The sequence below is a fragment of the Myotis myotis genome, unplaced genomic scaffold (assembly GCF_014108235.1).
Source record: "Myotis myotis isolate mMyoMyo1 unplaced genomic scaffold, mMyoMyo1.p scaffold_m19_p_5, whole genome shotgun sequence".
Lineage (NCBI taxonomy): Eukaryota > Metazoa > Chordata > Mammalia > Chiroptera > Vespertilionidae > Myotis > Myotis myotis.
The window spans coordinates 58,218,885-58,363,063 of record NW_023416357.1 but is presented as its reverse complement, the minus strand read 5'-3'; the positions used below and the strand labels follow the sequence as shown (position 1 = coordinate 58,363,063).

Sequence of the window (144,179 nt, the reverse complement as noted above, 5' to 3'; positions counted from 1 at the left end):
TGAATTTTGCATTATATGTTGTTTAATCTAAATGGCTGATAATAATTGCCTTGGAAATTTTCCTATAAATCAGTTTGAAATAATGTCAATGAAACTAACTTGTTTTCCAAAAAGAATCAGACTTGGGTTTATAAAAGACATTACCCTCATATTGTGCAGTGTAATTTACAGGTAATAAGAGCAGCCATTTATTAAATCATAGAACTATACCAAAATAGATTAACGTGGGATGTAAATACCATTATATCCAGTTTAAACTCCGAAAAGTTTTGTTACAATCAGGTGGAATAATATGAAATATTGCTATTAAATTACAACCAAGGCTCATCATTGCAGGAAAAGTAAATTAGCTCTTATTTTAATCCACCAATGCTCATGTTAGTAACCACCGGAACTTTTAGAGAAGTCTAGTTCCAGAAAAAAGACTCCTATGCAGAACCACAAAAGTCATTTATCCCCTAAATCACATTGAAATGTAAAATATACATAGCAGTTTCTAGATGGCTAAAGATTATGTTTTCATCAGCATAAACTCCATTATTATCAATCATTCTAGATAATACATTGATAATGATAACTAAAGATGTTTGATCAAAATTCAGAATACTCAAAGACAATGGCTAGAGATCAAAGCCCCAACATCAATATTTTTGTAAAAAAAAAAAAAAAAATCCTACTTTTGAAGTGAATCTAATGGTTTCAAGACAGGAAAAGGTTGCTGAAATTTGAAACAGCAGTCTAATTCCTCAGGCTCCTAATTTGTAGTTCTTTAGAGTCCATATTACTATGATAAGTTAAAGATGAGAAGGGAGGAAAAAAACTAGACATGATGATAACCTTCAGAGTTCAATAATTTTCAAAAAATTGCTATGAGCCTTCTTTAGCAGACAAAAAAAATGAAATTATTTTAATAAGAGGTAACGGAAATTAATACAAAAGAGTAACCTGAGCATGAATTATGTGTTATATGACTTGAGTTGGCCACATTTAGAAGCATGGCTTCAAAGCACACGAAGGGCCCTGATAAAAATCTAGGGAACATAACCATAGTAGTTAAAAAGTGGCACAAAACCTCTGAGAGAAGCAGTGTTTACGTTGTTCTCCTTTATTCAAATGAAATAGGGGTTGAAAATCCCCTAACCTCAAGCCACCAAGATTTTCTGACACATACTGTGAAATGTATGGACAGTTAAAAAAAAAAAAAAAAACACGAGCGAATCTATGTCATGTTTGTAGCATTTTGGAGATAAGTGGTGTAGATAGTCAAGCCAGAGCTGGGAGACCTATATTCAAATCTTGGCTTTACCATTGTTATGGTCAGTTAGACAGACATGAGAAGAGCAAGTGAAAGGATTTAGAAATAAGAGAGGCAGTTAGGGTAGGGTCCATGAGAAAGGAATGCGTACATGATGGGCGGAGCCAGCTCCAAACCACCAGAATGTTTATCTTACAAGCGCAGAGGGCAGCAGACTGTTACCAGAGAAGGGGGAGCACCGGGTGAGCTTTGAAACTGATAGTAGGCAGGGAAGGGGGAAATCAGCCAATTGGGGAAAAACACATGAAGGGACATGAAATGAGGGAGGGTCCAATTAGAAAGTAGCATGAACAGACAAAGAAACTGCCAGCATTTATAAACCCTTAGACAAAGAGACCTCACTGGTTACCCATTTTGGGCCCCCTCCACAGGCAGGAGTTTGTATATGCTTGCAATAAATTTCTACAGTTTTTGTATAAAACATTTTACTCTGCAATTTTTATTCTTCACACTTCATAGGACAAGAACCTGGAATAAGAACTCCAGCTTGCTGTCCGGGGTAACACAAGGATAGTGGGCCAGGTACAGAAACTCACCAGAGCAGAAAGCCCTGGATGCCTAGCAAGGAAAAAAACACTGGGAAAACAAGAACCTCGCCCCCAGATGACCGTGCTTCCCCTTGGATATTGCTGATTATGTGGCTTGGATCCCCTGACTTCTCAGATCACTAGTTACGCAGTTTAGACCCCCTGACCTTTTCTTCCCTTGAGATAACATCTAGGCCTCAGTTGTATCCTAGCTCCAGGTCCAGAAAAGCAGCAAAACCAGACAAGTGACCATGGCTGCCTCAGGACCAGCTACATTGACTAATGACCCTCTGCCCTCACACTGATCCATCAGTGGAGTCCACGACCCTGAAAGAGCACACTGGAAAGCTGATGAATTAATCTGTTGAGACCCTCCCTTGAAACATCTCCTAAGATTTCCACCTGCAAAAGAGAGAAATACACTCAGGATGAAAGACCCAATGTGCACTCTCTCCAGGGGAGCATGCCCATGCCATTCCCTTCCCTCCTTCTTACCTCTAAGTACTCTGGAGACTTGCAACCAGGGGAGCAATGGGCAGTGGCAGCTCGTCCTAGGCTAACCCCCTGAACCTGTCTCCAAACCCCCCTTTTCTCTGGCTTTCCAGTGAGCCAGAGCAGCCCAGCCCAGGCTCTCCTGCTATTTCTATGTCCTTCTTTATTTCTCTGTCCTAAGTATATTTTTGCTGGAGCCAATAAATTCTTACTTACTTTGCTACACTTTGTCTCTTGATGGACATCTTTCCTTCAAGAAGACAAAAACTGAGGTCTCATTGTCTCCCCAGTAACACCCTGGGTAAGGTGTTCAAACTAAGTGAGCTATTTCTCCATTTGGAAATAATAATAATAATAATAATAAAGTTGTTAATATTATAATCTAGTTTGGAGAGTATTTGCAACAATTAGTGAGAATGATCATGAAATGCCCACCACAGTACCTAAATACAATAGTTTTTAGAAACATGGTTATTACAGATGTGTTTAAGCCTCTCAAAGTACATATCATTTTTAACTCATTGTTTAATAAATAAAACTTCATTGTCCATTTTCATAAGGTAATATAGTATTCTGTGTGTATATATACATAAATTATAAATATTACATGAATATAGATATTATATTATATATTGATATACACAAATGTTATAAATCTATGCCAGGAAACTTGTTCACTCACAATGTCCTAAGACTGAGTACTTTTATAAATAATTCCTAAGGTATATCTCATTGATTTTCATTTATGGCCATTCATCTACTGATTTTCTGTCATTAACATTTCCAAACAGAACTACATGAGCAAAATACACGCTTCTAAGTGACATTTTTTTCTGACCATGTTTTCAGAGGACACAGAGAAGTTTGATCATATGACTAGCTCTGAAATGTTTAAGACTTTTAAACTCAGAACTTGTTTGGAAATGACTAGTATGAGTAATTCTTCGATTTAAAATGCTCTCTTTTTTATATCCTACTAGACTCAGCCGTGGGTAAACTACGGCCTGCGCGCCGGATCCGGCCCGTTTGAAATGAATAAAACTAAAAAAAAAAAAAAAGACCGTACCCTTTTATGTAATGATGTTTACTTTGAATTTATATTAGTTCACACAAACACTCCATCCATGCTTTTGTTCCAGCCCTCCGGTCCAGTTTAACAACCCATTGTGGCCCTCAAGTCAAAAAGTTTGCCCACCCCTGTACTAGAGGCTTGTTGCACGAATATTCACGCATTAGGCCTTCCTTCCCCTGGCTGCCGGCACTGGTTTTCCTTCGGCACCTGGGACCCAGGCTTTTGGTTCAACCGCAGCAGCGAGGCTTGGCTTCTCAGCTCTGGCGGCTCCCAGACCCTCCTTTTTTTTTTTTTTTTTCCCCAGCTCCTCCAGCAGAGCCCAGGGTGGACTGGAAGCCTGGGTCGGTGACCCAGGCCCCCAGCCCCTCCTTGAGCAGAGCCTGCCGGGCTGGAGCAGAGTACAGGGCCAGTGGGAAGCTTGGCTTCCTCCGTCGCCGGGAGCAACCCAAGCCTCCTGCTCACACCAGCTCTGTGGCTGCCACCATCTTTAGTCGTCTTTAGTCTTCACTCCATGCCTGTGTATGCAAATTAATTGCCATCTTTGTTGGTTTAATTTGCATAGTTTCTCTGATTGGCTGGTGGGTGTAGCGGAGTAACGGAGTGATGGTTAATTTGCATGTTTCTCTTTTATCAGTGTAGATTACTAATGAATCATTTAAAGTTATGAATATTTTATGTATAAACTAGAGGCCCAGTACATGAAATTCATGCATGCACAGATATGGTCCTTAGGCCTGGCCTATGATCAGGGCCATCTTCCCCTGCTGCTAGCAGCCAGCCCTGCTCTCCACTGCCACCCACTCCCAGTTCCCCGTTTTGCCATCAGGAGATCAGAGCCTGAGGACTGGGGGGAGAGACCAAGAGGTTGGCTGTTCCCAACTGCTCACCAGCCCCACTCCCCACCACCACCAGTCACCCTCTGTGTGTGGAGCAATCAATGGGGCAGGAGCCTTTGCCTGGCACCACCCACATCCGCTGCCACCCACCCCCAGTTCCTCATTCCCCATCGGGCGATCGTAGCCTGCCGGCCAGGGAAAGGCACTAAAAGGTTGGCCAGCAGGCCCCGATTGGGTGATCAGGGCCTGCGGGCTGGGGGCAGGTCCTGCATTGAGCATCTGCTCCTGGTGTCAGTGGGCGTCATAGCAACCAGTCGTGCTGCCGTTTGGTCGATTTGCATATTACCCTTTTATTATATAGGATAGAGTGATATTTTATGTACAAAAGGATATAGTTAAATCTCTGATTTAACTTGCCCTGAAGAAGGAATATTTCAATAGAAGGAAAACAGGAAATGGCACCTACATATAAAACAGGAAATCTAAACCTGTCAAAATTACCCCTAATCCACCAGGACACTTAGCTTGCCTCTGCAACATAGCAGATTCTGATGTTTTAAAACCAAATATTGAAAAATCAACATCTTTTCCCTCAGGTGGTGTTCAATTCTTAGTTTAAGATGTAAATCTATCATAAATCCACCATATCCATGTCCTGTACTGTTCCATCATGCCCTCACACAAAGCATTATATTATTTATCAAACCTTGATGTAAGTACAGAATATATAGATAACAAATATAGTAACCCTAGTGCAAAATTAAATGAGTTCTTTGCTTGATTTATTCTTAGTAAAATGATCCCAATGATCATCTATCTTTTTTTCTTTAGTAACTATAAGTTTAATATGCCATTTTAAAATGTCTTCATGTGAATTACAATAAAGCTAAGAAGTATATAATTTCTGGAACATACCTAAAACCCATATATAAAAGTCTAGACCATCTTTTTTGGGGGGCGGGGGGGACTCTCAATCTCCATGATTTCTCAAGTATTATTTAGAGTGACCTTTAGCTATGAGAGATTCACTATGGCTAATTTCTCTTCTCAGAATAAGCAACAACAAAATGTACAAAAGATATGAAATAATGTTTTCAGATATTGCATATCAAACAGAGAAAGTAATAGATGGAAGCTCTTTTATCATCCTAGCTTTCTGCTTGGAGACACTTCTAGACCATGTTACAAGAAGGATGGTCCCAAGCAAAGCATGTGAGTATTGCTGAATTAAGGGAAAAGATAGTATAGTCAAAAAGGATGAAACAGCTAAAAATTGCAGGGCAGACAACAGGACCTGGGATAGTTAGGCATATAAGAAGCTTCAGAAATCTGCATATGGATAAAATTAAGTGATCTAGTCATCCAGTTAGGGTGTCAAATAAAGGACAGCAGGAAGGAAATAATCAGGAACTGAACAGGGAAAAAAAGAAAGAAAAGGAAGGAATATGGGAAAAGGATGGGAAATTCCAAGAGACAAATATTGAGCTTTAAGAAATATTTCCTAAACACTTTCAGTTTGGTGCTGCCCAGTTCAAATCCATGCTTGCCCTAGTAAACTCTTAGAAATGTTGTTGTGCCTCTGTTTATCATTTATCAAGATACTATCTTTGGGGAAGGGTGTGTTAAATTTTTCTGTGATATTGCAACTTACTGTGTGTTTATAATTGTTTTAAAATTAAAAGTTATAATAAGAGCATCTTGTCACTGTAACTCTCCATTTCAACCGTTCGATCCCTTATAAAACATTAGGTTATCTGCCTGTTCTGGAGGTCATACTGACCACACCAAATTTTGCACTTGAGTTTAAAGAAGGCAGGTTTGGCAGTAGTTCCTGTTAGTCTTGCCCATCATAAGTTTGTAATACTTAAGCATGTTGTGAAATATTTCTAGAAAAAAAGAATAGTATATAAGAGTAAAGATACTATCAAACAGCAAAATATCAATACTACCTTTTCCATTTCTATTTTCTTCATTTTTTTTTCTTTAACTGTGTAACCTTATTTACAGATGTGAGTTTTTAAGTGCAGAGTAAAAAAGAGTAACTGCTAAAATATGAATGGTTTATTTTAATATCAATTATTTTTATTTTAAAATCAGAGCCAAATTTTAACATCTTGGTTACAGTACTAATAATGCCCTTCAATTATAAAAGACATTGACTATCTCTCTCAAAATAAAAAATCACATCTAAAACTCAAAGCATTTTTATAACATTTGAAAGATATGTTAAATAACACTTCTTAGATAACAGCTGAGTATGGTTGTACATTTTTTCATTTTGTTCTTTTGCTACAGAACTCTTTTTCAATGGAGAAGGGAATTACAGTGACCTGAAACTCTTCTGGAATCTGTCCTGTGGCTTTTAATGTGGCTACAATGGTCAACCAGCCCTAGCTATTATTACTCATGTCTATATTTATGCTCAGCTGTTAAATGTCTCTTTGAATTAATAATCTGTTAAACCCAAATAATCTTCTTATGTTAAGTTATCCAATAAATTAACAATATTTTATTATATATTTAAAATAATTTTTACCTTTTATTCAATGAAAGATAATTCTATCTCCTTAGATATAAAATAAGTAGTGCCACAGGTTTTCCTTTCATATCTATACTAATCTCTTTATATTAAACTAGAGGCCAGGTGCACAAATTCATGCACAGGTGGGGTCCAGCTGGCCCACTTCAGTGGAGCCCATCAGGCCAGGCCAGCGGGGGGGGGGGGGGGGGGGCCACAGGTGGTTGGTGGCCGGCCACACCCCAGATTGGCATGTTAGGGGCCAATCGGGGGCTTGGCCGGCCGAGGCTGGGGGCAGGGGTAATCGGGGCCTGGGTCAGGCTTGTTGGCTGCCACAGTGCACCTCATAGCCACCAGTTGTTCTGCTTGTTCCAGTCATTCTGCCCTTTTGGCTTTTATATATATAGATTTTTTTTTTAATCCTTTGGAAAAAATCCTATGTCCAAAAGACCAACATTTTCTTTGCAAGTTTAGTGGAGTGAATGAGTGCTTACCAAAATAAAAAGTACTTGTTCAGGACATTGTAATGAATGACAAGGAACAGTCCAGTGCAACTAAATGTCACCGGCCTAGGCACAAGATCTGAAAGTGGATATTTTCTTTCTTTTTTTTTTTTTTTGAAAGTGGGTATTTTCATATCAAAGATGATTTTATTTATTGGATAAGGTCTTTTGTACTGTTATTTTTTCTTTTTATTTAACAACTTAATATTTACTGTTATCTCTAGATCAACCAATGATAGCACATCCGTGGTGGATATTTTTTTAAATTTTCATTTTCAACACCCTAATATTTATTTTTTTCACGTAGACTGATAAGTTACAAATTTAATGAAATGGATAATAATTACAGAAAAAGCAGAGATGACACAGCCAAAGCATGGGCCTCAAAGTTTCTTGGAGCGCATTTCACATTCAATTAGATATATATTTGAATTTGAGGCTTGACTAATAAACTCTTCATAATAAGCTCACAGTATTCTTTAAATCATTATTATTCTTTTCCAAAGTCAGGCCTACATGAAAAATACTGACACTATATTAAATCTCTTAGTTTGAATACTAGTTAATTGTGGTTTCTTTATAAAATCACATAATATTCTTCAATGCCAGTGCCTTCATCATAAAGGGACTGTGCTGAACGATACACCCCGCAAGCAAGGCATTGGTGCAATGGCTTTCTACCCTTATCAGAAAGTAATTTAAAATCTCTAGGCTGAAATGATTTCTGGGCAGAATGCTCTTGGTGGTGATATTTGGGAGTGGAGTTCAGGAATGTAACACTAACCTACTTTCTTAGAAAAGGGTATTGAAGAATAATGAAGCAATGCAAAATGTATTTTTCTTAATGAAGTTATAAGGTGAAACTTTGGAATGGAAGTCAGCCTATGAAATAAAATTTTGAATAAAAGTTTAAATTGTAAAATCTATTTATAAATTCAAATAATGAAAATTATATTAATATTCACATAACTTTTGAATTAACATATAAAATTAAATAATATATATACAGTTATTTACCCATAATTAAAATGTTTTATAATAATATATTTAGATATGAAATGATATTGAAATATGAAATTATATTAGCTATTAGTATAATAAGGATAGAACTTTGAATATTCCTTCCATTTGACAGTTTGTAAAAGTTTGCAATATGTATGTATCATTAAGGCTGTTTCTTTACACTGTAATGTGAATGGAAGATTTAGAAAGTTATGGAATTTATTTTATTACTTGTCCTAATAATTTAAAACACCATTTTGCAGCAAAGACATCTTAAAGTTTTGATTAGTTGAGGATTTAGACTAACCAAATGTAGTTGTCAGATTAGCACTGTTTATTAGAAACTTGGAGAATGCCTATAAAGATCTTTTAAGTAAAAACAGAATGGTAAAACTAATTGCAATTTCATAAGATTATGTAATATCTTCTTGCATATGCATTTATCAATATTACCTTTATACAGAATGTTTATAAAACAGCTAATTACATATAAAGCAGGAAAAGTTCTAAATTATTTTAATACCAAAATAATTTAAGCACTTTTATTTTCTTCTCTTTATCATTTAAAGTACATCCAACCTCACTTGGAAATTGTAAAAATTGCTCCCCAGGCCCAACTCTACTAAACTACGTTTTTCCCATGAGTGTTTGTTTATTTAACCTTTATTATTATTGCCGTGTAGTATTCCATTGTGTAAATGTACCATATTTTTTATCCACTCATCTGCTGATGGGCACTTAGGCTGCTTCCACATCTTAGCTATTGTAAATTGTGCTGCTATGAACATAGGGGTGCATATATTCTTTCTGATGAGTGTTTCCAGTTTCTTAGGATATATTCCTAGAAGTGGGATTACTGGGTCAAATGGGAGTTCCATTTTTAGTTTTTTGAGGAAACTTCATACTGTTTTCCACAGTGGCTGCACCAGTCTGTATTCTCACCAGCAGTGCATGAGGGTTCCATTTTCTCCACATCCTCTCCAACACTTGTCCTTTGTTCATTTGTTGATGATAGCCATTCTGACAGGTGTGAGGTGGTATTTCATTATTGTTTTGATCTGCATCTCTCGGATGATTAGTGACTTTGAGCATTTTTTTCTTATGTCTCTTGCCTTTCTTTATGTCCATTTTGGAGGAGTATCTATTTACATCCTTTGCATTTTTTTTTATTTTATTTTATTTTTTTTAAATATATTTTATTGATTTTTTACAGAGAGGAAGGGAGAGAGACAGAGAGTCAGAAACATCGATGAGAGAGAAACATCGATCAGCTGCCTCCTGCACATCTCCTACTGGGGATATGCCCGCAACCCAGGTACATGCCCTTGACCGGAATCGAACCTGGGACCTTTCAGTCCGCAGGCCGACGCTCTATCCACTGAGCCAAACCGGTTTCGGCTCCTTGGCATTTTTTAATTGGATTGTTTGTCTTCCTTTATTTAATTGTATGAGTTCCCTATATATTTTGGAGATTAACCCCTTATCGAATGTATCAATGGCAAATATGTTTTCCCATGCAGTGGGCTCTCTTGTTGTTTTGTTGATGGTTTATTTTACAGTGCAGGAGCTTTTTATTTATTTATTTTTAAATACATTTTATTGATTTTTTACAGAGAGGAAGGGAGAGGGATAGAGAGTTAGAAACATCGATGAGAGAGAAACATCGATCAGCTGCCTCCTGCACATCTCCCACTGGGGATATGCCAGCAACCAAGGTACATGCCCTTGACCGGAATCGAACCTGGAACCTTTCAGTCCGCAGACCGACGCTCTATCCACTGAGCCAAACCGGTTTGGGCAGGAGCTTTTTATTTTGATGTAGTCCCATTTGTTTATTTTCTCCTTAGTTTCCATTGTCCTAGAAGATTTATTGGTAAACATATTGCTATGAGAAATGTATGAGATTTTAGTACCTACAGTTTCTTCTAGGACTTTTATGGTTTCCCTTATTACATTTAAGTCTTTTATCCATTTTGAATTTATTCTTGTGTATGGTATAAGTTGGTTGTCTAGTTTCATTTTTTTGCATGTACCTGTCCAATTTTCCCAACACCATTTGTTGAAGAGACTGTCTCTGCTCCAAAGTATACTCTTGCCTCTTTTGTCAAATATTAATTGAGCATAGTGGCTTGGATTGATTTCTGGGTTCTCTGTTCTGTTCAATTGATTTATATGCCTGTTCTTGTGATAGTGCCAGGATGTTTTGAGCACAGTGGCTTTGTAGTATGATTTGATATTTGGTATTGTGATTATTCCAACTTTGTTCTTCTTTTTCAAGATTGCTTGGCTACTTGGGGTCTTTTTTGGTTCCATATAAATTTTTGGAGTGTTTGTTCTAGGTCTGTGAAATATGCCATTGGCATTTAATAGGGATTGCATTGAATCTGTAAATTGTTTTGTGTAATATGGACATTTTAATGATGTTGATTTTACCAATCCATGAACATGGTATATTCTTCCACTTGTTTGTATTTTCCTCTCTTTTTTCAACATCCTATAGGTTTCTTTTTAATTTTCTCTTTCTGAGAGTTCACTATTGGTGTATAAAAATGCTATAGATTTTTAGGTGTTAATTTTGTATCCTGCTACATTTCTGAATTCATTTATTAAATCTAGTAATTTTTTATGGAGTCTTTAGGGTTTTCCATGTACAGTATCATGTTATCCGTGAATTATGAGAGTTTTACTTCCTCCTTTCCAATTTGGATGCCTTTTTTAAAAAATATATTTTATTGATTTTTTACAGAGAGAAAGAGAGAGAGATAGAGTTAGAAACATCGATGAGAGAGAAACATCGACCAGGTGCCTCCAGCACACCTCCTACTGGGGATGTGCCCGCAACCAAGGTACATGCCCTTGACCTGAATCGAACCTGGGACCTTTCAGACCGGAGGCCGACGCTCTATCCACTGAGCCAAACCATCCAGGGCTTGGATGCCTTTTCTTTTTTCTTTTTGTCTCATCACTATGGCCAGGACTTCCAGTACTATGTTGAACAAGAATAGTGAAAGAGGGCATCCCTATCTTCTTCTTTTTCTTAGGGGAAACCGTTTTAGTATTTTTCTATTTTTGATTATGTTGTTGGCTATATGGTTTGTCATATATGACCTTTATTATTTTGAGGTATGATCCCTCTATTCCCACTTTGCTGAGAGCTTTTATCAAAAAAGGGTGCTGGATTTTGTTGAATGCTTTTTCTAATCTCTTTGATAACCCATTCATTAATATGATTTTTGTATTGCAATCTGTTTTTGTGCTATATCACATTTATTGATTTGCAAATATTGTACCAGCCTTGCATCTCCATGAATAAATGCCACTTGGTCATGATGTATGATATTTTTAATACATTGCTAGATCCAATTTGCTAATATTTTGTTGAGTATTTTTAACATCTATATTCATCAGGGATATTGGCCTGTAGTTCTCTTTCTTTGCCATGTCTTTTTTGGTTTTGGAATTAGAGTAATGCTGACTTCATGGAAAGAGTTTGGAAGTCTTCCTTCCACTTGAACTTTTGGGATAGTTCAAGAAGAATGGGTGTTAGTTCTTTGAATATTTGGTAAAACTCTTCTGGGAATCTGGACAAGGGCTTTTGTTTGCTGGGAGGTTTTGTTTGTTTTTTTAATTTTTTTTATTACTACTTCAATTTCATCAGTAGTTATCAGCCTACTCAGGTTTTCTGATTCTTTCTGATTGAGTTTTGGAAGGTTGTATTTTTCTAAGAATATGTCCATTTGTCCAGGTTGCCCCATTTGTTTGACTAAAGTCATTCATAGTATTTTTTTAATGATTCTTTGTATTTCTGTGGGGTCAGTTGTTACTTCTTTAATTCTGATTTTATTTGGGTCCTCTCTCTTTGATTTGTAGAAAGTCTATCTAGAGGTTCATCAATCTTGTTTATCCTTTCGAAGAACCAGCTCTTGTTTTTATTGATCTTTTGTACTGTTTTTTGTTTGTTTGTTTGTTTGTTTTTTGGTCTCTAGTCATTTATTTATTTACACTCTGATCTTTATTATTTTCTTCCTTCTACTTATTCTGGGCTTTTATTGCTGTTCTGTTTCTAATTCTTTAAGTTGTAGTGTTAGATAACTTACTACCAGTTTTTCTTCTTTTATGAGGTAGGCATGTAGTGCTATGAACTTCCCTCTCAGGACTGCTTTCACTGTGTCCGATAGATTTTGGATTGTTGTGTGTTCATTTTCTTTGTTTTCCAGGATGTTTTTAATTTCTTCTTTGATCTCTTCGGTAACCCATTCATTGTTTAAAAGCACACTAGTTAGCCTCCATGTATTTGGTTGTTTTTGAGCATTTTTTATTGTAGCTGATTTCTAATTTCATGCTATTGTGGACTGACAAGATGCTTGATATGATTTCAATCTCCTTGAATTTGTAGAGACTTAGCTTGTGTCCTAACATATGATCTATCTTTGAAAATGGCCCATGTGCACTTGAGAAGAATGTATATTCCATAGCTTTGGGTTGGAATGTTCTGAAGATGTCAGTTAGTTCCATCTGTTCTAGAGTGTCATTTAGGATTACTGTTTCCTTGTTGATTTTTTTGCCTATAATATTTATCCAGTAATGTCAGTGGGGTATTAAATTCCCCTACTATGATTGTATTATAGTCAATCTCTCCCTTGATATCCTCCAGAAGTTTGTACTGGGTGCTCCTGTATTGGGTGCATATATATGTCAGCATATATATGCACCCAATACCAAAATCAGAAGTCAAAAAATAAAGTGTCATTCGCTTCAGCTGACTTTTAGTGCCCCGTGGGGGCTGGCTTAGGACCCCACTCTTCTGTCTGCCAATTCTGGGCTTTCTGTTAGATATTTAGTTGCTAACCCAGGGGTGGGCAAACTTTTTGACTCGAGGGCCACAGTGGGTTCTTAAACTGGACCAGAGGGCCGGAACAAAAGCCTGGATGGAGTGTTTGTGTGAACTAATATAAATTCAAAGTAAACATCATTACATAAAAGGGTACGGTCTTTTTTTTCAATAGTTTTATTCATTTCAAACGGGCTGGATCCAGCCTGCGGGCCGTAGTTTGCCCACGGCTGTCAGCTAACCACTGCCAGGTACTGTCTTTTGGCTTTTAGCAACCTCCTTGAATCTCCAAATGATCTGCTGGTCCACTGCTTTTGTCTGTCTCCATAGGCCTTGGCTTCAAGCAGGAGGGGCCAATCTGCCCTCTTTACCTGTCTGCCACTGTCAGTCTTAAACACTCAAAAGTCTGTTTCTGACAGGGCTTTAGATGCAGTTGGTGTTGTTTCATTTTCAGGGACTATGATGGGTGTTTTTTCCTGTCCCAGAACTACTCCTCTGCCAGTGGCCCAAAATGTTATTCCGCCCTTTGCTGGATGGAGGTCCTTGTATGGTCCAATGGAGTCAGATGAGACGCTGGAGTTTTTATCAGTCTGGTTCCTGGAATAGTGGGGCTATTCCAGGAAGGGCTCCTTGAGACTATTCAGACCTATAAGCTTGGCCTCCGCTTTTGTTTCCTCAGTAAAGCTCAAAATGCAGGGTGTAGCAGGCTGTCTCACAGTGGGCAGGTGCTGTTTTTTTATTTTCCTTTACCTGCCCTTTCGGTGTTTGGAGGACGTAGCTTCTCCCAGGGGAAATGGCCATTTAAACCGTATGAATGACCCAACCAGGACTCCTGGCTACTACTGCTTTTTCAGGTTTCTCTGCCCTGCTTCCCTCCCCCACCTGTCCTCAGGCACCTCAAGTCCATGCCTCTCTCCCTGAAACATTGCCTGGGGTGTGTAGTTGCAAGTGGAAACTCCTGTGCTCTAGGTTTAGAGATTTTAAAAAGTGTGTGTGGCGGGGGGGGGGGGGGGGGGGGGGGGGGGGGCATCAAACCATCAAACCTGCAGCTTTCTCCCCGACTGGCTCTGTTCTGCTGAGCCTAGACTCCACTGCTGCCAGCAGTCTTGCTACCTTTCATAGCTGCTTGTATATATGATATGGGCGATGCGGGTACTGCCACGGCAGGCGGGTGTGTGTGCTCCTGGCAAGCCCCTCTCGTGATCTCGCCCTTCCTACTGGTCTCCAGGTGCCTTCTGTTCTTCCTTGTTATAAGTCACCTCAGCTGGACCACAGTTGGAAATTCCAGATGAATCTTCTCCAATTTAGTTGGATTTCCAGTCTGCCCCTTGGACTAGGTACCCAACAGCTCTGCATAGTCAGCCTTCATTTTCTCCTCTGCCCAACCGTACTAAACTATTAACATGGCCTGAAGCTATATGTTTGTACTTGAAGGATACAATTTGTTTTTATTAAAACTCTAACAGTGATTTCAAAATTGTGTTGATTACACTAACATCTTAGAATTTCAGGGGTGTGTGAAATGCTTTTATGTGATTTGCCCTCTACTCAGAAAAAAAAAAAAAAAAAGGGATTGATTTTACAGTGAAATTAATATGAACTATTTTTCAGAGAATTTATATTGAGTCTTGCAGACCCCTGGTGACCAGTTAGTCACATAATGGTGCTATTTACTAAGAGTCATTCAGGGACCTTAAAAAGTCTGCTGAATTATATATAAGTCAATAAATCTGCAATTGACTAACACATATTTGTGTTTAATTTTTTGGTAAATATAAAAACCAAAAAGAGTGCATATTTAGATGTTTTACAACTTATAACTAATTGTCAAACAACAAAAATTTTGAAAGTTGTTCTTGAATAGCTAATTATTATTTATTTGTATACATTTTCCCTAAGAGACTATTTGCTTCTCGGTCAGTTGCTTTTCTACACCTAGAATCTCTGAACTATCTTTCTCCAATGATCTTCATATATATATATATTAAATGTTACAGCAAAAGCAAGAATTTTGTACTAAATGGTACAAAATAGCAAATCCAAACTGGGTGGGGCAAAGTAGGTGCATTCAATGTTTACAACAATGCTGAAGACTAACTTTCCTCCTCCCTATTTATCTCTGTCATCGGAATCAAACACTGTTCTGTTGGTTAGAAGGGCCAGAAGAATTATCTACTGATTTATATCATCTGTACTAGTAATAAGATGAGAAATTACACTGCAAAAAGCTTAGATAAGTAAGAGAAGGCTGAATATCTCTTCTCAGTAATGAATAATCTATAAGTTCCCATCCTTCTGAATCATGAAATGCTTATCCAGCAATTCTGCTACAGACACTGTCGGGTTCAGCATTCACCAGGCTCACATAGACAGGGTCTAATTGGAGAGCCTTTAGCTAACTTCTTCCTTTGCTTCTCCACATTTCATAGACAGTGCTTGAAAACACATACCACAGAAAAACAATCATGCATGTAATCTGATCATTGTAATGTTATTCAAGCTAGCATAACCATATATTGCAGTTTACCAGTTTTTACTTGTTTTTTTCAGAATCCCGTCTTGTCTATTAATTTTCATCCTAGACAAATGTAGCATGGTTTAGATATCTACCCAAAAGACAAAACAATTTTTGGAAATATTTTTATTTTCTTTGAATATGTTGAATATGTGTGTAGAAAAACATACAGATATATTGAAACAAACCAAGTAGCTATTACATATCCAAATGAGGGATCCTTCAAAATTATCCTGTTCTAAAATTGTATTCATAGTGGATTTTAGGTCAAATGATGGACTAAATATATACTGAACTGTCTGTTGCTCAAATTTCATAAAAATTCCCAAAAAGCATTAACCATAATAATAAAAATAAGTATTATTATATGAAAAATGAAGCATTTCTCATGAACCATAGGCAACATAAGTGAGGCTGACAAGTAAACAAGCATATGAATAGCTTCTCAAATGACAAGTATACTTTTCTGAAATTTTAAAATAAGATAACAAGTGTTAATAGAATATTAAGAAAGGCAAACATTTATTCACTACTAGTAATAAATAGCATAAATCAGTATTTTAGAGATATTTCTGGATTTTCTTTTTATGAAATTAGTATGTTTTGAAGCTTGCCTCTAAGACACAATCCCCAATGGGTTCATGAGGATGTTCTCAGCTTGTTTATATGGCAAAAGTTGGAAAAAACTGAGCCACCATCATAAAGAAAAATATTAATAAAATGTTTTATGTCCATATACAGCAATATTATTTATTATGCTTAAACCATAAAACCGAGTTTTAAAAAATCAGAAAACTATTTAGCACTATTTGGTTCAGATAAGCACAATTATAAATCAAACTAATATATTTTTCAAGAATATTCTTATTTAAAGGTATACATTAATATATTAATAAGATTTCTTATTTGAGGTATGGGAGAGAATAGTATTGGGGTAGAGGCAAGAAGAAGAAAATAATTAAATGTAATAATAATAACATTTTACATATTTATAATAATGATTTGCCATGAGCTAAAGAATTTTATTAACTCAATACTCAATATAAGGACCATAATAAACAAATTAAATATCAATAAATTAAACATTGATGTTTAGTCTATAAAAAGATTTCCAGTATAGGGTATCCGCTAAAATATGCACTCACACTCAGGGTAGAGAGAGTGAAAGAGACAAAGATAGAGAGATGTAGTATATTTTACATAGCATATGTTTAACATAGCATCTATGATATCCATATCATTTATGTTAAATAAGTGCATTCAAAGATAAAAGGACATTTAAAAAGTTTTTTATAAAATAAAAAGTTTTTTCTAAAAACAAAATAAAAACAAAACAAAAAAAACTTGTTTCTGGGAATGGGTTTAATTTCTAAAATGGCAGTGTTTGCTTCGAAATCACTAGATTAAGTGTCCTCTTTCTGGGGAATATAAAGACTTAGGAGTGATACAACTATTGTTTCAGTTATATAGAAATAAAGACTAATGTGCTACTGGAATTCAATCTGAGATATAAACTAAGTTAAATAAAGGGAACTCATCTAGGTCTCTAAAGGATTATTATGCAACACATAATTTCACCACACAACAACAACAACAAAAAAAGGAAACAAAACAAGAAACCCTACACATAGAGATAAATTATCTTAAATATTGGTGATATGTAATCTATCTGATAGTTTGAATAGCTAACAGAATGGAATGACTTAGTAAAGAAGAAATACTAACTCTAAAAGAACCATTTCAGGTTATAAGTTTGGTGTCTTTGGGCAAATTGGAAGGGACAGTACTTTGAGGAAACAAGACTGTGAGATCCTCTCTCAGTCATAGAGCAGACAGGATGGCTTGCAGAACTCAGGACCAAGAGACTGCTGAGCCATGAGATGTCCACAAAAGTAGAGCCAGTTCTGTTCCTTTCAGATCCCAATGACACAGCACAATCAGGTTTTTTTACAGTAACTATAAAGTGAAGAAGTATTCATGGCAATGTAACTTCATTTTTCCAACCCCAAAAGAGAAAATATCTGACTATGTGGTGAAAAACTGAGGATCATAGTGGGTGTTTATACAAAAAAGCAAACCTGCATCTCCCTCTATCTTGTGGGGCTCTTGGGCAAGTAGGTGTCATGAGATATCCATCTATACTAATAAAAGCCTAGGTGGCTCAGGGCCTCCTGCATGACCTCATCACAAGATGGCTGCCACCAGATGACCGCCACAAAGATGGCCGCACACACAGTGGAGGCGGGGCCCAGCGGCCACTCCATGCGGTGAGGCCTGGGGGTCCCGCAGCTCTGCGTGGCATGGAGGTGGCCGGTCCTGGCGTCTATGCTGCCTCATGCGGAGGAGGCGGGTCCCAGCAGAGGAGGCAGGTCGTGGCAGAGAAGGGCAGTTGGGGGCGATTGGGCTGGCAGAGGAGGGCAGTTGGGGGCCATCAGGCCGGCAAGGAAGCGGTTAGGCGGTGATCAGGCTGGCAGGCAGAAGAGGTTAGGGGCAATCAGACAGGTAGGCAGGCAAGCGGTTAGGAGCCAGTGGTCCCAGATTGTGAGAGGGATGTCTGACTGCCAGTTTAGGCCCTATCCCACAATTGGCAGTCGGACATCCCCCGAGGGGTCCTAGATTGGAGAGGGTGCAGGCCAAGCTGAGGGACACTCCTCCCATGCACTAATTTCATGCAGCAGTCCTCTAGTATCCATATAATTTAGAAGGAGTCTGGAATAAAGAAAAGCAGTGTCTTGTATACCATGTGAAACTTGAGTAAACAAATTAAACAAAAGCAAAATGAAGAAGTAAAATATTTTCTTTCTGTACACCATTAATACCACCATTTTCTTTTGACTATGAAATAGCATGAAAAAGTATTCCCAGGTATTCTGTCTCTCCAAAACTTGTGGCTAGGTGTAGGAAAGTAGGCCTGAAGAGACCTCTCCATTGGCTAAGTGTAACAGCACTGAGAGTGACTAGAGGACAAATGTGAGGATAATTCAATTGTTGGTGTGTAAGTCCTTTCCAAGCCTAGAAAAGAGAAAAAAAATAATGAAGGGAAAATATGAAATTGACTGATTAACCACTAGAAAAGAAGAAAAAAGTAGAGAAAAAGAGGGAGGCGGGAAGAGAAAGGAGAGACAGAGACAGAGAGAACTGGTTTGACCTCATGTTGACAATTTTCTAATAAAAGCAGAAATTGGGACCCAATACCTAAGTATATTTTGAAAATAAAGTTTTCCTTTAGCAGTCTGTGTTTGCAGACTATGATCTCTGTACCTGCTCTTCCAGCGAAGACGCCTCAGTACATTAGTGACCATCTTATAAAGTCAGTGTCACTGTATAAAAGCAGTACTAGCACGTTGCACCTAATGCTTTCAGAATATTTGAACAAGAAAAAAATACTAAGAAAAATGCCTAAAAGAATAAGAATGGGAAAAAAATAGCTCTCCATATTTTAATTTTGGAATAAGGTGACTTGCAAGGTAGTAGAGATGCCATGCATGTCTGCATGAGTAAAAGGAAAAAGGAAAAATTGTATATGATAGTCACTACCTAGACTGCAGTTATTAACCTTTTAGAAGGAGAGGGAATAAAGTAGATGATTTCTCAAAGTACAATCTAGGGCTGTCATTCTATCATACTATGGCTCTTTGATGTCAGAATGCAATCCGGAACTTTTGAAGTATATTAGAAAACCCAGTATAACTTGCTGTCTCCTGGGCCACAAGCCAACATGAGGCTTATGAAAGAAAGTGTCAGGGATGGCATTCACTAAGGATGCAAAACTCACCCAAAGAAATAGATGAAGGATACATTAAGTAGGGAAGTAAATAGTGGAGATGTAAGAAACTCAGGCTGAAACAACCTGAATTAAGATGGCGTACAGGGAGTTTGCTTATCTGGTTTTATCCACTTCAGATTACCTGAATTTTGAATGTTAATAGACAAGTACTTTTCAGATACAGTATGAAAAACTATAGAACTGTGTCTAGAGGAATGTTTTAAAATAGAGTGCTATGAAGAAAAACACTTTATTAAGAATATAAATCCTGGAAATAAAGTGTGTAAGGGGGTGGGGAGAGAGAATGGAAGAGAAAATGCAGACATATATGTGGGGACACTGGCATCACGAATCCTTCAAATGATTGTTTATGAGTACCTACAGTAAACTAAGCATAAGGTAAATATTCTGCAAATAAATTAGTAAACAGGAAAAATTCTTTCTCCTCCAAAAGCATGTATACAATAGTCAATGCTGGTCATATGTATCCCTTACTTTCCCCACACTCTGTATTGCAGTGGGGCTGATGCTCACAGAGAGCATTTCCCTAGCTCCCACATCACCAGGCTCCAGTCTAGGTCCTGTCACAGAAAGAAGTGGGGAGAGAGAAGCTAGGATATTCCTTGCCCTCTTTCTCTACTTCTGGCCATATTTCTAATGGTGGCTGCAACTCTTCAATGGTTCACACTTCTTCCAGATGATCCCTCTGCACATGACCCCATATGAGACCGCGGACTCACTACACCATCCTATGCATGTGTTTAGCTCTCATCTTGTCATCCTGGATTTGGGGCTCTCCTAGCACCACGTTTTTCTTTGGTTCCTCAAGAGTCCAATTGCTACTAATATCTTGGTAGCCTTACTATAGTGTGTGGCTTCTCAGCATTTCAAAAACCTCTATTAAACTATAGAATCTGTTTTCCTGCCTTCACCCCAAATGATCCACTGCCTAATACAGTGGGATTATAGAGGATCTAGGATGATATAGACACATTTATTACTGAAGCCTATCTTATTCTTGGGTCAAAGAAATGTCTTTTAAGTCAACTGGCATTTATGCTGGCACTGATGAGTGGGCATCAGCCAGTTACAAGGAAAGGAAGATTTTAGACCTGGCAATAGCATTCTCAGAGTTGCTGCACACACCCGTGTGTGTGTGTGTGTGTGTGTGTGTGTGTGTGTGTGTAGTGAGAGCATTTAAGTTCTACTCTCAACACATTTTATGTATACAATAGATTATTAAGTATAGTTGACCTATTCATTAATTGTCTAGAACTTATTCATCTTATAAGTTTGTACTAACATTGCCCATTTCCCCCAGCCCCTAGCAACCAACATTCTATTCTACTTTTTGTCTAAGTTCAACCTTTTCACATTCCACATATAAGTGACATGATGCAATATTTGTCTTTCTGTGTCTGGTATATTTCATTTAGAATGATATCCTACAAGTTATTTTGCATTGTCAGAAATGACAGATTTTCCTTTTTTTTTTTTTAAGGCTGAATAATATTTAAATTTAGCTGTCAGGTTCCAAGAGCTGTGGAGATGTTAGGCAAGACTGGAAGAGGAATAGATACAATGCAAGGTAGGCAAGTGAGGAATTTGAATAATGAGAAGGGGGTGAGGCATGGACAGGTAGGATCTTTGAATTTTTCCTCACTAAGAAAGTGAAGAAATGTTAATGCTTATTAATCACTATAAAATCTGTTATAATCTTTTCTAATATTCATCTTTCATTTTCTTCCTCCAGATAACTAGATGGCTCACTACATCAACTCATTCAGATATTCAAATATCACCCATTCATTTCTTCATCCTGTTTAAATCTCAAACTCCACCCAGCATGACCTATTTCTCTTCCTGGCTATTTTTCATCTTTGTTTAATTCCTATAATCAATAATAAGGCAGATTATTTTTTACTCTATGCACTTTGCTGCTCTGTCTCCAAGATCATATCAGTGACATAAAAATATAGTAAAAATTTAATAAATATTTAATTAAGTTTAATTAAATTATCTTCTAATTCTTTTCTTTCTGACAGTAATTTTAATGAGCTATTACCACTAAATACTTATCCTTTGAAACAAACAAAAAACAAAACAAAGCCACAGTTAACTTTAAGTAGAATCTACATTAATTGATTCCATAGAGATATTGCTTCCCTATGAGGTGATCTATAATATGCCAACAGCTTTCCTTGTCAGCCACAGGAATAGTATCTGTCTGTCTCTCTGTCTGTCTGCAGAGGCTGCAGCTCTCCCTAACCTGAAATTCCCTACCTCTGGCCTCTTTGCCATGTTACATGAGGGCCAGAGAAAGAATTCCCTTGTGTGAGGTTTGTACTAAAAAATGGGCTCTCTTTTTATATAGGGCCTTAATATTTCCTGTGTCATCCCAATAAATATTCCTTGGAAACAATTTTGTGTAATCAGTTTGGCTTGTTCCCAAAATAGACCCAAAGACAGAGATGTGTATGCAGAGATGTTCTACAACAAACTGAATTTTATTTAATATATTATGATCATTTTAATAACTTCAAATATTCTTGCAAAATACTATTTTACTGTTAGACATTATTCTATAACCCGGAGGTATCGGGCCATGTTATCAGGGATGGTGTCTGTGAGGAACACCTGAAGCAGGATTGGGAGAGAGGAGGAAGGAATTGAGTGCAGTAGGAACAGTATCTTCAGACCTCCTCAGAGAGGGTCTGAGATGAGGAGGGCCCTTCAGAGAAGTCCTGAATCAAGGCACAGGGCTGGCCACCTGTAGTCCCACATTAGTCATCTTGAGCCATGGCCACTCCCCAGGGAGGGATTCTTATATACTGGGTGACTCAACACCTTTAGTCAAAGGCATTTCTACCAGTTGTCATCACCCAACACTCCTGGTTTCTAATGGTGCACACTCAACATCCACCACAAACTTCATTCTTATTTATGGGATTAACAAAAGAAGGAAAAAAATAGAAAGAAATTAGAGGATTCCTTTCTCAGAGGTAAATAAAAGAATAGGTATAAAATGGAACAGATAGATCGAGAAGTTACAAATATAAGATACCATAATATCTTATTATTTTATCTAGGACATATAAATAATTAGTTAATATTCGTGTGTGATCTTAGAACAAAGCAAAGTCCTTTTCTGTTGAAATAAGGGATTATTAGTATGATATGTTTGAAACAAATACATTTTTCTTCACAGTCATTAGTGAATACTTCACTTGAACTTATTATTGCTTTATAATCATTATATTCAAAATGACAACATTTAAAAAAACAATAAGGAAAATAAGAATACATAAACCCATTATCTAGATGATGCTTGCTACCACTGGTTATAATTCTTTCAGAATGCTAACTAGCAGTGTCTATCTGTCTGTTTCTCTCTTTTTACCAGCACTATATATACATATATATACACATAGGACATTCACCCACACTATTTTTATCATATCATATATTTTTTGTCATTTTATTTACTACATCATGAACATTTTAAGTACTTCAAATATTCTGATAAAATATGTTTCTATTGGTTACACATCATTGTATTACGTAGATGCATCTTAATTTCTATGTTCCACAAGATTATCATAATTCATTTAACTGATAAACTACTGCTTTTGATATAGACAGATAACACTATAAACCCTTTTATTTTTTTCTTAAGCCTTGGGCAGGTTTTCCTGAAACTACTGCTTTTGATATAGACAGATAACACTATAAAACCTTTTATTTTTTTCTAAGCCTTGGGCAACTTTTCCTGAAATCCAGTTACTGCGGAATATATGACAACATATTTTACATGACATGTTTATAATTTCTCAATATGTTTCTCAGCATGTTAGGAGGCTTGGAGGCAGTATATATCTTTGAAGGTAATTAACATATTAAAATGTTGAACCACTTAAACATGATTATTTGTATTTCATATTTGGTTGGATCCAATTTTTCATTATTAAAGAAACTCAGCAATTATTACCAAGTTCCCTAAGAGAGAATAGTACTTAAATCTTCCTTCACATAACTGAGAATTATTGGGTATAATGTTCCTTTTGCTTAATTTAAATTCTTCATTTAATAAATGCACAATCTTTAAATATTTAATTCTGGGTAACTTGTCAGCACATGTATTGCTATTGAAGTCACCATAACAGGGGGGTAATTAAATAAATTGGTGATGCATTAGATAGATTCTTAACATTTTTTACAGTAAACTCGTTTTGTGTAGTAATAAGCTTTGTCATTACAAATGAAATGCACCACCTGGCACAATTAGAGTTATGCCTCTTATTTTTTTAGTAAGTCTCAGAGTTGTAGTGGAATGTTATAATTTGCATTGTTTAGCTCAAGCAAAATGCTAGCACTTGATTCAAAAATGTCTTTCATACTGGGGTCTAGGCTCATTTAATATATCATATTCTAGTTAGGTGCTATGAACATTTTAAAGATAATACAGGTTGATAAAATTATGGCCAAAGTATCATCTATCTATATATCTATATCTATATCTATATCTATGGCTAATTTTCAGATTAAAGTACTTGAACCATGTAATCCTGTGAAAATTAGAATGCTATATGCTATATTAAAATATAAGCTAATACAATTAATCATGTAATTTATTAAACTATCTAAAGGTAAAATTTTAATAATATTCAACCACAGCATATAAATTATCCTTCTAACATACCATGGACAGATGGGAGGAAATCTTAAAGGAATGGTCTACTCAATGGGCTTTATTAATGAACTTGAGAACAGCTCTTTGCAGGATGAATATAGCACTGTAGCCATTAAACTTAAAACAATGATTATTCCAGTACCATTGTCAAAACTACATATAGTAAATCTCTCAACTATAAAACAGGTTACTAAGCGTATATCAATATCTATCTCCCAAATTTCATTAAAACTACTGAAAGGAATTTTAAAGATAGGACAGGCTGTTCGAGGGAATAAGGAGGATCCATGGGGAAGGAATGCATATGAGAAGGGCAGACATAGCTCCAAGCCACCAAAATGCTTATCAGATTCTCACAGAGGATTGGGAAAAATCACAAGATACCAGGAAGAGGGAAACATTTTCACAGAGGATAGAGGAATGTTGCAAGATAAGGGAGAGAGAAATAGGGGGGCACCACATGGGCTTTGACCTTTGAAACTGATACTATGTAGCAGAATGACCAATGAGGAAAGCACTGAGGTCCTAAATTAAGGAAGGGTCCAATTAGAAAGGGTCATGTTCAGACAAGGAGCTACAGCTTTTACTATAAACCGAAGACAAAGGGACCCAAGACAGATTTTTAGATTTTTTTTTTCCCCCATTAGAGAGAGAGAGAGAGAGAGAGAGAGAGAGCAGGTTTTTCCTATTTTGGGACCGGTTCCCAGAGGGTTCCCCTTTGGGGCCCCCTCCCAGAGAGAGTTTGTATATGCTTACAATAAACTTCCACATGTTTTATTTAGTATCTTTTAGTCCGCAAGTTTATTCTTCAAACTTCGTAGTGATAACTGAACAGTGAGCCGAGGTGCTTTCCCAGGTTGTGTCTCACGACACTGAAGAATGGGCTCTGCAGACCAGACGATGTAAGCAAAGTGGAACATTTATTACAAGCAGATTCAGACCCTGCAAGGGGAGGGGGACCCAGTAATGGGCTGCCCGTTAAAGCCTTATAGGCGAGGGGTATATATTTGCTACAAGTCTGCTCTAAGTCTACCAGTGTTGTCACCCGATTGATTCCCTCAGTTGTTCTTGCCCAGCAATGAACCTGAACTTTCCCTGTTTCTGTGAGTTCTTTCTCTGTTCCTATGCTGAATTTTCTGTTTCTATGTGTTCATACAGCTTGTTGCTACAGGCCCTCCCTTGGTTTCCCATGCCTCCTGCTTTGAATCTAGAAACATTTTATTATTTCTGCTTGGTTGGTTCCTGTGGTTAGGCTGCTCAAACTGCCATGTCTGCCCCTGCCTGTGTTTCACCTGCCTTTGTTTTCCACTAGACCCCTGCCCTATCTGCCTGTTTCAAGTTAATCCTCTCAATTTTGTCCGCTCCCTCTACTCTGAGCCCTGAGGAGATTAGCGGTAGCTGAGGGGAGAGCCAGTGTGCTTATTAACAACTGCTCTTTTTTTTTGCTGTAGTCTTATGTTGCAAATCTCATGAGGCTGGAAGTTGGGAGTTTCTTCCTAAGTTTGATGACACTCAGCCTGGGGCAGGGTTAACGGCGAGAGTGTGGCTCAGTCTTTCCAAATCCATTTTGATCTGAGTATTTCTTCATTCACCTATGCGCCCCTGGGAGGAAGGAATTCAGGAGCTTAACTATATTGCTATCTTGGTTGAAACCTAAACTTTTTTTTTTTTTTAATTTGATAACAGGCATTGTGAATTTTAAATTGTTCGTTACTGAATTTTGTTGTCTGACCTTCAACAATTTTGGACTTTGTTCTAATAGACTGCATGAATATCCTTTTGATCAATCTAGAGGAGAAATCAGCAAACGTTCTAGAAAAGGCCAGCCCTTATCTCCCTTAAGCTTTGCAAGCTATGTGACCTCTATGTCAACTCATCAACTTTGAGGTTGTAGCACAAAAACCTCCATGGGTAAGTAAATGAACAAGAAGAGATGTGTTCCAACAAAACTTTATTTACTGAATCGGGCAGTAGATGAGATTCTGAACCCTAGTCTAGAGTCATCGGTTTTACAAGAGTAGTTCAGCCCAGTTACTACAGCATGACTTTTCTTGTATCTCTACTAAATTCCCCCATATATTTAATGATATTTCTTCAGTTTGGTTGCTGAATTTGGAAGGATTCATGACCCTGTTTGAGGTACAACAATTGTTTGGTTTACAAATACCTGGCAATTATTCTTTCCTCTGCACATTTTTTGTTTGCTCGCAGAGTTTCACCCTATCCACACAGATTGGTATTCCACCATAGACTCCAGAGGATCCATATGCAGATGTCCAGAGCTCATTCTCACTGCTTATCAGCTTCAATCATTCTAGTCACCTCAACACATAATGTGGAGTGATACTCCAAACTCAACTCCTCAAACAAAAAGTGCACCACGGGTCTTTTGAGTTGGGTTTCCCTGCTCCAGGATTTAGAAATCACCAGCAAGCAAAAAGCCAGAGTGACTGAGAACATTGACCTTTTTTGTTTCTCTTATCTAATAGTTTTGTGTAGACATTTGTTTTGTCTAATTTTCTAGTTGTTTCTAGAGGGAAAGAAGACCTTATTGAGAAGCACAACCTTACTGATATGCACAAGTTTTCTACGTATTTTTTTATGAAGCTCTTTTAATAAAATCTCTCCACCAAGACATTTTTTTTTCCTGAGGAACACTTTTGGCCACTTTTGATGCAGGTGTCTTACTATGCATTTTTGCCTTTGCACATGAAAGAATTCAAATTGGAGCCAACATAGAGTTTAAAAAGAAAGATAGTTTATTGGTGAAGCAGTGGGACTGAGAGAAGGCTGCTCCACAGACAGAGCAGCTCTTCCATAATGAGACTTACTTTTTTTTTTGAGGCTCATTTAATCAAGGGATAGGATGTTCAATTAAAGGAAGAAATGTTCAGGGTTTTTCTCAGAAAGGGTGAATACTTCTAGGAGAGCACCTTGCACCATTTTGTGTCCTTATATGGGCTTTTCATTTCATATCTTAGCAGTTCAGAGTGTGTTAGTTAGTCTTACAATTTGCATTTAATAAGGCTAGAGGTTACTGCAAGGTGAAATTAGTCACCATGTTGGATCAAGCTAGTCTTCTGCCATTTCTAAGCCATAAATCCATTGGGGGTTCATCTTATCTCTGTGACAGTCCTTATAACCTTTATTGGTTATAGCCATTTTACCAACTACTCTATTTCACTTCTATAAATAAATAAATAAATAAATAAATAAATAAATAAATAAATTTACAGAACAGACAAATTACTATCTTGGTTGAAACCCAAACTTTTGTCTTCCCTACAATCTACAGGAATTTAAGGCGCTGTAGAGGTTTCTCAGTATTTTAAGATGGTAGAGTCCTACTTTTGAAGTTACCTTAAGAATAGTTTCTATAGACCCAAATATTCTTATATATTAAGTTTGTATTTTGCTTCTTTGGAGAATTAAAAACACAATTAATTAAAAAATCATTTTATGTTTAAAATTTCATTGTATATTTTGGCTAATTCTCCTAGGTAGAGAGGTGCTAAACAGGAAAACTTAAAAGAAAAGTCACATTTTAACAGTGACTTTAGGAGGTTTTTTTGTTTGTTTGTTTGTTTTTACTTATCTGTCTATTCTATACATATATGTTGTCATTTCCCCCCTAAAACAGATGGTATTAATATTTTTAGTTATTTTCAATTCCTTCTTTCCTTTTCGATTTCATATTGTTGTATGTAGGGATCTCAAATATTAAATAAAGAATGGCTTTCATTGTCACTTTCTAGAAAGTGATAGCTTGTATGTAATAAATGTGCACTGGCAGTGCCATTATTGATATAACCTCTCCACTAAGCAAGCTCTGCTGTCCAAGCAAGAGAGTGTAAAACCCTAGATATGGCCATGGAGAAATACTAACAATGTGATCATGGTTAAATTTCTAAAATATACTTTTACTTAATTTGAGTATCCAAATTTTATATGAAAGCTGTTTTTAGTCAAGGTTCTCCAGAGAAACAGATCCAATAAGATATATACTGATATATATATAATTAGAGGCCCAGTGCACGACATTCGTGCACTGAGGGGTGTGGGGGTTCCTCAGCCCTACCTGCACCCTCTCCAATCTGGGAGCCCTCAGGGGAGCCCTCTCCAATCCTGGAGTTTCTGTCTGTCTTTGCAATCATATGAGCGAATTGTCTGAGACCCCAACCCGGTTTGATTTGTTGCTCACAGAATAATAGAGGCATTTTTTTTTCTTAGCTTCATTGGTGGAGATTTCCTGGAAGTTTTAGGATATCTTCCTTTTAATTTTTCCTAGACACTCTGATTTTACTTATGTCTCTCACCTTTGCTTTCCCTCCATCCCCCACTGCAACAGTAAGTTGCTCCAGGCTCACTTTGCTCTAGAGCAGCCGTGGGCAAACTATGGCCCACGGGCCGGATCTGGCCCGTTCGGCTGTTCTATCGGGCCCGCGGAGCCGAAAGAGCAGAGGGTTCTCTTGCTCTCCCCTCCACTCCTTCACCAGCAGCAGTGTTAACATGTATTAGTTCACACAAACACTCCATCCATGCTTTTGTTCCGGCCCTCCGGTCCAGTTTAAGAACCCATTGTGGCCCTCAAGTCAAAAAGTTTGCCCACCCCTGCTCTAGTGCCTAGGAGATCCGTCTGCCATCAGAACCACGATTCCCAGCATTCCTGGTGCTCCCACGCTCTAGATTTTCCATTCCTGCTCTGTCTCCGTCCCAGGGCCTCCCACTCTGCCATGTCCCTGCAAGCTTCTGGCTCTAATGCTCTGCTCTCTGACCGGTGGCTTGGGGGAGCAACCAAGGGAGCCACATCCCCCCAAGCTGCCAGTTCTCCCACTTCTGCTATCCACCTGGGTCCTGTGTATGCATATTAACCTGCCATCTTTGTTGAGTTAATTTGCATATTCACTCCTGATTGGCTGGTGAGTATAGCGAAGGGACCGTCAATTTACATGTTTCTCTTTTATTATATAAGAAGATGATAGATAGATAGATAGATAGATAGATAGATAGATAGATAGATAGGTACTAGAGGAGGCCTGATGCACGAAAGTCATGCAAGAGTAGACCTTCCTTCCCCTGACTGCTGGCACCGGCTTCTCTCTAGCACCCAGGACCCAGGCATCCCTCATAGCCCTGGCTTCATCCAGAAGGTTGTCCGGAAGGACATCTGGTCTAATTAGCATATGACACTTATTATTATAGATACTAATTAAAGGGTCATATGCTAAGTAAGGCAGACATCTTCCGGATGTCCATTCAGATAAAGTTATAGCAGCTGCAAGGCCTGGGGCTCAGGCAGCCATGGGCTCAGGCAGCCGTGAGGCCCGGGGCTCAGGCCTTGCAGCCACCAAGGCCAGCAGTGGCAGCAGCAGCAGGGTGATGGGGGCGGCATCTTCCCTGATCAGCCAGGTCGCCTCCCACAGAGGGAGGCCAGACTGCAGGGAGCAAGCCTAAGCTGTCAGTAGGACATCCCCTGAGGGCTCCCAGACTGTGAGAGGGGACAGGCCAGGCTGAGGGCCCCACCCCCCCATGGATGAATTTTTGTGCATCGAGCCTCTAGTACACACACACACACACACACATACACACACACACTTGACCCTCACGCTGCTGCAAAGATGGTGGCACCCACAGCCAATAAGGAGGGAATATACTAATTGACCTCCCCGCCCTCAAAGATGGAGGCGCCCACAGCCAATAAGGAGGGAAGATGATAATTCACTGCCCCACCCTCAAAGATAGTGGCGCTCACAGCCACAAGATGGCGGCGCCCAGACCCCTAAGCCCTGCTGGGGTGGCAGGTGCCTGCCTCCAGAGTCCCCCAGTCCCCTCAGCTCCCCAGCCACCCAGGGCAGCCCAAGGTGCAGGTAACCAGGGTCGGCTGAGGCTTGCGCTGCCAGCAGTGGTAGCAGCAGAGGTGTGATGGGGTGTCACCTTCCCCTGATTGCCAGGTCGCCTCCCACCCCTGAGGGCTCCTGAACTGTGAGAAAGGGGCAGGGCTGAGGGAACCCCCCTCCAGTGCATGAATTTTCATGATATATATATATATATATATATATATATATATATATATATATATATATATGTTATAGAGAAAGAGGGAGATTATAAGGAATTGGCTCACAATTATGGAGGCTGGCAAGTTAAAAATCTGTAGTGTGGACCAGCAGGTCAAGACACAATAGAATTCATGGTGCAAATGAAGCCCAAAGGCAGTCTTCAAAAGAATTCACTACCACTCTGGGGAGCTGATCTTTTTGTTCTAGTTAGGTCTTCAACTGATTTGATGAAACCCACCTACATTATAGAGGGCAATCTGATTCACCCAGAACTCATCAACTTAAATGTTAATCTCATCCCCAAACACCCTATGTATTGACACCTAAAAATTAAGCATCATAATAGCATTCATATTAATCCTGTAGACCTTATTAAAATACTGACAAGAAGATAAACAACTTATAATGAATACGCTTAATAAACTAAAAAAGACATGCTGATTTTATACAATGCAATGGAGTAGAGATGTTATGAGGAGGAGGAGGTAGAGGTTGTGGAAAATGCATTAGAATATGGAACACTCAAGAAGTTGAGATAAAGAAAAACATGGTATATAGTTTTTTGTATTCTATTACTAAATGTCTAGGGTATCTATTATTGTCCCAAAGGCTTTACATACCAATGGTACATAAGTATATCTATGATGATTCATGAGTACTAATGGATCATAGATACTTAAAGGATCATATGTGAAAAACCCACAATTAGTGTGATAATTAATTAGCAGTTTTAATCACACAAGGGATAGGAGATTTTTCAACCTTAGCTTTGGTGTAAACATTATTAAAGAGAAAACAATATTATTCACAGCAATAACTAAATAACTAAACTTTGTTAAAGGAGTCCTGGTTCTGCCTCCCAATCCACAAGAATCAAATTGACTTTTTTGGGGGGGGGAAGAGGGGCCTTTTTTTTGAACCTCTCTTATTGGTCCCAAAGCAAGAACCAAATAACTTAGTGTTTCTGACTTTTGTTTTGTGAAGAATTCTTGCCAGCTAACTTATTTTCTTTCTTTTTCTTCTTGCAAAATACTTAGAGTATGTAAAATTACTATTCTCCCTTAATTCTTATCCCCACCCTCAAAACTAAATGCTTTCTCCAGTGACTAGAAATATTTGGTCCAGTTAAATAGTTATACTGGGTGAAATAGAGAGTAAAGAAACAGAATCTTGTGCCTTTTAGGTGAAAAACATCACTTTTCCAAGTACTCAAAGGTAATTGAGCCACCTCCATTTTCACAAGGTTTGACACTTTATTTTCAAAGTTTATCTTTAATCTATAAAAAAAATAATAAAATGTTTTTTATTCTGAAAAATATTTTTAATTCTTTCAGAATAAACTGTAAAATATGTGTATAGCTCTCATAGTTTTATATTTGGGAAAAAAACAAAGACCTGTATAAACATTAGTGAGTCGATGATGCTAGTATAATATCAACTAGGTCTGTTTTCAGTAATCATCCATTCAGCTGTGCACTTTCAGGCTTTGTATACGAATCTATCCCATGGCAATATGAAACATTTAGGTAAGTGCTGCTGAACATTATGTGCAACCGGGTGATTATTCATGGATGTTTATATGAATCTTTCATTGCCCATCCAAATAAATGCTACATTGAGCATTCAATATCTTTGGATGTAAAACCTCTCACAAAAATATTCTTTCTTCAAACCATAATGTTATACAGTGCCTTACTATGTGGCTTTTAATATATTAGAGTATCATTCTGCACACATCATCTTTGGGATTTTGTGCTGTGAGCCATGAGATGCTCCTATACAGTGGTGCCTGGATCAATGGACCTGATCTTTATTATCTCACTGCAAAGAGAAAGTCGAAGTGAGGTCCTTGCCACTTATATGACTGTCTCTTATTTTGATTGTTACAATTAGACAATAAATCTCAGTGGCATTAAAGGTGATCTGAAGGTTAAACACTGAAGGATTTCCAAAAATAACAATGAGCTGCTTTATACCACAAGATTAACAAACAAAACAAAACTATAGAGCTTATTTATTTTTTTATTTTTTATTTTCTTTTAAGTAGGAGGCAGAAGAATTAATTAAATGCCCATTTTTTTCTAAAGCCTACAGAGATATCGAACTTACTGAAGTCAGCCTTTGTAAGAGGTGTCAGAAATATGTGTTATTTTTCCTATAAAACCCTGAGTTTCTTAAAAAAACAACATAAATGTAATTCTCATCAAAATGTTAAATAAAACTTTCCAACATGTTTTGCTTGACATAGCCATCATATACATCAACATTGATGACAATACAGAATAAACTTAATAAAACTGAAGCTAACTTACTTATACTCCCAGAAACTATGGTAGAGACAGGAAGAGAGTAAGCCCCTAAAATCTGTATGCATGCAAAATCAAGGTGTGACCAACCAACACAATGTCATTCTCAATCACTTTCTATTGTGGATAATATGATGTGCCACCCAGATTCCCCATACAGGACTAAGACGCTCATTCCCTTTTCCCCTTTTGGGAATTTCAGCAGCTGAGTTCTTCTCAAGAAATTTACTTTACCTGAGAGAACTTCTATAGCCAGGTCATGTCCCAACTCAAGTGGGCACCTACCCATCATAAACACAGGAATGTAAAGTAATGGCTCCCTTATCTTAAGGCAAGACAACTCTAAAGGGCCATCCCAACTCCAGTGCTTTCCATGAAACTATAAAAGTTTATCCCTGTGCCCCGCCAGCATGCCTCAGTGGTTGAGCAACGACCTTTGAACTAGGAGGTCATGGTTTGATCCCCAGTCAGGACGCATGCCTGGGTTGCAGGCTCGATCCCCAGTGTGGGGCATGTAGAAGGTAGCCAATCAATGATTCTCTCTCATCACTGATGTTTCTATCTCTCCCTCTTCCGTCTTCTCTGAAATCAATAAAAAAAATACATTTTTAAGAAGAAAAAGAGTATAATATGCAAATTACCAATAAACATAACATTGAAAACTCTCAAAGACCGGGTCACTAAAGAGGATGTATACATAAGTTCATTCCTATGGAGCTCAAGAGCAAGAGAAACTAAGCTATGGTGAGATAAAGAATCATTGAAAATTATAGATGGAGAATGACTGGAGAAAAGGAAAAAGGGTATTTCTAGGATGATGGCAACGTTCCATGCTCTGATCTGAGTACTGGCTATTGCTTATAGAGTTTACCAAACTCATCAAAGAACAGTACGTTTTGTTATCGGGGACGTTGAGGTATCCCTTCCCCCACTTAGTGCAGGGGGTGGAGTTCTCACAATATCTCGAGAAACAGAATTTTCTGATACTTGCACGGAAGAATGAATGATTTTTATTTTCGTGAAACTACATCTCTGCATTACCAAATTCCCATTTCCCTTAACCAAGTCCTGGAAGAAGAGTAGCTGGGGATTCAGCAGAGCGAAAAACAAAGCCAGTGTCCACAGTTTCCGTTCCATGTTGCAGCCAGGTCCAGTTCAGCATCAGGCTATTTACAGGTCATCAGTCCATTGTGTGTGGGAGCACACATGGCTGTGGGCCACACCGAAGAATGCCAGGAAGCAGGAACAAGAGCCCCACAACACAGGAGGTAATGAAGAAAGCTGACTCCTTTGTTTAGGGGAGTAAACATTTCAAATGGCATGCCCTTGCAGTGGCCATGACAACTCTGGCCAGTGATCTGTTCCAGGTGTGACTGACAGACAAGTACCTTGCCTGCGTCACCTCAGCTTTACTGGGCATGTGTCTATCTTCCCTGGCTAGTCCCTTCCCCCAGCGATCTGCAGGGAATAGACCGGTGGCTCCCTGGGGAGTGTAAAGCTGTAGCTTCCTGGTGAAGCTGTCTAAATGACATACCTATAATATTTGGACTTCCCTTTGCTCCTTTCAACTGTTATCAATAGCTAGGTTAATTACAACAGTATCATTTTCACTGAATGTAAATTATTATATTAATAAAATAAAAAGTAGTCTTATTAAAGTCTGTAGTGGATAAAGAATAAAATAGCTAAAACCAGTGTTATACCTTTGTGAACATCTCTAGTCTCATAACTAATTGATCCTTTGTTTAATTAAGCCATTCTGTCTTGATCAAATAAATGTTTGGTTTGATATCCCAGAGTTTTGAAGCCTATCTTTCAAATACACATTCATTTATTGAGGTGAATAATTAAGGGAAAACTTCCTCTAAGATTGATTCAGGCATATGTGTATCATGTTGGTTTTCTGGGATTATGATGAGGTAAACCCTCTACATTTTTAGAATGGCATGGGGTAAAGGTTGCATTCTGAGAGGGAAATTTTAAAAGGGAAGAGGGGAGAGACAGTGCTATATGAAGGAAATGCCATCGCTACATAGCCATGAATACATAAATGTAACCTGACTGCATGGATAAAAATGCTAAAGAATAAATGTGTCAATCAGAAAGGGTACAAATTAAACCAGGTACTGAAAGGAGTTAAAGCAGAATTAGGTAAACAGACAAAGGGATGGAAGAAGGAGGAATCATGGAGCTAGCTGAAACAACAACAACAAAAAAATGTTTTGTAGAAAAACAGGATGGATAGCAGAAAAATGGGGTGTTTTGAGACAAGGATTTTTTCAAGGATGTATAAAACAAAATGTTGCAAAAAGGCCAGGAACCAATCAGAGAGTAGCCCAATTAGACAAAGAGCGGGCCTTCAGCAGATAGAAGGGAAATAGCAGAATGCTTCAGGGGGACAACCTTTTTGAATTCCCTCCCAAGCAGAGATCCTGAGTTTGCAATAAACTCCTGCCTTGTTGAACTCCTCTGGTCCTTGGCTTCCTTCTTCGAGTCCGGCTTCATTCTTCAATTCCGTGAGACACGACCCCGGGAAGAATTCCTGCTTACTGGTTCCAGTATCAGTACTAAAGGAAAGAAATGTGAAGATACAAGTTTTGTCAGCTTCTAGTCAAGAACAGTCCTATGGAAAGAGAGCTTTGGCAATCAGCCCTTAAATACATTTAGCCCATTGGCTAAACCTTTCTTATGCTGAGATGAATAAAACAAGCTATTAGCTTCCAGCGCTGAATAACGCGTCTGCCCTCTGACACGTGGAGCACTTGTAGAGTAATGATAAAATCATATATCTGAGTCAGTAAATTTGGTAGCTAGACATTGGATCATGAAAAATTTATCGTACAAGATTGCCACTTTATACCCTGGCTCGTGTTGCTCAGTGGGTAGAGTGTTGGCCTGTGGACTCAAGGGTCCCAGGTTTGATTCTAGTCAATGGCACATGCCCAGGTTGCTGGCTCGATCCCCAGTAAGGGGTGTGCAGGAGGCAGCCAATCAATGATTCTCTCTCATCATTGATGTTTCTATCTCTCTCTTCCTCTCTAAAATCAATAAAAAATTATATAAAAGAAATGCCACTTTGTGACGGTTTTAGGGATGTGGACTAGCTAACTTTTATTTCCTAATAGTACTGTTCTCTTTTTTGCCTGTTTTAGTTTTCTATGATTTTTACAAAAAATATTCTTGACATTTATTCTGTCTTTAAATCTATCCTTTTGGACCCTGCAGACTTTGTTAGCATTTGGATTTCTATCCATGGCAGATAAATGTCTATCAGCCCAGTGTGTATTTATCTTCTGAATATTAGTCTCTTACTCATTTATCCATTAGACCTTTTATCTTGTGTGAGGTATCAGTGGTACTTGCCAGTGGTAGACCTTATTTTTGCTGCTCATTTTTTTTTTTTTCTAAATCTTTGCTTTCTTCTCTTCCTACTAAAAGCTTTACCCAGCCTCATTCATGGACACTTAACATGCAGAGCCCTCCGGAAGGAGGTGCTACATTCCAGTCTCATTGATTTGGGGCTTGGTCACAATACACAAATTAGCCAAAGAAATGTGAGGAATAATAATTACAGAACTATCTGAGAAGAAACTTTAGAAGGCATCAATAGTTTCTGCCAGCTCTCTTTCTGGAGGTCCCAAGTAAGGCCAGCTCTTTGAGGTTAGAATCTGGAATGAGAACACATGTGGAACAGACATAAGGAAGTTGTCCCACAGCCACTGACAAGTATCAGGAGTGAGAAATGCATGTGTGTGTTATAAGCCACTGTGATTTTTAGGGGCCTTATTTTAGTTAATAAAGCTAATGAAATTAATGTACTAGGTTAGGAAATTTAAAAAAAGAAATAGCTTAATAGCAAATTTGAATTGCAAATTTACATCCACTTTAGATGATCTGTCAATGAGTGAAAAATATAATGTTTAAACAAGAGTAAAAATAAGATGAAAGTTATTTAAAATTAATACAAAATTAAAATTTTTTTAATATATTTTATTGATTTTTTACAGAGAGGAAGGGAGAGAGACAGAGTCAGAAACATCGATGAGAGAGAAACATCGATCAGCCGCCTCCTACATATCCCCCACTGGGGATGTGCCCACAACCCAGGTACATGCCCTTGACCGGAATCGAACCTGGGACCCCTCAGTCCACAGGCCGACGCTCTATCCACTGAGCTAAACCGGTTTCGGCCAAAATTAAAATTTTTAAATCCAGAATTACTAAAAAACATAATTTGTCTGTCTTTTGGCTATAATAATCTAAGATTAAGTTAACTAATCTCATCATTTGATGATCACTCCTGACCATTTGAGGAGCGATCTCTCCTTATTCAGCAAGGCTTTGCATGTGAAAGTTGATTTTTCTTGACAAGACATGTAAGTCATGGCCAGGAACAGGAACACTGTTCTTCTTGGTTCCCATTGGAGTTTATGCCATCAGTGGTTCTCCATCTGCCACCCCTCAAGCTGTCATCTACAGACCACTTAATTACCCGCCAGGAATTAAAGGCCTACTCAACTCATATAATCATTACTTATTTCTCTGCATGATGTTTAGTGACTTCAAATAATCATAATCATGTAGATGATCCAAAATCCTAGTCTCTCTTCAATTGTCTTTTTTATACCTAGCAAAATTTGGTTTCACCTCAATTTAATCTTCCATTAGTTTCTAATTCCCATAGTAATTCTGTATCTTGCACAGCATTAGGGTTTTTTCCCCCCTCTGAAATCCAAGTTGCAAGTTTCTCACTCTCTGTGCACCTATCACCTTTTCAACTTCTCTAGTAGCCACTTAAATTACTTCATTATACTGAGATTTCATCCCATCGGGTTGTAGACTTTATGCATCTGTCCTCTTCTCACTCCCCTTTTTACTTTTTACCATCTTAGGTTAGGTGGCTCATCATTATTTGCATGATTTTTTAAGCAGTTTAAACTCTTGATTTCTCTCCCTCTCCCATACTTGTCTGGCAAACCTCAACTCTGGTTGAATGCAAGTATACACATTCTGTGTGTACAACCTGAATAACTCAACTCAACTAGAAGTACTCATGTAACCATACTGACAAATCTCTATTTTAATTCATGAGCACTAGCCTTAAATAGACAAGTAGCACTTCTCCAAAATAATACTACATGTCCTAAATGATTTCGATTCCCAGGCTTTGGTAAAAATAATTCAGATACTCCCTTTCAACAAATATCTCCTTATATGGTCTCATAGTTTGCTTGATTGGTTATATACAATATAATGTCTTCCATTGTGTTCTTTATTTTCTGCCACTTTTGCCTGGCCAATCGTTCACTTCCTTGCATTTGCATTTGCTATCCTCTCAGTATATAATGCTCTAGTTCAGTTCTGTGCATTGCTAGCTCCCTCTTATTCTGCAAGTCTCTCTTCAAATGTCACCTCCTCCAAGAGCCCTTCCCCGACCATGTTATTCAAAGAATTTCACTACCTTTAGTTACACTACCCGGTTGAGGCCTTCACAGCACTTATCACAACATGCAATTACCTCCAGGTTTTCCTCCTATTATATCTATCTACATCTAGAAATTAAACTCCTCAAGAGGATGACATTTGTCTACTTTGTACTCTGCTGTATCTTCAATGCCAAGTATAATTCTGACAAAGAGTATGTAGTCAAGAAATATTTTTTACTAATTAATAAATTAATACCATATGTAAGTCACTAGATAACACCTTTATTCATTTTTTTTTTTAATCTGTAGAGTGAAAAGGTATTAGTACAAGGTTTCCAAAGTGTCTTATGGGATTCTGGTCCCATTTTTAACTTCTTGACTAGGTTGTGAATAACTGTACCATAAGATTAATTGGGTACTTCAATCAACTTGAACTTTGAAGTGTCTTTTGCACTTGTTGTACCATTTATCACCAGAGAGTTGATGATATAAGCCCAGTGTTGATGCGTTCTACAGGTGACTTCATCTTTAAAGGGATATCAGTATCCATGTGCAAGAATCATCAACTGCCCAGACACCTCTGTTTACCTTAACAGAGATGACAGGTGCCTGTGATACCGAGGACCCACATTCAGATCATCATGGTTCTAAGATAGTCTCCATAGGAATTCTCCTCATCATAAAAATTATAATAATTCATTCACTTTCAAGAATTCTATGTAAATTTATTCCTCTATCAAAAAGATTATAAGTGGCGAAATACAATCTACTTTCTTCTTCATATCTTCATTTAACACATATGGTCAAAAGGTAGCTAGTTTTACATTTAGGTTACACAAGAGAGGTTAAAATGGCCAAATTTGGATCTTCCTCAAAGGATTTTAAAATGTATTTCTTTATTTTTCTAATAATAGAAACACAGTTGTAACCAACATAAACTTTACAATTTGCATGAGTTGTGAATATCTGAGTATATGTTTAATCATAATACCTAGCTTAACTTTAGGTATTTGCATAGTGAAGTTTTCTGGTGAACTGTAGGTAAATATGATTGTGTTTATGCAGAATAGATCGATTATTCATATGATGAGGCACAGGTCAGATGTGAATTAGACTCATTATTTTTCCTTTATTTCCACAGGCTCCCTCCCATAGGTATCTACTTATTCATTCTCCCACAGCGGCTTTCTCCTGCTGACAGATTAGGCATCTCTGCACTTAGCTTTCAAAAGTTTAGTTCATAAGGACTTAAGTTATTTGCTCAACTATTCATTTAACAAGAGCCCAGGTTATCAAATTTTCAATCCATTAAACATAAATCATGAAATCATTGTGTATAGTTTAATAGAAGTATTTAATTGAAGGATTGTAATTTCATGTACATGCAAGGACCAAGCAGATAAATGAATTGGAATAAACACAAATTGTGAAGCGAGATGGAACAATTGTTACTTAATGCCTCCTAATCATTACTATCAGAGTAGGTCAGTTTGGTATTAACAAATCTTATGATATTGAAAATAAGTTTGTATTACTGGCACTTAATTGTGTGTGTGTGTATTTAATTTTGATCCATTTTGCTGGAAAACAAAAGTCTTCTAGAAGTTATATTCATCACTAGTGTACCAGCTAATAATGACCGGAATATTATTTTTCTTTAAATATTTAAGTGATAAACAATAAACCATTTAAAATGTCTGCTTCACAAAGTTCACTTTACACACAACTGTTCAATGTTATATACATCAAAGCAATATTTTCCAGAGATACTTATTATATACTATTATAACTATAAAAGTGATTGCATAGATATGTATTTATCTAAAAAGAGAAAGAACTACACAAATAATTGTTTTAACCTTGAAAAATGTGTAATACTATTTCCCTTTGATTCTTTTGTGATAAATTGAAAATAATACAAAAAGAAGGTTGGTTAAGTTAAAAAAGAAATTAAGTGAATGGTTGGATTGGGCAACATGAGAAAAGAAAGGTAATAAGAGAGCAGAAAGAAATTGGCTAACACAGATATGAGAGACTTAGAAAGTACCCTAAGATTAAAAAATTATGACCCAAAGCAATATACTCTCTAGATAGTGACAGAGAGAATTGCTTTGGAAGTGACCACCATTCAATAGGAGAACAGTTTGGGGTAGGTAGTATTTGGGGTAGGTAATAGTTACTCTATTTCTACCAGACAGTTCCTCCCAGCGCCACTGAGCATGGAAACACAGGGAAAGTAGAACACAGAAAATATATCACTAGGTAATAAGGTGATATATTTGAGGACTTCCCAAAACATGTGAGGAATAGTGTATCTGTTTGTTTTCAGGGGTCTTTGCAGAGGGAATAAAACAGCAAGAGTTAGGACTATAAACCAAATAAGATAAGGGTTTAAAAACAATTAAAACATGGACTATAAGCAATTGAAGTCCCATTCCAAACTGGAGTATATTGGACTAGCAGTTGTTAAAAGATATCTCAGAGAACATTTCAAATGGATATTATAAATTGAAGAATATTTGACTAACAGTGTGTAAGAACTGTCTTTTCAAAGACATTTATATTTAAATAGAACTCAAATACTTAATGCAAACAAAACTGTAAGTGGTGGGGTTAGATAGTGGGGAAGAACTGAGAATGGCAATGATGGGATTTTCCTGTTGTTCCAGAAATTATATTTATAATTGTATATTGTACCTATAGTCAAGATCACCCCTCTGTTATTACATTTGCTTATTATGGATGAAAAACAAAACACAAAGTAACAGAAGGACAATGAATATACATACTGAACAAAAATCAGTGAAGCTTTATGCATATTTATATGAGCAAAACGAATTAATTTAGAATAAATTTTTTAAAACTAGATATTTTGTCCAGAAAAAAAATTAAAAAGACTGAGTTGCCTAGTGATGAACAGCTAAATTTTCATGAACATGTCTCTTCTTTTTCCTGATCATTGACTCATAGGTAAAAGGCTTTCATGAATAATTCTCAGTATATTGTAAGGTCATTAACAAGAATTTGAACCAGCCCATCTGCATCTGTGATGATTTTATGTGCCAACTTGATTTGTCCATAGTACCCAAATATTTAGTTAAATGCCAGTCTAGATTTGGTGTGAAGGTGTTTTTTTAGTACAGAGTAACTTTTAAATCCAAAATTTTTGAGTAAAGCAGTTTATCCTCCATAATCTGATGGGCCTCACCCAGGAAACAGAAGGCTTTAAGAAAATAATAGATTGAGGTTCCCTAAAGAAGAGGGATGTCTGCCTCCAGATGTCCTCAGAATTGAGCTACAATATTGACTCTTCCTTCTTCCAGCCTACCACCTTATCCTACAATTGGGAAGTGCCAACCTCCACAATTACATGATCAGTTCCTTAAAATAAGTCTCTCTTCTCTGTATTTACATCTTATGGTTCTGTTTCTCTGGAGGTTCTGGACTAATACACCAACAATTCCATTGTTAAAATGTCATGGGTACTAACAAGAAACAATTGGAACTTGAAATTAAAATAAAACACGTTTATGTTAGCACTCAAAAAATAAAATACTTAGGTGTAAATCTAACTAAACATATGCAAGAGCAATATCATGAATACTGACAAAGTTTGATGAAATGAATCAAAGAATAGCTAAATAAATGAAGAGATTATCCATGTTCATGATAGGAAGGCAATATAGTTAAGATGTCACTTTTTTTCAACTTGATCTACAGATTCAACTGTTCCAAGTTATTTTGAAGATATTGACAAACTGATTTTAAAGCTTATATTGAGACAAAAGATACAAAGTAGCCTACATAATATGGAAGGAGATCAGTTGGAGCACTGAAACTACCAGATTTTAACTCTTATTATTAAGTTAAAATAATAAAGACAATGTGATTATTTGTGAAAGAATACACAAATAAATCAGTGGAGCAGATAAAGTCCCAGAAATAAACCCATTCAAGTGTATTCAACTGATCTTTGAGAAAGAACAAAGGCAGCACAATGCAGATAACATTGTCTTTTCAACAAATGGTCCATAAACAACTAGATAGCCACATGCAAAAAAACAAAAAACAAAACAAAACAAAAAAACAAACAAAAAAAACCCCCAAAACAAAGAAAAACTTAGACATATAACTTACACTCTTCACAAAAATTAAATCAAAATACACGGTAGACTTAATATAAAATGGGAAATTATAAAACTCCCAGAAGATAACAGGTGAAAAAATCTAGATGACCTTGGGTTGACAATGACTTTTTAGATTCATCAAAGGTAAGATGAATGTAAGGATAATCAATAAACTAGAAGAGTTAATCAAATTTGAAATGTCTGCTCTGTGAAAGATGCTGTCAAAATAATGAGAAGATAAACCATGGGCTGAAAGAAAATATTTGCAAAACATATATGATAAAGGTCTTTATCCAAATATATTCAAAGAACTCTTAAATTCAGCAGTAACAAAATGAAAAACCCAATTTAAATTGGGCAAAAGATCTCAATAGGCTTCTCACCAAAGAAGATACACAGATGGCAAATAAGCATATGAAAAGATGTTTCAAACCATATGTCCTCAGGAAAATGCAAATTAAAACAACAATGAGATACCACTAAACACCTATTTAATGGTCAACATTCAAAATATTGAAAATACCAAATGCTGGTGAGGATGTAGAGCAACAAGAACTCTCATTCATTGCTGGTGGGATGGAAAATAGTACAGTTACTTGGAAGACAATACAGGTTTCTTCAAAGTTAACCATAGTCTTACCATCAATCTTGCCAGCTACTATACTCATTTGGTTTTTACCCAAATGAGTTGATAACTTAAGTCAACACAAAACAACTTCACATGGATGTTTATGGAAGCTCTGTGATTGCCAAAACTCAGAAGTAACCAAGAGTTCCTTCAGTAGGCATTTGGATAAATACTGCAGTATATCCATAATATGGAATATTATTCAGCATTGAAAAAAAGTGAGCGCTTATGCCATGAAAAAAAAATACGGAGGAATTTTAAAAGCATATTATTAAGTAAAAGAAGCCAATATAAAAGGGTTACATACTGTATAATTACAACTATATGACTGCTGGAAAAGGCAAAACTGTGGAGACAGTAAAAAGATCAGTGTTTGCGAAGAGTCAGTGGGGAAGGAGGGCAGAGCACAGAGGATATTTAGAACAGTGAAACTATACTATATAATACTTTTAAGTTATTACACATCTAGCAAAGTCCATAGGATGAATGTAAAATACCAAGAGTGAACTCTAAAATAAGCTATAGACTATGGGTGACAATGATATGTCAATGTAGCTTCGTTGATTTTAACAAATGTACTGCTCTGATATGGCATGTTGATAGTGGGGGAAGCTGTGTATGTTGGAGGTGAGGGTATATGGTAAGTTTCTGTACTTTCTGCTCAATATGCTGTAAATCAAAAACTGTTCTAAAAATAGTTTATTAAGAAAAACTGTCATGGGCCATTAAAAACCCCACTATGAAACTCCAAATGTCTACCCACTTATTCCTAGCTAAAGTTGAGGGCACAGGCCGCAATTAAAACATGATTTACATTAAGTTGAAAGATAAAGCAGCATTTTAAAAGCAGCTGCCATTATTTTCATTATTTATTCATAGGGTGCTGTGTAATTGCAGAATTGTGCTGAATAAAGACAAATGTGTGCTCTTTAGTGAAGAACTTACAGTACAAAGATAGAATGGAAATTTAGAACCAACTTGAATTTTTCAGGATCATCAAAACAGGCATTCTAATGGAAAGATGTGAACCCAAAAGACTCTTGTGTGGATATGTTTTCTTACGCAACATTTATATTTACGGTTCTTATGCCTAATTGCCTATTGAGAAGAACCAGACTGTCCTCGATTTGGACCAAGTGTTGGCCTGTATGCTTTTTATTAACTTGGCAAATACAGATGCATATTTCATGAATCTAATAATATTAGACAAATGACACTAAAATACACTCTAAACACTAAAGTGTTCAAATATGGGAAGTGGAAGCTCTTGAGTCTTACCGATCCATTATCAATCATTCAGAAGTGTTTACCTCAATCTAAAAGGTGCCATGCTTAAGGAATTTAGAAATAGCAGCATTATAGAATTCAGGCATTCACCCCCCCCCCCCCCCTTCTAGAAGTTTAAATACGTTTTCTGTGTTCCTATAACTAGTACTTGGTGTGCTTTTCTTCTGCTGTTGGTGTGTTTGTTTTGTTCTGTTAGGGCCAGATGAACAGTTTCCCCTAATTTAACTTAAAGCTTCATACAGGAATCAAACCCAATTTCCTCTGGCAGATTTTCTTGTTGCAACTTTCCCATTAGAGGAGACAGCTTGGCATTGTGGAGCTGTAGAATATTCATCCTGAACCCTTTGTCCCACTCCTCTTCCTTTCCACTTTCTGTTCCCACAGGACTGAACTACTCCACAGTTCCCCAAAGCACCTGCTCTTTCCTCTGCTTGTTGTGTCCTAACCTCCCTCTGTCTGGCTTACTCCTTAGCCTTGCAAACCCCAGTTTATCTGTGCCCTCCCTCGGGAAGCTCACCTTCCTTGCTGCCCAAAACTGAAACACTACCTCTGCTTCTACTCAGTAGCTTTCCTAGATGCCATGTACATGCTTCAAATGCTGCTGTTACTCATGGTGCCAGATTGCAACTTATTTGTTTTACAATCTCCCCCCCCCCCCCCCCCCCCCCAGTGAGTGAACTTCATGTCTGGCTGGATGCTATTATATTTTAATCATCTGTATGTTCAGATGTCTTCCATATTGCCTGGCTTTTAGTACTTGCTCAAGATATGTTGGATAAATTTAAGTGATGCACATTACACTATCACCATCAGTGAGTGGCGTTTTATTTAAAATCCAAAATTTATTTGTTCCCTGTTTCAAAATCAAAAGTTCACCTAAGAGAATTTAGCATCCTAACCAGGCGTTGCCCATGTCCTCCCCTTCTAAGTTTCCTTTTTAACTTAAATAAGCGTTTTCTTTACTGCAGTTTCTCCAAGTTAAGAAGTCAGTGTGATAGAGATGCATTAATGCAAGGAGATTTGCCTCAACATCAATAAACTCGAAAGGCTCCCAGCAGACCACTTGTAGTGTCAATAAAGGCTCATAATTACTTGCTCCTTTGAGCATTTTAGACCCAACCCCCTAGTTCCCTGGTTTGTTCTGCTGTGAATAAAGGCTGGTTCTTAACTTCCCAAACCTTAGGCAAAGAATGTCAGACATTGGTGAGGACCTGGTTTCCTATTACGAAAAGCAGCTAGATGTTATCATTATTTTAAGCCTTCCGGGGACTGGTAACTCATAACTCCTTTTCCTGCTCTCCTCCAGCATAGGATGGGTGGTGGGCCTCAGCACTTCTGGTTTGCAGAGGTGTAAACCCCAGGGGCAAGAGTGGATGACTGCTAGAGCTGCTGTGGGCCAGGTACAAAAGGTCGCCAGGGTGGAAAGCCCCAGGTGGCTAGCAAAGGACAAAATGTAGGGTGGGACCTCACCCTGGGTGACCTTTCCTCCCCTAGCTTAATGCTGCTGGTCTTGTGGTTTGGAGCCCCTGACCTTTCCCCCTTAGAGATAACATCTAAGCCTCAGTTGTATTTCAGCTCCAGACCCAGATAAGCAACAAAACCAGCACTGCTGAAGTGAGGACCAGCTGCATGGAATAATGCCAATCAATCAGTGGAGACCACAACCCTGAATAGACACACCTGGAAGGGTGCTGAATATTCCATTAAGATCTTTCCCTGGGACCTCCCCTAAAATGTCTACCTTTAAAACCCTTAGGATAGAGGACCCAGTGTGCTCTCCCTCCAGGGAGCCTGCCCATGCCCTCCTCTCCCCCTGTCTGCCCCAGGCATGTTACCATTAGCTTCCTCACTCCCAACTTCCAAGGGCCCGTCCTTTACCTTCATTATTTGTATCCTAAGAATCACTTCTTCTACCTCTGTAATTTACTAGACAAATGTCCTCTTACAGTTTGGGTCTTGCTCTGAATTCTTTCCCAGCCAGAACCCAAGTACCGAGGTTGTAAACCCGGGTTTGGTCTGACCCCACAGGTCAGACACCTGGTGCCCTTCCTGCCACCTGCAGAAGAGCCACTGCTCAACCTGAAGGAACAAAGATTGCAATTGACAAGTTAGGGGTGGGGAGAGGGGAGGGGAAGAACTTGGGATCCTTGCCTGTACATTGGTGAAAATCCTGGGCTCCAGGCACTGTCTCCTGCCAGGGGTGCAGCCCAAAGGACAGTAGAGAAATACTCAGACTGCGGACTGGAATCGGGGACTGGAAAGATGCCCCTGCATCAGAAGTGAGGAAACAGTTGGAGGGAGGAGAGGGTGAAAATCAGAGGATAAATACTTACTGAAACTTTTGAAGAAGAGCTCCTTCCTTCCTTCTCCCTCCCTCCCTCCTTTCTTTCCTTCCTTCCTTCTTCCTTCCTACCTTCCTTCCTTCCTTCCTTCCTTCCTTCCTTCCTTCCTTCCTCCCTCCCTCCTTCCCTCCTTTTTCTTTCTTCTTCCTCCCTCCCTTCCTTCCTCTCCTCCCTCCCTCCCTCCCTCCCTCCTCCCTCCCTCCCTCCCTCCCTCCCTCCCTCCCTCCTTTCTTCTTCTTTCTTTCTTTCTTTCTTTTTCTTTCTTTCTTTCTTTCTTTCTTCTTTCTTTTTTCTTTCTTTCTTTCTTTCTTTTCTTTCTTTCTTTCTTCTTCTTTCTTCTTTCTCCCTTCTTTCTTTCTTTCCTTCCTCCCTCCCCCCCTTCCCTTCCTAACTTCTTTCCTGTTTTCCTTCACATGTGTGGGAGTACTTGTATTTTTTTTTTTTAAGTTCTTTGGTGATTGCTTTTTCTCAGAATCCTGTTTCTCCTCAATGAAATTTAAGAGGGGTTGACGTTTCCTTGACTTAGGTGAGGAATTTCCGAATGACAATGAAAGGGAGTCACGTAAATATCCATAACGTGCCCAATGTCATCATTTGTTTCCTACAGGATCCTGAGTGGGGGTCATCCGCCACCCCCCTGAGGGGTAATAGGCTGATCCGTGCGTGTGTGTATTTATACTTTCCAGATTGAGCTATGCACGGTTTATAAAACGTCCTCTTTCTACTCTTTCATCCCCGACCTCCCCCCGCCCCCCCGCCCCAAGTCACTCTATTTGAGAGGCATGCGGATGCCTAAGTGCGCGCATGTGTGTGTTTTCAAAAGCTTGGAGCATGTGAACCCTTCTTGCAACACACCCCTTCTTTATCTGTACGATTTCGCCACCAGGAAGCCTCTCTAATCTGTCCGCAGCAGAAGCGCCCTCTCCACGCTCTACGGACGGGCGCCCTCAGCGCCTCCCAGTCCTGCGAGCTTCGGGGTTCTGGGGCTGCCTGCCTCGCTCTCCCCGCAGTGCAGGAGGGCTGGCTCCCGCGAGTGTGAGTGTAAGTGTGTGTGCGTGTGCATGCACGGCCAGGAGCTTGTTGGCTTCCTCTCCCCGCACAGCGCAGGCAGCGCCTGCAACGCTACTCTCCGAGCAGCCGCCGGCAACGCGAGGCGGCAGCAGCCTCCGCCTCCTCCGCTGGTGATTGGCTGGTTTTGCTCATCATTTCCCTGCTAGGAAAAGGGAAGGGCCAGTGACGCCCCCGAGCCCAGCTGCAGAAGCGGCCGTCTCCTTCAAAGCACAAGGTGTCTAGTCTTTAAAGAAATCTGAGCCCCAGGGAGGCAGCGCGGAGCGACCCGGCGGGGCTGGCGCGAACCGCTAGGGAGAGCGCAGGGCTGCGCTCCGGCACCGGGGTGAGCGTAGCCGCGGTGGACCCCCGCGACCTGCGCCAGAGACCCCGGCTCCACGCTCTCCTCGCATTTTACAGATAACGCCCCCCACCACCGGCGACTAAATCTCCCAACACGGAGCTTTTATATCCAGAGAAGGTGCAGGAACCGGGGCAACCACTACTGTCCCAGGCACCCAAGATGCGGTCCGTTAGGAAGAGGTGGACGATCTGCACGATAAGTCTGCTCCTGATCTTTTATAAGACAAAAGAAATAGCAAGAACTGAGGAGCACCAGGAGACGCAACTCATCGGGTAAATGCAAAGCTTCATTTCAGGATATGATTATTATTATTTTTTTAAAAAGTCAAGCCAGGAATGAGATGTGGCTGTAGACAATAGAGTGAAGGCTGGGGTGCTCTGTGTGTTCCTAGGAGCGTGTGTGTGTTTAGTCTCGGGAATTAAATAACAAAGGCAGTTGCCGAGGTGTGCGTGCTTCGCTAGGCGTGTTCCCGGGAAGAGTTCAACTTGCTGTGGGGTGGCCGTGACAGTTGTGTTGGCGGCAGGGCTCGCACGCCAAGAGGGAAGTCACTGCAGAAGTGTCAACAAAGAACGTGTGCCTTGTCCCTTTAATCCGCGGGCAGAACTCAAGGGAGATGTCTTTATTCGCCATCTGGTTGCCCTCCCTTCTGTATCTTATCGCTGTGGCGATGCCAGGGAAAGCTGGCTTTCCGAAGGGCTGAAGTTACAGCCCGGAAAGCAGGAAATGCGTCTGCACTCGTTACTCTTCTTTGGCGTGGGGTAGATCTGTGTATCTCAGTTTGAATGAGAAACTCCAGTACAACCAAGGATACTTTCTTACTTGCTCTTCTGTTGATAAAACACAGGGGCGTCATGGGTACTGTAGCTTCAAACACGACTATATTTCTGCCCTTTTTTCTTTCTTTCTTTAAGTTTGTCTAGTTGAGTTCAAAATCTTCCTCCACCCCAGTAAGTTCTCTAAATATCACACTTCCTTCCTCCTTGCCCCTGGCCTCTGTCTCTTTGAAGTTTACCCAGCGGGGTGGCTGCAACTTTGTGTTGCTTTACAAGGCTTGGAAGCGTTTGCTGAGGATATGAACCTGGTTGTCAAAGGACTGTGTTCAAAGTCCTGTTTTCGGAAATCCTCCCTCATCCGGAGGCGTCCGCTGTGGGAAACTACACACTGGCCACTGGCAGAGATGCCCGCTTTGCCCGCTCGGTTTTTATTTCCCTCGGCATTTATTAAAACGAAGATAGAATCCTTGCCCCACTCCCCCTGTGTGTGTGTGTGTGTGTGTGTGTGTGTGTGTGTGTGTGTGTGTGTGGCAGAGGACTGCTAAAACGTGCACAGGCACGCGAACTTCATGCACTCCATTTGTTCATATTCCTTCTCCCTAAGTAAGGATCATTTAAGTGAACAAGGCTCGGGCTTACCCTGAGGGAAGTAGTTACTATTTTATAGGAAACTAATATAGCCAGAAGCACAGCCGAATGGAACTGGTAGATGATGAAAAAGCTAATAAGGAATGGCCTGGATGGTCGCAATGCATCAACAAACCTGTAAGTGGGTCTTTTCCTGCGGGGAGCGGGGGCCACGCTGAACTGTGTGATGAGGTCGTTTGCACATGGAGTGGGTGGGTTGCACATGAGCCCGAGCTCAGTTGTCAGGAAAGGAGGACCTCGGGCGGGGGTGGTGGGCTTCCCTGGCCGGCCTGCGCTTCCCAGGCAGACAAAGGGGTCTTTCGGAAGGTGGTGAACCAGCGCGTGGGGGCGAGGCGGATGCCGGGGTGTGGGGGAGGCTCTTTGTTCCCTTCCGGGCCGGGCCGGTGGGCTCCGAAGACAAGCCTGAGCCCAGACAAAGCGGCCAAGCCTCGCCGGGACTCAGAGTGCGGGCCCACCGCTGGCGACCCGGGGAGCAGGAGTGGGCGGGGCGGGCGGGGCGAGGGGAGGCGCCACAAGCTGCCCAAACGCCCGCCCCGGGCCTCGGGCGGGAAGGAGGCGCGCACCCAGGTCGGGTCCCAACGGGGGAATAACAGACCTAGCACGCTCCTCAAGTCAGGGGCGATGTCGCTCCCGGGGCCCTCCCCGGACCCCGCGGGCCGGTGGGCGCTGCCCTGGACGCTGCGGGGAGGGGGCGGGCCGGCCGGGCGCGGCGGTTAGGTGCTGGGCTGGGTTCACATCGCACCCTTGGCGGGGTGCGCTGCGGTCTCTTCCCGGCTCCCCTGAGAAAGCTGGGACTGGCGCTGGAGTTGATCACTGGGAAGCGAGGTGTACACGAGGTTTCTCCCCTCCTCCCCAGAGCTGGCCGCGAGGGTGGGAGAATGATGAGAAGACGGGAAGCCTTTTGCAGGAATCCGGTCCCTTTAAAAGAGCATCACTTTTCCTGCTTTCCCGCCACCCTGCTCCTCCTCCTTAATTAAAACCCGCAATAACCGGTGTGCGGGGCGCGACGCAGTGCCTCGCAGCCATGGGCTTCCCGGAGACCTTGGAGGTGGCGCTGCCAGCGGCAATGCCAGGACAGCCAGGACCTGTAAGCGCTCCCCCTTTCTCTTCAGGATAAAGTGTTCAACAGGAACGCCTGTGGTGTTAGTTCATGACTGCGTTTTCAACTCCCAGACAGTGCTTCAGGTGGAGGGCTGGACGCATCAAAAGATCATTTCCTTGATTCTCTACGCACGCCACGCAGAGGGGCTAGTTTCCAGAGGAGTAAAGTAGAGTGGAGGTTTGGCCCTCGCGCCCAGACCTGTATTCTGAAGTGGGGTAAGGGAGGCAGTGTCTGACCTTTGGGGGGCACTGCGTGCCTTCTGAGTAGGCTGAGTGGATTCAATGAAGGGCATTCCATACTACTCATATCTTAGGGCAGCCCCCTAGATTCTTAATTAGGTTACTTGCTACCATTTTTTAATAGGCAGGCAGTTCCGTTGTCTATTGGACTTCTGCCTTTCTTAACTGCAAGTCCCATCTAGAATCAGTGCAGCGCTGCTCTCATGCACCAGGTTGAGCAGGCATTCCGCGTAGAAGGAGGGAGAACACCAGCACAACTTTCCTACCAACCATCCACATTTTCATCTGTCCACAGGAATACTAGCAGCATGGTTTTTCTAAGGGACTGTTTGAGAATAGATCAAGTAATTATTGGGCATTTTAAACGGAAATCCCCTTCTAGGCAAACCTATTAATAAAGTGGAACTCAAAGGGCATGAAGTGGTCTGTGCTTGATGAACATTTTTTTCTTAATGGGGAAATGACATTTGCCTTGCAATTGGCCCAGGATTTCACTGATCCTGTGAGTGCTCTTTGGGTGTCATTGGAAACGCGTTACCTTAAGTGTCCTACAGATAACAGTGTATGTGTGTATGCTTATTGAATGTGATAATGTATTTGAGAGTATGACAGAAATTTTAATATCATTCAAATATTTGTTTTGATTGTTATTCTTTAAAATGTGCCACATGCCATTTTCCTGGTTGACCACAAGTGAACTTTAACTTACATTTCTTATCATCTAGAGACCTTTTTAATTTGACTGTGTACCTTCTGTTGTCTTACCAGTATTAGTTCTGAAACTTTTAACTGAATTGACTGTGCAGATAAGCATTCCTACTTAGAAAACGATCATTGTCAGCAAAGTTCCCTCCAGCCTGTCCTAGGGTAGAACACACTCTTGTAAATCAGGAAACCCAGGGTCTGCACGTCCCTTCACATGTCCCTTTGGAGCTCTGCTAACAACCATCAAGCAGGGAGTTGAGGTAGGAAGTACATCTCTCATCTTTATTTTTAGTTGTTTGACACTAAGGTAATGAAAACAGAAAACTGACTGCTGTTTGTGTTCAGGCTTACTTGGATGCAAATTCTTTTAAATGATTTTCAAAAATTTATATTAACGAGGAGATTTAACCCAGTCCAAAGGAAACACATTCATTTCAAAGAACAAATCATGAAGAATTTTTCAGTAGAGGTGGGATCTAATTTCATGAAACAAAATTAATATGTGTTATATTCTACAGAATTAATAAATTGTAGTGATGCCTGACAACTCATATTTCAAATAGAAAAATATTTGTAAGTATTAGTAACCTAACTATTGATTAGTTTCTGTCACTAGCATTGCATAGATGAACATCTAGGAGGGCTTCTCTTAGCTTCATACAAGCAGGAAAACTTACATATATTGCTTTATGCTACATTATTTCCTTGATGTGTCTTGTAGTTTTCCTTGTGGAGGAACATGTTGAATCTTACTGTATATAGCCCTATGCCAGTGATGACGAACCAGGTGACTCGCAAACTCATTTTTTTTGGTTGATTTTTTCTTTGTTAAATGGCATTTAAATATATAAAATAAATATCAAAAATATAAGTCTTTGTTTTACTATGGTTGCAAATATCAAAAAATTTCTATATGTGACACGGCACCAGAGTTAAGTTAGGGTTTTTCAAAATGCTGACATGCCGAGCTCAAAAGGTTCGCCATCACTGCCCTATGCAAATGTTTTCAGCGCAGCTGTTCAGCAATCATGTCTGATATGGAATGAGAAACTAGTAGAGGGGGTGGTAGCCTCCTTGCATGCACGGGAAGGAAAAGCCTTTTCTAAGATAGAATGCTACCAAGTCACAAGTGAAAAATCCCTTGGGGCCCATTTAACTTTATACAAAGAAATTTGCTTCAGAGCCTCAGATTGCACTAAGCCAGGCCCTCTCACACAGGAATTTCATTGACTTCAAGAAGTTAACTAGTTGCAGCTGTTTGCATTCAATGATTAAAAACCTGAAATGTGGCTTATCACCAATTTAAATGAAAATAATTCAAATGGAATAGTAACATAGCATTTCATTAATATAAATCTGATTTAAACTCTAAAACCCCCCTTTTTAAAACCTGAGAGGTCCTGAAAAGGCTCCACACAGCTAGGTACATCATAACAATCATTCCGCCATGTAAAAATGTATCAGTAGCAATCTTCCATGGATATTTTAAAATGTCAGCCTGTGCATATTTTTACTTCTCCCATAAAAGTTTATTGGTGAAAACAATTATAATCATAGCAATCTATGGTTAGAAAAAGATGATATTGACAGCCCAGTTATTAACAAGATGCAGATTGGAAAGATTCCTACCCCTGGAAATGGTAAAAGTTTGTGTCATACTCTTAAAGGCATACCTAAAAAAGTGTGGAGATTAACTTCTGTGTATATCCACATTTTCATTCATATGTAGTTATTATCATTAGATATATAATGTAAAAACTGACTTCTGGGCCACTGAGTAGTAAATTGCTCCCTATGTTTTCTTGCATCCTAAATGACCTCTATAAAACAGTCACTATTAGCCATATATAGGCATGCCAATGTATCATTTTCATCAGTAAGATAGTTTAGACATTATTTTTTACAGAGTTCTAAATTTTACAGTGAGTAGTTGCAACTCATGCCTTGAGTTGCTTCAAATTGGAAATACATGTTTAAAAAAGAATGCAGACCAAAATACCAAACTATAAACTTCCATTACAGAATTCATCCAACAGCTGTTACACAAGCAGTGTTTCCATTGATAGTAGGAGAGGATTGCCTATGTAATAAACAGATTTAGGCTTTCTGATTGAGCAAATAGTTATGCTATTTTTTAAATTACACTTTTGAGAGTCTTAAAACTTAAAAGGTAATATATAAAGAAATAAATGCAGATGCTGAAAAGGTTATGCCATAAACAGGTGGCTTTCAGATTCTCTAAGTCTGGCTTTACATCTATAAAGTACCAAGAAAATAGTTTAAACAATGATCTAGTCTGCTATTAATGTTCCAATGGCATAAATGTAATCAGAGATACCTGTCACCATCATCATTATTTCCAGCCCCCCTGCTACTACCATGACACTGGGATACTTGATTGACACTACTGATTGAAGGGAGTAGCAGTGTTAATTTCTTTAATGTACAAGAAAATACCAGTAATAATGACTACTCAATGAGTTTTCTCCCCACTAGTCTCTGTCTCCCTACCACCATCAACTATCAGGAAGGTGTCTCTTGTTGAGATGACTCAAAGTAATCTTAGCAAGTAGCATGTTAATAGTGCTTTATAAATTACTTTCACATTCAGAGTCCCACATAATTCTCACAAAGTCATTGCACATTAGATAATTTTATTGCAGTTTCACAAGTTAAGATAAGGATTTAGTGGCCTAGAAAGAAAATATTGTCCAAGGTCATACAGGCTAGCAAGTGATAGAATCACCAACATATCCAGATCATCTGATATCCCAAGGTCTTCTTACTACAAAACAAAAGCTCTTTCCATTATGTGTATATGCCTTCTGTGAAAATAAAATTACAGTCTTGGGAGTCACAAGTATACAGATGCAGAAGAACTGGCAAAACATCCTGTCTCTATTGTCTAAAACAGTGGGAGGGATGGGCTAAACTGGAACAGGGCTTTGATGAGAATTTATTTTTTTCTTTAAATATCACAAAGACCTTTACATTTTTTTTTCAGGATTCTTTTTTTTTTTAAATCTAGATAGCATTGGCTTTTATTGGTTAACAAGGGTTTATGTTGGTATATATTATCATGTAAGTTTCAGGTGTTCAACATCATAGTTTAACATATGTGTACACTACAGCATGCTCACTACCAAAGGTCTAATTTCCATTTGTCACCATATAATTGACCACTTATACCCATTTCATTTTCCTACTACCCATCCATTCTGCTAACCACCAATGAGTTTGTTTTTACTTTGTTTTGTTTAAATTTTCTTCTTTCCACATATGAGTAAAATCACATGGTATTTTTCTTTCTCCATCTGACTTATTTCACTTAGCATAATACCTTCAGGATCCATTCATGCTGTCTTGAATGTCAAGATTTCATATTTTTCATGGCTAAGTAGTATTCCTGTGTGTGTGTGTGTGTGTGTGTGTGTGTGTGTGTGAGAGAGAGAGAGAGAGAGAGAGTGGGGGGGGGGGATATCACATCTTTATTCATCTGGGCATAGATACTTAGGCTGTTTTCATAACTTCTGTATTTTAAATAATGCTATTATAAACATAGAGGTGCATATATCTTTTTAAATTTGTATTTTAATATTCTTTGGATGAATAACTACAAATGGAATAGCTGGATCATATGCTAGTTCTATTTTTAATTTTTGAGAAATCTTCATACTGTTTTTTCATAGTGGCTACACTAATCTACAGTCCCACCAACAGTGTATAAGGGGTCCCTTTTCACAGCATCTTCTCCAATACTTATTTCTTATAATAGCCATTTTTACAGGTGTGAGATGATAGCTCACTGTAGTTCTGATTTTAATTTCCTTAAAAATTAGTAATGTTCAATTTTTTTTTATATGTCTGTTGGCCATCTGAATATCTTCTTTGGAAAATGTCTATTCAGATGCTCTGCCCATTTTCTGTTGGGTTGTTTGGGGGTTTTTTTTGTTGTTGAATTGAATGAGTTCTTTATATATTTTGGATATTAACATTTGTATAATTTGAAAATACCTTTTCCCATTCGGTAAGTTGCCTTTTCGTTTTGTTGATCATTTCCTTTATTGTCAAAGGCTATTTCTCTATGAAATAGGCTCTGTTTCAAAAAGAATAAGTGTAAATGATTGCCCTGATAAAATCATATTCACTTAACCTTTATAATACTTTTTATCATGGTTATTGAACTCTTCTAACTTGTAGAAAAAGTTCTATTTACTATTTGTCACTAGTTATCTAAATCAAATGTATTATGCTACTTAGACAAATGCTTCTTATTTTCACCAAGCTGGCATTTTTATTTTGTTTCAGAGATGGTGAATTGTATTTGAGTCGATCCCTTGTCAATAGTTCTGATAAAATCATTCGAAAGGCTGGCTCTTCAATCTTCCAGCACTCTGTAGAAGGTTGGAAAATCAATTCCTCTTTGGTCCTGGAGATAAGGTGAGTTTCTTTAATTAGGCATAATACATTTCACATCGTGTTCTTGGATATGTTGGGATTGGCAGACTTATATTGAACATTTAATTTATGGTTTAAGTATGAATACTTTAATATAAGAGTGAACTGAACCAGTTCTACTAAATGTTACTCACTGAAGAATATGAAACCATAAAACTGAAATCATTATGCAGTCAGAAATTTAAGGATGAATATTTGAGTTTGAATATACTGTCTTTATGGTAATGGAATAAGATATTTAAGTGAGTACTAATGTTTAACATACTTTTCTTCACTCAATTACTCAGGATAGCCATATTTTTGTGAATTATCTCTAACTTCCCTGTTAAGTCTTCATACTGATTTTGAGAGTTTTCTCACACTAGATGAAAACAGAACTTATTCAATTTCTATTTTGCTGACAATTATAAATAAATCTGACATTCTATCACTGGGTATTTCTATATGAGCTTCTGTGATAAAAGTCTCAGTAATTATATCTTAAATCAGAAAATAATTTTTCTGGAATACTTATTTATTATTTGGAATTTTAGGTGAAACAAGCTCTTGAAAACAAACTTGGTGCCTACATATATCCACTATATCTTACTTTCTTCAATTATAATCCTATTACTAATAAGAAAAGTAGGGTCAGCCTTTCCTAATTATGGGGAAGCAAACATAATTTTTCTCTATAGTTTCATTACTGTATTGGTCAGCAGGTTTTAAAAAGAGCTTTTTAGTAAGTCAGAACTAGTGTACTGATTGATTGATTGATTGATCTTTATTGTTGAGAGTATTACAGACCCCCCCTCCCTTTTTTGCAACCTTGCTTCTCACCATCTGGTTCCCACCCCACCCCAAGCCTTCACCACCCTATTGCCTGTGTTCATGGGCAATATATATATGCATGTAAGTTCTTTGTTTAATCTTCCCACCCCATCTTCCCTCTGAGATTCATCAGTCTGTTCCATGCCTCTAGTTCTATTTTACTCATCAATTTATTGTGTTCATTAGATTCCACATATAAGTGAGATCATGTGATATTTGTCTTTTTCTGACTGGCTTATTTCACTTAGCATAACCATCTCCAGGTCCCTCCATGCTGTCTCAAAGGTTAATGGATCCTTTTTTTTTTAATAGCTGCACTAGGGACCCAGTGCACGAATGCGTGCACCTTGAACGGAACTTTGGGTTGCAATGATGCGGTGGGCACAGGGGCGGGTCTCGGCCCACCCTCTGTGCCCCTGCCCGGCCCCTTCCACCGCGGCCTCTGGTCCCCTGTCTGCCAGCAGCCCCGCTCTTGCCTCTGCCACTCCCACGCGCTGACAGCACTGGTCCTGCTCACACCTGCTGTCAGCATGGAGCGATTGGGGCCAGCGTCAGCAGCGGGTGTGAGCACCCAGCTGGACCGCAATGTGCAGGAGTGAAGAATTTTCAGTAACCACCAGAGGCTTGCCCCTATGACAGTGACTGATGCCCTGCCTTGGTCTGGCGCCCCTGCTCACCTGCTCCACCATCCCCTTGAGGCCCATGCCCGCCATGTTCCGTGTGTGCTCCCTGGTGGTCAGCGCATGTCGTAGCAACTGGTTGTTCAGTTCCACCGTTCGGTCCATTTGCATATTAGGCTTTTATATATATAGACTAGAGGCCCGGTGCACAAAAATTTGTGCACTCAAGGGGGGTAGGAGGGGTCCCTCAGCCCGGCCTGTGCCCTCTTGCAGTCTGGGACCCCTTGGGAGATAACGACCTGCTGGCTTAGGCCTGCTCCTGGGTGGCAGAGGGTAGGCCCAATCGCTAGGTGCAGCCCCTGGTCGGGCTCAGAGCAGGGCTGATTGGGGAGTTGGGGTGCCGCCCCCTGTCATGCACAGAACAGGGCAGATCGGGAGGTTGCGATGCCACCCTCAGTCACGCTCAGGGTAGGGCCCATCAGCCCCCTGGGTTGTGAGAGGCTCCGTACCCTCTCACACTCAAGGCAGGGTCGATGGGGAGGTTGCAGCACCACCCCCTGTCACGCACAGAGCAGGGCCAATCAGGGGGTTGCGGTGCCACCACCTGTCACGCACAGAGCAGGGCCCATCAGGGGGGTTGGGGCTCCATACCCTGTCAAGCACAGAGCAGGGTCGATCAGGGGGTTGGGGAGCTCCCCCCTATCACACACAGAGCAAGGCCCATCGGAGGTTGGGGAGCTCCCCCCTGTCATGCACAGAGCAGGGCGGATCAGGGGGTTGGGGCGCCGCCCTCTATCACCCACAGAGCAGGGCCGATCAGAGGGTTGGGGCGCTGCCACTGTCACACTCAGGGCAGGGCTGATGGGGAGGTTATGGCTCTACCCCCATCACACACAGAGCAGGGCCCGTGGGGGGGGGGGGGCGGGTTGGGGCACCGCACCCTGTCACACACAGAGCAGGGCCGATCAGGGAGTTGGGGCGCTGCACCCTGTCACACACAGAGCTGCAGGGCGATCAGGGGGTTGGGGAGCTCCCCCCTATCAGGCACAGAGCAGGGTTGATCAGGGGGTTGGGGCGCCTTCCCCTGTCATGAACAGAGCAGGGCGGATAGGGAGGTTGTGGCCCCGCCCCCATCACACACAGAGCTGCGGGCGATCAGGGGGTTTGGGCGATGCCCCCTGTCACACTGATCCCGGTGCCAGGAGGCCTCTCAGCTCTGCTGATCCCGGTGCTGGGAGGCCTCGTGGCTCCGCTGATCCCGGTGCTGGGAGGCATATTACCCTTTTACTATATAGGATAGAGGCCTGGTGCATGGGTGGGGGCCAGCTGGTTTGCCCTGAAGGGTATCCTGGATCAGGGTGGGGGTCCCCACTGGGGTGCCTGGCCAGTCTGGGTGAGGGGCTGAGGGCTGTTTTCAGGCTGGTGGGTGACTGAAGCTCCCAACTGCTCCTTTTTTTCTTTTTCTTTTTTATTCTGGGCCAGCTTTAGCTCTGGCTCCAGCTCTGAGGCCTCTGCTGCTGAAAGCAGGTATCTGGTTTGTTTGGGTTCTATAATTGAAACTGTGTATCAACTCCAGCTCTGGGATCCCGGCGGGCTGAAAGCAGGTTTCTGTGGTTTTGTTTAGCTTCTATATTTGTAACTATGTTTCAAACTGCAAGCTCAGAGGCCGGCAAGGCAGGCAGGGAACGTTTGGTTTCCTCCGTCACTGAAGCAAGCAAGCCTCATGTTAGTTTCAAGCTGCCTGGCTGCCGGCCGCCATCTTGGCTGGCAGTTAATTTGCATATCTTGTTGATTAGCCAATGGGAAGGGTAGCGGACGTGCACAAATTACCATGTTTCTCTTTTATTAGATAGGATAGTACTCCATTGTGGAAAGATACCACAAGTTTGTTTTTTGTCCATTCATCTACTCTTAGTACTTGGGCTGTTTCCAGATCTTAGCTATGTAATCTAATAAAAGAGAAACATTCAAATTGATTGCACCTCCCCTCTGCTACTCCCCAAGTCACGCCCACCAGCCAATCAGAGCAACTATATGCAAATTAACCCAACCAAGATGGCGGCAGGAAGCCACAGAGCTGGAGCAAGCAGGAGGCTTGGTTTCCCCGGCAATGGAGGAAGCCAAGCTTCCCACCTGCCCTGGCCAGCTGTGGCCTCCGTTCAAGGCAGCAAAGTTTCAATTATAGAAGATAAATAAATCCCAGATACCGGTTTCCAGCCAGCCTCCACTGAGAGCTTGGGTGGCTGGGGGCCATGGCCAGCCTACAAACAGCCATCAGCCCCTCACCCACGATGGCTACACCCTCATGGAGTGAGGGTCCCTGCTGGGGGGCTTGGCCAGCCTGCAAACAGCCATCAGCCCCTCACCCAGACTAGCCAGACACCCCAGCAAGACCCCCCACCCTGAAGGGGGTGTTGCCAGCCTGCCAATGGCCCTCAGCCCCTCACCCAGGCTGGCCAGGCACTCCAGTGGGGACCCCCACACTGAGGGGCTGTGGCCAGCCTGCAAACAGCCATCAACCCCTCACCTAGGCTGGCCAGGCACCCCTGCGGGGACCCCCACACTGAAGGGGCTGTGGCCAGCCTGAAAACAGCCATTAGCCACTCACCGAGGCTGACCAGGCACTCCGGCGGGGACCTCCACCCTGAAGGGGGTGTGGCCAGTCTGAAAATGGCTCTCAGCCCCTCACCCAGGCTGGCCAGGCACCCCAGCGGGACCCACACCCTGATCCAGGACACCCTTCAAAGCAAATCTGCCGGCCCACACCCATGCACCAGGCCTCTATCCTATGTAATAAAAGGGTAATATGCAAATTGACCCTAACAGCAGAACGACTGGGAATCACTGGTCACTATGACACACACTGACCACCAGGGTGCAGACGTTCAATGCAGGAGCTGCCCCCTGGTGGTCAGTGCGCTCCCACAGGGGGAGCTCTGCTCAGCCACAAGCCAGGCTGACGGCTGCCAGTACAGCAGTGGTGGTGGGAGCCTCTCCCACCTCCTCAGCAGCGCTAAGGATGTCCTACTGCAGCTTAGGCCTGCTCCCCGCTGGCAAGTGGACATCCTCCGAGGGCTCCCGGGCTTCCAGAGGGATGTCTGATTGCCAGCTTAGGCTCAATCCCCTTGGGAGCGGGCCTAAGTCAGCAGGTAGTCATCCCCCTAGGGGTCCCAGACTGTGAGAGGGCACAGGCTAGGCTGAGGGACCACCCCCAAGTGCACAAATTTTTGTGCACTGTGCCGCTAGTCTATAATAATAAAAGCGTAATATGGTAATTAGACCAGATGTCCTTCCAGTCAACCTTCTGGATGAAACCAGGGCTGCAAGGGAGGCCTGGGTCCCGGGTGCCAGAGGAAAGCCGATGCTGGCAGCTGGGGGAAGGAAGGCCTACTCTTGCACGAATTTCATGCATCGGGCCTCTAGTTGTAATTAATGCTGCTATGAACATAGGGGTGCAAATATTCTTTCTGATTGGTGTTGCAGGATTCTTAGGATATATTCCTAGAAGTAGGATCACTGAGTCAAATGACAGTTCCATTTTAATTTATTTGCTATTAATCACTGCCTGAGGACATATTTTCATTGATTTTTAGAGTGGAAGGGTAGAAGGGAGGGAATGGGGGAGGGAGGGAGCAAGGGAGAAAGAAACATCAGTGTGAAAGAGACACATTGATTGGTCACCTCCCACAGGCATGCTAACCAGGGCAGGGGATTGAACCTGCAACCCAGATACATGCCTTTGACTGGGGAACTCAAGACCCTTTGGTCTGCAGGCTTATGCTCTAACCATTGAACTATACTGGCCAGGCCCATTTTTAATATTTTGAGGAAACTCCACACCGTTTTCCATAGTGGTTGTACCAGTCTTTATTCTCACAAGGAGTGCACTAGGGTTCCTTTTTCTCCACATTCCCTCCAGCACTTGTTGCTTATTGATTTGTTGATGGTAGGTTGTCATTCTGAATGACCATCCTTTACATAATAAAATCATTGAATATTTCTAGTATTTACAAAATGCTAATTATTCATTTATTGGATAGTAATGCAGATTTTTTAAGCGCAGTTAGTGCACTTAAAAGGGTAAGCTGGTGATTTGTTTGGGTTTCTACCTACTCATTTCTTGGATCATACCCACATACTGAATGTTGTAGATTATAAGCAAATTAAAGAAATAATTTTCATACTCATCTTTAGAGTATGCATAGCAATTCATAGAATTAATGACAGCAAAGGCACTCACTTCATGTTAAAGTATATTTGACAGAATGTCTGTTAATTAAAGAGATGGGTCAGGCAAATGTAGGAAATGTTAGAATACTTTGTTTTAAAGCTTTGGCAGTGACTGGAAAGGGAAACTGGAATCAACTCACAGCAATGTCAAGTGGTGTTATGTTTGGTTGATTTTAGTTTAGTGAGAACGTTATATATTTGTAGGTGGAGTACAGGAATGTGAATATAAGTATAGTGTGGAGACAGAGATTATAAATTGGTATCTTTTGGGTAGAATGTTGTCAGCAAGCAAGATTTATTTCAACCAGGTAGAAAAAAACTTAAAGCCAATATTAAAAATTGGGAGATTCCTTATAAAAGTAAAGATTTTCATTACTCTTGAAAATAAACATTGACGACTCTGGGTTCCACCAAAGCACTATTTGCTTGAGACAACATTAGGTAAATATATGCATATAAATTCTTTGTTTTTTTTTGTTTTTTTTTTAAATATATTCCATTGATTCTCTACAGAGAGGAAGGGAGAGAGATAGAGAGCCAGAAACACCGATGAGAGAGAAACATCGATCAGCTGCCTCCTGCACATCTCCCACTGGGGATATGCCTGCAACCCAGGTACATGCCCCTGACCGGAATCGAACCTGGGACCTTCCAGTCTGCAGACCGACGCTCTATCCATTGAGCCAAACCGGCCTTGGCTAAATTCTTTGTTTAATCTCTCTAGTTTGACATTTTTACCGATGGAGTATCCTTCTCTCATGATACTTACCTAGTAACTTCCTCATTATCCCAGACCTTTATACCCACATTTGAATTTAGAAACCCTATATGTGATGAGATAATTATGAGAAAAACAGCTACAGGATGTGGGACTCAAATGTGGTTGAGTTTAGAACAAAGTAAGGACTCATATTTCTTTGAGGTAGATTGGAAAGAGAGAAATATGGGTCATTATAAAAGGAAATATTTTTAGCATTATTCGTGGTGGCCAAAACTTGGAAACAACTAAAGTATCCCTCAATAAATGATTGGGTAAAGAAGACATGGTACATATATACAGTGGAATACTACTCAGCCATAAGAAAAGATGAAATACTTGCAACAACATGGATCAATCTTTCACGCTTGCGAAATACTAAGTCAGGCAATAAAAATCAAGGACCATATGATTTCACTCATGTGGAATATAAAACTGAAAGCAACAAATGAACAAATAACACAAACAAACAAACAAATGAAACCTGATAGACACAGACAACAGTATGGTGGTTACCAGAGAGGAAGATGGGTAGGGGAAGGTGGGTAGTAGAGAGTAAAGGGGGTCCAAATATATGGTGGCTGAAGGAAGGTAATTTGACTTTGGGTGGTAAACATGCAACGCAATAGAATTATACACTTAAACCTATATAATTTTATTAACCAACTAGAGGCCTGGTGCATAAAAATTCATGCACTGGAGCGGGGGTCCCTCAGCTTGGCCTACCTCCTCTCACAGCCCGGGAGCCCTCAGGGGCAGGAGGCGACCCGGCGATCAGGGTAAGGCGACGCCCCATCACACCTCTGCTGCTGTCATTGCCGGCAGCGCAAGACTCGGCCGGCCCTGGTTACCTGATCCTCGGCTGGTCCTGGGCGGTTGGGCAGCTGCCATCCGAGGCTTAACTGCACCTTGGGCCAGCCCTGGGCAGCTGGGGGGCTGAGGGGATTGGGTGCTGCCATCTTTGAGGGCAGGGCAGTCAATTAGATTATTCCCTCCTTATTAGCTGTGGGTGCTGCCATCTTTGAGGGCAGGGCAGTCAATTAGCATATTCCCTCCTTATTGGCTGTGGGCACCACCATCTTTGGGATGACATGAGGGTCAATTAGCATATTCCCTCCTTATTAGCTGTGGGCACCTCCATCTTTGAGGGCAGGGCAGTCAATTAGCATATTCCCTCCTTATTGGCTGTGGGCACCACCATCTTTGGGATGACATGAGGGTCAATTAGCATATTCCCTCCTTATTAGCTGTGGGCACCTCCATCTTTGAGGGCAGGGCAGTCAATTAGCATATTCCCTCCGTATTGGCTGTGGGCACCGCCATCTTTGGGATGACATGAGGGTCAATTAGCATATTCCCTCTTTATTAGGATTTACCCCAATACATTTAATAATAAATACCTAAATAAAAAGGATATATTTGATCTGTAAGGATGTCTCCAAAGAGAATTTTAAAATGGGAAGATTTGAAAAGATGGGAGACAATTAGGTAAGGGAAAGGTCAGGTAAAGGAAGGTAATGGAAGAAAGCAAAGTAATAACTAATTGGCAATAGTTCAGTTAATGTAACTGGCCATGCCTTCCTAGCATCTGTAGAAAAATGAAAATGTAGTTGTGCATGAGGCAACAGAGTTATAGTTTGCTATTGTTAAGATATTCAAACTAAATGTATTAAACATAATCTGACCCAAGCAGTTCATTATAGTAATTTTACAAATTAATGAGGGTTGTATCCATATTTTTAGGGGAATAGTCTATTTTTAATTATAACACCTGATAATATGTGTAAAATATTAGTATTCTTTTCATATGTTCTTAACAGATAAAGAAATAAACAATAATGCAATGAGCAAATATTAACTAATGCATACAAAGTTGTCACATAAAGTGGAATACTACTGAGTGGAATGCAATACTATTATTAGGGAATACTATTCCACACCTACAATGGAATACTATTATTTCTTTACAAGGAAATAATAATTTCTAAAACCATTATTGCACAAAATGCAAACAATTCATTAAAATTATAATTGCCTATAGCAGTAGTGACTAGTGATTATTAATCAGTTTGAAACTTGTAATAAAAAATTTAGAATACAAAAATGTCTTATTGTTCACTAACCTTTTTTTTTTTTTTAAAGTCACACTGGAAGCTAATTTTACAGTGTTTTGAATTAAGTTTTCTATTTTCCTCCCATTATGTAGAACCATATTACTTTGTGTTTGTGAGTGGGTGTGGGCATATTTCATAAGTGTTTTCAAAATTCTTTTTTCAAGTTGTTGATTAAGAAATTACAGCTAATAATTTTTTATCTTATGTGATTGAGCCATGCTTACAAACCTTTCTCATTTAAAAAAATCTCATTAAACTTAAAATGCTCTTGTGACATTTCTACTAAATTATCTATTTACATTAAAATGTAAAACAGCTACTGAAAATATTTTCCTTACATTTTCTTTTTATTACTAATTCTTTCAACCCCATCTGTACTCTGCTACTTTCACAAACATATTAAGTATGCACTCATATATATTCATCAAACAACTCTACCTCTGGGGAGTTACAAAAGAGAGATGGTTTCATGTATTGGTTCATTGTATTTTGGAGATTCATCATGGTTTAGGGAAGTTTATTCACCCTACAGCTAACTTTATAATTAAAATAATTTGCTTAGTTTAAGGCTTGATTTTATTAGTACTGGTTTGTTCTTCATTATTGTAAGCTAAGAAATGGCACACTTAAGATGTGAGTAAATCTGTGAACATTGTACCGAGATATCATTTGGTCATGTCCAACACTTGTGACTTGCCTTTGCTTTTTCCATGTTTAAGTTGTTTCTTGTCTTTCTTTTTTACTTATTTTTCATATGTTGAATAGAAACCTGAAGAATTATAATGCCAAATATAGATGTACAGAAATGTATGAGCTCAGCTACTCTTCAGGACAGATTAAGCATGTCATAATTAGGCAGAAAAAAATACTTTCAACTCTTAGCATTACCATATATCAAAGTTTCCAAACAGAAAAGGCTAGCAGAGCAACTAAACATAACTGCAAATTTATATGTGCTTATCTGTAAAAAGAGAATTTTCTGTTGCCTTCCTCAGTTTACTTTAGAAAAGGGTCCCCATATATTTTGTTCAATAAGTGACCAGTAGAACACATCTTGGGTCTCACAGCTTCATAGTGTCAGAGTCAAGCTGCAAAACCAGGCCTAATTGGAAAACGATATTTTAGTACTAAAATGTAAACTATGAAATGTATCTTTATGAAGTATACAATATTTTCTATGCACCAAAATAATAAAATACATGTAAGATAATATGAATCCAATATTACCGAATGCTGGGTCAAATAGTAAATGGCCATCTGAGGGGTAAATTAAACCAAGAAATGCTTTTCTTTAAGCAGCTAGAGACAACTCTGCCTTTTTATTTGTTTGTCTTAGGATTTTTTATTTTTTATTTTTTTTTTACCATAGAGGACCTTAAGCTCAGAAGCCTGAACAAGCTATAGGTTATGTTCATTTAGAACTCTGAGGCAACGTGCTCATGGAAATAACCTTTTGAGTTAAAAACGTTTGTGTGTTCTCTCTGCTTTTCCTAAGCATAATGAAACACTTGGCACTTCTTAAATTATTATTTTTTTTCTTTTTAGTAAACCATGTGAGTAACAACTGATTTAGCAATTTTTGTCTGGAGTTTAAAGTTTATATGTGTCATAACCCTATTTGCTTCTCAACTTGTGATGCATTCCAACTGTAAGATCTGTCTCACAAGACTTGCTGATGGAGTCAACAATGTCATTTGGATTAAATTTTTGTTGCCATAGCACATATGTTTGTTGTTGACAAGGAAGCTGCAGAGAAGAAAGAGTGGCACCTGGTGATAGGTTAGCCCTAGTTAACATTTCACAAGTGAAAAAAACCTTTAGTAAACTAATTCTCTGAGACTCTGCAGCTGCTATTTGAAGTGATGGCTGTTGTTGAAAGGGAAGTTCTAGTTGAAAATTCAGTTGAAAAGTTTCTGCGTAGAATCTATTTCTGTCAGTTTAACTGTCAGTTTAAGCCAGCTTTGCCTAACAAAAATGACCTTTCTGACTAAGAGTTTAGTCTCACTGAAAGTGAAACAAGTATTTTTGGGTTTTTTCAGTCATCATTATAACAGTTGCTGAGTTTAGGTGTGTACTTATCTAATGGGATTTCAAAAGTTACTTTATGTTCACAAAATGTCCAAGATATAAAAAGTCTTTTTTTTTTTTATTATTGTTCTGTTAAGTCACACACAGAAAGCACAACCCCCAACTTTAAATATCTGGTAATAACTTGACTACTTATAGGAAAATTTGTACAGCAGGTCCTAGAAAACGTGGTTTCATTCAACGTCATTCCATTATACATTGATGAGAAAAATAATCAATTCCTGGTTGGGGCCACTGTTTGTGTGGAGTTTGCATGTTCTCCCCACATCTGTGTGGGTTTTCTTTGGCTCCTTTGGTTTCCTCCCACCGCAGATACATGCATGTTAGGTGAGCTGGTATGTCTACACTTTCCCAGTCTGAGTGGGTGTGGGTATGGATGTGAGTGGCCCTGAGCGGGAAGGGTGAACTCTCCAGGATGGGTGCCCGCCTTGCACTCTGAGCTGCTGGGATAGGCTCCAGCTGCCTGTGACCCTGAACTGGAATAAGCGTGTTGGAAAGGAATTCTCTTATTTTAATTCATCTTTCTTAAATATATATACAGTTCACATTTATTTCAGTGTTTAATATTTAAAATGTTTTGGGTTTTTATTTTGAAGTTTGATGATGTTTTTGTGACCAGAAATATCTTGTAGGAACTTCACTCATATATATCAGTTAGACTATGGCAAAATTGGTTTTGTTATATGTCTTCTCTCTCTTGAAGTCACAGTTTCGAAGAACTTATCCACTCTATTAAATGAGGACTTACTGTACTGGTTCAGCCTGCATATTAATAAGTAACTTTTGTTGGTTCATGTTTCTTTAGAGCCCAGAAGTTAAACTGAGTTTTCTTTCCATCTCTCTCATTCTGAAGTAGTTTTGTTTAACCTAATCTTTTCATTCATATCAATTATCTTCTGAACAAAATATGTCAGTTATCTTTGATGATACTTAAAGGGTTGTTTCAGTTCCAAGTAAGTTCACTAGTTTTTCATGCTTCCAAGGACATTTAGTTAATTGTATTTAAGCTCTAGTTTTCTTATTTATTTTTTTCTACAGTCCAAACAACAACTAGACTTAGCAAATCCACAGAACATTTTATAGTCTGTCACATCTAGAATCTAAAAAATAGCCCTAGCTGGTTCTTCTCAGTAGAGTGTTGGCCCAAGGATTGAAGGGTTGCGGGTTCAATTCCAGTCAAGGGCATGCACCTTGATTGCAGGCTCAAGCCCTGGCTCCAGTCAGGGCTCTTGCAGCAGGCAGCCAATCCATGTCTCTCTCTCACATCAATGTTTCTCTCTGTCTCTCCCCCTCCCTTTTACTCTCTCTGAAAATCAATGGAAAAATATCCTTGGGTGAGGATTAACAACAGCAACAACAAAATGCCTATAACCTGCAAAGGAGAAAAAGAAAGAACTAACATTTCTCATTGTTTTAAAAAATAAGCATCAAAATCAAAATATTATTAGCTAAGTAATTATTTTCAGTCTTACTTGTATCCTTCATCAGGAATCTTAGCTCAGATAAAAAGGCTGACTAAAAGGTTGGTTCGATATAAGAAAAAGAACAAACTAGAGACCCTCTAGGTCTTTTCCCTTCCCCTTCAGTTTTAAAAACAAATACTATGCAATCATTCTGAGTTTTGCCTACAAACTTATACTTTGATTAGCCTATGTGAATTGGTGTCTTTATTCTGTCTTGGAAAATACTTTTACTATTTTTACTGCTGCCAATAAAAAGAAAAAACACAACTGTTGAGGCTATAACAGTATTGGAGGAACACACACAATTGTATCATCTGTACTTAATAATTATATATCTCATTAAGCATTCTTTTCTTCCAAGAGTAGGACATTATGATGTTTTTTAAAACGTTTCTGAACTCTAATAATCCACTTTATTATACCAACTTTTCTCTGAATAAATAAATTAAACATGCCCATTGATACTCAGAAATTTAGAAGACTTAATGCTTGAAAATATTTTTACTGCTTTTGATCACATGACAAAGGTTCTGTTATGTGAAAGTCCCTCTTGCACCCTCTTGCAATCAGCTGTCAGGCATTTAGCTGTTAATTTTTTTCACGAGGAAAGGGATTTCCAGGCTCTCAAGATTCTTCTTTCAAATCTGAACCTGAAATCTATTCACTTCTACTTGCATACTTGTGAGTACATCCTCAGATATCTACTGCAACCCCTTCGAATTATGTTCAAAGGAAAATGATAATATCTCCTTTGGTGATCTGACCACATCCGTGCAGTCTTTATTTTAGAGCCAGTCTTGTCATTTTCACAGGAAATGAACATTTTTGTGTTGAAATACAAGTGTCCAAACATTACTTTTTTTCCTTAAATAAATAAATTGTAACTAATAAGACTGTATAAAAGTTTGTATGGATTGCACTCTTGGTGCTAGTTGTTAACTTTTGTTAAGAATCATATTTACTTAATGAAATGAAAGACCTCGATTTTCTACAATTCCTATGCCCTACAGTTGCTAAATTTATTGGGTGTTTTCTTCTCATATAATTTGTACTTTGTTAAGATAAATTATTATAATGTCTGATAATAATTCTATTAATTTTAAAATTTCATTGTAGTGCATTTATACAGATTTTCCTGTACAAATTCCACTCTTTGTGCACCTAATATTCCAAATGTTTGAGAAAATTTTTTCAAAAATCATTTTCTTTTTCAGAGAGATGATAGACATATATATCCCTTATAAAAATCTGGCAAAACAAAGTTTTTAATCCCTGGTTTTCTAATTATACAGCACATTAAATTGGGACTTATTTTCTTCCTTCTTTGCTAGTCATGCTTTTAGCTCCTGTATGATTTGATGACTTGCTCTTTTGGTGGATTGATGGGAGGACACCCATATTTTGTAACAAAGTATATGGATTGTGAGGGAGCTTAAATCGTAACAGCACTAGAGGAAAAATATGTCTGTCATATCTTGAATGTTATAATAATGGCATTGTATACCAGCTGTAATAGTACACTTTATTAAATAATATCCAATTCTCAATCTAGAAAAGAGCTTTCTCAAATTGTTTCTAGCTGGTATATGTTTGGTAGTTAAAGGATAAGCAATCCCAGACTTTGTAGACCAAGTGCATAGTGTCTTTGGCAATATAATTCCCTCAAAAATGTATTATACTCTTTGTAGTTAGTTCCTGGTATAATTAAACGCACCCCAAAATATCTTCTGAACAGGACTCTTCAGTGTTTTGGTTCCCTCAATTTAATGGCAGCTACTCTTACCTCATTTGAATGATTACACGTAGATGGAAAGGCAATATTCCTCTTGCTGCTAGGATGGCTCTAATTTATAGTTGCATCTTTTGCTCACTGGGGTATTAGAAACATTGGGGAGGTCTCAATTACTAGATTTTCACATGGTTTAGATTGTAAGTCATTACCAGAGATTATCCTTTCCATCTTAACTTGCAATTTGGCTACATCATGCCTAACTTTGCCCATCTTTTAGTGCCTTGATCAAAGGAACAAGCAACATATAAACACTTTTAAACCAATTCTTCAAGATTAACAGGTTTTTACGTATAGATTATGACTCCCAAATTATTGCAGATAACAGTTTTTATCAGGAGCTTTGCTATATTCATGTCAAGGGTCACTACCTTTCTAGCCTACTGTATCTATATGTTCATTTTCCATCATTAAACTTACCATATGTATGTATGTTTATGTGGCATCTCACATCTTTTATTAATTTCTTCATTAGTTATGGGCTAGGCTAAGCTTTCTTTCAAAAGACCTTAAAATATAGTGGATTAATTAAACAAGTTGAAAATTTATTTTTCTCTCCAATAGTTATGTTCATGATTCACTTGTATACCATTTAAGAAAACAGACTACATGACCAAACCCAGCTGCACTGGGATTTGAAAACTTGGAAATGTTCTAGTTGACCATCCATGTGCTCAATTAAAACTTAGAGGATTCAAATACTAAAAGGAAGAAGGGGAGAAAGAACACTAAGGAACAATTAGCTATCACTGCCATGCATGAGTCCAGTGTTTTATCTATCTTTTCATCAAATGTACCCATATTACTTCCTGGATCCTTGCGCTCAGAAGAAAGCTTTTATATACATCTAGTGCTATAGTTTTAATTCTCCTTCAAATAATTGTAATATACACATAATTTGGGTAAATGTATATAAGTTCATTGGAGGGTTCAATTATTTTAATAGAGTTTATTAAGGTGTAATTCCAAACAATTTCATGTTATTTCTGTTCACCTTAAGGGGACAATATTAAACAAAATAGATAACTATAAAACATTAACTAACACTAGTAGAATGTTAATTATGCAAAATCAAGTCATGACAATTGCATTTTATTTATTAAACTAATTTTTCTGTATATTTTGGTAGATGAGGGACTTTGCCATTCCACAAATAGGTGCAGATACCGTGTTTATCTAGAAAATCATTGAGAGACTGTGCAAATGATTTTTAAAACATATACTCTATTTCCTGTAGAATCCATTTAACTAATAGGTTGCTTTAATTACCAACTTACAGTTTAAGATTAGTAATTTACCAATTTACATTTCATTATATGGTACTTTGTAAGATATATCACCAGTTCTTTGATATGTTGTCATTAATAGAAAACTTTATATTTCAAATATAGGAAGAACATTCTTCGTTTCCTAGATGCAGAACGAGATGTCTCGGTGGTCAAGAGCAGTTTTAAGCCTGGTGATGTCATCCACTATGTGCTTGACAGGCGCCGGACACTAAATATTTCTCAGGATCTGCATAGCCTGCTCCCTGAAGTGTCACCGATGAAGAACCGCCGATTTAAGACCTGTGCAGTTGTGGGAAACTCTGGCATTCTGCTGGATAGTGAATGTGGAAAGGAGATTGACAGTCACAATTTTGTAATAAGGTGAGCTTTCTTTTTTTTCCTAAAGATTTTAATTTATTCAAAGAAGTTTAATTTAGAAGTACAAAGCTGGCAGAAATGTTTAAACCTAACATTAATATTAAGGATTATTGAAAGCCCAAACAAATATTTATCTATTATATCTTTTTCTGTGTCACATCCAAATTTACATTTACCCTGAAATATAAAATTATTATATCATTGAAAGAAAAGATTCATACCAGCAATTTTTTAATCAAATGGCAATTTTATTATATTTAATACTATACAGGAAAATTTTTATTAATATTTATTCTTTATATTTATTAATTTAATATTAAAAAATTCATGAGTATGAAAAATTAATTATATGTGTGAATGAATTAATTCACTTAGTTAACAAAATAAAATTTAAAAAGTCATCTTCAAACTAAATATGGAATTTCTTATTTCTTGTGATGTGAGGTAAGGCTCTAACTTTTTTCTTCCAACCTTGTCACTCCTTGGATAAAGAGATTTTATTTACAGTAGATAATTTTTAAAATGGACATGACAATGACTGATAAAGTATTTTAAGTTTTGAAACATTTTCTTAAAATGCTTATTCTTCTTTCTAAAACTAGAGTATTAAAAACAGATACAGTTACTCTTCTATCAGTCCAGCAAGAACTTTAAAGTCCTGTATATTCAGTACAAAGTTGCAGTGATACTGGAACTCCTGTAAAACACTTTAAAAATGTAAATTGATTAAACTTTTCTAAAAATCAAGTTGATAATTTCGAACAAGTCTTAAAAATAGTATGTTTCTCTACTCAGTATTTTCAGTTCCAAGAACCTATGCAAATGTGTATATCTGTTTAAGTAGAAAGGCATTTTATAGTGCCTGACAAGAAAGGACAAGTAAATCATCATAGACCTGGATGATTAGTCATTCTATACTTGGAAAAGAGGAATCTAAGGCACAGGGACCAGTAAGCACAAAGACAAATGGTTTCCGTGGTCTTTGGATAAAGCAGAGTTTGTGACCATTCTATTATCACATTCATAATGAGCAACAGTGTGAAAGGGGAAATGGCAAGGGATTGGGGCTTAAATAAAGAAGGATTATTACACCATGTTAAAGGATTTACATGGTATCCTGTAGTTCAAGAAAGAACCTTAGAGTTTTTTGGTTTCTTGGCTTGTTTTTGTTGAGGTTTTGTTGCTGTTGCTATAAGCCAGGGAGGAACGAATTTGGAGGTACAGAAGAATGAGCATATTTGCAGATGGAAGGACCATGTAATAAATAATCAAAGATAAGAAAGAGCAATCGAAAAGGAAACTACTAGAAGAGGCAAAATATGATAAAATCCAAGTCGGAGTATTTGGACAGAGTAAGGTGATAAACCAAGCTTATATGGTATGACTGATATTAATGTAAAATATTATAGAGATCATCCTTTCCTGACATCAAATGAGCATTGGTAAATGGGCAATTGATCGGTCCTTCCATAGATTTCAAAGTGTGGCTTCAGTTTTGGGTTTAAGGTATTTGTTATCTTTCATCTATCAAACTCATATCTGTAAGTGAACATAGGCCCAAAATATGTACTCCAAAAACAAATGCAAATGTTCCAATAACCATTGTTTCCAGTGATAGATAGCATTGCTTTGATCTTCCTTATAATTTATTAACTCCTTTGCTCTTTTATTTGCCTATTTTAGGAAGTAGAGATACAGAAATGGAGAGCAGTCTCTACATTGAGATGATCACAGTCTAGTGAAGGCGATAAAATAATGAACTAATAATGTGCAGATTGCTTTATTAGAGTTACGCAGAGAAGTAGGCACTGGTAACAAGGCACAGATGAGACTTACGGGGATGGCCAAGAATGATTTCCTGAGAGAGACAGCACGTGAGTTGGGTAATGAATGCAGAAGAGGCAAGTATAGAAAGGAAAAGAAAGAGCGTGAGACTTAGTCCACACTGGATCTATGATGTGCAAAGGGACCTGGGCCTGGGGACAAGTGGCTTTCCCAGGTCCAGACGTAGTGTCAGCATGCGGGAATAAAGGGTTGTGTGGACAAATGGAAGCAGGCTAGGTTGGAGAGGGAGGCTGGGAGACAGGTTCTTCCTTCCTAAGGGGTTGGGCTTAATTTTGCATAAGGTCTGTGAAGCCACTCAGTTTAGGAATGGCGTGACCAAATTTAAACTTCAAAAGACATCTAGGTGATAAATAAATTAGTGGAAGACAAACGTAGTAATACTAAAGAGTTTAAAAGTAAAAATAATGAATGACAAAGTAAGACAGTGACAGCGGGGATCACTTGGAAGCAAATTAGGACAACCAATGAATGATACATGAATAGTAAAATAAATGGAAAGTGGAAATGATAATGAATATGAGTATGCTTCACTTTAAAATGTAACACTTTGGGGGGGACGACAGAAAATGAAGACTCCAAATAATATTCCATTATTTGGGTTTAAGGTATTTGTTATTTTTCATCTATCAAACTCATCTGTATGTGAACATAAGCCCAAAATATGTACTCCAAAGCCAAATGCAAAGGTTTCATCTGAGTTACTTAGGATTAGGCTAACAAACTGTATTTTTCCATAGAGAGTTTTGAATGACTTTCCCGAGTGTACACAATAAGTTGGAGAAAGAAGCAACAACAGAGCTTTTTTTTCCCCTCACCTACTCAAAGTCCAACACTTTATTTTCAAATTAAGATTCAAAATACTTATCTTTTTCAATTAGAAATAACAGTCAGTGTTATGCTAGATCCACAGATTTTTAGTTTCATGTTTACTCTGAAACATGAAGACCAGTGAGATATTGTCTCAATTAGGGGACATTTCACATTTTGAGGACTTACCACGAAAGAAAGACAAAGAATGTGTAGGCTAACAAAACCAATTGAACAACAAATAAAACCACACACACACACACACACACACACACACAAATATCACAACTATCTTAGGTGATGAATGTGTTATTCTTGTTCTGGCAATCATTTACAGTATATATCCGTATACCAAAACATCATGTTGTACACTTAAACTTACCCAATATTATTTGTCAACCATATCACACTAAAACTGGGGGGAAAAACAATTTTTAAAAAATCAAAGAAATAAAAAAATAAAAAACCAAGCTGACTTTTTAGTGTTGAACAGTTTCTCCAGTTGTGGTCTATGGACCATCTATGAGAATTTCTTTCTTTTGTCACATACTTACTGTGTGTCAAAAGAATGTCTAAGTATTCTAAAGATAGCTAAGTGTGCAGGAGACTCAAGACCTTTTCTCTCTAGGGAGCTAACACCTCACCCAATCAGGTAGATGTGATTGCAAGTTTCAGCTTTTTCATTATATATTATATTCAATCTTAAGTGATTTGTTTGCTTCTCTAAACCCCAGATTCTTCATGTTTAATATGAAGAAAATAATCCCTACCTTTAATTTTAGAAATAAAATGAGATAATACATGTGAAAGGAGCTATTATAAACCCAAATATAAATTAGTTCTTAAAGAAATATAAAGTTTTCTTTTTCTGATGGCATAGGATTAATATTCATGCTAGGAAAATTGTATCTGTGACCTGGGTACACAGAAAATGTAAATATTTGCAGTTAAATGGCCATTGTTATTAAGCAGTGCGTATGCTCCCATGAAGTATAAATGAAATGATACTTATTTGAGAGTTCAGAAACCTGGATCCCCTGCTGGCATTGCTGCTAAATATAGCTGTGTGACTTTGAACAATAAGGTAAACCATTTTGGGTTTCAGTTTCCAGATATGCCAAATGCGGCAGTTGAACTAGATGGAGTCATAAATTCCTTTCTGTATCTGAAACTCCATGAACTCTATTTTCCTCTGATTCAATAGATACCTTTGGAATAAGTCCTGTCAACTTGCATTGTTGTTTAGATTGTTTTTCCTTCTGTTTGCCATGTTTTATAAATATATTTCCTCCTCATCAGTCAGCTTGTAGAAATAATATTTCCACTTCTTACTGCATCATCTGATCTGGCTGTTTGTTTCCGTGGGTCCCGGAGTACTGCCTTTTCTCGTCATGTTTGCAGGCAACTGGTAAGACTTAAAATCAGGAAAGTATAGCTTCTTAGCCAAAGAAAAATAAGGGTAATTTTTAATGATTCATACAGATTATTGAAAGGTCAGGAACTTGGAAAGTCAAGGTCTGTTCAAAGTATGTAAAGAAACAGTAAATACAAGTGCTATCACAAGGATAGAGAAGTTATTTCACATCAACATCATTTACTATGTTGTTGACATTTCTCTGGAAGATAAGACCTCCCACTTCCCATATCTACTTCACTGGCAATCTCTGAAATTCTTGGAACCACAGAAAATAATATTTTCAGTATATAATTTGACTCATGCCATTATTGGAAACTTTTTTTTAAATAATAGGAGTCAGTATGTTATTAAATATTAACAGTGATTGTCTTTTACAGGGAAACTTATAAGTGCTTTCTGTTGGAAAATTAGTTTAATTTCTGTTTTTGGTATCGATGTTTATGTATGTGTGTGTATTTTTTCATGCAGTGAACACAAATAATGCCTTTAAATTGGGAATGATGAACAAAAATAGATACAGAGACAGAGCAGCATCAAACAGACTGTCAAACTACGGCGGAAAGGCCGGGGAGGGTTGGGGGGAAGGGGTAAGAGATCAACCAAAGGACTTGTATGCATGCATATAAGCATAACCAATGGACACAAGACACTGGAGGTTAGGGGAGGCCGGGGGAAGGTCAAAGGGGGGAAAAAAAGGAGACATATGTAATACTCTTTGTAATACTTTAAGCAATAAAACAAATTTTTTTAAAAAACCTTAAATTAAAAAAAAAGAATTATAAAGTCAAAAAAATAAATTGGGAATGAAAGTAACTTTAATTTTAAAAATTATGTTAAAATCTGGAGTATGGACGAGTAGGATGCTGTACTAGGAGTTAGGAGAATTGGACTCATATTTCAATTCTGACACTATCTGAGTGATCTTAAGCATTATATTTGTTTTTTAATAAATATATAAAATTCACCTTTGTAGAGTTTTGTAGCCTGTAGTTTTGAGTATTCTCTCTTTAATGTGAGGTGTCTTGTTTATGGTGTGTGTCTGTGTGTGTTTGTGTGTGTGTCTCTCTCTCTCTGTGTGTGTATGTGTGTGTGTGTGTGTGTGTGTGTGTGTGTGAGAGAGAGAGAGAGAGAGAGAGAGAGAGAGAGAGAGAGAGAGAGAGAGAGAAACTGTGTATTTTGGATAATCAAAATCACTTGATACCGAAATATTGTACAATAATTTTTGGATTTTTTAATGTTTCAGATTTAAAGTTGGGTTCAACTCCCAGCTCTGAAGATTTGTAATCTGAAGCATTTTCCCACCTTATTTGTAAAATATGATTACTGATACTCAATTGTATGGCTATTCTTTAGGTTTGAATAACTTAAATATGTGTAGTATTTGGCATAAGGTAGGTAGTAACTATTAGCTTTCATAATGGTTAGCAAATTATATTGGACTGAACAACACAGCCTTGACACAAAAGCATAATGAGCCTATAAAGAATTGGGAGTAATATTTCTGCTGAGATTCATAAATTGTTTAGGAAAGATGTTCAACATTAGCATCCCATAATTATTTTTGAGTACTACTTTGATCTTTGACATTAAGTGTATGTCACCTAAATATAATTATTAAAAATAAAAAAATATTTATTTGAAGTTTAATAATGGAAGTGGTAGTTTCATTAATCTGTGGTTGCATTATTCAACAGATATTTCTTTCTTAAACAAACAATGAGCAAGCAGCCACTAAATGCCAAGTTCTGAAGGACCTCCCGAGGTTTTTGGGATACAAAGAAAAATTATGTGGTCTATCTCTCTTGGAATTTTCAGTCTGATGGAACAAACAGACATGTGTAAAGAAATAAGAAAATAGTACAATAGCAGTAATAATAAAGCTAGAAACAAAGTATTGCTACCAGGGAGACAGAAGAAATCCTATCTAATAATAGACAAACATGGTAATTGACTGTACCTTTGCTATGCCACCCATTTGCTAATCAGCGAGATATGCAAATTAACAGCCAACAAAGATGGTGGTTTATTTGCATACGTAGGCACTATGCGGTGGAGCAAAGACTGAAGGCGGCTCCGGCCAGAGCAGCGAAGGCTTGAAGGTGGCTCCGGCCGGAGTGAAGGCCTGAGTCCCGGGTGCTGGAGGAAAACTGGTGCCGGCAGCCAGGGGAAGGGAAGGCCTATTGCACAAATCTTTTCCTGCAACAGGCCTCTAAATTATAAAATGAAAGAATTTAAGTTTTAAGGCAGTTCCTTCTGGGAGAGGAAAAATAATTTCCTTTTGAGGACTATCATATTTTTATGCACATTCTTGCCTTTATTCTTTGTGCTTATCATCTTAGCAAAGTATAGTGTGGATGTGTTTTTCATGATGCTCTTTAGCCTCAATGATTGAGATCATTAATAAAAATCCTACCCAATTTCTTAACATGCCTTGCACTTCATTTTAATTTTTAAAATTCTCCAGGCATGATCTTCTATATGTATTTAAGGAAACTGTTAATATCTGAGAAGCTTAATTTTGTGCACTTTACATTAAAATATCTTTATCTATTCTTTAATTATCTAAGATATTCTTTAATTTCTAAGTCTTGGACAATTGTAATGTACAATAGACTTTTAAGAATATTTCAATATTTTATGTGATGTTCAACAAAAGGCAGAACATTTATCTGGATTTAGCTAGAACTGCAAGTTTCATTTTTACAAACCAAAAACTGAGTCTGTAATCCTATCTAATAATAGACAAACATGGTAATTAACCGTACTTTTGCTACCATTGCCAATGGCTGATCAGCACAATATGCAAATTAACTGCCAACAAAGATGGCGGCTAATTTACATACTGCAGGCAGGGTGGGACAACGGGAGCTGTCATCCAGGCCCCGTGTGCAACCCCAGGAGCCACCAGAAAGCCAGGCTGCAGGCAAGGCGGCCTCCCGGGACCCAGGAGTCGCCTTGCCTGTGGCCCGTGATCATGATCGGAAAGCCGGGCCACAGGCAAGGTGGCACCCCGAGACCCAGGAGCCACCTTGCCTGCCGCCCGTGATCATGATCATGATTGGAAAGCCAGGCTGCAGGCAAGGCCGCCCCCCAGGACCTAGGAGCCCATCGGCGAGGTCTGCAGGCAAAGCAGCGATCAAGCTATGAGGACAAGGGTGGAAGGAGCTACAGGAGCAGCTCTGGCTGGAGACTGAAGACTCTGGCTGGAGCGAGGAGCAAAGACTGAAGACTCCAGCCGCAGTGAAGACTGTGTCCAGAGCGAAGATGGAAGGCGGTGGCCAGAGTGAAGGTCTGGGTCCCAGGTGCCAGAGGAAAACTGGTGCTGGCAGCCAGGGGAAAGAAGGTCTATTGCACGAGTCTTCGTGCAATGGGCCTCTAGTACTTTAATAAAATAAAAGAAGGGAGGGACCCTGACAATTGAAGAATGCTAAACACTGTAGGTTTTTCCCCCCCACTTGCTATCCTTATCTACCATCTTTTCTTATGGGTAAATTTTGACTTTTGAGTGTTTTAATAGATCAGGATGTTTTTTTAAAATCAGCTTTTAGAACTTCTCTAGTTTCCTAATTTGTTCTGAATGATGATGGTTCTGCTTTCAGAAAACACTAGTCACCTAAAATAGGTATATCAGTGAAATAGTTTGTATTTCCTGCTTAATTTTAAATCCAACTTGAAGGGATGATTTAAAAAATGATTTTTGGTCTATTTTAGTTAGCACCTATGGTTAAAATGCAGCTTAACACATGTTTGTTTTCCTTAGTTCAACTCTCAAAACACATACTATATCAACTTTCTAATGGAACATCTTTAACATATTGAATAGAACTAACATTTAAAAATAAAGATTGATGTTACTGTCCAGTGAATCAGAAGATTTAATGCAGAGCTCACAAACTGACAGCCTGGGGGCCCATCCAGGTAGTAGATTTTGTTGTTGTTGTCTGGCATTGATCATCACTGTCCCATGAGAGGCTGCCCCCTTTAAATAGGGAAACAGATAAGCAAAATTACCCATTTTCCAGAGATATGTTACTCTCTGGTCCAGGGGCCTGCATGTTTTCAGACCTGCTCTAGAGCATTAGCGGTACGCCGAGAAGACTAGAGAGACCAAATACCATTGTAAATAGTTCTCATTTCTCATACACAGAATACACAGAGAAACTGTCGTTGATATTACTATGGCTACCTCTACTAATTTCATTAACTATATCAACTGTCTACAAGCAACTAGATATGACAGAATTTAATACATAGTAGAATAACTAAGTATTTTGAACACTACAGTGGAAGCAATTAACAAAGAAATCATTGCAATAGATAATAGCCTTTGAGTTTTAACAATAGTTATGACATTTTTTCAGACAAGAGGCTAGAGTGTCCTGAGGGAGGTTATTTCAGGCAAATATATTATTCTATATAATAACAGCCTAATATGCTAAGTGTCCTGTTGACCTGTTGGCCGTTCAACCAATCAAAGTATAATACGCTAATGATATACAGTGGAGGCTTGACTTACGAGTTTAATTCGTTCCAAGACCAAGCTCGTTAAGAAGCTCGTTAAGGAGCTTGTTAACTCAAATTACTCTGTCAACTCTGCAAAAAATCGGCTGAGAGACAGCTGGTATCTCAAAAAAACTCGTTAGTCGGGACACTCATAAGTCAAGGCCCCACTGTACTAAGGCTACTCAACTGCTTGCTATGATGTGCAATGACCACAAGGGGGCAGATGCTCCGACCAGTAGGTTAGCTTGCTGCTGGGTTCTGGCCAATCAGGACTGAGCGAGATGGGCTGGACACGCCTGGAGCCCTCCTACGGTCCCTCCCTGGCTGGCCAACCTTCTGCGTCTCTCCTCAGCCCCGATTGTACACTAGTGGGGTCCGTTGGCCTGGCCTGTGCCCTCTTACAATCCAGGACTCCTCGGGGGATGTCAGAGAGCTGGTTTTGGCCCTATCCTGCAGGCCAGGCTGAGGGACCGCAATCGTGCACAAATTTGTGCACTGGGCCTCTAGTCATAAATAAAGGGACACAGATAAGTATGTGGAGTAGTCTGATGTCATTCATATGTAACATAAGTAATGGGGGTTGTATAGAGAAAATTCTGGAAAGTAAGGGTAGGGACAAGTTATAAAGCTGTGAACTGACATCACTGAAGATTTTTGGTTAGGACAGTAACATTATCAAATGTCCATTTTAATAAGATAATACCATCCTTGAAACAGAATGAAAATGTTGGAGTACTTGTATTAAAGAACTGGTTAGAGCAATATTTTCCAATATGTATAATAAAGATGCATAGTAAGATTATGTGCAAGAAAAATTATGTGCAAGAAATCTTTCATTTTCTATTTAATCCATTCTGTTCTTTATCATTTATTAAAAATTGCTGATAAATGACCCCAACTTTAATTAATGCCACCTATGGGTTTAGCTAATAGTTTGAAAAATAATTAAGAAATTATTATAATGATAGTTCAAAGAAATATGGTGGTGCCTATCAATAGAAATAAAGAATATATTCAGGATAAATATCAATATCAATTTGGATAAATATTCTAAGAAGAATTTTTAGCACTTTGTAATAAATCCAATATGGAAGATTAAATAATTATAGATATCAAGACCTTTCAACCAAGTCCAAAATGTGACTTTCTACTAAAAGATGGTATAAGAAAGATCCACTTAGAATAAATATGATGTAATGAATGTGAAGTTGCCTTGGCCTACCTTATGATAACAAAAAATAAAGCATTTATTTTATCCATGATATGATACTTTTCTGAATGCTTGATTGGTATCAGAATGCCTAAGTCTTCTGGGCATTAAACTTACTGTCTTTCCAGAACCAAGTGTCAAATAAATCATATGTACTAAGTTAGAAGTCATTTCTCTACCTTAGATAGTATTTTTTAAAAGGTAAAAGAAATATATTTATAATTTGACAAATAAGAAAATTAAATGTCAAGGCAATGGTACTGTGTGACCTGTTTTCTGGGTAATCACTAAAAGTTAGAAAACTCAGATGTTTCCTGCAAACAATGTGATGACCCCGTTGTACATAGTTTATTAACTCCAGAAATTGGCAGAGAGAAAAAGTTATGGTTTCTCTGCCATGGTCTTCTGGCATGGATGATTAAAGTATCAGCCATATTATTTCAGGAATTTTATTTTATTTTTTTTATTGCACATCAATTTTTAAGAACATAAACCCATGCTGATTCAGTTTTTCCCTCTATAAAACAGTAACCACTAACTAATCAGTAACTACCCAGAAACCACTGATCAATGGAGTAGTCTAGTTCCCTGATTATGACAAGAGAGCCTAAAAAATACATTCTTTCTTGGTTTCCTACCATCTTGCCTTACATATCCCAGTCATGGATTTTGCCAAGACTATGAATAAGAAATTTCTCAACAACAGTCAGAAATGACCCTTCACACCCTTCATAAAAATTAAAATTATCCTACTTATTTAATTATAAAGGAAGGATTAAGAGGGTATGCTTAGTATTCATTCTATATGCTATTTCAAGGAACATGACATTTATAATAATTCATAATTTATTTTTTTGAAAAGTAAAACAATCACATGCGATTTCTTAATTATAATAAAGGATAAAATGCATAGCTCATATTTAAATTACTTTGAAAATCCATGTAGTATAACAATATGTTTTTCACAATGCTCATGAAGTGTATGAACTTTTATAAATATATTGTGAAGTTCCAGATAGAGAACAGCAGTTAAAGCTTTTACCATAAAAATCACTTAGTGCACACAACCACACACTGATATCTAGAGGCTATGAGACCTAATTTTTAATGGAGAGAAATATATTTGCAACTTGTTATCCTTCTGATGTCTTATTTTTTCCTCTTGTGCTTCTCCTGTTATTCCTTTTACCCCTCCTCTATTTCTTATTTTCTTGAAAAATATGTGATGACTTGTAAGTCGTCACAGCACTCAAAATTAATTGGGACCAAAGGAAAAGAATAATAAATGCTAAGTTTGAGCTTGATTAAAAATGTGGACTCATACCCTACCTTGTTTGGCTCAGTGGATAGAGCATCAGCCCTCAGACTGAAGGGTCTGGGGTTTAATTCTGGTCAAGGATACGTAACTCGGTCGCAGACTCCATCCATCCCTGACCCATGTTGGGGGCTCATGCAGGAGGCAACCAATTGATGTGTCTCTCTCAAATCAACCAATATATGTGTCTCTCTCACATTGATGTTTCTCTGTCTCTCCCCTTCCATTCTCTCTAAAAATCAATAGAAAAATATCCTTGGGTAAAGAGTAACAAAAAAATGTGGACTCAATGGAAAACTGACTACTAGTATAACCACCTTCCCTGATTTCCCCAACTCTTGCCTTTTCATATGCTAGAGTTAATCATGAGAGTCTAAGGCAGAGGCCTATGGAGAAAAATTTGTATCTTTAGCTAAATTCTTGGAATAATTATTCACTTTTAGGCCTTACTTTTAATCCATTGCTTTATATCCGAGGAGATGCTTGTATTTTTATATCACATTTAAATTCATTGAAGTCACTAATAGCCCCCCAAGTACTCTCTTAATATTTTGAGATAGTTTCAGTATCTTCTCATTATGTTAAGATCTGAGTTTCAATACTAAAGCATCTTTGCCCTTTCAGCAATACCACTTGCTCATATGTAGTTTTTCATAATGGGCACTTCTTATAAGAAATAAATCTCCAAAGACAGAGAGAAAATAAGAAAAATAAAAATGTATTTATTTCTAAATTAAACTCAATCGGTAGACTTTACTTCATATTCTCACCTAAGACAAGTTCCTTCTTTTAGGGAAGAGAATATAGTCTAATAATTTTGCTGTAGAATTTTTATTTGAATTCATGAGTGATTATGGGAGAGTGAGGAAGGATTGAACCTCTATCTTAGCCAACTAGACTTTCACACCAGACTTGTGAATCAATGAAATCAATGAGATGATAAAAGCCACTGCTATATCACATTCAAATGCAACTGAATTTGTGACCGAATTCTCTAAATTTGTTCTTTGGTCTAGTTCTTACTTTTCATTCACAGGGATTAGCTGGTGCACAATACCTAAGAGCTTAAAACCTACCTCTACTACTTACAAGCTATGTCAACTTTTACAATTTAACACAACTCAGTTTCTGTCTCATGGGATCATTATGAGAGTTGCATATATCACATACAAAAGAAATAAAACAGTTTCTGTTTTATCATATTAAAAGATCTTTGCTACCTTATATGTAAACTATTTCAAAGTTCTAATTGTGGAGCCTAATTTCCTTGCATACATGTCATATTCTTCTTTTATTGGGGTGATACTGGTTAACAAAATTATACAGGTACACAATTCTACACCATATCATCTGTACACTGTATTGTGTGTTCATCACAACAAATCATTCTTCTTAAGTATACTAGGCCAAATTTATGAGCTCCTAAAGTTTTCACATTGCCTATTATATCAGATTTATTCAAGATGTTATGAAATCAACCATCAAATCAACCATTCTAACCCTAGTTAGTTTCAGGGGTGCCTAAATTCCAAAAATAAATGGTTTATTAAATGTCCTATAAATAATCTTTCTTTCCACACTGTTGCTCAGTAAGTTCTTCCTATTTGACATGCTCTTTAAATTGTTTGATTGCTTTTCTTTTCTTTTCTTTTTTTTTAAAAATATATTTTATTGATTTTTTACAGAGAGGAAGGGAGAGAGATAGAGAGTTAGAAACATCGATGAGAGAGAAACATCGATCAGCTGCCTCCTGCACATCTCCTACTGGGGATGTGCCCGCAACCCAGGTACATGCCCTTGACCGGAATCAAACCTGGGACCTTTCAGTCCGCAGGCCGACACTCTATCCACTGAGCCAAACCGGTTTCAGCTGATTGCTTTTCTTTTGACTCTCACAATAGGTCGTAAGAGGAAAGAACATGTAAAAATGATAAACATTAGCTAATATTTATTACTAACTCTAAGCAGTCAATTCTGAGGATATTTAGATATTTTGTTCCTTTTCCTCCCATTATCATTCCGATCAGTGTTAATAGATTCAATTATAGAAAAAGTTTGATCTCAGAGAGGTTATATAACACCTAGTATACGTGAGGTCACATAGATTGGAATGTGAAGACCAATGCCCACATAGGTACAAATTAAAAGATGGCTGAGGGCAGAAACTAAGCTAAATACCTGTTATTCCTTAAAGTAAGCCAAATTTGGATATTTTTAAATGCATATTTAACATTTTATTTGATTACGCATAATATACCCATTTCTTGGCATCCCTTCCCCTTCAGCCCTCCAAAAAACTGTTATTAAATAATATGTGTGCAGTTGTAGCAGATTTGCCCAGTGATTCCATTTTGGTTTTGACTGAAATGTGGGAATGGCATAGTCTAACATATTCCTGAGTATTCAGATCTTTATATTTTAGAATGAGCTTGATTTTTTTTTCATTCTGTGATTTTCCTAGAAATAATATGACACTGTTCTTCCCAATCTTGCCAGTAATGTAAACAAATCTGGATTTGTGAAAAAGTTCCTTTCCTGTTTAGTCAGTTGTTTTCATGAAATGTGTCATTAGTATTTATTTCTGTCAAGCTTAGGATTTTATTGATATTTTACCATCAAACATAAAGTGTGATGTGAACATTTTTGTGTTCCCCAACCATACTGAAAATGCAAATCTTCAACATAACATTTCATCTCTATTTCTTACAGTGTGTAAGAAATAGCATGCCAATTCCCTTCATATTTCAAAATGACCTAAATTAGATAGTTAACCCTTTTCCCAACATTTTGAAAAATTTTCCTCAAGAGATCTGAAGTATAAATATTATTTTGCATATTTAATATACTTAAGGCCCCTTGTTTAATAACTGCTCAGGATTTGGGGAGTGTTTATGGCTGAGTTGTTTTATATAATATGCTTAAATCCTGGGAGTCTGAGACTGGAACCTGAAACTAAATGGTAAAGTACTCTTTCTCCTACAGGAAATTGGGGTGAATGATGAACATATAAACATTTCCTCTGACTCTGAAAGAAATCACATGTGTAAGTTATGTCATTTAAAACTTCCGTCCTGGAGTGATTCTAAAGTAGCTGTGCTTGTTCTTTTATATATACTATGGCCTAGGACAGTGGTTCTCAACCTGTGGGTTGCGACCCCTTTGGCAGTCGAATGACCCTTTCACAGGGGTTCGCCTAAGACCATCCTGCATATCAGATATTTACATTATGATTCATAAAAGTAGCAACATTACAGTTAGGAAGTAGCAACGAAAATAATTTTATGGTTGGTCACAACATGAGGAACTGAATTTAAAGGGCCAGACGGTTGAGAACCACTGGCCTAGGACATATTTCTTAACCACTTTGACCTTAGTTTCTCGTCTTCAAAGTGGAGTTAATACTACTTACCTCAAAGTGTTGGGAAAAGTGTTGGTTTCAAGTCAATTGGGGGCCTAATACCCTCACCTTAAGAAAGTCAGAAAGACTGATAGATTGCACGTTTCACCATCTCCTACCAATTTTGAGAGGGTAACCACAAAACCTAAAACACCCAGGTAACAGAGAGTGTTTATTCTCTTGGTTCTTCAAGCTCAAAAGTAAGAGGAGAGTAGATAGGAACCATAAGCTTCCTCTGGGAGCAGAAAAGAGAAGAGGCTATCTCCCTTTCCTGGTTGGTTGACAAATGTGGTTCCATTGGTAACAATGGTTTGGGCTAAGGGATTTTAATGCTAGTACAGAGAAACACACAGTGGAGTTGGTGTTGGTCAAAAGAGACATTAACTAGTAGTGAGGAAGAATATAATTTATTCTGCAGTACACTCAGTTTTGTTTTCTTCTCACTTAATCTATGTTATATGTGTAAAGAAGTAATTAACAGCCTTCCATATCACAGTGCATGCTGTTTTACCTCAGTATTGGGGATGACTAGTCCTGTAGGTAGCACAAATGTATAAGATGCACCATGGAATGATTAAAGACGTGGCTAAATCAATGAGAATTATCTTACTGATATTACTAATAATAGCCAAAAATATTGTATTTTGGCCAGGTTATATCATTGTAAAAAATTACTATCAAATAGTAAGATAGCTGGAAGAGTTCTGAACATATGGTGCAGTATTTTCAGAATGAACTCTCAAGAGAACTGTTGAGCTATTGAGAAAAGAACTTCTCAGTTGCTTAGACTGCTGAACTATAACATAAGGAGAATTCAGGGAATATCAATAAATCTAAGAAATCTAGGGAATTCTGTGATCTTGAGTTATTATACATGAAATAAGCATTTCTTTCCTTAAAAATTAAATGAATTAAAATGAACGTTAAAAATTACATAGCCTTGAAATAAACAAAAGTACCTTCAATTCTGCATAGAAGGAATGTTGAAAGGCAATCACATCTAGAGTGAGATCATAGAAGAAATTTCAGAGGTCTAAATTACAAGAGGACCTAGCTGCATTTCTTCAGGATTTTCAGCAATGATGGTAAATAAATAGAAAATTAGGCAGCTTAGACTAAACAGGGAGTTTGGATAATGTGTATATATCTTCAGGTTTTTAATATGTCTAAAACTAGTTGGACAGTTAAAATTTAATTTGGCTAAAGAAATAGAGCTTAAATATATTAAATATTCTTATGCACTTAGTACTTTTGACTCACAAAATCCATCATTTATAAGTTGTCCACTCTTCAATTTTATGAGATTAAGAATAACATCTAAAATAATGTGTTACTTCATAAATGCTTGCCACACATTCTGGATACTTTTGAATATTGTGATCCCTAAGATTTAAAGAAAGGAAGATGAAGTAGATGTGATTGGAAATCTATTCATAATCTTGCTCAATCAGCAGTATTGCTACTAGTATCGCTATGTGGTTCGCAACAAGCCTGCTGAATTGCTGGAGTACAACACAGCTGGTTGCTTATTCTGGCTTGCTTAATGTTTGCCCTGATTATGTAGCGTTCAGCTAAATATATGACTAAATATCTGACTCAACCACAGAGTAGTTAATTTACTGGCCACATGTGAGCATGATGTTAATCTTTCCTTCCAATGAAAAATTAGACATAGTCTCCCCAAGGAAAATGAACCTGTCGAACTCCCGGAGCCAGCATAGATTGTATTTTACTATGTGTCCTTCTGTCATGCTATTTCCGTCCCTCGCAAAGCTTGGTTGGGCTGTGCTTAAGACATAAAAACTTTACAATAAAACTCATGTGGATTAATTACTCTTTGATCTCTTTGTTCCCTTTTGTTAGCACCACAGTCATTTAACATTCCTTGATTGCATTAACTATGTTGTTTTGTTTCCTGGATCAACCCTATTCTCCAGAAATGTTCTTCTGTTAGTTTCCTTTGCTTCCAAGGTGGAAAGTACCTGATTTTCAATATCCAACTTTATGGGTGAATGTCTTTCTAGCTCTGAAATTATACCTGGCCAGATAATCATGTTTCAGAAACATGCTGAGCCAATCCTTAAAAAGTGGGTGTTAGAAAACTTGGGGGTGGAATAGCTTTTAAATATGTGATAAGAAAAAGTAATGAAAAGCATAAAGTAATTAAGTGATTTTTTTCCCCTGAGAATGTTATTTTTGTTCTTTTAAACTGGGCTGGCTTGGATAATTTTTATAAGTGTAGAGAAAGTGAAGTATAGGTATTGTTTTTCTATAGGGGGAATCCTCTGAAAAGAATTGCTGAGGAATTGTTGTAGCAGAAAGATATATTTGATGCTATCTTTCCTGACAGGAACATGTTAACTGTGATATTAACAAGCATTGCCTATTTTTTATCTATGGAAGTAGAAGTGTCTGTAATAAAGATAATAAGAACACATTTTCCCCCACAGTATCTAAATTCATCTTATAATCTGCTTGCTTAGAATTTTAGATTATTTTTAAAGCTGGTATGGAGTACATTTTAGGACCTCAAACTTCACCATGTCCTCAGTCTTCCATGAGTTCCATTGTAAGATGCTCACTTTGGTTTCTCCTCACATGTAGCTGTTCTTTTCCAGGGCAATCCCATCCATAACATTCTGACTGTGGTGGGGATGAATAGTGTCTAATATCAAATAGTGCATGGATCATGGATAGAGACAAAAATACCCTCTCATAATATAGTGGGTGTATTTAAATATGCATAACTTGAAAATATTATTTCTAAATAATATGACGTATCAATTTTTATTTGTTTTATCTCAGTAGCTCATCTTTGATAACAGACTTTGCTTAATTGTGTAAGATGAAAGATATCTGTTGTGATAGCTAAGTGTTTTTAGAGATCTAAGAAGTAATAATGCATATTAATTAAAAGAGATAAGAAAGGATACATAAGCCAGTATTTTTAATGGCAGAGCACACACTTTACTTTTTAATTAAATTTATCTGGCTTAAGAATATAATGAATATGGCTAAATGCATAAGGAAGAGAAATGTGAGAAATTTTCATAATGCAGTCAAATCTGTAAAATACAGAAAGAAGAAATCATTCTATTTTTCCTTCCCTTGAAAGGCTGATATGAGGAGAGAAAAAGAAAAGAAGGAGAATTCTGTGTGTCTGTGTCTATGGGTGTGTGTGTATGCTTGTGTGTGTTTTCATGAAGGTGTACATTGAATAGATTCAAATTATTTTTTTTCCAAATTAGCAAAATCTTGTTTGCTAAAAATCTAATTTTTCACTAATCAAAGGTAATTAAAATTTACCTTTCCTAGGAGGTAAAGTACTTTAAAATAAAAGACTGTTTTCAAGTAGTCAAAGATCTATGTCACAGAATCAAAATATCATCACAAATTGGCTGAATGCCAAGTTCAAGGTACTTTCCTAAACTTGTAATACAAGAGTGAAATCAGCATACAAGAACAGAACCAGGCGCAGGCACTTTGCAATATCCTGGAACTTCAGATGTGAGAACAGGTCAGCCAATTCTGACCTCCCCGACAGTGGGCAAGTCTCCTGTTAACAGGGAAAACAAGCATTTTGAGTATGTCCTCAGAGAAACAGAAAGGTATTTGTCTCTATAGCAGGGCTTTTCTGCATTATTTAACATCTCAAAAATGCATATTAAATATGATTACTCCATTTCTCTTACCTTTGTTTCCCATTTAGGCCCCTAGAAGGCAATTATAGACATGTTTATGAAAAATGCTATAAGGAATTACAGTTTTCCCTTAACCTTAGAATACAGAAAAGCCATCGTCACTTACTTATGTTTATAAAGTTGTTGACATGACTTAAGCTTGAGGAGTGGTGCAGATTGGGAGATCAGGTTTTACTTACTTATAGAACAGCATGTGGTTAGGTTTCCCACCTGCATGGCGACAGCCAAACTTACCATCATAAATTCACCTATTAGGAATTCACATTGTATGATTTTATGGCGATTACAGCAAAGAGTATTCTTAGACAGCAGGTTGAATTCATGTAAGTGACAATTTGAGCCCTACCCTAGGAGTGCACATCTTTATTGCAGAAAATTCCTGATGCGTGGTGATTTATTGAAAATGTAATTTTCCCAGATTTTTTTTTCCTACCTGGTTAAAATAAAAACTATGCTCGTATCTCATTCTTCTTTTCAAGCATATCATTTTAGAAGTAAATGTTTCATATTTATTTCTCACTTTTCCATTAATTTTTCCCTCTTCAGGTGTAATTTAGCCCCTGTGGTGGAGTTTGCTGCAGATGTGGGAACTAAATCAGATTTTATTACCATGAATCCATCAGTTGTGCAAAGAGCATTTGGAGGCTTTCGGAATGAGAGTGACAGAGAAAAATTTGTGCACAGACTTTCCATGCTGAATGACAGTGTCCTTTGGATCCCTGCTTTCATGGTCAAAGGAGGAGAGAAGCACGTGGAGTGGGTTAATGCATTAATCCTTAAGAATAAACTGAAAGTGCGAACTGCCTATCCATCATTGAGACTTATTCATGCTGTCAGAGGGTAAGTGTCTGGAAAGGACCAGTCTGTCCTTGGCACAATGGAACACATAACTAAACCTTTTCCCTCGGCAGGGAGGAGCCTCCACAAACTCTCCCAGGGGGTATATGTTTTCATTATTGATAATGGCTACTCTATTCACCAACTTGACTTTTATTTATGTGCTATAATATTTAGTTTATTCTTTTTCTTGAAAAGGCAAATATTTGAACTTGGCACTTACATATGTCTGCTCATGAACAAACTACTGATTTTTATACTTTTCTGTGTTAAAGAATAGTGAGCATTCTTAGTAAAATTGATAAAACTTGGGTAATAAAACAATGGAAGTGCTAAGTGACTAGTGGTGATATTGTTGAAGCATACATGTTAAATGTATTTAAGGATCAGTTAAGACCCATTTGTAGCTAGGAGGCCTATTGGAGATAGAGAAACTGGCTGAAATAATATTCCTTAATGTTTCCCCCCAAAAGTTACAGATTCTATTTTTATGAATTAAGTTAACATTTCCCTTTTATTTATTAACTCAAATGCAGAAGAAAAACCTAAGAAATAGACTCTTGTTTAAAAGTGGCAAATCACCAAAAGGCCAAATTCAGTCTTGTATATGTGTGTCTGTGTGATATATATAACACAAAGATAAGCAATAATGTGTATTTATTGAACTTTTACTGAGTGTCAGGTGCTGTAGATACAAAAATAAAACAGTACTTACCACTGCTTTAAGGAACGCTGGGCTGATGGTGGAATCAGAGGCATGCACAGTTGACTAGGACATAAACAAATGTTAAGGAGGTATGTTGTCAAGAGTGTAGAATTTGTCCCTCAGATTAACAAATAAGTCTTAAAAGTCGGACACTTGAACTAGACCTTAAAAATAGAATAACAATTGTCGGAAGAGAAAAAGAGACAACCAAACAAAGAAATGCTATGGCATCACTAGAGCAAACTGAGGCAGGAAATGATTAAGTACACAGTACACTTGTGGGGTATTGTGGAGCATTGTACTACAGAGTTGGAAAAATTACTTGTGTTCTGGTTGGGAAGAGAATCAATTTTATCCTGCATTAAGCACAGTTAGCTGTGTGCATTTAGGAGAGTAAATCTTGTAACTTCAGACTCTGCATTGGCAAGAAGAGGTGCTAGAGGAATGAAAACCAATTAGGCTTTTTGACTAATTGAACCATAAATTGATAAAAATGTAGGGCAGAATCAGTGGAGATGGAAAGGAAGGGCAAGTCAGGGGACCAACTGAATACAGTGGATAGAAGTCCTAAAAGAAAGTGGTTAACAACCCCAGAGTTAAAAATAGTTTTCTCCATCTACTATACGTGGGCCTGGGCTAGTATTTTCCTTTTGTTTTGTTACTGAGATACTCCCCTCAAAGATTTACCATTTCCTTGTTCTGTCTGAAGAGAGTTTCTTGGATTGTATTATTCTGTGAACAATTGCATTCTTATATTGGATCATGTTTATTCAACACTTTCTCTTGATGTTTGACACAAAGTTTCAACAAAATGAGATAAAAATATGCCCATTTGGAGGAAAAGTGTTTTTTACGTTACAAAGATTTCTGTTAATTACAATTTGAAGAAAACAATTTTCTTTTTATATAATGTGTTCTTAACAGAAGACTGAATAATGCATTGTGCTAAGACTATATACTATTCTTCGAGATGTCAATGTCGAGTATCATTTGATTCAGAGAAAAACTTAAAATATGCTGCTTTACGCATGCACACGCTCTGACACATACAGTCACCACTCATTAAGATTCAAAAACAAATGTTTTGAAGTACTTCCTGAGTATATGAAACTAATTAGAAAATCCATTACTCTGAATTAGTAATTTTTAATAGACTATTTTTACAGTATTTTTAGGTTCACAGCAAAAGCAAGAGAAGGTTACAAAGATTCCCCATATATCCCATGCCTCCCTCTCCAAACACACATAGCTTCCCTCATTATCAACATCTCTCACAGTTATACATTTGTTAAAATTGATGAATTTTCATTGAAAGTTATTATCACCCAATGTCCATAGTTTACACTGCAGTTCACTCCTAGTTTGCACATTCTGTGGGCTTTGGCAGATGTATAATGACATGTCGCCATCAATAGAGTATCACAAAACAGTAGTTTCACTGCCCTAAACAATCCTCTCCGCTCAGCCTATTCACCCCTTCTTCACCATTAATATATGGCAAGCACTGATCTTTTTGTTGTCTCCATAGTTTAGCCTTTTCTAGAATGTTATATATTGGAATCAGATAGTATGTTGCCCTTTTATATTGGCTTCTTTTACTTAAAATTTGCTTTAAAGATTTCTCCTTTGTCTTTGCATGGCTTGAAAGCTCATTTCCTTTTAGGGGGGAATAATATTCCATTATCTGGATGTACCAATTTATATATTCACTCATCTGTTGATTCCAAGTTTTGGCCATCATGGATAAAGCTTCTGTAAGCATCTGTATGCAGATTTTTGGGTAGACATAGTTTTCTAGTCATTTGGATAAATGGCAAGGTATGATTGCTGGATCTTATAATAAAAGTATGTTTAGTTTTGTAAGAAATTTCCAAACTGTCTTCCAAAGTGTCTGTACCATTTTTACATTCCCACCAATAATGAATGTGAATTCCTGTAGCTCCACATCCTCACTGGTATTTTGTTTTCCCAGTGTTCTGGATTTTGGCTATTCTAATAGAAATATAGTGATATTTTGTAGTTATTTTAATTTGCATTTCTCTTATGACATATGATATCCAGTGTCTTTTAATGTGCTTATTTGCCATCTATATCTTTTCTTTAGTGAGATGTCTTTTAAGGTCTTTGACCCATTTCTTAGTCAAGTTGTTAGTTTTCTTGTTGAGTTGTATATATTTAGGATAACTGTTCTTTATCAGATATATATTTTGGACATATTTTCTCCTGGTCTGTGACTTGTCTTCTTATTCTCATGACATTGCCTTTTGTAGAATATTATTTATTATTTTTAATGAAATCTAGGTTATCATTTATTTCTTTTATAGATCATGACTTTTGGTATTATATCTGAAAAGTCCTTGCCAAACACAAAGTTATGTAGATTTTCTTCTATGAGTTATCTTCTAAGAGTTTTATAATTTTGCATTTTACATTTATATCTGTAGTCTATTTTCAGTTAAATTTTGTGAAAGACGTAAGGTCTGTTTGTAGATTCATAGTTTTGTATGACGATGTCCTGTAGTTTCAACGCCATTTTGTTGAAAATAGTGTTTTTACTCCATTATATTAACTTTGCTTCTTTGTCAAACATTAATTGACTATATTTGTGTGGGTCTGTTTCTGGGCTCTTTACCTATTTTGTTGATCTGTTTGTATATTTTTCACCAACACCTAGTAGTCCTGATTACTGTAGCTATATAGGAATTCTTGAAGTCAGGTAGTGTCTGCTGACTTTTTCTTATTCATCAATATCCTGTTGACTATTATGGGCTTTTTGCCTTTCTGTAGAATCTTTGGGATTAGTAACTTTGTTCTTTAGATTTTGGTTTATATTTCTCAGTTTACCACCAGTAACAAAACACAAAATAAGAAGCATGGTTCAAATAGGGCATTTTCAATTAATTAGAGTCCAGGTAGGATTATGTATTTATTAGCAACAATGAATTCATATGGACTTTTTACAGATATGTTAAACTTTTAATAATTAGTTCATCAGACTCTCCTTTTACGTTTTGTACACGTTTCTTCCTTATCTTTATAAATATAAACTACCTCACTGATTTCTAAGCATTTTATTTCAAAGAGCAAGACCAAACTTCTGACTGCTGGTGGTGATATTAATGGTATGCTTTCTTTTTATTACTGTGCTTTAGGTGTTTTTGACAAGACTTATCTTGAATTCTCCAGAAACGACTTATCTTGCTACTTTCCTGGTCATGTATCTAATTACACATTCCCCCTGAAATGTCAAGTGATTGAGTTCTAAACTGTAGCCCAGGATATAAAAAGTAGCTATAGAGATGCCTTTCACATTTCAAATATTTTGGAAATTCATACACAGGGTGTATGTGAAAGGTGATTTCACTTATAGAATTAATAACACATTAGTGCATGTAATGTTGCATTTTGTCATAATGTTTGTAGTCTGTGCAGCTACTAAAACGCCGAAAGAAAATAAGGAAGTACTGAAACAAGAGTCACAGGATAACAAAACAAGAGCAAAATTCCCAAAGTTCTGTTCTTTATGTATCTGTTTTTCATCTCTCTGAAATGGCGTGGTTAATACAATGCAGTAAAATAGTTGAGAGAGTTTCATATCCTCTGCCGATCACTGGAGTTTGTTGTCTCTCATGAAAGGTTTAGCGTACTCTACATACATTTTAAGGTGCATATAATCACCATGTTGAAAAAGCCTTTCCACGTACTGCAGCTACAAGTAGAAAGTTTAAGCTGTTTGGAAAGCAAAGTTTCTTGAACAGAATGGGAATCATTTAAGTAGTTTTCATTTTGTCAAGCTTCATTATTTAAACTTTTTCCTCTCTGAAAATTATGATGGCTTACTAATTTTAAACATCCATTCATTTGCAGGGTTTTTTGAAAAAGCTCTATCAATCTTAAAACTCAAAGAGATTCTTACATGATATTTTAATATATGGCCATTCTTCCCAAGCCATATTAAGTGAAGCTGGAGGAAAAAATATAGATATAGTCTAAGTTTTAAAACAGTCAACATAAGGAAAGGGTAATTTAATAGGGACAAATAAAAGATATAATTTCAGCCCTAGCTGGTTTGGCTCAGTGGATAGAGCATTGGCTTGCGAACTGAAGGGTCCCAGGTTTGATTCCAGTCAAGGGCACATGCCTGGGTTGCGGGCTCGATCCCCAGTAAAGGGGCATTCAGGAGGCAGCCAATCAATGATTATCTCTCATCACTAATGTTTCTCTCTCTCCCACTTCCTTCCTCTCTGAAATCAATAAAAATATATTTTAAAAAGATATAATTACAAATTTAAATGTATCAACTGGTTTGGGATTGCAAGCTTCTCATTGGTATTCTTCAGAAGCCCTACATGTCTACTTATTTTATTTTTTAAAAAATATTTCTTGTAAAGAATGGAACAATTTTCATAATATTTTAAGAGTGAGGAAGGGATTTTGAAACTATAAACTGACTCATTGAAACTTTAAAAATATTATTATAATATATAAAAATTATCTAACCCATAATATAATATACGATTTTAAATTATTATGTAAAACATTAAAAAATATTTTATAACATATCATGGTAAGCAAAAAATATCTATTTTTATAATTAATATTTGATTCATAATAACTAGGTACTGTTGTGTTTTTTTAGGGATGGTTATATTTAATTTCCTAACTTTTAACACAGTAGCAAGAACAAAACAAACACAAAAAAACACGAATAGTTTAAAAAAATAGATCCTCAGTTCCACTATCAATTGCTATAGATAATTACTTAAGAATTCTCCCAGGAACTAGCCTGGCCAATGTGGCTCAATGGTTTAGCGACAACCTATGAACCAGGAGGTAATGGTTTGATTCTGGTCAGGGCCTATGCCTGGGTTGTGGGCTTAATCCCCAGTAGAGGGTGTGCAGAAGGCAGGTGATTCTCATCACTGATGTTTTTATCTCTCTCCCTCTCCCTTCCTCTCTCTGAGATCAATAAAAAGCATATTTAAATTTAAAAAATTCTTCCATGAGATAAATAAATGAGTATATTTTTAAATTATGTTTTACAAAACTAAATATTTGTAAATTCTTAGTTTATATTAGAATCATATCCACACTTATGCAAATTTTTTTGAAGTTTGCACTTTAGGGAGTTTGCTCTTATCATTCTCATCTTCATTCCTCTATTTCTTATTATACTGCTCTTATCTCTATTCCGATATTTATTTTTAAGAGCTTAATTGATTTAAACTTTATATTTGTTTACAATCAGTCCTGGAAAAAATATCCGAACATTTATATTTGGATCCTTTGCCCTCTGGCAATTATTATGACTATTACTAAACTATTTAAAATCAATTATTTTTAATGTATATGACCCATTAGTTTTATTATTTTAATTCTACTGTAACAAAAATAATGTATGTGTCCTATTTTGTCACCACATTCTAACTAATAATTTCTTTTAATATAATTGACTCTACTCATCAAATTAATAAGCTTGAACTTTGTATTAATCAAGACAAACATGATTGAAAATTCACTGGTGATTATTGAGTTTGGTAAAAGTAGATATGTTCTGTGATGTCATTATTACAGTCATTCTAAAGTTATCCAACAATTTTATACGCTAATATCTTCAACAAAATGAATTTTAAGGACAAAATAAATTGAGTGAATATAGATTTTTAAAATTTTGGTACAAGTTCTACTTGTGACATTTGTTCTTTATCTTTTAGTGGAGAATACATATGTTATCCTTTATTAAATATTTGACAAATATTCCAGACATTTTTTTATTTGAAGGATAATTTAACAGTTACAATAAATGTGCAAGTGTGAGATAAATTGACCACATAACTACTTTAAATTTTCTTGGAATTAAGAATTTTCATTTGGATGCTTGATATGCCCCTCATGACCTACAGCAGTGTTTCTCAAATTAGTTTGCAGATATATATTGCAGTGTGAGGAAATGTTCTTATTCTCTTTAAAACATGTTTTTACATTGATCCAAACTGAGAATATTTGCTTACAGAATGTTCAATAATCTTTTAGGAGGTTGATTTCCAAGGATGGTAAACCAAAAAAAAAAAAAACCAAAAAAACAAAAAAAAACAAAAACAAAAAACAAAAAACACCTTTCCTATTCTGACTGTAGACAAGACTATTTTCAATCTTGAGTCTCAAATATGTATCTTTTAAAATGTGGATATTGACATAAATAATCATTTGGCCTTTGGGCTTCCAGTTTTACAGGTTCTGTCCTTTGTTCTTACTAAAGTGCATATTCAAACCACCACAATAAACATTTGTACTTGATTTTCATAAACATCTTCAAAAATGTCTTCTCTATAACCTAAAGAAAGTTCATTTAACTTTTGATCATCACAGTAATAGAGATAGCTCACTAAAATATTCCTACTTTCAAGTAATATCTCTTGGAATTTAAATATTCTTAATATTTTTAATACCATAATTTAACTAACCCACCCTCATCTGAACATTTACTGTTGACAGTAAAAGATACACACACTACCAAATGTATATAAATAGATATAGAAAATATAGTCACATATGTTTGTTATGATGCTACATAGTCTATTGAATTTATTCTTTCTTTGGATTTCTGCAATTATGAAACTTTAAAAAATCATAACTGTTTATAAATGGAAATTATGGAAAATTATTTCTCAATTAGTATATGTTACATATATGAAAAATAAAAATAGTACATACGTATGCTGTATATATACATAATGTATATTTAATATTTAATGTACTATTAATATTTCATATATACAAAGTACATAATATAATGTTATATATATTTATAGAAAATATAAAATATGAATAGTGTGTATATATTCCATACAAGTTGTTTTGTTAGACCTTTTGCACATTAGACACAGTATCAATAATACATTGACTTTCCTTATAATTATGATATATTGTTGATTTATATTCAGTTTGTTATCACTTGGGATTTTCAAAAGTTGATTTTGTTGTACTTAATATGTAGCAAAAGTCTCATATTTTATATTTATGTTGTTGGTATTTGTTGTGCTATCTTGAACTTATTCCTAGTAATTTCATTTTGTGTTGGGAGGATGAGCATTTTTTTTTACACTATTACTGTGACTACATAATTTTTTAGAATATAAGATAAGATTCTAATTAATCTGCATATTTCACAAATAGTATACTTATTTCTTCATTTTTGCCATTAAATAAAATTATGTTGAATAATGGGCTATCACTTAATATACCCTCCTAAATTTCCCAGGGTTTTGCTGGGGTTATTGATGTTTTCTTATGGCATGCAGCCAGTGAACTGGCTGATTCACAATTAATGATCAAGGTTATAATTCCTAGCTTGTTGGTATAAATGTAAGCAGAAATAACAAGCCTTAGAGAAATCAAATAAAGTAACATTTCTAGCTCACCTCTTATTTATGTAGCTGTCACTCTGTTGTAAAATATTTCTTTGGTCTAGTATATCTATTAAAAGAAGCATACATTAGTTGCTAAAGTATGTTTTTTATGTGGCTCTTAATAAATAAACAGATTGTATTTTTACACATCTCCCAGCATCAACTCCCCCCCCCACCCAGTTTTAAGATTACAAAATAAATACTATTTCTCAGACTTTAATTACTGCACTTATTTTTCAGATGTGAAAATTTGTCCATTTTAAATGAGTATACAAAAAAGGCTACATAAAATTAGGGTGATCCTCTGCAGACTACCAGTAAATTCATGTGAATGGCGTGTGCTTGCTCAATAATTTGAATCAGACCAGGCTCCAAAAAAGAGCCCCCACTAAAAGTGTAGGCTGAAATAGACCATTAGCAGACTTCAGGAAACTTAAGTTCATCACTGTTGCTCAAATGGACTGTGTTAGAATATTGAATCTACTCAGTCACATAAGTAAAAGCAACTTAATAAAACAACTTTGAAAATGGATACATTCACTCCAAATGCCTTCTGGAAATGGCTTATTTGTTCTAAATTTGATCTTATGCCAAACACATTTTCATATGGTTTCTATTTTGACCAACGAGCAACACAGCTGTAATATTGCTTTATAAAACATGTATCCTTCTTTAATGCCTTTGAGCAGTTAGATACTGCATTTTGGGTGTTGTAAGCCTCATAATTTTTCATAATGGAATATTTCTTCCCTTATTGGGGACTCTGATATCCACCCTTCTGGCATTGCCCCATTTCCTGATATCTTAAATCTTTTTACTCTCGTGTCACAATATTATTTCCTAGCAGTTCCCATTATTCATATTTCATCCTGGAATGTGAAAATATTCATAGCTTATATCTGAGAAGTCATTCACAGGTGTATGGCTTAAACAGGAACCTGTGAGAAACAGAGCTGCCAGGCTGCCCTTGGCCAGCATGTTCTCTCATTGAGACTAAAAAGGCTCTGCAAATATCTAGAATGTCTTTTGACAAGTGGGGAAGCATTCGTGGCACTCAGTGACATAGGCATATCCTGGTTTTTCCCCTGGGTATACATTTTCTCTCTTCTCCACTTGGATAACTTCTACTCCTTCTTCAAGTCTCCATTGAAAGGTAAGTTCCAATAGGGCCCAATTCCTCACTCTTGTGTCTTTTCTCTGTATTTTCTTCACAAGTAATGAATGTCTCTAATAAAACATTCATCGAAATGTATGATTATTATTCATTTTGTTCTCTGTTTATATTGTAAATTACTTGAGAGCAAAGACTTATTTATTTATCTCTTTATCTTAGAAGTGTGAAAACCTCATACTCCTTATGGTGAGGGCTGAGGCACAGGTGCAGAGGGGTGGAGAATAGAGTCATGAAAAAGAACAAAGTTGTGTTGAGCTTTGGTTTAGGTTTACTTCTATAGAACAATCAAAGAAGCAGGGTAGCAAGTAGAATGGAAGAAAAACATTTTTAATCATTCTGGCACCACCAGAAATCATATTAGCTTATGTTAAAGCAGAGGGAAACCATGCCAGTAAGGAAGGTTTGAATCTCAAATAATGAGAATAGAACCTGGATAGCTTGTCTTCCCAGCAATTTAATTAATCACCTCGTACATATTAAGAACCAACTTGTGTCCAGTATCCACAAAAACCACAAAATTGTGATATCAATGCTTACTAAATTTTACCTGCCTAAGGTGTTGTTAGAATGAAAATATAAGATTAACTTCTGATTAACAAATAAGTGGATCATAATAATAAAATGTGAAACTTGGGAATATCTATCCTGGCCACCTGAGAAAGTTACCATAGTTTCATAATTTAATACTTAATGTTATCTCTTGAATATTATCTTTCAAATTCTGATATATATGTGAGAGAGAGAGAGAGGAGAAGAGAGAGGGAAATCTATGAATATTTTATAAAGAATTTACTATTCTGCTCTTGAGAAGAAAAATTATTATATTAAACACTTTAGCCAGGGAAAGAAATGTATTTTCATTATTTTTTAAGTTCCAAGACTATATTCAGAATAAAGATTTATACTGCTATATTTAAGAGCTACAGGAAAAATTCATGCATTTATTTTTATATGTTATATTTGTGACATGCATTTGGGTTGGTTTTGGTTGTGTTTTGTTTGTTTTGTTTTTTTGCCTTTTTGCTTTTAAGACCCAATCTTGTAATGACTGGTGGTAGAAAATACATGCATAATCTTAGAAATTCCCCTGTTTCTCTGACCTTTCAGGAAAAAAGAGGAACACTGATCAATATGCAAAAAAATGTATTGAATTAATCTGCATAAAGCTGTTCTAACTTAAGTCCAAGTGACTGGGCAATTACTACATTCAGAGATTTCTTATAAACATTAAAATAATTAGTTGTGAATTTAAAATAAAAAGCAAACCTAATGGATTTTTAAGAAGTGAATATCTCTAGATATTGAGTTTGCTGGGAAGGTTATTGAATCAAGTGTCCCATAAATCTTTAAAAATTTACAATTTCTTATCTCCTTAGAATAATTTAGCTCTGGTTTAGCTTGAAGGCAATAGTTTAGATTAGGTGTTTTCAAATGATTGATTATAGGCAATCAGTTAACTCTAGCTTCTAATATGGTTGATCAGATTATCATAGCCTCAGGCTACAACTTCCAAATTATGGCTATAGGTATTTGAAATGCCAACTCAAGATAACATATTAAGAGAGAGTAAAGCAAAAAAAACTTGGGGTTTGCCCACTAGACTTTTCATATAGGAAAGAAGTCACTGATAGAGACTTTGGCATATTCATAGGTCTGCGTACCAGACCTCATTACCTAAGCAATGATATTACTATATTTAGTTATATTCCTTGATTAAATTTTCCTGGAGAAAATATGACTGTAATGCTAGCATATTAAGAACTCAGTCACATTCAATTCTACCCTGTTCCACTTTTGTCTTCCAAACCATCATCTAATGACTGTGTTTGGTGGTCAAATGGAATGTGTAGCAGGCAAGATTGGGCGGCAGTTGCTATTTTACTATTAGTCTTTCATCAGGAATAAACTAATTTTGTTTCAGGCAGTGTATATTTTTATTGTCAACACCCAATTGTCTTCAAAACAAAAGTATGGTCCATAGTGCTTGTCTCATTCTCTAATTCCTCGTTTAAAGCACACTCTTGAAGAAAAGATTGCCATTTGATGTATTTCTAGAGATGGTCAAACCAGTGAAAAAATCCGTTTAACCCTTTGTAAAAAATAAACAAAGTTTTATATAGTAATTGGGAAATCTTAGGTACTTAGTTTGTATAGATTCTATTGATGAGTTATATGAACTATGTTATCTTAGCCTTTATAACAATTTCAGAGAAATTTTCCAAAATTAATTAGGCTGTAGCACCAAACGACTGAGTTCAGAATTATAGCTTCATTGTTTCAGATATCCAACAATACTTATGCTAGTTAAATTTTAGATGCAATTAAAAGGCTAAAACAATCATGTAACGTCTAAAATGCAAAGAATTCTATATTATGCTGTTAATATTTTTGATAATTTAGTCTAATAAGAACCAACATTTTTTTTCCTTTGCTCCAGTGGATTTTACTTAAAATTATCACCTGCAGCTAAAGTAATCATTTTGGATTTTATTCCATTGATGATCTTACTTCTCTCAGTAGAATTCTGTAAACTTTCTTTTTTTATATTTATTTTTATGCCTTTTGTAGAATGAAAATAGCAATTTATTTTAATTCTTCAAATGCAGTTAATAACAAAATAGCAATTAGTATCTCAATAAATTATCCTGACATATACTAGGTGTTTTACCTGTGTAAATTAATCTGACTTGTATTACCAATACAGGTTTTTTTTTTTAATTTAAATTCTTTATTGTTTAAAGTATTTCATAAATTTCCTTTCCCCCCCCCCCATGGATCTCTCCCCCATCGCTCCTACCCCCAGCACATGCCCTCACCCCCCTACTGTCTGTGTCCATTGGTTATGCTCATATGCATGCATACAAGTCCTTTGATCTCTTACACACACACACACACACACACACACACCTTGCCTTCTATCTTAGGTTGCATGGTCTGATGCTTCTATCTCTGGCTCTATTTTTGTTCATCAGTTTATGTTTTTCATTATATTCCACTAATGAGTGAGATCATGTGATATTTATCTTTCTCTGGCTGGCTTATTTTGCTTAGCATAGTGCTCTTCAGGTCCATCCATGCTGTTGCAAATGGTAAGAGTTCCTTCTTTTTCACTGCAGCATAGAATTCCATTATATAGATGTACCACAGTTTTCTAATCCACTCATCTGCTGATGGGCACTTGGGCTGCTTCCAAATCTTAGCTATTGTAAATTGTGCTGCTATGAACATAGCGATGCATATATCCTTTCTGGTTGGTGTTTCTGTTTTCTTGGGATATATTCCTAGAAGTAGGAACACTGGGTCAAGTGAGAGTTTCATTTTTAATTTTTTGAGGAAACTCCATACTGTTTTCCACAGTGGCTGCACCAATCTGCATTCCCACCAGCAGTGCATGAGGGTTCCTTTTTCTCTGCATCCTTGCCATCACTTGTCATTTGTTGATTTGTTGATGATAGCTATTCTGAGAGGTATGAGATGGTACCTCATTGTTGTTTTGCTTTGTATCTTTTGGATAATTAGTGACTTTGAGCATGTTTTCATATGTCTCTTGACCTGTATGTCCTCTTTTGAAAAGTGTTTATTTAGGTCTTCTGCCCATTTTTTGATTGGATTGTTTATCTTCCTTTTGTTAAGTTGTATGAGTTCCCTGTAAATGTTGGAGATTAAACCCTTATCGGAGATAACATTGGCAAATATGTTTTCCCCATGCAGTGGGCTTTCTTGTTGTTTTGTTGATGGTTTCTTTGCTATGCAGAAGCTTTTTATTTTGATGTAGTCCCACTTGTATATTTTCTTCTTAGTTTCCATTGTCCTAGGAGCTGTATTGGTGAAGATATTGCTACAACATATGTCTGATATTTTGCTGCCTATGGGTTCTTCTAAGATTTTTATGGTTTCCTTTCTTATGTCCAAGTCCTTTACCCATTTTGTGTATGGTGTAAGTTGGTGGTCTAGTTTCATTTTTTTTTGCATGTATCTTTCCAATTTTCCCAACACCATTTATTGAAGAGACTGTCTTGACTCCATTGTATGCTCTTGCCTCCTTTGTCTAATATGAATTCTGTAAACTTTCTACAGAAATTTATTTTATAGCCGTATATGAAATTTTCACAATATTACAGACTGACTTACATTAAAATACCTGTTTCTCAGTATTGCTGTAGAAAAGTATATAGTCATTATAAATGTTTTACAGTAGCTATTTTAAAATAATCAAAATTAGAGAAGCAGTGTTTGGATGGGATTGAGCACTTTCCTAAAACTCTCATCTGTGTTTTGCTTGTTACTAGGCATTATTTAAAAAGAAAAAGAAAAGAACTTGATACTTTGTAGAATCCATATGTGTTAAGGTCAAATAGTCCATCAGCAGGAAGAATCAGTGCTGCTAAGCGCATTTTGTAGTTTATTCAGCTGGCAAATATGTTCTCTTTCTTTTTTTCCCTAGAACAGACGCCTACAACAGAATTGCTATTAGTTTCAAAATCAGTAAGCTGATTATTTTATGGAAAATAATTAACACAGTATATGTTCATACACATATTTTAGTAATGCACGAAGGATGGCATTCCTCTCAGACTGGGTAAATAATAAAACTCAGAATTTTTCATTTAAAAAGTTTATTCTAAAAGCAGCAAAGTACTTTAAATCACATAATTCCACAGTTGGGAAATATGAGTAGATGAATTTCTTCACAATCATCCCTTCAACAACCTTAATAGAGTGCATTCTGTGCCAAGAATTGGGGTAGGTCTGAAGTTGCAAACAGATAACAAAAGGATGGGCTTCCTCAAGGATGGGAATCCCCCCCAGAGATTTGCATAAAATAAGGACAAAGTAATTTGAGAATGCAGGCCCAGGGGATTTGGCAAATGCTTGGAATCCCTCTGGTGGGATGTATAAGCAGCGTCACTGAATAGACATGAACAGAAGAGTTTCCAAGCAGGATTAAAGGTCAGTTAAATGTATAGACCAAAATTTACAGTAGTGACTGTTCATAGCTATATACTGCATAATAGTCCTCTTTTCAGAGAACTAAGTGTAATAACTCCAAATCTTTATTATTTGATTTAAAAAAGAAAGAATCCCTAACCAGTTTGGTTCAGTGGATAGAGTGTCGTCCTGCGGACTGAATGGTCCCAGGTTTGATTCCAGTCAAGGGCATGTACCTTGGTTGCAGGCACATCCCCAGTAGGAGGTGTGCAGGAGGCAGCTGATTGATGTTTCTCTCTCATCGATGTTTCCAACTCTCTGTCCCTCTCCCTTCCTCTCTGTAAAAAAATCAATAAAATATATTCAAAAAGATAAAAAAAGAAAGAAAATAATATTAATCAGAGTCCTAACTTACAAAAATCTTCAGGATCCAAACAATGACAATGCTAAAATTTATTCTAGAAAGGTATGGAAGGTGATAAGAGGGAGCATTTATATAACTGCTGAAATGAGTTAGCCTTTTAGAACTAACACAAGGTGACAGAACAAATTATGTTCAAATAGGTTTAGGAATCTCTCTTCTTTTTCCACCATGATATATGGTGAATTTGACATTTCCCTTATTCTGGTTTTCTCTTTTAACTTAGTGTGTACAGGAACTAAGTCTTTGGCTTACTCACTGCCTGTGGGACACTGAATGTGAGAGTGAGGAGGTACTCTGACTTCCAGTAGATTAGAAGGAGGGCAGGTACTTACTGGAGAAAAGAAAAAGGTGACACACTAGACAAACCATCTGCATTTTTTTGGTTCTTTTGCATCTGTGTAAATGGTTTTTGGAGATCGATTTTCTTATATCCTTAAGGAACCTGCGACAGGCATGTGACAAGAGCATATGTAGGCTAACTGGGAAAAAGACTAAAGGCAAACTGAGCACTGTTCAAATGGGGTGCTGCCCCTACTGGCCAGGCGATGACAGAGGCATGTGACTTTCTTTCTGGAAGTTAGTATGTTAGGAAATGACTGCATTGCACAAGAATTGTGACTCATGATGCAATGAACCCTTTGGGGAATTTGACATCCCCCCCTCCCCATCTTCTGGACCTTTTAACACATAAGTTTGATTGGGGACTTTCTAACCAAGCTGATGGTTGACAATATTAGGGAACATTTTTTCATAGCTTGTTCTTTATTTCATGATAGTAATGCACTGAAAATAGCTTGTATATTTTCTGAAAATCCCCAATCTTTCACCTTAAAGGAAACTCCAATGTATTCTATATGTTCGTCAAACAACTGCATTCTCTGCTTTGAATTTCTTTAAAAATAGCACTATAATTCTCCCTGAAATATGTGAAAAATTTTGGAAAAAGTGAGGAAATTGATAACTGATTAGAAAAATCCAAACTCATTTGAAAAACAATGAAGATTCTCATTTCGTACATCAAACAATTTTGCTTTGTCTCACTGATAGACATAGATTTATATAACACAAGACTATGGATCAAGAATAGTTAAAAAAGATTTTAGGTATAGTGAAAATATTAAAATGATCTAAGTATTATAAATATATAAATATATGATGCATAGCTAATTTATGTATATCAAAGAGACTTTAGTGACCCTTTGACGACATATCTAATGAAACCCCTCATTTTGCAGAGCAGGATATTGAGGCCCAGAGTTTCATCTAAGACTAGACACTCAGTGGCAGAGCCAAACTTGCTGATCCCAGGATCGACTCACTTTCCACCAATATCTCTATAGAAGATGTAGCTTTATATTAGTATGACAGTATTTGTGTCATTTCATCATTCCCTTTTCATGTTTATTTTCCAATATAATAAAACCTATTAATTTATATAGCTTTGCACTCTTTCAAATGATATTCAGAAAGTGAATGCATCCCTGTTTATATGTCATCACAGATCTTGAACTCTTTCTAGCTTATGTTTCCTACCCAGAGAGAAAAAGAAGATTATTTTCCAGAGACAAGAAGAGGAAACAACTAAATAAACTGTCTATATAGTTAAGGACTATACTCCAAACTTCAGACACAGTTAGTTGTTATATAATTCTAAAATAGAATTCCTTTTTTTTTTCATTCAACTCTAAAAGAGAGAACAAAAGTCCTAGAGCTAGGTTCTGAAGCATTCCATTAAATTCATGTTCTTTTACCTACTCAGGCTTTCAGCCAACATCTGTAGAGCAAAAGCAGGATCTCTTCTAGAGAATTGATTGTGTGCCATATTATTTATAAAGCTCAAGCCATGTAAATTTGAAATATTTTATTTTAAATTAAATTTGAAACATAATGCAGAGATTTAAGGTATATACTTAGCTAGAGAAGACATGCAATTTGTATCATAATAAAATATCAATTCTTACACATTCTAAGTTGATGAAAGGTTATAGAAATAAAAAATAATATGTTTTTAGTTCAAGCTTTGTCAACATGATTCAAATAAGTTTGCTGAGAAGTTTAATGTGGATGACACAGTAATAGAATCAGAATGTCACTGTTTCATAATATGCAGAAATTACCTAGTGACAGTTTTTTTCTATTGTACACATTTATTATTCTATGGAAAGCAAATACTGTTGAGGGTATTCCTGAGAAAGGTGAGAATAATTGGGAATCTATTTTAAATAACAAAAATATTGATGACTTGCACTTGAGTCACTTCATTCAGGTCTTTATTTCAAATTTGGATTGAAGTAGTAATTGCACTCTTATAGATAAATAAGCAAATGACTTATAGTAGTGTGACTTCTAATATTTAATTAACAAGTTGTTTTCCCTTTTAGTGTTCCCTGGAGTGTTTCAAACATAATAATTTACTAATATTTGGACTAGGATGAGAAAAACATGTAATTTAGATATTATTTTTACTCAAGACAGACTTATAAAATACGTTGTTTTCAGTATCTGACACTTATCTGATAGCAGTATAAGTAATATCATGTTGGTCTTCATTAAAATCCCTGGCTTCTTTCGTTTCTCCTGTAGAAACACCCTATTGCCTTTTCTGTTCCTCTTCCTGGTTGTAGAATAGGGGTAGCAAACTCATGAGTAACAATTTGATGCCAGTTTACGGACCTGTTTAACCACACAGATATTTAAAGATAAAATTTGTGCCCAACATATAAAAACCATGAATTTTCAAATTATATCTCAATTTTTGTTGATTCTTTAGTAAATCAGAAGATCTGGCAATGCTGGAACTTTATCTCTTCTTGATAACTGTGAGCTAGACCTGATTTTTTTTTCTATAGTGTAAGAATTGTTATTCCGTTTGTCACAACCCACATACTTCCTTTGTCTTTTCCATCCTGACATTCAGCCTGATTCGTTTAGTTCTGACCACTAGATTTTAGCCATCCTTTTTATTATTCTACCTTTTAGAAGGAGAATGAGGTATAAACATATGGTAATTGATTTCCAGGGGTGGGCAAACTTTTTGACTGGAGGGCCACAGTGGGTTCTTAAACTGGACTGGAGGGCCGGAACAAAAGCATGGATGGAGTGTTTGTGTGAACTAATATAAATTCAAAGTAAACATCATTACATAAAAGGGTACGGTCTTTTTTTTCAATAGTTTTATTCATTTCAAACGGGCCGGATCCGGCCCGCGGGCTGTAGTTTGCCCACGGCTGATTTAGACAGTCTGAGAACTGGAGAAGACTGCACATCATCTAATCAAAGGACTCAATTTCTCTTTATAAATGCCTGAAAGCATTTTACATGAGTAAAAATGTTCCATTTTAATCTAGAAACTTGGTAATTTTGACATTGATTCTCACACTTACATAATTGGAAAAATATGATTGCTTTAACTACTTAACCTAAAAACCAAGATGATATGAGTAAAATAACTTATCCGAGAAAATAAAATTCTATTGTCATTTCCTTTAGTCATAACTAAATATTTAAAAATAAAAATAATTTTTGGTAAATTTTTTTCACAAAATAAGTAAATTTTAATATTTGATAATACATAATTAAAATATTATAATGAATATATATACATGTTTTATATATGTGCATATGTGTGAATTCCAGTTAATGTGCACCCAATTCTGTATCTCATTCCAGAACTCTTAATGCATTATTTTAGTGAACTAATTGATCTAACTGTTAATACATAGTAAGATTTATTTCCAAATAGGAAAAAATGACGTATATATTCAAAGTAGTTCAGATTTTCAGAAAAAAAGTTATTTCATCTGCAATGTTTTATGTTAACTCAGTTATCTATTTCATAGGTGTTTTAGACTAAGAAACTGAAATATTTTTTTCTTCTTCATTCCATAATGAATGGCATCTCATCAGAAAAAGGAATTAGAACCAAATCATTTATAATAGTACTTGCGATCATACATAGTACATCATTACTCTGTTTCCTAGGAGATTTAATCTTCTATTTGAAGAGAATGATTTTGTCATCTAAAACCTCTTATATTCATCCTCAAGGTTGAACACAGTTCCATTCTAACCACTGCATCTAAAATATTTCACCTCTCTTGCATGAAAATGACTTGCCCAGTGCCACAGTATTATTAAATACTAGAGGCCCAGTTGGTACACTACATTCGTGCACTGGGGGTTGGGGGTCCCTCAGCCCCACCAGCGCCCGCTCGCAGTCCGGGACCCCTTGGGGATGTCTGCCTCCTGCAGGGAGTGGGCCTAAGCCGGCAGTCGGACATCCCCCGTAGGGGTCCTTAGTGCTGCATTGGAAGCAGGAGCCCCACAGCATTCACCAGCCATGAGCCCAGCTTCTGGCTGAGCTGTGCTCCCAGACCACCAGGGGACAGCTCCTGTGTTGAGTATCTGCCCCCTAGTGGTCAGTGCACATCATAGTGACCAGTCGTTCTGCCATTTGGTCAATTTGCATATTACCCTTTTATTATATAGGATTACAGATGGTGAGTCTGCACCATTTGTTTTCATTATTTTTGTGGGGGCAAAAGAAATAATAAGAAAACAGGCAAATGCAACATTTTTTTAAATATATATTTTATTGATTTTTTTACAGAGAGGAAGGGAGAGGGATAGTTAGAAACGTTGATGAGAGAGAAACATCAATCAGCTGCCTCCTGCACACTCCCCACTGGGTATGTGCCTGCAACCAAGGTATATGCCCTTGACTGGAATCGAACCTGGGACCCTTGAGTCCGCAGGCTGACACTCTATCCACTGAGCCAAACTGGTCAGGGCCAAATGCAACATTTGATTTAGAAGAACGAAGAAAGATAAGATATCTAGACGAACATTTAAAAACTTTTAAAAGGTAGCTGTTGCTGCTCACAGGACTTATATGCCCCATTTATTTTATTTTGTCTGTGAAAAGACTGGCAAAATGTGTGTGTGAAAGAGAGAGGAGAGAGAGAGAGAGGAGAGAGAGAGAGAGAGAGAGAGAGAATGTTGTGCTGGAAGAATCACTTGGAATAGTTGTTGAATTCTATCCTCTGAGTTTGGGGTGAGTAGTATATAAAAGAAAAGTAAAATAGGCTATCTTCTAGGATTTGAGAATTACCCTCTAGACAGAATTTGGGGGTAGAAAAGGGTGCCTAAGACTAAGGTATAAATTGGCTTGTTATTTTGCTTGCTGTGTTTTCACCATATTTTGAGAAAGAGTGTGGTATGGAAAATAAGACTGTTGGAATCTATCTATCTATCCATCTATCTATCATCTACCTACCTACCTATCATCTATCTATCTTTTTCTTTCTTTTTTTGTAAGCCAATTCAACACTGGTTCCCCAAGCACCTTTTACACTTATGATGACTCTGATTTTGCAAGTGGAAAGTAGAGCTAATAATCTGAATGGTCTCTTATTTCCCTCAAGTATTGTGAGGTGTGTGTGTGTGTGTGTGTGTGTGTGTGTGTGAGAGAGAGAGAGAGATTTAGCATTAATGAGAAAACTCCCTAGACTTCCTTTAGAGTGCCTATGAATAAAGTCAATAGTGATCATAACTGTCATGGGAATATTACTACCCAGAAATTAGATAGCATGTCTCCAAAGTATTCCATTTTAATGTCAGCATGGAATATAGCATTTTTTTTCCGATAGATTTTATTCTTTTCCAAGTAACAGTGTTATTTCTACCAACTTTAAGTAAACACAGAATCTGGAGATGATAAAATACTTTTCTAATTATATATAGTTCAATTTGATTATTTTAAATTATTTTTCAGTTTGAAAATATAATTATATCCCTCAGTAAAATGAATAACTTTGATTTGACAGGTTGAAGAAGTCAACATGGGATTTAACATTTGCCACAGAAAAATAAAAGTTTTTAAATTCCAGGTGACACTTAGTAAGGAGGACCATATATTTAACTGGGGGAGAAAAGCATGTTAACCTTCTTTTGTGCAGTAGGTTTTAGAAGCATTTTTACTTCTCTGTGTTTTCTTTTAGCAGTTAATACAACACACCTAATGACTAGAATTATACCCAAGAAAGTTATAAAATAAAGTATTGGGCCTTCAGTCATAGTTTACATTTTGGTAATTTAATTATTGATTCTGAAATTAATGTAATGCCAACTAAAATGACATGGCAAATTAATTGCCCTACTAAGATTCCACTTAATGTTTAGGACATTTACCTTCGAGAGAGATTTTTCTTTTTAATTGCAAGTTTCACAGCTTATCAAGTTTAGGACTTTGGTCCAGTTCTTTATTCTCATAGTGCTTTAGTGTTCTGAATTGTAAAACAAAGTTAAGAGTTTCTACTTCACAGGGTTGCTGAGAAAATCATTTGAGTTGTATGTAAACCATATAGAACAGTGCCTGGTACATTTTAAGTGGAAGAGCTTAATGCCATTTGCCATATGGAAAGCAAGACCCTGGCCACCTGTATTTCTGACCAACTGGCTTTAAATCAAAGGTTTGCACAACCTCTTTCTGGAGTTCGGTGATTTGCTAGAACAAGTCACATAACTTGGGACACAATTTATTTGCTATTACTGGCTTATTATAAGGATTGTAACTCAGAAACTGCCAAAGGGAAGAGATACATATGGCAAAGATGTGTTGGGGGAAGAGGGATAAGGGAGATGGCTAGGAGTTTTCAGCACCTTGGTGTGTATACTCACTGGGAAGCTCTGTGGATCTCCTTGTTCAAGAGTTTTTATAACCAAGTTTCCAGTCCCCTCCACTTTCTGGTGGTCAGGGGTGGGGCTGAAAGTTCTCACCCACTTACTGGTTGGACTTTCTTATCACCAGCCCCAGGCCTGAGGTATTTAGGGGCCCCACCTGTGTCACCCCCTCAATATAAACTCCAGGGTAATGGAAAGTGACCTTTGATGAATAGCAAAGACACTGCTATCACTCGGGGTCTACCGAGGGTCTTAGGGTCTCTGTGCCAGGAAGTAGTGACGAAGACCAAAAGGACCATTTGTTAATAGATCTGAACCTGTGAGTTTCTTTAGAATTTGTGATTGAGAACTTTGTGTGCAAGTTGAAAAGTTAGTATGTCTAGGATGCAAAGTTCAATAGCTATACATGTAAGAATATAAATTGGAAGATTTCCATTTCTTCCTTGTTTTATAGCTTTAAAAAAATTAATGCAACCAGGGTGGGTCAATTTCATCAAGAGTGACAACTTGAGAATGAGGAAAAAATATTAAATGTAAAACAAATGCTTTTTAAACATTTAGAAATTCAAAACTATCAAATTAAAATACATCACGCAATAATTCCTTGCAGCAATTATGTTTTAATGTCGCCATTAGATGCCAAATTACAGGCGTTTTCACAAATAAGGACTTTTTTTCTGTGTGTGAGATAGAAAACCATAAGATGTCTGTATTTAATATCTAAGTGAGGTTTTAAGAAATGCTAAATTCTACTCTCTTTTCATTCCCCACAAGCTAACAATTGCTCCTTTTGTCATTATATGATTTCATGTTTTATTTTATTCTGTTTTCAGTCACTTTTTACTTCTATTTCTATTAAAAATATACCTCAATGTTATATGCATATATTTTAATTGCATTTTATAGTAATCTTATTTATTATTGTGTTTATACTCATTTGTTTAAGAGAATTTCCTAAACTTCAATTTTCTTCAATAACATCATCTAGCATTCACCTTAAATCAAACATCAGCTGTGTGCCAGGTACTTTGTAGATCTGGGGTACAAATTTGGATTAAATAGACTTAGTTCTCACCTTCACCTGGATGATTATATCAGTGTAACAAGTGCTGTGATTAGGGAGGAAAGGACAGTGTGGGATAGTCACTTCTAAAAGAAATAAAAATGGGAGATTGATTAAAAGAAAAAGACCTGCTGGAGAAATTGATATTCTAGTTAATTTAGGAGTAGGGGGACTGTTTAAGGCAAAGAAAATGACATGTGTCAAGACAGACGACTTTTTGCAAACGTTTCACTATTTAATTATAGCTAACACTCATATAACACTTACTATGTGCCAGCCTTTTTACAAGTTGTTTTCATACTATGTAAACAACCCTGTAAGCTAGTTCTGCCATTACTTTCATTTTTCACATGAGGAAACTGACAGAGGAACTAGTGACGCAACTTGCCAAGTTTATACAACCAGTGAAAAGCAAAGCCCGAGTCCAAGACAAGCAGCTCGAGTCTGTACTCTTCCATAGTGCCTTTCACAATGGAAATGCATCAAAGTAAAAATTTAATTAGTTACACTAGGCATTCATTTTGGAGCCCAATAAAACCAGTAAAATTATTTTGGAGACCAGCTCACAGTAGCTGAAATCATAAAAATCACCAAAAAGCCAGAGTGCCATTTATAATGAATCATAGTCCACAACAGACTAGAAACTCACTTCACTTCAATAAAGATTTATTGTCTCTCTATCTCTACATGCAACGTTCCCTGCTAGGACCCAGGGACATAAACAACAATTAGTTTAAGCTCGGAGGTTCTCAATTTTGTCTGTGAGGTGATGCACCAACCAATAAGAAGATAAACAACTTATGGCAAATACAATTGAGCAGACACCTGTCTGATATAAGGGCGAGTTTTTCTTATTTGCTTTTGATTTCAGAGCACAATGTCTAACACATTATGCATGAAATAAATGAATGAATGCAACAATCTATACTAATAAAAGGGTAATATGCTAATTAGATGGGACATCTTTCGGACATCCTTTCGGACGTCCTTCTGGACAAAGCCACGGTGGCAGAGGCTGAGGCAGAGGTGGTTAGGGGCGATCAAGCCAGCAGGGGAGAGCAATTAGGGATGACCAGATTGGCAGGGGAGGGCGACCAGGCTGGCAGGGGAGCAGTTAGGGGGCGATCAGGCTGGCGGGCAGAGGCAGTTAGGGGTGATCAGGGCGGCAGGCAGGCTAGTGGTTAGGAGACAGCAGTCCCGGTTTGTGAGAGGGATGTCCTAGGGATTAGGCCTAAACTGGCAATCAGACATCCCTTGAGGGGTCTGAGATTGGAGAGGGTGCAGGCTGGGCTGAGTCTCCAACCCCCCTCCGCCGCCCCCGTGCCTGAATTTCGTGCACCGGGCCTTTAGTGTGCTATAAAGGGAAAAATTGCTTTCATCAGTGTAAATCATGAAATATTTCATTAAAATAGGCATTTGGAGCCCTGAAGAGTGAATTGGATTTCCCTAATGGAAGATTATAGAGTTGCAGGATAAATGAATCTTGTTTAATATATAAAGGATGAACAAAAGCATTACATTAGGATAAATAAATAACTGAGTAAGGACAGAAATAATTACTAAAAAGTTTGGCTAGTGTAAGATTCCAAAAAGCCTTGAAGGATGCACAAGGAACCTTATTCTTTCAAAAGTAGAGAATCCTTAGAGGTTTGTGAGCAAGAAGCGGCCAGATCAGAGCTGAACTGTCATAAAATTAGCCTTGTATTGGGTAACTGGAGCCTGTAATAATGTTTTAGAGGCTAATTTGTTAAAGTGTGTTCAAATTAACAATGGTCTGAAGCAGGCCAATAAAAATAAGAAGGTGCCGAAACCGGTTTGGCTCAGTGGATAGAGCGTCGGCCTGCGGACTGAAGGGTACCGGGCTCGATTCCGGTCAAGGGCATGTACCTGGGTTGCGGGCACATCCCCAGTAGGAGATGTGCAGGAGGCAGCTGATCGATGTTTCTCTCCCATCGATGTTTCTAACTCTCTATCTCTCTCCCTTCCTCTCTCTGTAAAAAATCAATAAAATATATTTAAAAAAAAATAAGAAGGTAAAGAAACAGAAAGATGTGGATGTTAGCTAAGCATATACTGAATTTATAGAATGCTGCAATAGGTTTTAATGCTCTAACCTACACTAACTGAAAGAGAGAGGCACACTTCAAAAATGACAATTCCTTCACTTCATTCATGGAAATAGCAAATCTTTATTCTTACTATTATAGTTGCTGTGGTCCAAAGCATGCTTGAAAATGAAATATCTATGATACGAAAATATCTTCAATAATGAAACATCTGTGATACTGAAATATCCTCAATATGTTTTAAGAATTGGGAAGGCTTCCCTCAGGCGTATGTCCCAGATATACAGTATTACATTTTACGTCTAATTGCAAAAACTGTGGTGCCCTGACAGAGCCCCCAGAGAAAAAATGAATCCATGTGGAGTTAAGTTTTTTGGTTTTTTTTTAAGGATAAAACTGTGGACTGATTTTATTAAAGTCCTCTCTCTAAGTATAAATGAATAGAACACATTTAATTTCTCCAGTTATGAAGTGTCTGTTATTGATATTCAGTATGTATTTAGGCAAAGTTAAATAGTGTGATGTTCAAATAAAACTAGATTCTGTTGAGAATTCAGAGATGAATTATACAAGTCTATTCCAGAATCAATATTTTAAACAAAGTTAAGATTCCAGTTTCTGAGACCATACTCAAATACAATTCACTTGCATATATAGATTACTGTCATGTCTCAATTCATATGTCACCCATCTATCAAAAAAAAAAAAAAAAAAAACAAACAACACACACACACACACACACACACACACACACACGCACACACACACTGTAAAATGTTAGATCAAGAGTCAGATGAGGCGAATTTAAAACAATAAAATTATTTGTTTGGGGCTCCTTCAGAGATAATCAGGTCAAACTATTTAGGAATATGTTATCTGGCAAAGAACTGGACTTGAACTCCAAGGAAAGGTTTAAGTAGTGGAGCAGAAGTAGTGGAGAATGAAGGAAAAATGAATATGATAACATAGGATGGGAAAGAGATGATTTACTAGAGAAGAGTTGTACAAGACTTTTTATCTCTTTATCTTCTTTAATTGTACTTCAGAAAAATGAGTTTTACTCAAAGAACACTATGTCACTAGCTAGAAACATTGTGGTAATTCTAAAGGCTATGTTGAAGCATTTCAGAGCTTAAGGACACAAGTCATTTATTATGTCCATTTTCTGTTCACTCTATGACTTTCCTTTCCCTATTATAGATCTATCACTGTCTATACCCTTTATATTTCAACCTTTTCTTTATTACTCTAAAGTAGAATTCAGGCAAAAAAACTTTAAGTAAATGAAAAGATGTATCGAAGCATCGGGGCAGTAATTGGGAGGAGTCAAGGGAAATGGATCAGAGGAATGTACGCCTATTCTTGAAAATTTCTGATCTGTGAGTGGGAAATAGTACAAGGGGGTGGCCATCAGGCCTAAAGATGATTGTGCTCTGAGGGGGAGAGAGAGTGCTGGGAGAGTCCCTGGTTCACAGCTCCCAGACCTCACGGGCTCCCTTGTTTCCTGGGATGAGAAGGCAGAGCAGGGCTCTAGGGTGAGTGTGAGCGCATACACTGCTCTTCCTACCTGCAGGATATTCACAGTTCATTGGTTAACGATTTGTGTTTGGGGCACAGACTCTGCATCAGAATTCATTGGCATTTCATAGTAAGTCAGCTGGCACTGCTTTGTTCTTTTCCTGACTGTAATCACTTAGCTAATGAAAATCCCTCTCCGTCTCAGGCTTGCTAGGAACCTTTCATAGAAATTTGGGCCTTGGAGAAAACTGAACTCTTCCCTTGCTCGATTAGGGAGTAGTATTAACTGAGGAAGGTAACTTTACCTCTGACTTGAATGAACACCTGTGGACTAAGGATCTCCCACACCCCATCCAAACTGCTGATCCTCCCCTTAGAGTTCTGGAGCTCTCCACTTAGCTTTTCAACAGGCAAACTGCGGGTTTAATCACGAAACACGGCCCTAGATGTCTCTGGTGTCCCACATGTGAGAAAATCTAGGGCACAAGCTAGGCTTTTGGCCTGAAAGAAGTTTTGTTTTGGGGGTGGGTTTTTTTTGGCAAAGATGTGTTTCATCTAACACAATTTTTTTTATTCCATTACAAGCAGCTTTCAGTTAGGTTTTCAGAAAGGCATTGATTGCTTTTTGAGGTCTTTTGCGGGGGGAGGGAGGAGGGAGTGGAGCTTTCCGCTTGCAAAAGGTGTAGCAGGGAGTTGTTCTCTCTGGTGAATGCCCTGGAAAGCTGCTTGCCTGGCCCAAGCAAGGGACCCTGAACGGCTGAGGGAAATACTCCTCATGCCAGCCCCTGTGAACGTACCATCCATCAGCTCATTCGGGTTTTCACAGGGGTTGGTTTGTGCAGGCCACAGTTGGTAATGAACTTGAGAAGTAAAAACTCACCCCTGGAGGAAGCAAGGACTCACCTAGGAGAAGTAATCCACTTTCCAGTGAATGGAAGTAGACTCATGTTTTGTTGTTACAGTCACACATTTGCTCTAATTGGTGACATGTCCCAGAACTGCAAATTCAATGTTTTATTTTTACTTCAGTTTATGCATCTACATATTCTTAGGTACATGGATGTAGATATAGATTTCAGTTTGAAACTTGAATCACTTAACCAGTGTCTACCAAGTGTACACGGTGCTGATGCTGCATATGGCATCTGGGAAAAGTGCTACAATGGGCCCAGGAAATCTGTGCTCTTACAAGGCACTTTGCAGTGTCCTAATAGAAGCACAGAAACTGCTGCCGTGGATGTCACTGCTATTTAGGGAGTGACAGAGGTACATCTTGGACTTCTTAGAGTGGCCTGCAGCCACACGTGCAGCTTGTCTCTGAAGCCAAGGGGGTCTGATTAAATTCAGCCCACCCACTGTGAGAAAGCTCTCTGGCATCCCAGCTGCCATTCAGAATGTGAAATCCAGGATATGACCTGTCAAGATGAGCCACTTCAGCATATTGTGGCAATGCAGCTGTCACTGAGATCCATCAGCCTCCAGAGGAAGGCATTCAAACTGTTTCCATGGTGGGGTGAATACAAATACACAGCTCCCAGTCACATTTGAATGTGATTTCTTTTCAGCAGGATGGCCTACACTAAATATGCACATTAGTGGAAGTGATCCCATACCTCTTCTCATCTTTGATTGCTGAGCATTTTCTGGCAGCAAACTGGTTCAATATTTCTCTTGATCTGTAGTTGAGAGGGGCATGGAGTATTTGGATGCCATACAAATTTACAATATGCATTTTCCCCTTCTCTTTCCTCAATAAAAACAAAATTGCTATAGATCCCCAAAGGTATTTCAGTGAAAAGTTTGGAAACCAGACAGCTCCACAATCCAGGTTTAAAAGATGGATTTCATTTTCATTCCTCGACACTGAACTTATTCTAGATAACATTTTTATCTATGGCACTAACACCAAAACTTATACTAGAATTTGAAAATTTCTAACTTGTGACATGAATGTCAAGAGAAGATCGGTAAATAAGATTAGTGATTATATAAGCATTTTCCTAATGGAGAATTAACATGTATGACCTCTCAGCTGTGTCCACATAGGTGGCAGTAAATCAATTTTAGAGTAAATTTATTTTTTAAGTTCCTATTAACGTTTCTGAAAAATAGGAAACATGTTTGAATTTGGTACATTCTTGATAAAACTGGCGGAAATATGTCTCATAACAAAAATGCCTCATCATAGGCAGGGTTTTGTCAGGAATTATACCAATCTGCATTGTCAACCAACTGACTTCCTTTTAATAGCATAAAGGAAATGAGAGAAACTTTGATTCAGCTAACAGAGTTTTAAAAAGTCTTGCTATCCCCAATATTTTTTTGTATTTTAAAGCAATATTATCAACTATATATTCTGAGATTTAGATAATTATTATATACTTATGAGATATTTGTTTGCATATATATATATTTGTATAGCAAACTAGAGGTATATATTTACATATACATTACATGTGTGTAATTACATATGTAAACATAATATGTGACATATAACTATGTATATTATATAGCCAGACTTGATAGTATACTTATATATTCACTTTATTAGTTAGAATGAAATGTCCTCTTTTTCATAACATAATAATTTGTTTCACTTGTTTATCTCTTGATTCCAATAATTCATTAATTTGGCAATTATGTTCATGCTTACTATGTAAAATTGTTTAGTAGATATGTGTTTCTAGTTTGTGTGCATATTAATTCAGAACTTGTCTATCCCAAAATATCTGAAAGCCACCACTGAACTTTGAAATAACCTTGAGGCTTTCACACATGTCATTTCTTCACTGCACTGTGACAAATATTTTTCCCCAAACACCTATCATATTCCTCAGATGGCTTAGCATCACTGGCAGAGTGTGAATAATGTTTTAGGTTGAACAGATGTAAGCAATTTGTAATTTTTCCCCTTTCTAAACCAGCTTTGTTTTGATGAATCAACTGGAAATGGAAACTTACTTAGAACTTGTGTTTGAAAAGGAGCAGTGTTTTCCCACATTGGAATACGTGTATGTAATCAGCTCTGAAATGTGGTAAGAGACAGGGAACAGTGCAACTGGCCAGACTGTGTGAGAATAAAAAGAGGAAGATCATTACTTAGCATTGCAATGTAGTTCCCAGTTTCTTTACTCTATAGAACCACATCTAGAAATAGTTGCAGGTCTTTCCAAAGCAACCAGACCTCGATCACATTTTGAAAAGAGGGTTTTGTTTTTTTTACTAGTGTGTATATCACATTGCCCATGTTTCTTTCTCTCTGGTCAGAATACTCTTTGAAGAAATAGAGTACTAGAAATGCAGAAAGTGCTGATGAAGTGTTGAGAGAAGGAAATCACCTATTCTTGTGGCAAGGATTTGTTTATTCTGCCAACTTAATCTTATATAAATTATATTTTTGACCTTAATATAGTCAACTTAAATTTAGCCTTACTAGCAATTCAATTTCAGGGAAAGCTCTCTCAAACTATAAATTAAATACGCTTTTTTTTTAAAGAAATGATTTTAAAAGTCTATCTAAGATAAATTTAATTCCATGGTTATAAAAAGCACATTTATTTATGCATTGATATTCCATTTGTATTCATTAAATATAATTTATTTTCCTTATCATAACCAGTGGCCAGGCCTAAAAGGCCACTTAATGTCCAGAGTTCAGTCACTCCCTGCACTTCCAGAGCCTGTCTCTGCACTGATAATTCTGCTGTTGAAAGAACAATCATAGTGAGTATTTGTAGTTTTCCTTAAGTTAAGGCCTATAAGACCAAACTAATTGACAATTGGTCTAGTTAGATAACTCTGAATTATTTGAACACTTAATAATTTGGGAACTTTATATTCTACAGACAGAATTTAATAACCCAAACATGAACTATCAAAGACAGCCTTCAGTGCACTTCTTATCCCTGCTCATTACTACATTTCATCACCATTGACAAAGAGGGTTTAATGTTAATATTGTAAAATGAAACATTATAGGTAGCATTTATAGACCATTCTCACAAAATTTTTTAAACCTGCTCTATTTGAAAATCACAAAATTTCATACACTTCCTTTGGAATGTCAAAATAAATAGTTCGACTTAAATCTCATCAAAACAATTAGAATATTTATTATGCTGCTTCTACTGGCGCTCCACTTCAGAAAGCCACCCGTTTTACCTTCTTCAGTGAATAATCACTGGTCCTGATAAGGTGGTTAAGGATATGATTTGCCATGGTCATGTAGCAGCCACTTTGAGGAACTTAATAAATATATCTTCTTATTTACTTACGGAGCTCTACAGAATGGCCTACATTGGTGTTTTTTTGTCTCTTAGATTCTCTAAGTTAACATTCTGCAGATATATAACTCAGTACCTGAGTTGCTGCTTTTGTTTTCATACACTATTGCTAGGCCATGGGCGAAAAGTCTTGTTTTCATGCCAATACAAAATGAAGGACCCCCTGGACAGTTCTTTCAGGACGCCCATGAATTGTAATGATTTGTAGCCTTTTTGGTGTTGCATTTCATTTCTTCTCTTTATCTGAAAGGATGTATATTAAGATAGCAACCGAGACAAGACCATGTGAGAGTCATTATGAAATTTCTTAATATTTTAACCTAATTATTCTTATTCCAAAATTTAACTGTAATTTATTCTTCAGTAGTGTGTACTCCTTTTCTCAACCTGTATATTCCCAAAATTCATCTCTTGCTCTCTCCTCTCTAGGGATGTTTTGTGCATTCAAGAAGTTTACAAATGAAATTTGAGTCAGCATACAAAACAATAGTACATGAATGTACTAACACAAAAACCAGATGGTCAAGAATACCATACACATGCTTTGTAAGCCAGCTCCCACAGACTGCCTGTTTTCAGATATTTCCCCCCTCCCCCCCCCAAGTAGAATCAATCATTAGACCAGTGATTTGAGAAGCTTTATTATGGAAATATTCCTCTTGAACAACAACAAAAAGCCATTTCAATTCTTTTCATTTTAAAGAAAGTTATGTTTCACCCTCTTGGTAATTTTGTTATGAAATCTGAGCTAATTATCTCCATCAACTTACATTCTTATTCAAAGTGTCTGGAAAAAAAGTGTTGTTACTCTCATTCCTGAATTTCTGTTATATCAGTACAACTAAAAGAAAACAAATAGTACAAAATAAATGGCTGTCCTAGACCAACTGCCTCTAAATTTATGTGAATTTCATTAGTGCTATATCTAGTTGAATTGTATAGTTCACATTCTAGAATCTAGATGGAAACCTAATGGTTATTTCTCTCTGCCTATTAAAATGTAACAAGTTTAAAAGAAGTAACTATAGGTTTTTTGATTGTTTGTTTTGCTTTGTTTTCCTAGGTGATATTTAAGACCTAGTACTATAATGCAGGCAATACTTCATCAAGTTCTTTAAAAAAACAAGAACTAAACTAAACTGAACTCGAAGTCACTAGTTGACTGTTATGTAGCCATGTGCATAGGTAATGGGATTGGCCATTCCTAATATGATTACATCAACATAATATGTTAAATTTCATATGTATATAAATTCACAGTGAACTCGAAAAAAGGCAGGGGAAGAGGGTTTGATTGTTGTGCCCAGATTACAAGATTCCCAAGGGCCCAACAGGGAGCCAGCCAGTCTGATGCAAAAGCAAAGAGTCCTTCATTTCGAACTAGTTCGGCTCCCCAACCACACTCACCGATGCAACGGTAAGCCCAGTGGCCGAGAGCGCAAGGCCTGATGGGATTGTGGGTTTTATAGTAAGGGCAGGGGAGGGGACTGTGGGCCCCGCCGATTGGCCAGGCGCGAATTGGTGTCTCATTACACAGGATGTAGTCATATTGATGGCGTGCACTTCCCTTGATTACCATTGGTTAGTTTAAAGAAATCCCGGGCGTGGTCAGCAGGGGCCTGGGCTTCTGGGAAGAAGGTACTCTCCTGAGCACATGCCAGCTGCCCCAAAAATGGAGGACCCAGGGCAAGATGGAGGGCACAGTCCTAGCCCCCCCCCAGGGCAAGCTGAGCTCGGGCTCCAGGGGCCAGTCCGGTTGCCGGAGGTCCAGCAGATCGACCAGTTCCAGCCCAGACAGGAAGTCCACGTCCTCCGTCTCAGACAGGAAGTCCACGTCCTCCGTCTCGTCCCCGGGGGCGCCGGCAATCGCCTCCTCCTCCATCTCCTCGGGCGAGGGCACGCGCCCCGCCCCACCGCCGCTGCCGCTGTGCGGGTCCGGTCGGGGGCGGTGGGCGGGTGGCGGCCTGTGCCGGGCTCCCGCCGTGGGCTGGGGAGTCGGTGCCCGAGGCTGCCAGCAGCGTGGTCAGGCTGTGCCTCATGGGGCCCGGCAGCTGGCTCACGTAAGCCCTGCGACAACTCGCCCTTTCATTGATCAGATGTCAAAGGTGGTCAGATATAAAAAGTAGGGTAATTCCTCCTAAATTAATTTGTCAGGATTCTTGCTAAAACTGGACTCAGCCAGATAGACACAGAAGGCCAAAGTAGTGGCCTAATTGACAAGAGGGTACAGAGGAGTCTAAATAAAGTTTGGTCAAGGAGAGAATATTATACCTAGGAGTACAATTGCTGCATGATAAGGTAATTGTAGGTCTAAACTTTTGAGAAATTTCCAGACCTTGTTGCAAAGGGGCTATATCATTTTACTCTCATACACAAGCATCAGCAATATATGAAGGTTTCAGTCGCATCACATTCTCACCAACACTTAATATTATTTATCTTTTTTTTATTATAATCATTCTTATTGGTATGAAAAAGCAACTCATTGTGAATTTGACTCACATTTTCTTGATGGCTAATAATGTTGACCATTTTTTTCATGTTCATATTGGCAATTTATATCTTCTTTGGAAAAATGACTATTCCTTTGCCCATTTTTAAATTAAGTATTTTGGTGTATTTATTATTGAACTATAAAATTTATGTATTTTAGATGCAAGTCCCTTATCAGTTATGTGATTTGCAAATATTTTCACCTATTCTGTGGTGGGTTTTTTTTCCTCTTTCATTTTTATGGTATTCTTTGAAACACAAACATTTTTAATTTTGATGAAGTCCAATTTATTTTTCTGTTATCAGTTGTGCTTTTGGTGTCATATTTAAGGAGGCTTTGGCTAAGGTCATGTTACATTATTCCTCTATTTCTAAGAGTTTTAGCTCTTAACTAAATGAGTCTATGATTCCTTTTGAGTTATTTTTTGCAATGGGTATGATGAAGGGGTCCAACTTCATTCTTTCAACATTGCATTTTAACTGAATATCATGATAAACATCATAATAGGGTCAAGTTTCAGGCAAGGGACAGTTTTTTAAACAATAGTCTGGTTGTGTAGTACTGTTTCACTTTTATATTTTCCCATTGTAAAGAATATTATATTACATAATGTAATTGTCTTTACAGCTATATTTCTGATTGTTTTATTTCTTCAGAAGTACAAGAGCATTCTTTTAAAAAATATCTACTAATGGTCTTCAATTCGGCAACTACTTTATAAATGTGCTTTACATATTAAGTGATTCTGCTTAAAAATATGTTGAAGGGATCAGCATTAGTTATGCTAAAAAAGAGAAAAGGGAGGAAACTTGCATTCATTAAATTATATTGGACTTGCATCAAATAAAGATTGACATCTGGAGGGGGAAAATAAGTACTTATCGACATTTAACTCGATGAAAAGTATTATATATCACCTTAAAGCCCTTCAAACTTTATATAAAAATTTAAATTTATCCCTTAATTAATCATGTGGAGCAGTTGTATTTCTAGTGACAGGTAACTTTGGAGTATTACACAGATTCCACAGCCTGCATCCCTGGTTTGCCTCAACAATACCCCATTTTTGTTGTTGTTTATTTGTTGGTTTTTAAGCTAGAATCCCCATTCTATGCTTACTGAATGTCCTTTACTGAGTGATACATTATGCCAAAGACAAGGCAAATGTCTGAATGTCAAGTCACTTCAGCATCACATCCTCTATGGCAGGAATAAAAAGAGAGAATAATTACCTAAATTTGACTAGCCTCCTCACATGCTATTATTTTGATACTTGCTGGAAAAGCTTTAAAAAACACTTTGAACTTGCTTATGGCTCTTTTTTATTTCATTACTTCGCTTTGAGAACTCTGATCTTTGGCTGATACTTGTACACTTTGCTAGCAAGCATTCTACACTACTGAATGGATTAGCGATAACATTTTCGGTCCTTATTCCTTCTGAAATAGGTTTTAGTACAATTCCTATCAGGAAGGTTAATGTAACCTGACTTATTAACGTAAACTAAACATATACACTTGAAAATAGCCCAAATCAAGCATAAATAAGATCATCAGACCATTAGAAGAGTTGTTTACATTTTATTATTATAGTAAAATGGACTTTTATTGGGAAACTGTTCTTAGGTTGGCTGGGGATGTGGAAATGTAATCTCTAAGTGTTTCCTTGGACTAAATGTTTATGTAAAGGAAACATTTGCATGGGTAAAATACCACTATCATTTTCATCTTCCAGTATATGACCCATTTTTTTTTGCTAGGTTTTGGGATTATCTACCCTAGTTGATTTTAATTCTTATTTCTTTTTCTGTAGGACTCCATGTCTTATGATAAATGATTTTATTGCTTCCTTTTAATTTTAATAAGAAAAATGTAAGATTTTTCATAATTATTGATTTTCAAAAAGCAATCTAACCTCATTAGAAAGATAGTACAAAAGGATTAACCTCATTTAACTCCTTCATCATGCTTCAAAACCATCCCGCTTCTATGTTGCTTATATTTCACCATTTGAATGTCACCACTTCCTCATTCTGACAGTTTACATTATCAATTTCAGTTATCTTTCAGAATTTAATTTGGTTAAAAGAGAAGCTTATTAAAACCTGTGGCTTTACATCCACGTTATATTTTTGCCATAACCTCCATGTACCAGTTCAAGTTTTTAAGCTTTAACTTTAAGAAGTCTCAAAATGGTTAGAATTCATTAATGTACTATAATTATTTTTAAATTCCCCTTCACATAAATCTAACTAACATGATGTTCTTTTGGTGTAGTCCTTTTAAATTTATTCAGGTTTCTGACATGATAAATAAAGTCTAAAGAATTCCTCTGTTTATTTTTGTTTAATTGTTCTCACGTCTCAACAAAATTCCATTTTCCTATATGGTATCATTCTCTCCCATTGGTTTTATGTTTGAAATTATAGTGAATAGGTTTATAATTTTTAGAGAATCAAAAATCAATTTATTATGAATTTGTAAGTCAATTTTATGACCTCTAGTTAAAAGTATAGAAAATTAGAAATGATGTTAAACTGTTCAGCAGGGGTGATTTTATCAAACAGCTCCATAATGTTATTGAAGGGAAATGCTGCATGTTATTTCAGATCACATATCATAAAAGTATTAGTAGTTAATAACTGCAAGCAAAACATAAAGTTTAGACTACTAATACAACTGGATGAACTTTCATGTTCCTCAATCCAAATTCAGATTACTGTGACCTTTTATAAATGACAGTTTTATATGTGGTAGAAACCATATTAAGAATCTGATTTTATTGGTTAATAATGTGCAACTGACTAAGTTTAAGGGGTTTGCCCAAGATCACATAGTTAGCTAAAGGTACAGCCTAGCCAAGACTGCCACTTTTTTAGGGCTTTCCCACTATTAAATATTGTCACTCAGACATTTCCAAGCCATGAGGGTGCTCCACTTTTTTAACACTACAAATCTCCAAAATGCCAGCAAGAAGAATTTAAATAAACAGTCATTAGTAGTTATTTTGTATCCAGCACTGTGCTAAAATACCATGAGATGGAATAGATTTATCTTTCTATTTTATTACATAAGTAGAGGCCTGGTGCACGAAATTAATGCACTGGGGAAAGCGGGTTCCTCAGCCTGGCCTGTGCCCTCTCGCAGTCCAAGACCCCTCACTCCTTACCACCCACCTGCTCACTGCTCCTTACTGCTCTGCTTGCTGCTCCTTAGCACTGCCACGGAGGCAGGAGAGGTTCCCGCAACTCGCCACCGTGAGCCCCGCTGCACTCGCCAGCCATGAGCCCCACTTCTGCCTGAGTGGCACACCCCCTGTGGGAGCACACTGACCACCAGGAGCAGCTCCTGCGTTGAGTGTATGCCCCCTGGTGGTCAGTGTGCATCATAGCAACCAGTTGTTCTGGTCATTCCACTGTAACAGTTGCTTAGGCTTTTATTATATAGACTAGAGGCCCGGTGCACAAAAATTCATACACTGAGGGCCGGGGGGTCCCTCAGCCCAGCCTGCCCCCTCTCACAGTCCGAGAGTCCTCAGAAGATGTCCTACTGACAGCTTAGGCCCATTACCCCTGGGGGGAGCGGGCCTAAGCTGCAGTCTGGCCTCCCTTTGCGGGAGGCCACTAGGCTGATCAGGGGAAGGTGCCGCCACCATCACCCCACTGCTGCTGCCACTGACACTGCTGGCCGCTGCAACTGCTGGCCCTCGGCCCTTGTAGCCGCCAAGGTGTTTTCATCAACATAGACTCCAGTCCCTTCACCACAAAAGAATGACAACTTTATTTAGGCATTTTCAAGATGTCTCTTTCATAGGCTATGACCTACCTACCTTCCTTCCTTTCTTTCTTCCTTCTTTCCTTCCTTCTTTCCTTCCTTCCTTCCTTCCTTCCTTCCCTCCCTCCCTCCCTCCCTCCCTCCCTCCCTCCCTCCCTCCCTCCCTCCTTCCTTCCTTCCTTCCTTCCTTCCTTCCTTCCTTCCTTCCTTCCTTTCTTTCTTTCTTTTTTCTTTCTTTCTTTCTTTCTTTCTTTCTTTCTTTCTCTTTCTTTCTTTCTTTCTTTCTTTCTTTCTTTTTCTTTTTTGTTTATCCTCCCTGAGGATATCCTCACTGCGGCTGCTGATCAAGCCCTGCCTCTCTCTCTCCAGGCCTGCAGCAGCCGCAATGGCTGCTGATCAGCCCTCCCCTGGCACAGGCGTGTGGAGGCCCCGCCATGGCCCCACCCCTGACGTTGCAAGTCCCCACCCACCCAAGTTTGCTGTGCACACAGCCTACTGATCAGTCATTACTGTGACGAGGTGCCAGACAATTTGCATATTCCTCTATTATTAGTATAGATAAATAATGTTAAACTTCTGTATAAGTATGTAGTGAAGTTATCTTTACAGATATGCAAGTTATTCCCCCATCTTCTCTCTTTACAAACAGGGAAAAAATAAACAACTACCTGGAAATTTCTCAAAGGCACTTTTTCTAACTTTGAATTTTCTTGTACAAATCTTATGGAGCTATAGGTTAGGAGGAATATTTTCTATGTCTTTTCTGCAGTCAGTGGTGTACTGGAGCTGGCTTGCAAGAACTGATTATGTCATCTCTTTCCATCTCAGTTTTCACTGATGTCAGGTTAGAAGCCTGAAATTAGCTGTGATGGGAATATTTACACCACGGAAATTGGCCAATGCTGCAGATCTGTAACTGTCTCCCCTAATCAGTGTCTGCTATTAAACATTTACCAACATACCCATGCACAATGCACTGGTTGAGCAAAATTGGGCAAGTTATTTTACTTCTTAAGCTATTAACTGTTCCTTCTGTGAAGTAGGAATGCTAATATATATACTATATCATATATAACAGAATTTTATAAGTCCATGTGAAAGTACTTTGAAACTGAGTTTCAAGTAGAATAACTATTGCAGTAATTAGAGTTATATGTTCACTGATAAAATATGAGACACTTGGCAAAACCAACATAGTTTAGGTAGATCAAAAATTTCTTAACACTGCATCTTCACATAAACTGACTATGGACCTGGCTAAATAAAAAGAAAAAGAATGAAATTCAGAGCTAAGGTCAAAGTCTGGATTTCTATAGAGGACATCAAATAACATTAACAGCTACCAAACAGAAAATAGAGATTATTGGGGCTAAGGTATTATTCCTATTCTTTTCCCCATGCCATAATTCCTCTGTGCCTCTGATGAATTAGGCTTAGAAAGGTGGATAAATATTTTCTGTTTGTAGATTGCAAAGGCCTCTGCAGAAAGAATTTTGTTTTCTTTTTATCACCTACATAATACAGACCTCTGTATACAAAAGGCTCACAGATAAGAAATATTGACAGATTGACCTCTTGAGGTTACACATTCCTGCTTTCATTTTCATGAGACTTGAAAATACTTTTTAAATCTGCATGGAAATCCCCACCCTTTGATACAGTGTCACTGCCTTTGGCATTTGCAATGTGGTTAAGTAAGTTATATATTGAAACTACAAAATCCTCTTCTGATTTAAATACTTTTGAGAATGTACTTTGGAAAAGTGGGTCCTGTATATTGGTCAGCTCTTACTTCCCATTGAATAAAACAAAAAACCCAAAAACCTTTGTGTGTAAAACATCACTAACAGCTGACTGTTAATCACCAAAACATGATACGTTCACGTGATACATGTGAACTCAGTGTGGAAACGATTCCCCGGGACTTGCTATTTCAAGCTGAATGATCTTGAAAACTAAAGAAATCAATTCCTTTTTGTTAAAAGTGAAACTGTTATAGTCAGATAGATGTGGGCTTAAATCTTGGTTCCATCATCTACAATTTCCATGATCTTAAACTGGTTATATAACCTTCCCAAGCCTGGTTTCCTCATATGTGAAATAATATCAATTCATAGGTTTGTGGTGGATATTAAGTGAAGAAAAAAACAACAGCATACATAAAGCTCTTAACGCTATCTCTGGCCCATTATGGATACTCAGTAAATTATTATTCTCTTTGCTACTTTTCAATAGATTGCTTGTGTTTTTTACTCTTGGGTTTACTCCTAGCTTGCCACATCACATAAAATATGCCCGTCTTTTTGTTTCCTCACACAAGAAGAAGATATAAGATCACTGTTTGCTTCCCTGGAATAATATAAGGATGAATTAATTCATGGTGGACTGAATTATTCTCAGGATGTACAGTACTGGAAGTTCTATTTTTTTAAAGAATGATCACCAACCTTACTTTTGTGGCAAGACAAATCATTTCATAATCTTTAAAAAGAAATATCATTAACTTTACCAAAAGTTTTCAAACAAAATTAAGTTTTATGCACTTTTAAAAAATGAATTCATGTTATGTTGCATACTGCAGACTGGGGAGACATGAAAGGACTAGTTGAAAGCAAAATACAAGAGATGTTCTAGTTTGGCATGCCCAGGATGACCGCTTTAAGTTTTATTTTATATAGCCCCTACACATAGATTACTCCAAAGAATGAAACAGCATATTGACAAATATGTAGAACAGAATCCCTGAAAATTCTTATAAATTATTCAGGTATTATAAAAGAATAAACGTTTGGGAGGTGGGGTGTAGATTTGGGGCAATGAATTATAGAAAGCGAATTCTTTTATAATGTCTCATATGTTCACACATGTTTTAGAACCAGAAGCCATATTATTCCCTTAACAGAATCTTCCTATGGAACCGAGCACAAAGCTTAGTTGTGGAAAGTTTAAACATAGGAGGAGAAATCAAGAAGACTCTTCTGAACTCAGAGTGCACTATGCTATGTGCTTCATCTCACATTCCAGACAAAAGAATTCCTGGGCTCACAAATGGAAATTTTGCAAGTAATATAATACCAAGTTAAAAACTGTTGGCACAGTAAGATTCCATACTTTTTATTCAGATTCATCTAGAAATTTTTATGCTCAGTTGTTGGAAGGATAATAATATTTTATGAAGGAGAATATTTTATTACTTGTAAACATTTAGACTTATTTGTTTAAATAAAAATTATTTGCCAACATGTTGAGTATGAACTGTCTCCAGTATATTACTTCTAAATTATTGGTTGTTTGAAATAATCACATAATTTGGCTCATCAAGTGGTCATTATCTAATTTCATTATGACATAAAATCTAACATATTGCTGGCTTTAATATCAAGCATTTTTTGAGTAACTCTTTTGCTTTGCAATATATTAAAACCTGAAAAAAGGTAAAGAGAGCAGCATAAGGAAGAGGAAGCAGAACAAGACTAAAAGTGTCAGGGCATGTTCAGTTTCATGGGGAGAGAAAATTTGAAACAGCAAATAGAGAAAAGCCTAAAGCCATACAATCAAATGTTTCTGTTTCTCAGCTAAGGAAACATGCCCATTGAGGTTAAATTACATACCTCCAATTGTCCAGCCAGTATGTAGTTACAGAAGGTGCCAAGAGAGAAGTGGGATATGTGAGTAGGATTGAAGAATGGGTTGTTATGGGACCTGATGAAATTCAACTAATACTACGTACTATTTGTCAAATTTTATACTATGTTCTTCCACACTTACTATCTCTTTTACATGATCATAACAGGCTGGTAGGTTCAATATTATTAACCAATGTCCAAGGAAATAAAAGTAGTTGTCCCAAGGACTTAAAAGCAATATATCACAGATTCACACCCATGGCATGTTGTGACCATACACATGGCCTTCTATAGCACACTGATTTGTGGGTAAAGGCATCCTACTAGTAAGTGTTGAGTTCCTCTGAAATAATGGGACTGATATGTTGGAGGAACAGTACATAAGGCACCTTGCTTAGCAAGAACAGAGCTTTCATACTGGGAAGTAATGAGATGATTGAATCTATTTAAAGAAGAAGAAGAAGAAGAAATATTCCATTTACACATAAAAGTGAGTTGGTTTCATATAGACAGAGTATTACAATATTGAAATAAAGCAGAAAGTAAGGAAGAGAGGGAGTTAATCGTATCTGAAATAAAACAGCCTGGCTGATGAAAATTATCCCATGTGTATCTATGAATGATTATAATACATTTTAATATCTAAAACTGTCAGAGAAACAAAAGGGTGCCTCACATTATAGCAGCTATTATCGCTATGTGATGTATTATAAGTAATATTCTTCTTTTTCATTCATTTCTTTTTTCTTCAAGTTTTCTATATGAAGCCTTCACTCTATAAATTAAAAAATAATTTATTTATAAAAATAAATACATACATGGAAACTAGATGATTTCCTGATTTGAAAACAGTGATAAATTTTAAGCTACAACAGATAAGATTTTGAGACAAAACTTAGAACAGCTTGTACTGAATTAGAATGTGAATAGTGCATTATTTTATCAATGCAGCTTTTTAGTCAATTTTGTCCTAAATAAGATTAAAAACTTAATATTCTATTTTTTGTATAAACTCCTCACAACAAACTTATAGTTTTTAAATGTCAGCTTGTAAATAAGCAGATACTTTCAAATATGGTTTTTAAAATTGTTCTCTGGGCTTTGGATTATAAAGTTGACCAAAATTATCTGATAATGCTAATAGAATTTTAAAAGAATATTATTTTTGTTATTTTCACATGTGGAATTTGTTTATGGACAAATGCTGAATCCTGATCATTTAGGTTGGCCTATACAGTTTCAAGCACAAGGTTAGATTTTTCATAAGCACATAGTAGACTCTTACTGTATTTGATAGCTATTACGTTTTTTAATTTCACAAAATGTTATTACTATGACTTTAGTTCTTGACCTGCTTTAAGGATTTTTTGTTTTTTTATCTGTTGCATGTTGATATCATTTATTAAGGTCTGTTTTCTTGTGTGTTTTTTTTTGTTTGTTTGTTTTAGAATTCAATAGGATAAGTGCATTTATTTTGTGTGTGTGTGTGTGTGTGTGTGTGTGTGTGTGTTTAATGTCCTGAAAAATGAGTAATTTATATTTCTTTGGATTATTCAAATTGTTACAAGCCAAACATTACAAAGCTTAATTTCTCCTTCTGTTAGCATTTCTAAAGGAAAGTTTATTAATACCAGTATTATTTTAATGGCATAGATGAGAATACAGGAAGTTTCTAAAGTATCTCTACCCATTATTTACAAACTAGAGGCCCGGTGCACACACTCGCGCACTGGTGGGGTCCCTAGGCCTGGCCCTCGAGGATCAGGCCTAAACCAGCTCTCCAACATCCCCCGAGGGGTCCCAGATTGTGAGAGGGTGTTTTTTGAGTGACACACCCCAGAGTCAGGCTCCCTCCTCTCTGGTTCTGGTGTGTCACGGAAGAACTGCAGATGCAAAGTCACCACAGCTTGGCAGCTCCTGTGTTGAGCATCTACCCCCTGGTGGTCAATGCACATCATGGGTCCTTATATATATAGACTAGAGGTCAGGTGCATCAAACTCAGGCACTCGGGGGGAGGGGCGGAGGAGTGTCCCTCAGCCCAACCTACACCCTCTCATAGTCCGGGACTGCTTGGGGGATGTCCGCCTACCAGAGGGATGGGGCCTAAGCCGGCAGGAGGACATCCCTCTTACAACCTGGGATCTCTCACTCCTTACTGCCCACATGCTCGCTCCTTACCGCTTGGCTTGATGCTTCTTAGCAGCAGGCTCCTTACTCCTTGGCTTACTGCTCCTTAGCACTGCCGTGAACCCGGCTTTTGGCTGAGTGGTGCTCCCCCTGTGGGAGCACACTGACCACCAGGAGGCATCTCCTACATTGAGAGTCTGCCCCCTATGGTCAGTGCGCATCATAGCAACCGGTCGTTCTGGTCGTTCCACTGTAATGGTCGCTTAGGCATTTATTATATAGATAAGATGCTTTGTGATCAGAATTTAGTTTTCAGAACACAATTTTTATTAATATTAATTAATTAATATTCTAGGTATATCCTACCTATTAAAAAGTTAAAACATTAATTTGCTCCATAAATTCCTCACTGAAGTCACAGTGAATTGACGATTATCTCAAGAATTATATTTTTCTATTATGTTTTTCTGGATGTGCTGACCTTCCATAATGTTCATTTGTCTGATCTGCATTTAGATGTCAGGTACTTGGGGGTAAGAGGTCAACCTCACTAACTGTCTGTGCTATCTTATAAGGTGCCTGCATCTAAAAATGTTGAGTGATTGTTCACCTCTGACATTATTTTGAAATAGGCCAATAATTTTGCCTTCAGCATTTCTAACATTAGAGTTGCTTATTTGTATTACATATAGGAGTTGCTTTGGTATTTTGTCTATGACCAACCATATTTAAGTGGATCCCTGCGTATCTCACCAGAATTAAGGAATGAAAAGCATCTATTTATAATGTACCCATGGAGTCATATTTAATGTGATCTTTCATTCCTATACAAATAATATAACATTATATTATTGCCTGGTAGTTATTTTTTTTCTCATCTTAGAATAAGATTAAAACACATAATTTAGCATGACCTTCATACTGCCAAATTATTCCAAATCATTGGCACTCCCTGATGGAAATAATCAATTTTTTTAAGTGTACAGTTTTGTTTTTGTTTTTAATGTATTCAAATATACGTACAACCACCAACTGCAGGCTGAACCAGCTTCTTCAATGTATTCAAACTGTAGGCATGGAATCAACGGCTGGGTTCCCTCATGGTGTTACCAATATGCATTGTGTAGTTTTTGCTCATTCAGCTACCTTTGGGTTGTGAAACAATGTTTAGATGTTCTTCTCTGTAAATTCCTTATGAACCTTCTTTATTGAAGGATAAGCTTTCTTAAAACACTTGTAATAACAAAAGGTCAGTGATGCATTTCACATTGCTTAACACGTTCAGCATGTGGCCCTCACCCCAAGAAAAATAAAAATGTAAAAGGTCACTTCTGGCTTAAAGAGGGGTACAAAGGAAAAAAAAGGAACAATAATGGCAAAGTGTATTTCCTTTTCCTGTTTGAGATGTTGGAGTGAGGTTTGAAAATCCACTATGTATCCATCAAATAAAGTAAAATAAAATTTTGTGGGTTTTTTTTCATATTCAATAGTCTAAATCTATTTGCTCTTCCCTGAAAAGCTTCATGAATTATTTTTTAAATGGAAATAATAATATATAAAAATCTAAGCCAAGCATTTAAATACAACTGTGACCAAAATCTAATAATTTCCCCCTTACATCTGGATGGCAGAAATATATTTCCTCAAATAGGAGATATTAATTAACACACATATTTTAAAAACAGGCAATTTATTATTGGACAACTTTGAAAGTAGGGGGACATCGGTACCCGTACTCTTTCAGCAGGTTACACGTAAGATGATGAATATCTCAAGAACTATTGGAAGCCCCCTTCCATACCGAGGTGCTGATTAACTTCTGAGTTTGCATGCTTTTCAAAGGAACCAAGGGTGGCAACAATGATGGGTCATAACATTTTGGAGTATTTTAGTGCCTTTTAAAATGAAGAGTATAAAATACTTATTAGCACTGACATATATTTTACCAATTTTACAAAATGTTAAACTGCATAAATGGTGAATTAGTTGCAAATATATGTTTTATGTTGTTCTTCTGTGGGTTGAGGCAATGTTTTTAATTAGCCTTGATAATATATGACTTGGACAATTGAAGTTGAAGAAGTAAATTAGTATAATGCAGGTAAAGCATTTATTTATTTGGGTTTTTAAGTTAAATATGAGGTTTTGAAAAACTATAAGCATCGTTTCAAATTCTCTTTATCCAGGAGATTACTTAGTCACTGCCCACTTACTATACCTTTCTCAACATATTTAACACTTTCTGAGAAGATTCCAGTCTGTATATAAATGTTTGCTACTAATTTATTTTAATACAAGATCACACAACAATATTTACCTACATTTCAGGTACCCTGGCTAACTATATGACCTCAAAAATTAGCAATATAATAAAATAAATATATTAGTATTCTAAATGCTTATAAATATATTTCTTCAGTAATCTTTTGTGTATTATTTATAAAGATACTTTTCAAATTTCATTTACTTTAATTCTTCATAGTATATTTGATATAGTCTATGTTGTATGTTTCTCTAAATTATCTTTTCTGTGTGTGTGTGTGCTGTTGTTTTTTCCAGTTACTGGCTGACAAACAAAGTTCCCATCAAAAGACCTAGTACAGGTCTCCTCATGTATACACTTGCCACAAGATTCTGTGATGAAATTCACCTGTATGGATTCTGGCCTTTCCCTAAGGATTTGAATGGAAAAGCGGTCAAATATCATTACTATGATGACTTAAAATATAGGTACTTTTCTAATGCAAGTCCTCACAGAATGCCATTAGAATTCAAAACCTTAAATGTGCTACACAATAGAGGAGCTCTGAAACTGACAACAGGGAAGTGTGTAAAGCAATAAAGCACATTTGAAAACAGACAAACTGAATATGCACTTCTTTTCTGAAGATGCTTCCTAAGATCTGAAAATAGGATCCAAAACACGACTGGGTTTCAGCATCCACCAATTACCTGAAAGGTGATCAAGGACATTCATGAGAAATCCACTACCAGCTGATGAAATACCTGTGAAGTGCTCTAAAATTTAAATATGTTGACTTCAAGGGTCCTAGTAAGTGCCACTTCCACGAAGAACACAGTTTGAATGTATAATCAGTAGTGTTTACAAGATCCAACAATGCACTTGTCCTTAGTTACTGAAACAAAGATGTTCGTCACTGTCGGGCTGCCTCTGCGATGCCAAGCACATGAGAAGAGGAACAGCGGGAACATAACTCAGCCCTTGGGGAAATTAACCATCCTTGTCAGCAGATATGAAGATGGAAACTGAGCAGCGAAATACACAAGATTAAACAACTCAAGTAAATGCCTTCAGTCAGGACTCTGAGTCTGATCATGAATTTTACGTTTCTGTTTTTTTGTCTGGAATCTCTTTTGGTTTGGGGTGTTTAGAAATCCTTTCTAAGACAAATATGAATGAGATAAATAACCTCCATGTGGTCATTTTTAAACTTCTTAAATTTTTAAAGAGCAGTCACACAATGACTTTGTAAAAAAAGTTTTATTTTGCACAACTCTAAACCTCCAGATGTTTTTCCAGTGGTATAGAAAGTACCAGCTAAACTGTACCATTAAGTAATCTTGAACCATTCTAAAGAAAAGATGTTCTATGTCACCTAAGGTGGTATAATATTAGCTGAAAAAAAATGTACTTTTGGTACCAAAGATTATACTGATGTTTCTACACGACAAACCATTTTCCTTTCATGGAAATAATATATTACTGTGTTATTCTGTTAATGTGAAAGCTCTCTCTAGATATTTTCAATTTTCAAAACTCAAACTTTATTTTTATTTGAAGGAAGACTTCCATGGTGTTTACATTTCATAATAATTTTGTGGAAGCACTTTGCCCTTTAACAATAAATGTTTGCCTGATAGGGATGAAATGTGACTTCCAGTTATTTGATATATCCCCCTATTCAAATAGAAAGATTGGCCTGCTCTTTATAGCATAAGTTTTCTCAGTGCAGAAATAACTAATGAGTGTTGCTTCCATTACAGAGATGATTCATTTTAATAGGTTTAACAATGGAACTGTATGTCAGTATTTTGCACTTTGAATGAATTAAATTGACCAACATTTTTTTCTGGGGTTAAATTTATTCAATGTTATCATATTAGTATGTTTTCAAAGAAGCACATGAAGTTATTAATAAAGTGAGTTAGGATGTGTGAGCATGTAACAGAATTGACCAGTAGACCTGTTTACTGGTAACGCGTGCTACGCTGGTCGGTGATTCTGATGGTAACTTGTTTCTTTTGAAAGCAGAAGTGCTCTGTTTCCACTTCTACTCTTGGTCTGAAACAACTCAGTTGACTTCTTGTTTTTTAGGCAAGGCAGTCTGAAGAAAGAAGAATAGCACGCAGAGTATGTATGCTTTGTTTTTTAGAGAAGACACTCTGAAAAAAAAAGAATAAATAGCATGGGGAATGTATATGAAATCACGAAAAAAGATATTCTCAGTACAGTTCTTAATATATTAATGATATATGGTATTATATTTAAAAATATGTTAGAACTGTGTGATATGGGAGACTATATTTTCTGAGAATTCATGTGTCTCTAAGAAAACAAAATAAAATAAAGGAGATGCTTAGCTACAAATGGATAGAACATACGTACTTTTGTCATTAATCTCTTTAGGGAATTTTAAAAAAAATTAGGCACATGTTATGAATGTAAAGTTAAAAATCTGATGGACTTAATAAATCAAAAATAGGTAGGTGGTTTATAGAATCTTAATTTCCACCATTTGTGAATAAGTTGTTTGAGTAGTCCTTAATTGAATTCTATAGAAATTTTGAAGTCAAAATTTGTATGTAAAATTAACCTCAGAACTTATTTAAAGTATGTCCTAAAAAGCATCAGCAAAGTACCTTGCCATTTTTACTGCATTTTAGACAAATGTATTTAAACAATTTTAAGGCCACAGCAAAAGCGTCCCAGCCATTCACTGTTCTGTGCATTGAAGTTTATTTCATAGATGCATTGAGTAGTGCCTTTTTAGCTTCACCTTGCTTTGTTACCCTATGCTTTCTGTTCTCTAAATACGTTGCCCAGTTCTGAAAATGTTTGGCATATAAAAAAGGGCTTCAGTATCAACTGAGACTACTTTTGTTCATCTCAGGGAGCTTTCAATACTCAAGAATGAATTCAATTAAGGCATCAAGTGTTCAAAGCATACAAACTGTACATGATCATTTCATTCCCTATCGTAAACCTTTCCATCCATGCCTCCCGATTCAAGATCTACTGTGGCCTTAATGGGGCAAGGAGATGACTGAGAGCTGACAGCAAGAATAAGAAAATCACTGAGATTTAACCAATAAGGGGGCAAAAGGGATCATGATAAGATCTAATTATAAATGCATACTTGAAATACTTGCTTTTTTTCTTTTGTACTATTATATGTTCACGGCTTTAGTTTTTTATTTCTTTGTTATGATTTAACCCAGTACCTGGCAATGCTCAGGCAGCTGATTGTAAAAAAAAGGTTCCTGTCCTTCAGAGAACATGGTTGTTACTGTGCTGTTGACATGAGTAGGCCATGGAAACCTGTTCATCATTATCACCCAGCTTGTTCTATTATTAATATTAAGTTGCTAGAATAAAAAAATAAGAATCAGTAACAGATTTTCTGGGCAATTCTAATTAATTATTCAGCCCAAAGGACTGCTGAAATTATTGTGGAAGTTTTTCTATCGGAAGGTGCTGAGCATTCAAATGTATTTATGTATTGTGTATCATATGAAGTGTGTATCAATTGCTAACGGGAATTTCTACATATACGCTTATAGAAGCAATTTATTTCAATGACGCTATGTTTGCATTGGTGGTATAGTGGTGAGCATAGCTGCCTTCTATATGTTATGGGTAGTGTACATACCAACTAGTTATTAAGCTACTACACAGGAAAAGGGTGAACAAAATAATTTATTTCTGATTGAGCGAGTCAGTCACAATGCACACAATGTGGTATTTGGTTCATAAAAGAGTTGTTTTCACGTGGTTATTGTTGGAAGTAGCTATAATTGTGGAAGGGGTGTAGGAAGAGTTAAATAGAATTAGTTACCTCTACAGGTGTGAAATTTCCCCAAGAGACATGATCCATATACCAATGTTTTAAAGATTGAGTGAGGGGAGGATATTGCTTGTACTAGTATTTAATGAAAGAAAATCCAAATAAAGACCACCTAGAAATAGATATTTTATTATATATGTGCTATAGATATATCTATATAGTACAAATAGACATGTGTGATGCATATATACAATGCTATATATGTGTGTTTGTGTGTATACACACTGAGTCTGAAATATACACACACTAGACTTGTGTTATGCTAACATCTTCAGGGCCGCACTGTGAAGCACCCTGGAGATAAGACCACTTTAGAATGAAGAAGTCCTTTTGAGACTTCAGTTACTAACCTGCTTTAAGAGGTATCTACTTTATAACTGAATTGTGTGTTGCTCATACCTAGAGTTACAATAAGGGTCTAGTCTGTCGGAATCTTAAATAAAAAGAAAACTTTAAAATTAAAAAAAAAAGTCTTCATGCTGGCAATGTATTTGAATTGCAGTTTTCAGCTTGTGGCTTCAGGCCCTGTGTCTCCCATTTAAGTAGCACCTTTTAATAGACATGGTTTCTTTGTGTAGGCAAAAGCACAAGTGGTTCAAATGTATATAGCAGGAAAAAAAGTTTACAAAGATAGCATTGCTGCACAGAATAATTGCTACTGAATATTTCTTATATAATTTGTGGAAATGAAAGCTGAGGTTTATTCTGTCAAATTCATTCTGTTCAACACTGTTTTCCTATTGTTTATGTAGAGCAATTGGGTGTTACTGTTTTATCATTTGTAATATTGTAAAATAAATTAAATCCTTTTTTTTCCAATTTTTCTCTTATTTCTTATATCCAAGCCCTGCTTTTACTTTATACATCAATATAAGGTCATAGTTTAGCTAATGCCTTTGTCTTCCCTGCCTCTCACCTGCAGCCATTGGCAATTTGGCATTTATTTTAAAGAGTATGCACGAGACTGAACAAAATCAAAAGCCCATGAACATCAGGAAATTCTTGACAATTTTAAGTGTGGTGCGTTGTGTTTTTAGTTGAAGGAATAGAATGTTACACAAGTTACAGTCATTTCTACTCAGTTTATAGTCCTGCTAACTGCTGTCAGCTAGTCACTACAGCTTTACGGCTAGAGAGGTCAATGGTTTCTTACACACTGCACATTCTTTTTTTTTTTTTAAATTAAAACTTTATTGTTCAGATTATTACATTTGTTCCTCTTTTTCCCCCCCATAACTCCCCTCCTCCCAGTTCCCGCCCCACCCTCCGCCCTCACTCCCCACCCACTGTCCTCATCCATAGGTGCACGATTTTTGTCCAGTCTCTTCTCGCATCTCCCACACCCCTTTCCCCCCCCAAGAATAGTCAGTCCATTCCCTTTCTATGTCCCTGATTCTATTATAATCACCAGTTCATTCTGTTCATCAGATTATTTATTCACTTGATTCTTAGATTCACTTGTTGATAGATGCATATTGGTGGTTCATAATTAGTATCTTTACCTTTTTCTTCCTCTTCCTCTTCCTCTTCTTAAAGGATACCTTTCAGCATTTCATATAATCCTGGTTTGGTGGTGATGAACTCCTTTAGCTTTTCCTTATCTGTGAAGCTCTTTATCTGACCTTCAATTCTGAATGATAGCTTTGCTGGATAAAGTAATCTTGGTTGTAGGTTCTTGGTATTCATCACTTTGAATATTTCTTGCCACTCCCTTCCGGCCTGCAAAGTTTCTGTTAAGAAATCAGCTGACAGTCGTATGGGTATTCCCTTGTAGGTAACTGGGTTTCTTTCTCTTGCTGTTTTTAAGATTCTCTCTTTGTCTTTTTCTCTTGGCATTTTAATTATGATAGTGTGGTCCTCTTTGGATTCCTTTTGTTTGGGGTTCTCTGCGCTTCTTGGACCTGTAAGTCTATTTCTTTCACCAGGTGGGGGAAGTTTTCTGTCATTATTTCTTCAAATAGGTTTTCAATATCTTGCCCTCTCTCATCTTCTGGCACCCCTATAATTCTGATGTTGGTACGCTTGAATCTGTCCCAGAGCTCCTTACACTATCTTTGCATTTTCGGATTCTTTTTTCATTTTGCTTTTCCGGTTGGGTGTTTTTTGCTTCTTTGCATTTCGAATCTTTGACTTGATTCTTGCGCTTCTCTGGTCTGCTGTTTGGAGTCTGTATAGTATTCTTTATTTCAGTCGGTGTATGCTTAATTTCTAGTTGGTTCTTTATCACAACATCGAGGGTCTCATTAGATTTCTCGAGGATCTCATTAAGTTTATCGGCGGCTTCTAGACAGTTCTTGAGAGACCTTAAAAGTGTGGTTCTGAACTCTATATTTTCCATTGACAATTTTGTCCTGTTTCTTTGTCTCTGTATTTTGTTAGGCTTTCTTGGTGCACCCCCTAGTGGTCTTTGTGTGCAGTCTTGTAGTCAAGCCTTGATTGTTGTAGCTAATACTAGGGGGGATTTGACCTCCAGGCCAAGTGGCTGTGAGAATCAGCTGTGTCTGCAGTGAGAGAACTTCTGTCCTCTAGGGAGGTGCTAATCTGGCGTTTGCCTGAGGCTATCCGGCAAATGCCTCTGTGCAGGGCTTGGGCGGGGCGGGTGGGTCGCACAGGATCAACAGGGTGGGCCGGAGAGAGCAGTTATGGCTGCTCTCAGTCCTGTCCCCAGGGGCTCTACCTCTCTGAGTCCCAGCAACCGCTGAAAACCTCGGAGAGAAAGCTGCACTTGCTCCGACCGAAGCCAGACAGTCCCGCTTCTCCCGTTTGAGTCTGGGTCCCTAAAGACTCGCCTGGATCTGGAGCTCAGCGTCTGCAACTCCCTCCCGATTGAAAACGCCAACCGCACCCTCCGCCGCCAGCCCGCTCCGCGCACTCCGCACCTCAGAATTTGACTTCAGCACTGCGCCTCCTCTGAGTGTCCGTATGCGTTTCTCTTTCCTCCTAGTTGTAGGACTTCCACTCAGCCAGCGTTCCTGTGGTTCTGGGTGATGTCTGTTCCATCTTTTAGTTTCACTTTTGAAGTGGTTGTTCGAGACAGCAAACTCTGGCGTTAACCTATGCCGCCATCTTGGTTCTCCCCACACTGCACATTCTTAAGGCTTTTCTTTGATCTGTGATTTCAAATTTTCGAGTTTGCAGTTCCCTTCCAGGAGATGATTCTGGAAAACTACATGTTTAAATCCTCTCATCTTTGTTTTCAGACTCTGCACTATTTTCTCCAGAAATTATTACATAGGGTCACTTTTAGCATTCTGTAATTTTGAAACATTTGCTAGGGACCAACAGTGAATCATGAATCATTAACAATGGTTAATGAATATTAATCTTATTTATATCTGCGTAATTACCTTTTAATTCCAAATATCCATACACTCTGGGGTCATTCCTCTCTATTCTGGGGATGTAATCAGATCTTATCATAAACCTATGAGATAGATATTGCGAATATTCCAGTAATACTGATTAGATTAAATGAGAGGTTGGGTGTTTTGAAGGTCACACGGTTCAGAAGTGAGAGAATCAGTATTTGAACCCAAGTGGTCAGTCTGACTTCAGTGTCCACTGTCTTAACCATCACATTTTTTGTTGAAAGTATCACAGATATTCCCTTTTCCCCCCCAGTGACCCCCTCTACCCCTTACCCCTGACTCTCCATCCCACAGGCCATGCTGCCTCTTTTAAACTGGCAAGAAGTGCCCTAGAAAACTTAAGTTTGCAAATAATTTATTTTTTGTAATGAGCACAGCTCAAAAGTATAGGTGTGTACATAGGAGGGATATATAATATAGGCTTTAGGATAGTGTAATAAATGGCCCCTGCCCTACATAGAAGTATTATCTCTAATGACAATATGTGTGCCTTCTAGTTCAGAGGTTTTCCCCCTGTATAGTGCTGTATAAACAATGCCAAATTTTTCTCCAAATTTTTATATATTTTTTTCATACAAGATGGATTGCACTTATGTTAGAATCTGACTTTATGTGTTACAAAATATATCATAGCTATTTTAAAGTCTAATTGTGAGGTTCCTCCATAAACATTTTGATTGAATTTGAGTGTTTGATTAATCTCTATTAGCAACTATTTCCAGAAATATCTTAAGTTTGAACTTGTGCAGATAGCTAAGTTCATCCGTTTTATATTAATTAAAAGTAAAACCTAGTTTCTCTTTCTGGCTTGAAATGGAAATAACTTCATCTCCAAATAAAGGGGATTGCTTAATGATTCCCCCTATATACTAACTTCATTGTGCACAAGCCCATGAAAGTTAAAAAAAAAATTTCAAATATAGGAATAAAGTTATTGTTCCATCCATTTAAAAAAGTTTTTGGTCACTTCATTGCTTAAGTTCTGAAATCTCAACAAATAAATTATGTGAAAGAATTGAATGCCAATATAAATATCTCCTCTTTTTTTGCTTCTAGATTGCTGATTTCTAATTCAGTCACCCAAGTAAAATCTCTCAAGTAGACATGATCTACAAAAATGCCTCAGTTAGTGACAATTCTGTAATATTTCTCCCTTGGAGATTCAGAAAATGCACTAACATAACAAAAATCTGAGAAATTTTATAATAAAGATTTTTTTTATTATTTAAAAAGTCATAGATTACACATCACTTCTGTAGAGTATGAAATTATGTTCTACAGACCATACTTGGGCTAGCACTTGCAGATAACAAACAAAATACAAGATAACAGGTAAGAGCTGCAGTTTTAGAAAGGCTGATGCTGACTTTATTCAGTGCTATCTCTTCCCATGGACCAAAAATATTGTCTTAATAATATTTTCAAATATAAAAATAATTTAAACTGGCATTTATTCTCTAAACTTTTTACATTAATTTTTACATTAACAATTACTCTCTCTAAACAATTAATCGTATCATGGCTAAATTCCTAAGAGCAATCCCAAAGGTAAACTTTATTGCTCATTATAAGTAATGCACACAAATTAGTTAGCATTAAGACACTAATAGCACAGGAAAGGGAACAAAATACAATGAGGTGCTAATTTGCATTTCTAGAGCAACTCAGTATATTACCGTAAGCTCTCTCCCTGCTGTCCGTCCAGCCCAGCTTCCTCCAACCTCCCATCATCACACAGATGGGCTGTCTCTAAGCACATCTGCCGGTGCTGCCACAGTGTAAACACACTCAGCTGGTAGCAGATGTTTTCCAGGAGAGATTGCTACCACTGGAGTTGTTCCGCTTTGGATTCTATGTTACTTGATCTCCATGATTGAGCAGAAGGTTATTGTGTTCAAATAGATCATTTGTCTATCAGGTACAGAACAATAGCAGGGTAGTTGCAGGCTCAACTGTTTGACATTACCATGTACATATATGTAGAAATGCTCTGAAGGCTCTCCTAATCAGTCAAAATTTTTCTTTTTTTAAATATGAGTCTTTATAAGACTTTTTTGCTGAGTTCTTCAAAGGTAAAAGAAAAATAAGTTGAGTCTCTGATTTTCTATGGTAATTGTTGTAATGGTTAGTGTTCTTGTGGGTTGTTATGATAAGTGTGTGTATTCATGGTTCTCAGTTTATATCAATAACGTAGGCATTCATTAATGGAGTAATTTTATTTAATTCTATAGACACTGATAGCATGTTTTTCTTATGTAAGTTTATCATTTCACTTAGTATGGATATATTTGAAAATTTATTGATGATATGTAAAATCTACAAAT

The 144,179-nt window shown here is 37.3% G+C and overlaps 1 protein-coding gene across 2 annotated transcripts; it reads left to right on the top strand.

Annotated features, from left to right (window-relative positions):
• Nucleotides 1-47,487: 47,487 nt before the first annotated feature.
• Nucleotides 47,488-139,306, top strand: ST8SIA4 (ST8 alpha-N-acetyl-neuraminide alpha-2,8-sialyltransferase 4). 2 transcript variants are annotated; one of them, XR_004967443.1, is made up of 6 exons: nucleotides 47,488-47,925; nucleotides 55,429-55,560; nucleotides 70,841-71,098; nucleotides 89,837-90,130; nucleotides 134,961-135,703; nucleotides 136,738-139,306. XR_004967443.1 is itself a non-coding variant. In XM_036308435.1 (5 exons), exons 1-5 carry the CDS (start codon nucleotides 47,813-47,815, stop codon nucleotides 135,241-135,243), a joined length of 1,080 nt encoding a protein of 359 aa, XP_036164328.1. In that variant the 5' UTR covers nucleotides 47,488-47,812; the 3' UTR covers nucleotides 135,244-139,306. The 2 variants fall into 2 exon arrangements, 1 of the variants encoding a protein (XP_036164328.1); XM_036308435.1 differs by having other exon boundaries at nucleotides 134,961-139,306.
• Nucleotides 139,307-144,179: the final 4,873 nt, after the last annotated feature.

Coding starts and splice junctions, on each gene's coding strand:
- ST8SIA4 (XM_036308435.1), top strand. CDS start 47,813: ATGCGGTCCGTTAGGAAGAGGTGGACGATCTGCACGATAAGTCTGCTC. Junction 47,926..55,428: donor CAGGAGACGCAACTCATCGG/GTAAATGCAAAG, acceptor ATTTTGTTTCAG/AGATGGTGAATTGTATTTGA. Junction 55,561..70,840: donor TCTTTGGTCCTGGAGATAAG/GTGAGTTTCTTT, acceptor TTTCAAATATAG/GAAGAACATTCTTCGTTTCC.